This window comes from Pan troglodytes, chromosome 12, assembly GCF_028858775.2.
Source record: "Pan troglodytes isolate AG18354 chromosome 12, NHGRI_mPanTro3-v2.0_pri, whole genome shotgun sequence".
Taxonomy (NCBI): Eukaryota; Metazoa; Chordata; class Mammalia; order Primates; family Hominidae; genus Pan; species Pan troglodytes.
In genome coordinates this window covers 95,236,808-95,364,039 of record NC_072410.2, presented here as the reverse complement: position 1 = coordinate 95,364,039, position 127,232 = coordinate 95,236,808, and the positions used below count along the sequence as shown (strand labels likewise).

At 42.9% G+C, this 127,232-nt stretch overlaps 4 protein-coding genes across 12 annotated transcripts; 3 read left to right on the top strand and 1 right to left on the bottom strand.

The window, feature by feature from the left end:
- Positions 1–244: 244 nt before the first annotated feature.
- Positions 245–3,648, bottom strand: FNDC4 (fibronectin type III domain containing 4). 2 transcript variants are annotated; one of them, XM_001158005.6, is made up of 7 exons: positions 3,254–3,648; positions 2,918–3,074; positions 2,722–2,837; positions 2,298–2,502; positions 1,752–1,841; positions 1,028–1,152; positions 245–840 (listed from the first exon to the last, which is right to left on the bottom strand). In XM_001158005.6, exons 2-7 carry the CDS (start codon positions 3,048–3,050, stop codon positions 805–807), a joined length of 705 nt encoding a protein of 234 aa, XP_001158005.1. In that variant the 5' UTR covers positions 3,051–3,074; positions 3,254–3,648; the 3' UTR covers positions 245–804. The 2 variants fall into 2 exon arrangements, with proteins under 2 accessions (XP_001158005.1, XP_009440469.1); XM_009442194.4 differs by lacking the exon at positions 1,028–1,152 and having other exon boundaries at positions 3,254–3,336.
- A 1,485-nt stretch (positions 3,649–5,133) lies between these two features.
- On the top strand, positions 5,134–32,127 carry GCKR (glucokinase regulator). Its single transcript, XM_515364.8, has 19 exons — positions 5,134–5,347; positions 5,627–5,782; positions 5,945–6,013; positions 6,639–6,707; positions 7,108–7,181; positions 7,526–7,592; positions 7,781–7,834; positions 9,528–9,622; positions 11,922–12,027; positions 14,135–14,253; positions 14,895–14,993; positions 15,202–15,299; positions 15,649–15,725; positions 16,095–16,191; positions 16,392–16,489; positions 16,583–16,666; positions 27,229–27,378; positions 30,900–31,034; positions 31,707–32,127. The coding sequence occupies exons 1-19, from the start codon at positions 5,288–5,290 to the stop codon at positions 31,875–31,877; spliced, it is 1,878 nt and encodes a 625-aa protein (XP_515364.3). The 5' UTR covers positions 5,134–5,287; the 3' UTR covers positions 31,878–32,127.
- Positions 32,128–45,658: 13,531 nt separating this feature from the next.
- Positions 45,659–86,723, top strand: SPATA31H1 (SPATA31 subfamily H member 1). Its single transcript, XM_009442197.5, has 5 exons — positions 45,659–46,008; positions 69,521–69,563; positions 70,228–70,282; positions 70,473–70,568; positions 70,921–86,723. Exons 1-5 carry the CDS (start codon positions 45,865–45,867, stop codon positions 86,525–86,527), a joined length of 15,945 nt encoding a protein of 5,314 aa, XP_009440472.3. The 5' UTR covers positions 45,659–45,864; the 3' UTR covers positions 86,528–86,723.
- Positions 86,724–86,908: 185 nt separating this feature from the next.
- ZNF512 (zinc finger protein 512) lies at positions 86,909–127,023 on the top strand. Of its 8 annotated transcripts, none has more exons than XR_010149593.1 (15): positions 86,941–87,142; positions 87,659–87,717; positions 102,003–102,190; positions 103,523–103,618; positions 103,907–103,990; positions 104,629–104,753; positions 105,294–105,380; positions 106,391–106,489; positions 107,068–107,235; positions 111,809–112,003; positions 119,084–119,185; positions 120,178–120,240; positions 121,389–121,487; positions 123,576–123,654; positions 125,083–127,023. XR_010149593.1 is itself a non-coding variant. In XM_001158757.5 (14 exons), exons 1-14 carry the CDS (start codon positions 87,113–87,115, stop codon positions 125,389–125,391), a joined length of 1,704 nt encoding a protein of 567 aa, XP_001158757.2. In that variant the 5' UTR covers positions 86,941–87,112; the 3' UTR covers positions 125,392–127,023. The 8 variants fall into 8 exon arrangements, 4 of the variants coding, with proteins under 4 accessions (XP_063646084.1, XP_001158757.2, XP_063646083.1 ...); XR_001715669.4 differs by having other exon boundaries at positions 123,576–123,742; XR_008546368.2 differs by having other exon boundaries at positions 87,005–87,142; positions 102,006–102,190; positions 123,576–123,742.
- Positions 127,024–127,232: the final 209 nt, after the last annotated feature.

Below are 127,232 nucleotides of genomic sequence, written 5' to 3'. Positions count from 1 at the left end.
TATGTCTTAGTTTTCAGTGGTGCAGGAACTTATATCTTTCTCTTCTCTTTTTCCCCTTCTCACCCAACAAAGCAAAAGAATCTGGGGTTAGTTTTCTATACCTCTTCTTCCTGGCCCTATCCTAGGGTGGGGTATTATCACACCTTGCAATGCTCCTGTCAAGTAGGTGATGGTGTAAGGGGCCCTTGGAGGGTCAGGAGAGAGACAAGGTGAGGAAATGTCTTCAGCATACTATACAGTCAGCTCCAGTTTGTCCAAGAACCTTTATTGGAAAAATGTCCAACAAGTGATATCACTAGCAGCTGAAGGGGCTGCCAGGTGAGAGGGGGAGCACCTGAGGCTCCATGGAAGACATTGGAGTAGTGCAGTGCAGCATCTGCCTCTAGTGTCAGACAATTCCTTTTATTTGCTGGGGTAAGAGGAGTACCCACAGAAACACCCCTCTCTGAGGCCCAGAGGCAAGATGTGGGGCAGCTGGGGATGCTCAGAGTCCTGATACAGGTGAAATGGGGCCCCCATTTGGGACCTAATGGAGTAGGGTACAACTAGTGACTCTCCCCTGGACCGGGGAATGGAAGGAGATATCCCATCTGATATCCACTCCCCAGGTCCAGGGGCACAGACTCTAAACAGACCTACCTTCTGGCTCTGCTCACAGTGGAAAGAGGATGGGTACCAGGCCTGAGATTGTGGGAGTGGCATTACCCTCTGGGAGTCTCGGGCAGATCACCATCTTGGGCTCCCCCTGACCCCATCCCTATCCCCAGTTGTTAGTGCATCTCTCTTCTGGGTGTGTTTCTTCACTCAAACGTCGATGGTGTTGATAGATGGTGACTTTTTCTGTGAAAGAAAATGGCCTGAGTCTCAACTTCAGGAAGGTAATAGGTGCCACCCTTTCTCTCCAGCCTCCCCCATCCCAGATCTTCCATTCTCCATCTTTTTCTGCCCCTCTTTGACCTTCTTCCTTTCCCTGGCTGCCCCTCAGGGGCAGAATCACCCTTTCCGCCCTCACTGGCCCCCACATCACCTGTCTTGTCCCCACTGGCCTTCCCTGAGGACTCTGTTCCGGCCCCTTTCCCTTCTCCTTGGGATTGTTGTTGGAGTCATTGTCCTTGATGATGTCATACTGACGGCAGAACAGCCCAATTACAGCTGAAACACAATACAGTCTGAGCCTTCATCTCCACTTCCCCCCTCATAGGGAGATACCTACGTAGCTTCTAGAAAATCCATGAAGAACATCCTGAATTCCTGGTGCCCATGCAGTCCTCCTCTCTGGGCTCTCAACAGCCTCCTCTCCCTCTCTTCAAAGTTCAAATCATCCCTCCTGAACTAAGTATCTCCCCACTCCACTCTATTTCTCTTTTTTTTTTTTTTTTTTTTTTTTTTGAGACAGAGTCTCGTTCTGTTGCCCAGGCTGGAGTGCAGTGGCATGATCTCGGCTCGCTCACTGCAACTCCCACCTCCTGAGTTCAAGCAATTCTTCTGCCTCAGCCTCCTGAGTAGCTGGGGTTACAGGCGCCCTCCAACACACTCTGCTAATTTTTGTATTTTTAGTAGAGACGGGTTTCACCATGTTGGCCAGGCTGGTCTCAAACTCCTGACCTCAGGTGATCTGCCTGCCTTGGCCTCCCAAAGTGCTGGGATTACAGGCATGAGCCACTGTATCTCTCACTTCTTTTTCTCCTGACAACCTTTGCCACCTCACACCTTTACTGAGTCCCTGGTCCCCTGTCTAGCTGCTTACTCACCAGCCCACATGAGCAACACCACCACAATGATGACCACTTCCCCAGTCTGCAGTGGCCGCTCTCCATCCAGACCTTCCACTGTGATGTCACCTGAGAAGGGAGAAGGCAGAAGGCAGACTCCAGGTTACTGGGGAATAGCTATCTATGCAGACATGCAGGATGGAGATGCTGGGGATTAGAAAGGGTAGACCCATCATAATGTTGCCCTTGGAGTGTAGGGTAGCCCCTCCCTGGGAGGAAGCCATTGGTGGACAGGTGGTTAGCGACCAAAAAGCGGGATGGCTGCAGGTTAATTACTCACTCATGCAGGCTGCAGCTGATGTGAAGTTGGGTAACAGGAAGCTTAAAAGGCCTTCCCCCGAACAACTCAATACCAGCCTGTCTATACCCAATCCCCTTCCCACCTGCTTTTCTTTCCTTTCCTGGCAGTACAATGAATTAAATCATCCTATTCAACTCAGCTAGTCTGTTGCTTGTCTTGGGGAAGTAAGTAAGAGGCTGCAAGCCAGGTAAGCAGCCAGAGAATCCAATAGCACAGATCCTCACCTGGGCTTGAACTGTTTGTAGGTAGCCGGTCAGAACCCTTGAGAGTTCGGAAGTGCACCCGGGGCCCTGGGGGACTCTCTCCCCGAAGGCCGATGCTCCTGACCTGCACTGTGTAGTCACTGTCTTCAGCCAGGCCCCAGAGGGCACAGGCCCGGGTGGTGGTGTTCACCTCCCGAATCACACGCTGCCCGGGGCCATTCTGCCGCTGCAGGGAGATGAGGGGAGAGGAGGACAGCCTCACCCCAGTGCCAGGCCACAAGGCTCAACCAGAGACTCTTCAACATCCAAGCACTCCGGGGGAGTAGCGTGAAAAGGGCAGCCTGAGCCAGGATACGCCAGCTTCTAGATCCCCCCCCCCACTTAAGTGAAGAAATGTGCCGAAATCCAAGGACACAGGTTGGGGGAGCAGAAGGGTGATTCATACTTGCTGGGAAATGGAGTAGCCAATGACAATGTTGCCTTCTGGGACGTCCCAGGACACAGTGGCCGAGTTGGCTCTGAGGTGAGTGACCGTCACATTCACAGGAGAGGGAGGCCGGTCTGCGGGAGCCAGGGTGTTTAACAGGTTTCACCCATTGACTAGCTGTGGTTGACCCTCAGCCCCGTTCCCCTTTACTTACCTGCTCGCACGAAGCCCAGGTCACAGCTGACCAGCAGGAGGACCGTGGGGCTTAGATATGGGGAAAGGGGCACCAGCGAAGCCATGTCCCCACGGAGTCCGCTGGGGGGGGAACTGTGGCATCCGCTTGGCATCCGCTTGACATCCAGGCGGGGCTCCTGGAGATGGCAGGAGTTGTGGGGGGTCAAGGACTGCCCAGAACGCACGGAGGTGGGGGGGGGGGGCAGCAGCTCTCCTGGGCTCCCCACAGCTCACAACAGCCCTATTTTCTCTACGCCCTCCCGCCCCCGCATTGCCCGGGCGGCCCCAGAGTGCGGTCTGCCCTGCCCACACCCACCTCCGCCGGTCCTCGCGGTTGGTCAGGCCTCCGGGGGCTGCTCGGTGCCCAGAGGGCGGCCCATCGCCCGACTCGGTGGCGCTGCCCCTACCCCATCCCGGCGCGGGCCCGGCGACGCGGGCAGCGCGGGGCCGAGCTGCGGGCGGAGCGGGCGCGGGTCTGCGGAGCCCCCAGGGCTCGAGCGGGCCACGGAGTCTGTCCGGGAGCAGGGGGCGTTGCCCGGACGCTGGCCTGGGTCCCCGGTGCGGGAGGCAGTGCGGCGGCCTCCGCCCGCCCCTGCAGCGGGATGTGACCGTCCCGGAGAGCCAGCCGCCGCCTTCTGCAGCGCTGGCCCCGCTCGCTCCGCCGCAGCCCGGCCGGGACGCGCGGGCCCGCCCCGCCCAGCCGGGGTTCTCGCCGCCGTCATTCCCCTCCCGCCCCCTCACTCCCGTCCTCTCGGGGCTCCTCCCACGACCCTCCCAATGGCGCCTCCGGAGCCCCCATCCCTTATCCCTTCTCTCTCCCAGCTGAAGCGGACGAGTCGGCGGGGGCGTGGGGGGTGAGACGCGGGTGCTAGGGTCTCCGGCACCTGGGAGATCCCCTTCCTCCCCGCATGGAAGAGCCAAGTTGGGAAGAGGAATTCCACCTCCAGTGCCCGAGGGGCTAACAGGAGAGGGGAGAGAGTGAGGGAGATAATAATTGCTTTAACAATCCCTTACTTGTAGACTGCGTCAGCTTTTAAGTCTCTTTCCCATTCATAATCTCATTTAATTCCGTTCGCTTTCTCATTCATTCTTTCATTTATTCACCAAATATTTATTGAGCATCTCCTATGTGTCTGGCATTATATTAAAACCTGGAGATACAGTGATTGTTAAGAGTGTTGGGCTTCTCGGGAGAATCAAAGCGCAAAGACCTATGGCTTTTAAAAAAAAATTATTATTCCTTTCTTTTCTTTTTTTGTTTTTCTAAAGCTCTACCACTTACGGTGTGGTTTTGGAGAAACTGGTTTATCTGTGCTTCAGGTTTCCCACCTGTAAAGCAAAGCGTGTGAAATCTCACAGGGTTGTTGTGAGACTCAAATGAGACAATGTTGGGGAAAGATCTTTATAAATCTCACAACACTATGTGACTGGATGATGAAGATTAATTTGCACCAATCTGTTAGTTACTTCTTTGTTCAATAATATGTAAGCCCTTACATTATATCATGCTTTGGTTGAGCTTGAAATCTGAATTGAGAACCTGGGTGTGAGTCCCAATTTGTCCAGCTGTGTGATCTTAAGCAACCAACTAAACTACTCTGAGCCTGTTTCATCATCTGAAAAATGAGGGTGTCAATATTGACCAACATCTTAGTGTTGGTGTATCCAATGAGATACTGTCTGTGAAAAGTGTGTTGTTCAGTGTAAATAAATGTTGGCTAACATTGTATTTAGGGCAGATTCTTTGGTTTCTAATTCTCAATGCAGTATTTCTGTTTCTGTGGGATTTTTCCCGCTGTAATATCCAGTACAGTGTATGCACACTTGGGGCTCAGAAGCTTCTACTGCCTTCCTTTCTGAGAGGAGAGGATAAAATGGGACCAGTGGGACTGACTGTGCGTGCTGAGCATGTGATCAAGCCATGGGCCAGGTCCTCTGACTTGTGCTGACTTGGTGACCCTGATCTCTGGCCTCGGAGGACACTTGCCCAGGGATTCTCACTGCCGTGGGTGTTGTCCTGCACTCCCAGGCTCCAGGTCCTCTGTAGAAGAGGGCATTGTCCCGGTAGGGCAAGAGTCCCGAGCCTCAGGTCTTCCTCTTCAGGGGCCAAAGCAGAGGCTGGCGAGTCAGGGTGCTTGCAAAGAGGAAGCCCAGGAGTTTCCCTGGGGTTACCAGAGGGCTGGGGGCCTAGTGACCAGGAAAGGGTGGTGCTCTGAGAGCCCAGGGTGCTTGGGTTAATCATCACTGGGGCTCAGATAAGGCCCTGCCAACTGGAAGCAGAGTCATTGTGACCAGAGGGGTTTGTGTGGCTGAAGAGGCAGGAGGAACAGTGTATCCACAGCGTGGGACCATGCCGGGCACAAAACGGTTTCAACATGTCATTGAGACCCCGGAGCCTGGCAAGTGGGAGGTGAGACCCCTTCTTCATGTTGGCTTTCTGTGCTGATTCCTAGAATTATTTTTCATCCAGTCTTCCCTCCCCGCTGGTTTCTGCTCACCTCTTCTTCCTTCCTGATGTTCTTTCCCTAATATGCCCAGAGCACCAAGTGCAGGCTGAGTTTCTGGTGTGGTATGTGTGTGCGTGTGTGTAAGTCCAAACTCTGTGCCTGCTGCCACTCCCACCTCCAGCTCAGCAGGCATGAATGAGGCTTTGGCTTCCTGCTCCATCCTTGTCCCCTCTTCCTTCTAGTTGTCTGGGTATGAGGCAGCTGTGCCAATCACAGAGAAGTCAAACCCACTGACCCAGGATCTAGACAAAGCAGATGCTGAGAACATTGTTCGACTGCTAGGGCAATGTGATGCTGAGATCTTCCAGGAGGAGGGGCAAGCCCTGCCCACATACCAGGTAACCAAGACCCAAGACCTGGACCCTGGAAATAAACATGCCAACCCCAACCCCACCTCTGCTCTCCCTCACCATGGCTCCTAATATTGGAAACCCTGAGACCCCCTCCCCCATTCATCGTCCTCCTTTTCTTGGCTTCTCATTCCTGCATATTCCCTACAGAGACTCTACAGCGAATCCATTCTGACCACCATGGTACAGGTGGCTGGGAAAGTTCAGGAAGTGCTGAAGGTACTAACCTTCCTTCTGTTCCCTGCCTAAACTTTTCTGTTTCCCTCTTTCTCTTTTTACTGTCTCTATTTCTCACTTTGATAGATCTCATTCTCCTTTCTCCCTTTTGGAGATCCTCCCTTTTGGATCCTTATTTTCATCTTATTAATAAATAATAATGATAACTTCTCTGCTTAATACTTTATAATTGACAATCTACTTTCACACCTATTACCCTCACAAAAGCCTGTGAAGTTGATATGACTTCTGTTTGTTTTCCTCAGATGAAAAAAAAAAAGATTTAGAAAGGATAATCACTGTAGCTTGCTCAAATACACTGAGCTAATAATTGCTGGATAATGCTGCTTTTATTATTTACTTTTATTTAGATGACAAAGCTGCTTTCAGTTCTTTCTGGGAGAAGTAAGGATTTGAACAAGTAGTGGAGCAAGACATGGGAGTCAAACTGGTTTCTCTAATCCAATGTTCTTTTTGCTACACTACATTGCATGTATTTGTTCAATTTTGTGATGAGAGGAGGGATAAGGAGTCTTTCCAATTCCTCTTGCATTACTGACAAAGAAAAGAATATTCTTCCCCCAACCTGAGCCAGGCCCCGGTAATATATGCCTCTTTCCTTCTTCAGGAGCCAGATGGGGGGCTGGTTGTGCTGAGTGGAGGGGGCACCTCTGGCCGGATGGCATTCCTCATGTCGGTGAGCACCCTGGTCTCCAGTTTTCTTCCCCCTCCACTTCTGGAGGTGACCCTCAGGACCATAAAGATCATCATAACTAAGCTCCCAGGTGGCCCCCTCACTAGACCTGGACTCCAAGCCTGGCTCTTTCTCTCTTCCAAAAGCTAGATGTCACCATGAAGTCCCATTTCTTCTGAGCCCATCTGAGTCCCGCCAGTATGTTGCCAATGTCTCTACATCCCATGCACCACCAACTAATCTTCTCCAAGTAGCAGCTTTAAGTGCGAGATTCCATGTAGGACTGGGTTAAGCACTGGTCTAAGAGAATCATTATATAGTCTCTGCCCTCTAGGAGTTGAAAATCCAAGATAATTGTTTCTTCTCTGTCATTACCTCTTTACATCCTCTCCCTGCTTGACAGGTGTCCTTTAATCAGCTGATGAAAGGTCTGGGACAGAAACCTCTTTACACCTACCTCATTGCAGGGGGTGACAGGTAAGCCAAGTTAGCCTATGAATATTTTGTTTGACCTAAATAGTATTTCTTAGAAATTGAGTTTGAATACCTTTAGACAGAGATTGTGTCTGGCTTGTCTTAGTCCTCACCATTCCTTATTCCCTTACACTTGGCCCACTTCACATACTTATGTCGCCTGACTGGCTGTTGTAGGTATTTGAGTTTTTCAACTCTATGGAGTGTCTATCATGCACCAACAAACTGTGGGTGCTCATTCAATGATAGTTTTCCCTTTATGCCCATCTCTTAATGTAGCCTGCCCTAATACACCATAGGCTTCTGCTTCCCCGCCACTGCCACTGACCTTGAGTCTGTCCTCTTAGGTCTGTGGTGGCCTCTAGGGAGGGGACAGAAGATAGTGCCTTGCACGGGATTGAGGAACTGAAGAAGGTCTGTGCTTTTCACTGACATTGACCAGAGACCTCTATCTGTTCCTTCTCATGGGGACATAAAAGCCCCAGCATTCAGCCAAAGCCTATTTCCTCCCTCCCCTGTTCCTGGCCCTGATATCCTCACACAGTAGATTTGTGCCCTGGAATCCTCCCAGTTACACTACCTTGTCCATCCTCCTCTCCTAGGTGGCTGCCGGGAAGAAGAGAGTGATTGTCATTGGCATTTCTGTGGGACTCTCTGTGAGTAAAAAGATGGGTTGAGTGGATCAATTTTAGAGAGAGGAAGTGAGTGGGAATGGAATAGCATGGAAGATAGATCAATGAGATCGGTGCTAGAAAGCAGGAAGTTTGCTCAAGGAATTTTGGTTTTAGTTTCACTAACTTGGATCAAGTTGTGTGAATGTGGGAAGATGGGGAAGGGATTCTATTTCAGAATAACTGTGTATCAATCAATCAACAACCAAGATAGGTGGACTAGTCCAGGGGTAAGCAAACTATACTGGCTGGCCAATGCAGCCAGCTGCCTGTTTTTAAAGGTTTTTGTTGTTGTTGTTTGTTTGTTTGTTTTTGAGATGGAGTCTCGCTCTGTCACCCAGGCTGGAGTGCAATGGCATGATTTCGGCTCACTGTAAACTCCACCTCCCAGGTTCAAGCGATTCTCCTGCCTCAGCCTCCCGAAAAGCTGGGATCACAAGCGCCCACCACAATGCCCGGCTAGTTTTTGCACTTTTAGTAGAGACAGAGTTTCACCATGTTGGCCAGGCTGGTCTCGAACTCCTGACATCAGGTGCTCCACCTGCCTCGCTCAGCCTCTCAAAGTGCTGGGATTATAGGAGTGAGCCACTGCACCTGGCGCTAAAATAAAGGTTAGTGTTTTTTTTTTTTTTTTTTTGGTTGTCGTTGTTGTTTTTGAGAGTCTCCCTCTGTCTCCCAGGCTGGAGTGCAGTGGCATAATCTTGGCTAACTGCAGTCTCCTCCTCCCAGGTTCAAGCGATTCTCCTGCCTCAGCCTCCCGAGTAACTGGAATTATAGGCACATGCCACCATGCCTGGCTGATTTTGTATTTTCAGTAGAGACAGGGTTTCTACTAAAAAAGAAAACTGGGGACCAGGATGCTCACCGACATGAGGAATGCCATGTTGGCCAGGCTAGTCTTGAACTCCTGACCTCAAGTGATCTGCCCACCTTGGCCTCCCAAATTGCTGGGATTACAGGCATGAGTCACCATGTCCAGCCCCTAAAATAAAGTTATTGGAACACAGCCATTTTTGTTTACATATGGTCTAAGGCCTCTTTTATGCTATAGCCATAGGGTTGAGTAGTTGGACAGAGACCATAGGGCCCACAAACCCTAAAGTATTTAGTATCTGGCCTTTTACAGAAAAATATGGCCCCTGGACTAGTCCCTTGCTACTTAAAATGTGGTGCCTGCACCAGCAACATCAGTGTCACCTGGGACTTGTTAGAAATGCAAAATCTCAGGCCCCACTCTGGACCTACTGAGCATTTTAACAAGATTTCCAGGTAGTTTGAGAAGCACTGAGCCAGATGACTCCAAGTTTCCTCTCAATTCTGCAGCTCTCTGGCTCTAAGAATTCACTTCGCAGAAACTAGATCCCACCAGTGTTATATATGGAAGGAAGCACACAAAGAGAAGAGGATATTGACTTCAAAGAGTTTACGATTTTAGTTCAATAGTATTCCAACTTTACCGTGCAGAAGATTTCCTTGGGGAACTTGTTAAAAATGTAGTGCCCTTGAGGTACTTGTTAAAAACGTGCTCCCCCTTCAAATTTGGATCCAGTAGATTGTGACTGTACCTGGGAATCTGCATTTTGAACAAGCATTCTGAAGGATTCTGATGCACTTGAGCCTTGGGCACCACTCAGAGTAATGACCCCCTCATCATGCCCTTCTCTCTCTTCACCATCAGGCTCCCTTTGTGGCAGGCCAGATGGACTACTGCATGAACAACACAGCTGTCTTCTTGCCAGTCCTGGTTGGCTTCAATCCAGTGAGCATGGCCAGGTGAGCCTTCTGGAATGACTGGGCAGCCCTGGGGCAGGCTGGAGGGGAACATGTCAAAGTCTACAGTACAACCACAAGGGAGAGAACAGATAGTCTTGTTCACCAAATCTCAGAATATTAAAGTAAATATGGGGTGCCCCTAAGCTTATAAGGTTTTTTGTTTGTTGGTTGGTTGAATTATTCTCTTCTTGTTTCAGAAAGCATTAAAGGCAGCTTATAAAGGATGCATAAAATATAAGATAGCATACATTCAAAACAGGGATTGAAGAGGCAAGAGAAACAAGGGATAAAATGGAGGATAAAATGGGGTCAGGAAGATGCATACCACAAAGATTTGTGCTTTCATATGGGGGTGAGCCCCAAGCACCTTTTCAAAGTAGTAGTAGTGGGTGCCAGATGGCCTCCTACTCCTCTTTGTCCAGTTCCCTTATTTAGTGCCCATTCTCTCTCATCATTCCAGGCACCCCTTTCCTCCCCCGAGGATCCTCAGATCTCTCACTGTCTTCCCTTCCCTGAGAGCCCCTCATTACCAAATCACCTCCCTCTTATTCTCTATGTCAGTGGTCACTCTTATTTCAGAATAAGTCAACATATTAAACCAGTAGTGCTCAGATGTGGTTCTGTGCACGAGCTGCCTGGGGAATGTTACAAAAAAATAAAGAAGATTCTTAGTTCCTTGTGTAAGAGGTCTGATTTTGTAGGTTTGGAGTAAGGCCCTGAAATATCTATTTTTTGAAAGCAACCCTGGAGATTCTGATGCACAGCCAGGTTTGGGGAACTCTGCTAAATAAACCATTGGAGTGGGCCACCTGACAAAGCTGAGGGCTTCCTGACACCAGAGGGATGCGGCAAAGGCTTGTTGATTATTTTAGAGCAGCTTTTTGTATTTAGCGGTGGTCTTGGGAAGGGGGACAAGTGGGTTTTTCCAAGGTGCTTTTTCACCTTCCAGATTCTAGGCGGTAGTATAATTTATGCGAAGGTGTAAATGAATCTGAAATACTCCTAACCCTGATCCTTTTCATGGAGGGCTCTCCTTCACCAAAAATGTATCTGCTGCAGTGGATGCTAATTTCAGGCCCTATGACTAAGTGAAATGAAGAATTTCAAACAACGTAGGCGTGGAGATCTTCCAGTTGTTCCTTAAATCAGTGGCTCCCAAACTTGGCTGATTTTCAGAGTCATCTGGGAAGCTTTTTTAAAATACAGATTTTTGGGCTCCACTCCAGAACTACTGAATCTGAATCTTAGGGTGGACTTGGTACCCAGAAATGGGTAGTTATTAAAAAACAAAACTCCCCAGATGATTTGGATGCCCAGCTGTGTTTAGGAATCTCGACGTTAAACCATACGATATGAACCCTCTCTGCTTTAGTCTCCTCTTTCTTAGGACTCTAGGAAGTTTCAGAAATAGTTTGAGGAAGAATGACAGGAGACATTTTATACAACGGGCATGAAATATGTGAAACTTGTCTGCCCTAGAAGTAATACAGAAGAAAAAAAATACAAAAATAGTTCAAGAAGGGAGGGAACCTTTGCAGGATGGGATGATAAGGTGAAATTAGGGGTGCCATGTACAGAAGTAACTAACTCTTTGAGGTCCTGCCACAGTGGGCGATTCACAAATTGTCCCCTAGCAAAGCCATTAGAAATCAACTAAAGAAGATCGTCATTCTTTGAGATTCCATGATTTGTAACTAAGCAGATAACAAGTCTGTAGCTCTCTTGCCTCATGAACACGTTTATTTGTTCCCAATTAATTTACTCAAGGAATGTTCAACAACTGTGAGGTGCTACCTTGAAGCTTGGTTCCCTCACTGTTATCCCTCCCTCTGGTACTGAGGGTTCACTCTTTGGAGGGATGTATTCCCTCCAAATGGGAAGAATGCATTCCCACAAATGGGAAGGGCTTCTGATGGACCCTAAGATGGAAAATAAGGTGACAATTTTGACATTTGAATAACAGGCCTTCCCTAAAGGACCTGCAGAGAGTGACATTAGTATAGCCATGGCATTGGGGCTTATGCAAGGAGCAGGACACAAGATAGTTTGGGTCTCAGGCTGGGACTTTAAACTTGAGTGTTGGCTTTGCTCTGGGCTTGAGGTGCTGCATGTTTTATTAACCACTGTCCTTGGGGTTCAGGGACACAGTGCCTCTAAAAGTTCCAAAGCATATGTCTGTATGAAGTTGTTGACCTCTGACCTCAATCCCAATGCAGTCTTTGATCATGACTCCCAGCTGAGGCCCTTCTTTGAGATCCTCATAGACAATCTCCCCACCTTGTGTCTCTCTGGACCTCAGAAATGACCCCATTGAAGACTGGAGTTCAACATTCCGACAAGTAGCAGAGCGGATGCAGAAAATGCAGGAGAAACAGAAAGCTTTTGTGCTCAATCCTGCCATCGGGGTAGGGCCTCTCCTTTTTCTATGTTCTCCACCCCTCCAACACCTGGGAACTGCTTGCCACTTCCTTGGGGCCTCTGATTTTAGGTTCTATTATATCTTGTTTAAATTCCTGAGGTATTGTGAGTCAGCTAAAGTGTTATAAACCAAATCCTATTTTCCCATTTACATTTTCACCTTAAGATATTTCGTCTTCATTCCAACCCTCTCTCTCAAATTGGTAAGCCTGAAACACTTCAGCGGTCTGGGACAGTTTCTATTTAAAGAAGCTCTTTGCCATCTATGTATAGAGAGCGTTGAATAGCCATTGTTATGTTTCAGTCTGTCTCTCTCACATATTTACATTTTAAATATGGGCTTTAAAAAATGGGGTGCAGTTTTGTTTCATTCTTCTGCCTTTCTAAATCCTCTCCAAAATGGGGTGGCCCTTCTTAGGTTGAAAGCTGTTTTCTCCTGTTCCTTTTTTTCTCATCTGGATTGCGCATACATTTCACTAGCACCATTTCTCCTTACTTGGGCCTTACGAGGGCCTGAGCCAAATTCCAGCCCGTGCCTCCCTCTACCAGTGGTGGGCACACCATCTGCGACATTCTCCTCCATCTTCCTTTTGTGAGATAAGAAGGTAGAATTCCATATGACATAAGAATTCCACGGCTTTCACCTCCTAAATGCTCATCTGTCTTTCCTCCTCCCTGCAAATGTTGACTTTCAATGGCTTTCAATCTTCTTTTCTCAGTCACTACTTTTTTTTTTTTTTTTTTTTTTTTTGAGACGAAGTCTTGCTCTTGTCACCCAGGCTGGAATGCAATGGCCTGATCTTGGCTCACTGCAACCTCTGCTTCCCTAGTTCAAGCGATTTTCCTGCCTCAGTCTGCGGAGTAGCTGGGATTACAGGTGCCTGCCACCACATCTGGCTAATTTTTGTATTTTTAATAGACAGCCTGTTGGCCAGGCTGGTCTCGAACTCCTGACCTCAGGTGATCCGCCCGCCTCGGCCTCCCAAAGTGCTGGGATTACAGGCGTGAGCCACCGCACCCAGCCTCAGTCACTACTGTTATCATTCTGTTTGCTGTAGCCTCTTTGTCTGTCTGGTGTGCTGTGTGCCACATCTGGACTGCTGCAGTCACTTCTTCATTGGTCTGTCCAAAGCATATGACATGTGGTATTTGGATTGATAAACTACCACAGAAAATGGTGGAAGTGGGGGAGAAATTTCTTGGAAAGAAACACACTCTCTGGTGTGGGTGTGGTGGCTCACGCCTGTAATCCCAGCACTTTGGGAGGCCAAGGCGGGCAGATGACTTGAGGTCAGGAGTTCAAGACCAGCTTGGCTAACATGGTGAAACCACGTCTCTACCAAAAATACAAAAATTAGCCGGGCGTGGTGGCAGGTGCCTGTAATCCCAGCTACTTGGGAGGCTGAGGCAGGAGAATCGCTTGAATTTGGGAGGTAGAGGTTGCAGTGATCCAAGATTGTGCCACTGCACTCCAGCCTGGGTGGCAGAGTGAGACTCCATCTCAAAAAAAAAAAAAAAAAAAAGCACTTTGGGAGGCCGAGGTGGGCGAATCACGAGGTCAGGAGATCGAGACCATCCTGGCTAACACGGTGAAACCCCATCTCTACTAAAGATACAAAAAATTAGCCGGGCATGGTGGCGGGCGCCTGTAGTCCCAGCTATTTGGGAGGCTGAGGCAGGAGAATGGCGTGAACCCAGGAGGCAGAGCTTGCAGTGAGCCGAGATCCTGCCACTGCACTCCAGCCTGGGTGACAGGGTGACAGAGCAAGACTCCATCTCAAAAAAAAAAGAAAAAAGAAAAAAAAAGAAAACAAAGAAAAGAAAAGCACTCTGAAAAACCCTTGACCCAGCTGACAAGAGACCCAATCACTGTGACTTCCTCTCCAGAAAGTCCTGAGTATACCTAGGAGTGATCAGAGGAGGCCCTTCCCCTCTTTCTAATCTTCCTCTCGGTCAAGCCCACCCCAGCACCCTTCCTCACAAGCACACTGGGGGCCACTGGTACTATCACATGCATGCCTGGGGGTTACTAACAAGTGGTCTACGGGGTCTTCATCCTCTCCCAATTCCTCTTGGGTGTCTTCACCTCTTCAGCCCGAGGGTCTCAGCGGCTCCTCCCGGATGAAAGGTGGAAGTGCCACCAAGATTCTGCTGGAAACCCTGTTATTAGCAGCCCATAAGACTGTGGACCAGGGCATTGCAGCATCTCAAAGGTAGGGAGGATCTGGATAAGAGAGAGCTCAGAGTCAGGCGAGTGTGAGATGGTGTGGATGGAGATTGGCAGGTCTAGATCCAAGGACTGGGCTGGTGGCAGTAAGACTGCAGCCCACCACGCCTCCCCTGGGAAGGGAGCTGGGTAGTACATGCTGTTGCTCCCACCTCATAGTTGCAGGGTCCGAATTGTTTCCAGTGGATCCTGGATTCCTCAGGCCCAGACCTAATCCCTGAGCCTGCCTGGGGCCTCCAAAGCTAGCCTGGCTCCCTAGGGTCCTTTGATTTGGGGGTGGTCCAGGCCATGCAGGTAGAGCTTATCCTACTCTGGACCTGCCTCCCTCTCCAGGGTCTCTAGCCTCACTCCTAGGCTGCTCATGCCCCTTCCCAGTGGCTCTCAGATCCTGCTCCTCCTGGTGCTTTCCTGCTGCACTCGTCCCTCTTTCTGCTCTTTTGTTTTCTGCCCATTGAAGCCCTTGCTGCCCCTCCGGAACGCAGTCTGGGCCTACTCTCTGCACCTCTCCAGGGACCAGCAGAATTTAGTTCTAAGGGAGCTGTGCCTTCACCTCCCCGCTCAGGGAGGCACCTAAGCTTTCTGAGGGGGAATTGGGCCCTTCTTGAGAGCTGGTGGCTTTTCTCCCAGATGCCTCCTGGAAATCTTGCGGACATTTGAGCGAGCTCATCAGGTGACCTACAGCCAAAGCCCCAAGATTGCCGCCCTGATGAAGAGTGTCAGCACCAGGTGTGTGGATATGCGTTTAGAGGTGAGGATGTGGCCCGGATGGAGAATACTGAGAGCAGGGAGACTCTGTGAGACATGTTAACATGGTATGGGCGATAGGATTGCATGTTGAAGGGTCATGGTTTGTTGACTCCTGTGTTCTTCTGTGGACATATCTGGCCTCTTTGCACTGTGATCTCTCATGTCCTGACCTCTGACCCATTCTCAGTCTGGAGAAGAAAGGCCACGTGTACCTGGTTGGCTGGCAGACCCTGGGCATCATTGCCATCATGGATGGAGTAGAGTGCATCCACACCTTTGGTGCTGGTGGGACCCCAGTCCAGATGTTCTTCCTGCTTCCTCCTGATCCCAACCATTCGGGCTGCTCTCCAAACACTGTCCTACTCCCAACCCATGGGTGTTCCTCAGTGTCCCACCTTCCCTATCTAAATAGGCACTTCAGTCAAATTCTTCTTCCTTAGAACCCCAACTCAGTCCTTGATCCCTTCTCAGCTCCCACCCCTGTGCTTAACTATGGCCTCCCACAAGGGCTACTCCTCACTCTACGCCCCACTTGCCACTTTTCCTCCCAGTCCCATTTTCTCCCCATGAAGCCTAGAACCTTCCTTTCCTATATAGCCAATCACTCCTCTCTCCTTGTTCTTAAACTTCCTAGATTTCCGAGATGTCCGTGGCTTTCTCATTGGTGATCACAGTGACATGTTTAACCAGAAGGCTGAGCTCACCAACCAGGTCGGAGAAGAACAGGACTTGGGGAAGCTGGGGAGATCACTAGTGTGCTGAGGGTGGAAGAAAAGGGGAAGGCGGAGCTAGGTGGGAAGTTCATTGGAATAGACGGTCCAGAGAAGAGAATATGGGTCAGAAGTCATGAGGCTTTGGCTTAGCATGGGCAGTGTGGAAAGCTCTAGATCCAGTCCCCAAACTTGGCCCTAGTCCACTGACTTGTTACATAATCTTGGGCAAAACACTGTACCTTTTGAACCTCAGCTCTTTCACCTGTGCACAAAAGTGTTAGATCTCCTCCACGGCCCCCTTTAGTCCTCAAGTCTGTGCTTTAGAGTGTTTTCATGGGAGGGACCCTCCCATCTTCTTCTGCCCCAGGGTCCCCAGTTCACCTTCTCCCAGGAGGACTTCCTGACTTCCATCCTTCCCTCTCTCATGGAAATCGATACTGTGGTCTTCATTTTCACCCTGGATGGTGAGAGGGAAGATGGGAGTGGTGAGGGGTGGGGAGGGGGGAAATAGAATGATTCAGAGGAGCTGTTGTTTTTCTGGGTCTTAGGGTACCTGCTCAGAGGGAGGGACGGGGTGAATATCCTGACTGGACCCCAGCCAGGGGAGCAGGAGGAACAGCTGCACAGCCAGCCTTTCGACTCTGATGCCCTCCCCTTCTCCTAGACAACCTCACGGAGGTGCAGACTATAGTGGAGCAGGTGAAAGAGAAGACCAACCACATCCAGGCCCTGGCACACAGCACCGTGGGTCAGACCTTGCCGGTGAGAGTCCAGCCGTGACAAAGGGACCCAGGTGGCAGTTGCAGCCAGGCCTTCCTGGAGATGCCTCTCCTGCTCCTCTTTCTCTCTCTCCAGATCCCTCTGAAGAAGCTCTTTCCCTCCATCATCAGCATCACATGGCCACTGCTTTTCTTTGAATATGAAGGGAACTTCATCCAGGTATGGGGAATGAGAAGGTCCTATCTGCAGTAAGGGGCTCAGAGGGTGAGGGATTCCAGGAATAAAAAAACCCAAGGCTGGAGGGCAGAAAGCTTGGAGACCTCTCTGACCCTCACAAAGCCAGCTGGGCAAGGTCATGGGTTACCAGGTTACTAGTCAGAATTCCCAAGGCAATGAACTACTGGGCTCAGCTGTCTCTAGGAATATGCAAAAAGTTGCGGGATAGGCCTCCAGTCACCTGACAGATGTTCATTTGTCCTTTGGGACAGGTTAATTATTTTTACTTTGAGACGGAGTCTCACTCTGTCGCCCAGGCTGGAGTGCAGTGGTGCAATCTTGGCTCACTGCAACCTCTGCCTCTTGGGTTCAAGCGATTCTCGTGCCTCAAGTAGCTGGGACTACAGGTGTGCACCACCATGCCCGGCTACTGTTTGTATTTTTAGTAGAGATAGGGTTTCCTCATGTTGGCCAGGCTGGTCTCGAACTCCTGACCTCAAGTGATCTGCCTGCCTTGACCTCCCAAAGTACTGGGATTACAGGTGTAAGCCGCTGCGCCTGGCTGGGACAGGTTAATTCTTGATACCAAAGTCATCATCATTATCCAAAAGCTTTTACCACACCTTTTTTTTTTTTTTGCAAGTTTACTATGCTGAATTCATTGCAGATAACTTTATGTGCATATAGTCCCTGCTTGCCAATGAATTATAATCCAGCACAAATACTGATAATAATTACAGAAATAATAATCAGTGTGTGTGCTCTTTGCAATTTAGAGCTTTGTGTGGGCATTGGGAGCTCTGGATGCCGGTCTAGCTCTACAGTGTGGCCCAAGAAAGCAAGCAATTTTACATCTCTGGTTCTCAGTTTTCTCATACACCACCTGCCCACCCTCCATGGGCAGAATCAGGGCCCTGAAGGGTTGCTCTGGAGAGATGTGGTCTCTTATTCGTTATTCAAACCATGTCTGTCAGAAGTTTCCTGGCTTGACCAGACACAGCTGAAACACTGACTTACCTGGACTCAGAACTCGTATAGAAGCGGAAGTTTCTCTGCCCCTGAACAGGGAATCCACTCTCCTTCCAATGTCTTTCATTCTTTTTATTTTTTAAAGACAAAGTCTCACTCTGTGGCCCAGACTAAAGTGCAGTGGTGCCATCTCAGCTCACTGCAACCTCCGCCTCCCCTGCTCAACTGATCCTCCCACCTCAGCTTCTCAAGTAGGTAGGACCACAGGCACTCACCACCATGACTGGCTAATTTTTGTATTTTTTTTGTAGAGATCGGGTTTCTCCACATTGCCCAGGCTGTTTGCCAACTCCTAGACTCAAGTGATCCACCCGCCTTAGCCTCCCAAAGTGCTGAGATTGCAGGCGTGAGCCACTACACCTAGCCAAAACACTATTTTTAAAGAAAAATGTTCATTTCAACAGCCATACATTTTTTATAGATACATTTTTTATAGTAAAAACGTTACAAATTACAGAAATGCAAAAAAGAAAAAATCACTCCAAATCCACCATCTTCAAAAAAAAAAAAACACTCTAACAAATTTTGGAGAATGTCCTTTTAAATTTCTATTATATGCATATATAAATATATTTGTACAAAAGTAAGACCATACTTGATATGCTGTTTTAAAGTTGCTTTATGAACATCTTTCTGTACTAATAGATCACCATCATTTTCAAAAATTATTATTATTTATTTTTATCATGCCGGGATATGTTCTCATCTGATAGATCACTACTATCATTTTTTTTTTTTTTAAGATGGAGTCTCGCTCTGTCGCCCAGGCTGGAGTGCAGTGGCGCGATCTCCGCTCACTGCAAGCTCTGTCTCCCAGGTTCACGCCATTCTCTTGCCTCAGCCTCCTGAGCAGCTGGGACTACAGGCGCCCGCCACCATGCCCGGCTAATTTTTTGTATTTTTTAGTAGAGACGGGGTTTCACCGTGTTAGCCAGGATGGTCTCGATCTTCTGAACTTGTGATCCACCCGCCTCGGCCTCCCAAAGTGCTGCGATTACAGGCGTGAGCCACCACGCCCGGCCACTACTATCATTTTTAGTGTCAATGTAATATTCCACTGTATGGATGTACCATAAATTGTTTACTCTAACTCCGATTATCAGACACAGAGACTTCAATATTATGGTTTTTATTAAAGTGCTGCAGTGAACATCCTTATAAACACATCTTTTAGGCATTTCAATTGTTTCACCAGGATAAACCCCAAAAGCGAAATCACTGGGTCAAAGGGGATGTAAAATTTTGAAGCTTTTTGATACATATAGCCAAACTGCCCTCCAAAGAGGTTTATAAATAAAGCGTGAAGTTGCTTGTTCCCTTACACCCTTATACATACTGGATAGCATTCTTATAAAAAAATCTTTGCTAATCAGTAAAGCAACAAAAGGGCATTTTAGTGTTGTTTTAATTTATATTTCTTTAATTATTTTGTAGGTGGACTACTTAAAAATATATATTGGCCATTTGATACTTTTTTTTTTGTCTTTCATGTACTGCTTCTTGTCTTTTGGGTCTATTTACCCATTCTTTCTTTGGGGGGTATTTTTTTTTTTCTTATTTGTAAGAAGGGGTGTGTATAGCAAAAACAGTAGCCCTTTCTTTCTTTTCTATATTTTTCCCAGCTTAATATTTTCTTTTGTTTTTACGTTTTTTATGTAGAGACTTTTTTTTAAAATTTTACATAGTCAAATCTATCAATCTTTTCCTTTGTGTTTTTTGCCTTTTGGTTGATGTTGGTTTTATTTATTTGTTTATTTATTTGTGAGACAGAGTCTCGCTCTGTGGCCCAGGCTGGAGTACAGTGGTGTGATCTTGGCTCATTGCAACCTCCACCTCCCGGGTTCGAGCGATTCTCCTGCCTCAGCCTCCTGAGTAGCTGGGATTACAGGCACATGCCTCTATGCCCTGCTAATTTTTTCATTTTTTTGTAGAGACAGGGTTTCACCACGTTGGCCGGGCTGGTCTCGAACTTCGGACCTCAGGTAATACGCCTGCCTTGGCCTCTCGAAGTGCTGGGATTACAGGAGTGAGCCACTGCACTCAGCCTGGTTTTATCTTTCTAAATGAATTGGAATTGTTTGAAATAAAGAGGCTTTGTTTGGGCTGGTCAATCTTTAGCTATAGAAATATTTTTGACAGACGCCGTGACTCACGCCTGTAATCCCAGCACTTTGGGATGCCAAGGCGGGCAGATCACCTGAGGTCAAGAGTTCGAGACCACCCTGGCCAACATGGTGGAACCCTGTCTCTACTAAAAATACAAAAAAATTACCTGAGCATGGTAGTGGGTGCCTGTAATCCCAGCTAGTCGGGAGGCTGAGGCAGGAGAAGCCGAGGTTGCAGTAAGCTGAGAACGCACCATTGCACTCCAGCCAGGGCAACAAGAGTGAAACTCTGTCTCAAAAAAAAAAAAAATAAAATAAAAATTAAAAATAAAAAAAAAGAAATATTTTCGATGTAAACTGTTCCTACACTTTTATTTTGTTTTGTTTTGTTTTCTTTTTTGCCCTCCGAAGTGACAGTGGATACACTTTTATTTTGATAAAAATCAAACCTACAGAAAAATACGAAAATGGTGCAAGGAACACCCATATACTTTTCCCTGGATTCATCAATTATTAACATTTTGCCATATTTGCTTCATCTCTTTCCTTTCCCCTGAATTATATGAAAGATAATTGGAGCCAGGTACGGTGGCTCACGCCTGTAATCCCAGCACTTTGGGAGGCCAAGGCAGGCAGATCACAAGGTCAGGAGTTTGAGACCAGCCTGATCAACATGGTGAAACCTGATCTCTACTAAAAATACAAAAATTAGCCAGGCGTGGTGGCTTGGACCTGTAATCACAACTACTCAGGAGGCTGAGGCAGAAGAATCGCTTGAACCTGGGAGGCAGAGGTTGCAGTGAGCTGAGATCATGCCACTGCACTGCAGCCTGGGCGACAGAGCAAGACTCCATCTCAAAAAAAAAAAAAAAAAAAAAAAAAAGCCGGGCGTGGTGGCTCACGCCTGCAATCCCAGTACTTTGGGAGGCTGAGGTGGGTGGATCACAAGGTCAAGAGTTCAAGACCAGCCTGGCCAACATGGTGAAACCCATCTCTACTAAAAATACAAAAATTAGCCAGGCATGGTGGCACATGCTCATAGTCCCAGCTACTTGGGAGGCTGAGGCAGGAGGATCACTTGAACCTGGGAGGTGGAGGTTGCAGTGAACCGAGATCATGCCACTGCACTCCAGCCTGGGTGACAGAGTGAGACTCCATCTCAAAAAAAAAAAAAGAAGATAATTGGAGATACCTGATACGTTATACTAATTACTTTGGCATGTGTCCTCTAAGAACAAGGGCATTCACCTACATAATTACAATATACTTTTCCACTCAGGAAAATGACAATTAATATACTATTATCTATTATCTAGACCATATTCAAATTTCCCCAAATATTCCTGTATTGTTTTTATTTCCCAGATCCAGGATCCAATCAAGGATAATGCACTGCATTCAGTTATCAGGTCTTTTGGGTTTTCCTTTACTCCAGATGAGTTTCTCAGTTGTTCTTTATCTCTTTGATGACATTGATATCTTAGAAGTAAGTCCAGGTCAGTTGTTTTCCAGAATATGCCTCACTTTGGATTTGCCTGATTGTTTCTTCATGATATTCAGGTTAAATTTTTTGGCAGGAGTACTGCATAGGGGAAGTTGTGCCCTTATCAGTGTATCACATCGGGAGGTACCTGATGTCAGTTTGCCCCTTTATTGGTGATGCTACATTCCATTGTTTAGCTAGGATGGTGTCTGTTAGATTTCTCTGTATCCTATTCCTCAGCAATCTTTCACCCAATGGTTTTAGCATCCACTGATGATTCTTGGTTGAATTAATTATTACTATGGTAGTTTTTCAATGGTGATTTTCTATTTCTATCCCTTCCATCTATATTCAGTAGTTGGCATTCTTCTGTAAAGAAAATCTCTCTCATCCAGATGGGGTGGCTCACATCTGTAATCCCAGCACTTTGGGAGGCTGAGGCAGGTGGATCACTTGAGGCCAGCAGTTTGAGACCAGCCTGGCCAGCATAGCAAAACCCCATCTCTACTAAAATACAAAAATTAACCGGGTGTGGTGGTGTGCACCTGTAGTCCCAGATACTCAGGAGGCTGAGTCGGAGAATTGTTTGAACCAGGAGGTAGAGGTTGCAGTGAGCTGAGATCGTGCCATTGCACTCCAGCCTGGGTGATAGAGCGAGACTCCGTCACAAAAAAAAAAAAAAAAGAAAGAAAGAAAATCTTTTTCTTCTCTCCCCGTCCTATCTACCCTATCTATCTTTGTTTTTTTAGTGTCAATATGGACTCATGAATTTTTTGTTGTTGTTAAATGTGTTTTAATCCATTCTTATTATTCATTATTTATTTTAATGCTCAAAATGAGAGTTCATTCAAGCTGGTTCCTGTGTCCTTGTGACATATCCACATCAGTATTTGAACACTCTTTGTTGTGTTTCTTTTTGTAAAGTAATAATAACCTTCTTATGCAAAAGGTAGCATCTTTTTTATATCTTGCATTTTTTGCTTAAGATATTCTGAAAATCACCGCAGTGCAGTTTATAGATCTCTTCCTCATTATTATTATTTGCATTTGTGTGTGTGTGTGTGTGTGTGTGTGTGTGTGTGTGTGTGTAACAATAGTTTGCCCTGTCAATCTCCTATGCAGGAACACAAAACCACTGACCCAGGCTCACCTATACTTTCCCTGATCCAGCCCTGGAGTCAGTCATTTTTCTGAGGAGACCTGATCTTGTTAGTGGGTTCTAGTATTTAGAAACCCAAATGCTAGGTATGTTCACTGCTACTGGTGTGTCTTTGCCTCTAAGCCCTATCAGTAGAAAGAATAAGGGTGTGTGTATGTGTGTGTTTATGTATATATACATGCATACATACATATACATATGTATATTTGTTTACATACAGATGAATGTGTCTGCGTATATATATATATACACACACACATACATCTATATATACATCTATATATATACTGTATATATATTCCCACTCTTCTTCCTCTTTCCCTTAGTGATAATGTTGATTTCCAACATCATCAATATATCTGCCGTCTCATTCCATTTCCATTCATACCTGTAGGGTATTAGTTTAATTAGTTACTGGCTTATCCTCCTATGTTTCTTTCTGGAGAAAAGTGTGTGTGTACATATGTATAAGTTTGCACTTCCTATACAAAAGGCAGTCTACTATACTCTTTTGTGCTTTAAGAAGATATTCTGAAAATCACTCCATATTGGATCATAGAGCTCTTCCTCATTAATTTTTACCTTTGTGTGTTTCCACATATGTAATAGTTTACTCAGGCAATCTCCTATGTAGGACATATAGGTTTCCCATATTTTGCTATGATCAATCATGATGTAATGAATGTACATGTATTTTTATAATGTCAGAAGAGTATCTTTGGGATAAATTCCTAGAAGTATTAGAGCTGGGTCAAAGGGTACATACATATGCCATTTTGTTAGATATTGCAAAATTTCCTTCCATAGGGTTTACTATTTTGCTTTCCATACCAGCAATATACAAGAATGCTGCTCTCCTACAGCCTCTTGGAGAGTTTCATGAAGTTTTTGGATTTTGTCAACCTGATAGATTAGAAATGCCACTTCTGTGTAGTTTTCATTTATTTATTATTATTTTATTACTATTATTATTATTGTTTTTTGAGACAGAGTCTTGCTCTGTCACCCAGGCTGGAGTGCAGTGATGTGATCTCAGCTCACTGCAACCTCTGCCTCCCAGGTTCAAGCAATTCTTCTGCCTCAGCCTCCCAAGTAGCTGGGATTACAGGTGCCCAGCACCATGCACAGTTAATTTTTGCATTTATAGTGGAGACAGGGTTTCACCATGTTGGCCAGGCTGGTCTTGAACTCCTGACCTCAGGTGATCTGCCCATGTCGGCCTCCCAAAGTGCTGATTACAGGCGTGAGCCACCACGCCCAGCCTTATTTTATTATTTTTTTGAGACAGGGTCTCATTCTGTCACCTAGGCTGGAGTGCTGTGGTGTGATCATGGCTCACTGCAGCCTCAACTTCCTGGGCTTTGGTGATCATCCCACCTCAGCCTCCCGAGTGACTGGGACTACAGGCGCTTGCCACCATGCCTAGCTAATTTTGTTTCACCATGTTGACCAGGCGTGTCACCATGTTGGCCAGGCTGGTCTTAAACTCCTGACCTCAAGTGATCCACTCGCCTCTGCCTCCCAAAGCACTGGGATTATAGGCGTGGTCCAGAAAGCTTTTTCTAACATCTAAATTGTAAAGGAATTCCATCCATGTTTTCTGCTAGTAGAGATGGTTTCTTTTTTTCTTTTTTAAACACTTAGATCTTTCATTTATTGGGAGTTTATTCTTGTGTATGGGGTAAGGCATGAATCCAATTATTTATTTTTCCAAGTGATTATCCAATTGTTCATATATATATATATATATATATATATATATATTTTTTTTTTTTTTTTTTTTTTTTTTTTGAGACAGAATCTCACTCTGTCACCCACGCTGGTGTGCAGTGATGTGATCAGATTTCACTGCAACCTCAAACTCCTGGGCTGAAGCAATCATCCCACCTCAGCCTCCCAAGTAGCTGGGACTACAGGCACATGCCACCATGCCTGGCTAATTAAACAAAAAAAAATTTTTTTTTTTTTTGTAGAGACAGGTTCTTGCTATGTTGCACACGCTGGTCTCAAATCCCTGGCCTCAAGCAATCCTCCTGTCCCAGCCTCCCAAAGAGCTGGGGTTACTGGGGTGAGCCACCGTGCCTGGCTCCAATATAATTTTTTTAAGTTCATCTTTTCCTGAGTGATTTAGGATGCTATCTGTGTCACATACTCAATTTCTATGTGCATTGGTCTATTTATGGACTTTCTATTCTGTTCCACTGGTTTGTCTATTGATGTGCTGGTACCATATGTTTTAATTATGGAGGCGTTATGGTATGTTTGGTATCCAATAGGGTTTGTTCTTCATTCTTGTTTTTTTTTTTTTTTTGAGATGGAGTCTCATTCTGTTGCCCAAGTTGGAGTTCAATGGTATGATCTCGGCTCACTGCAACCTCTGCCCCCCAGGTTCAAGTGATTCTCTTGCCTCAGCCTCCCAAGTAGCTGGGATTACAGGCACGCGCCACTACACCAGGCAAATTTTCTTTTGTATTTTTAGTAGAGATCGGGTTTCACCCTGTTGGCCAGGCTGGTCTCAAACTCCTGACTTCAAGTGATCCACTCACCTCAGCCTCCCAAAGTGCTGGGATTATAGGCGTGAGCCACCGTGCCCAGCCTATTCTTCTTTTTAAGGATTTTCCTGGCTATATCCAGGCCGATTTTTCCATGTGTACTTTAAAATGAATGTGTCGCACTCCAAATTTTGTAAAATTTAAAATATTTTTGTGTTAATGGTGTTAATGTTAATGGTATCAATGGTTAGTGGTATAACCTAGATCTAATTGACCTCTCTCCCAAAGTGCAGTCTGACACGCACCCTATAGCATCAGTACTGCATACTTACTGGCCAGTTTCATGCTGAAATTTCATGCTGTTCTTATATTTAGTGTTGTGGACATTCACTTATTAAAATGTTTTCAGTATACCCTCTTCCAGGGTTTTGTGTGAACAGCTATTTCTAGAGTTTCAGAATAAAGAGGTAAAAGTAGCAGTAGCCTGTTTCCTCAGCCTGGCTAGGACCACGTGTATTAGTACCTTTTTTTTTTTTTTTTTTTTATGGAGTCTCATTCTGTCGCCAGGCTGGAGTGCAGTGGTGTGATCTAGGCTCACTGCAACCTCTGCCTCCTGGGTTCAAGCGATTCTCCTGCCTCAGCCTCCTAAGTAGCTCTGACTTACAGGTGCTTGCTACCATGCCTGGCTAATTTTTGTATTTTTAGTAGAGACGGGATTTCACCATGTTAGCCAGGATGGTCTCAATCTCCTGACCTCATGATCCGCCCACCTTGGCCAGTGCATTTTCATACTGCTCTAAAGAACTGCCCGAGACTGGGTGATTTATAAAGGAAAGAGGTTTAATTGACCCACAGTTCAGCATGGCTGGGGAGGCCTCAGGAAACTTACAATCATGGTGGAAGGTGAAGGGGAAGTAAGGCATCTTCTTCCCAAGGTGGCAGAAAGGAGAAGTGCCAAGTGAAGGGGGAAGAGCCCCCTTATAAAACCATCAGATCTCATGAGAACTCACTATCCCAAGAACAGCATGGGGGAACGCCCCCTGCCCCCCATGATTCAATTACCTCCACCTGGTCTCTCTCTTGACACATGGGGATTATGGGGATTACAATTCAAGATGAGATTTGGGTGAGGACACAAAGCCTAACCATATCACCAATTAATTAATCCCCTCAACACCTTTACTGGGCCCCAGTTTCCCTGCTAATGTGCCAATAGGTGTTATAAGTGCCCCAAGGTGGACAAGATATAAGGGCCAAAAACAAGGGGCAGTTTTATACTCGCGATACCACATGTTTGTACAACTTTTTAGTTTTCAACATGCCTTTACATAGGTTGTCTCATTCATCCAGGAGATATTTGTGGCAAAGTAGGAAATGCCCTCATCATTGAATTAGAAGACCTGGATTTAGGTCCTCATTCTCCGTCTCGTTATCATATGAGCTTCTCCAAGTTAATTTACTTCTGACCTCTAGTTTCCTCATATGTAGAAATGAGGATAGGTAAACTTATTCTGTAGGGCTGTTAGAAAAATTAAATAGAATTCATTTTTCAACAAACATTTTTTTTTCCCCTGAGACATAGTCTCACTCTGTTGCCCAGGCTGGAGTGCAGTGGCACAATCTAGGCTCACTGCAACCTCCACCTCCCGGGTTCAAGTGATTCTTGTGCCTCAGCCCCCCGAGTAGCTGGGATTACAGGTGTATGCCATCACTCCTAGCTAATTTTTGTGTATTTAGTAAAGACAGCGTTTCATCATGTTGGCTAGGCTTGTTGAGAACTCCTGACCTCAGGTGATCCCCCCACCTTGGCCTCACAAAGTGGTGGGATTACAGGAGTGAGCCACTGTGCCCGGCCTCAACAAATGTATTGATCAGCAAACATGTGTCAGTCATGGTCTAAAAAACTGGGGCCCTGGAGCAGAATAAGTCACCATCTCTGCCCTTTCAAGAAGCCTGTGGTTTAGTGGAATGAATCCCACTCCTCCTGTCTGATACCCGGGGAGAAAAAGGAACGATTCAGCAGGATCAGAATTCTAATGTGGAAGGACTCAGAGAACATGTCTGTCTACCTAGGGGTCAAAAACACAAATGGGTGAAGCTACCAGGTTTGCCTGAGACAATCCTGGTTTACATCTATTGCCCTAACATTTAAACCCTGGGCTGCTCAAACAAATCATGTTTGCATTTTGGTCCGTGTTTCTTGACAGTTGGTTTCTTGTCTGATAACAGGGCCCTGTTCACTCTGCTGCTTTTCTGTCCTCTAATTTTTGACACTCCCATGTGTCTGCCCTTTTCAGAAGTTCCAGCGTGAGCTAAGCACCAAATGGGTGCTGAATACAGTGAGTACAGGTGCTCATGTGCTTCTTGGTAAGATCCTACAAAACCACATGTTGGACCTTCGGATTAGCAACTCCAAGCTCTTCTGGCGGGCGCTGGCCATGCTGCAGGTAGGGATATGATGGGGCAGGGTTGGGTGGGGCCTGGCCTCAATGCTTAGGCTGCCAGAGGAGGGTATTTTGCAGAGGTATGGAAATGTGCAAGGGTACAGGCTGCCTTTTCTGTGTGCTTCTGCTCCTCCTATTAGGTGCATCTTCCCCTTAAGGAGTGTGTGTGCACACATGGGTGTGTTTGTGAAATTGTAATTATTAGGCAAGACTCTTTCAGTTACAAACGTGATGGAAAACGAGTTTATACTGGTTTAAGCTAAACAAAGAAAATGATGGCTGATATAACTGAACAATCTTAGGGCAGCTGAATCTAATGTGTTCCAGAACTTTCCACCCTTAACTCTGTTTTCCCCTGTGTTGCTCTCATTCTTTTTTTTTTTTTTTTTTGAGATGGGGTCTTGCTCTATCGCCCAGGCTGGAGTGTAGCGGTGCTATTTCAGCTCAGTGCAACCTCCGCCTCTGAGGTTCCATTGATTCTCCTGCCCCAGCCTCCCGAGTAGCTGGGATTACAGGCACCCCCCACCATGCCCAGCTAATTTTATATTTTTTAACAGAGACAGGGTTTTGCCATGTTGGCCAGGCTGGTCTCGAACTCCTGACCTCAGGTGATCCACCCGCCTCAGCCTCCTAAAGTGCTGGGATTACAGGCGTGAGTCACTGCACCCGGCCGTTGCTCTCATTCTTAGGCAAGTTTTTTCCATTAGGTGGCAAACTGGCCACCAGTAGTGCCAGCCTGACAATTTACGTAGCAACACTAGTGGGCAAAGTGCTTGCCTGTCCTGTGGTTCTTGCAAATGCCTGGTCGGGGGCTCTTGCTTGGGACACATGCATGTCCCTGAAGCAATCACTGTTCTCCAGAGCAAGGGATGCTCTGCCCAGTCTGGTTCATGTGCTTTCCCTTCAGGATGGTGGTGGAAGAAGGGCTGGGAGGTGAGCCTCAATCCAACCTCATTACCTGAGCATGGGGAAGCGATAGATCCTCAGAGGAAAACCAAGGTGCTGATACCAGAAGGAGGAGTGGATGTTGAGCAGACGGCATGACAGATGGTCATGAAAATGGGGTCGCCAGATTCAGCAAATAAAAATACAGGACGCCCAGTTAAATTTGAATTTCAGATAAATATGGAATAATTTTTCCATCAAGTATGCCCTATGCAATATTTGAGATATTTTTGATTTTTTTCATTATATATTTGGATGTCCTGTATTTTTATTCACAAAATCTGGCAACCCTATGTGAAAGGAATCAATCAATGAACATTTAGTGAGCACCCACCAGGTCCCCAAAATAAACTATGGTCCTTACTGAAGTCCAGTGGAGGTATAAAGAAGGTGGGGGTCAGAATGCATTATAGCAAAAAGAAGGCCTCATGGAAGGGGTGATATTTGAGCTAGGCCTGGTGGTTATGGCTTGGATAGGTGGACAGAAGAGCATTCCTGTTAGGTCATTCACCAAGTCCCAGAAGGGGGACTGGGCATGATATGTGAGGGACACGGGTCTAACCAGAGTGGCGAGTCACTTTAGAGCACAGTGAGGGATTGTGAAGAAGTAGGAAGGGGAGGGATGTGGGAGGTTAAAGCCAGGCAGGAATTTGGACTTTGCCAAATGTAGCTAGACCTGCGCTGTCCAAAACATTGGCCACCAGCCACATGTGGCTATTGAGCACTTGAAATGTGGCTAGTGTGACTGAGGAACTGAATTTTTAATTTTATGTAAAAACCAAAGCTGTATACTTTTTAAATTAAATGTAACTTTAATATTTTGGTAGGACTACATTTCGCTTTTTAGCATTGCAAATCTAGCACCCAAATTGAGGTGGGCTGGCTGGGCACGGTGGCTCACGCCTGTAATCCCAGCATTCTGGGAGGCCGAAGCAGGCAGATCACTTGAGGTCAGGAGTTCGAGACCAGCCTGGCCAACATGGTGAAACCCCGTCTCTACTAAAAATAAAAAAATAGCCGGGCATGTTGGCACAGGCCTATAGTCCTGTCTACTAGGGAGGCTGAGGCAGGAGAATAGCTTGAATCTGGGAGGTGGAGGTTTCAGTGAGCCAAGATAGTGCCACTGCACTCCAGCCTAGGTGACAGAGTGAGACTATCTCTCAAAAAATAAAATTAAAATTAAAAAAAGCCACAAAAAAACAAATTGAGGTGTGCTCTAGTTGCAAAATACACACTGGATTTCAAAACACAAAATCCGAATATAGAAAAATATTGCAAAATATCTGACTAATAATGTTTAATATTGTTTACATTGGGTTATATATTGGGTTAAATAAAATATATTATTAAAATTGATTTCAGGCCAGGTGCGGTGGCTCACACCTGTAATCCCAGCATTTTGGGAGGCCAAAGCGGGCAGATCACAAGGTCAGGAGAAATAGGTGAAATCACATTTTTTTTTTTTTTTTTTGAGATGGAGTCTCACTCTGTCTCCCACGCTGGAGTGCAGTGGCATGATCTCGGCTCACTGCAACCTCCACCTCCTGGGTTCAAGTGATCCTCCTGCCTCAGCCTCCTGAGTAGCTGGGATTACAGGCATGCGCCACCACACCCGGCTAATTTTTTTTTTTTTTGTATTTTTAGTAGAGACGGGATTTCACCATATTGGCCAGGCTGGTCTCCAACTCCTGACCTTGTGATCCACCTGCCTCAGCCTCTCAAAGTGCTGGGATTACAGGCGTGAGCTGCTGTGCCTGGCCAATTTCACCTATTTCTTTTTTTAATGCAGCTACTGAAAACTTAAACTTACATATGTGGTTTGCATTATATTTTTTTCTTTATTTTTATTTTTTTTAGAGACAGGGTCTCACGCTGTTACCCAGGCTGGAGGGCAGTGCATTGGCACCATCCGGCTCACTACAGCCTCAAACTCCTGAGCTCAGGCAATCCTCCCACCTCAGCCTCCTGAGTAGCTGGGACGATAGGCAGGTGCCACCATGCCCAGCTAATTTGTTTTATTTTTTGTAGAGATGGGGTCTTGCTGTGTTGCCTAGGCTGGTCTCGAACTCCTGGGCTCAAGTAATCCTCCTGTTTTGACCTCCCAAAGTGCTGGGATTACAGGTGTGACCCACTGTGCCCAGCCTTGCATTATATTTCTACTGGACAATGCTGAGCTAGACAGAGAGGAGGGTAGTGACAAAATGGAAGCAGTGTTTGCAGATGAACAGTCTTACATTAGTGTGCAAGATGGATTTGGTTACAGAGGAAACTAGAGAGAGGGAGTCCAGATTACCAACCTACAGGATTGGTGGAACACATATGCAAATTTGAGTAATTTGCCATTAATCCTCCAGTTTAACCCAGCCAGTCAAGCCCACCACCAACCCCTTTAACCTAGTTTTTCTTTACACCTGGGAATTACAATTTAGGATTGCCAACATGGACAAATCATCTACAGCCTCTATAGCCAGGCCTCGGGATCCCAGCCTCTCACTCTCATAGTTCATTCTTCTCCCTTGACTCCATTCTTAGTTCCTCTGGCCTTTAGCCTGACACTGATCTTACCACTTCTTCCTTAGCGGTTCTCTGGACAGTCCAAGGCTCGATGCATCGAGAGCCTCCTCCGAGCGATCCACTTTCCCCAGCCACTGTCAGATGATATTCGGGCTGCTCCCATCTCCTGCCATGTCCAGGTTGCACATGAGAAGGAACAGGTATCCTGCCCACTGCTGGTCATTCAACAAATACTTTTTGAGCACTTTCAGTGTGTCAGGAAGTTTGTTCGGCACTGGGTTTACAAAGCTCAGTGGCACTCTGCTCACAAGGACCTCCACATTCATGGGGTCTTTGGACTGGGTTTTGAAGGATGAATAGGAGTTTTCCTGGTCAAAGTGAAGGTTTCTCTCTGCTCTTAATCCACCTCGTTACCACCTTCTAATCTTCATAACATCCTATTTGCATCTAACCTAGTGGCTCCTGATTCCTGTGTCAAATGCTTTAACTCCTCCAGGGTTCTGTTTTTTTTTTTTTTGAGAGAGAGTCTTGCTCTGTCACCCAGGCTGCTGGAGTGCAGTGGCGCGATCTCGGCTCACTGCAACCTCTGCCCCCGGGTTCAAGAGATTCTCTTGCTTCAGCCTCCCAAATAGCTGGGATTACAGGTGCCAGCCACCAATGCCTGGCTAATTTTTGTATTTTTAGTAGAGATGGGGTTTCACCATATTGGCCAGGCTTGTCTCAAACTCCTGAACTTAAGTGATCTGCCCACCTCGGCCTCCCAAAGTGCTGGGATTACAGGCATGAGCCACTGCGCCCGACCTTCCTCCGGGGTTCTTTCTCTGATGACCTCATTCCCTCAGGCTTCAGTGCCCACTGCCTCTTCCTCACAGGTGATACCCATCGCCTTGCTGAGCCTCCTATTCCGGTGCTCGATCACTGAGGCTCAGGCACACCTGGCTGCAGCTCCTTCTGTCTGTGAGGCTGTCAGGAGTGCTCTTGCTGGGCCAGGTCAGAAGCGCACTGCAGACCCCCTCGAGATCCTAGAGCCTGACGTTCAGTAAACCCATGTTTCTGGGTGGGTGAAAGGGGCCCAACCCTGCCCACTTCAGCCCAGCCCGCCCAAGGGGACTTGTGCCAGCAGAACATGTGGGAGGAAGAAGCCCCGTTTCCAGGGCATCCGCAGCCCAGGGTAGGGAGAAATATTCTCTCCACTTTGGGGGAGAGTTCTTGCTCTCGACCTACTGGTTTCTACTGTCACCGACTTATTCTGATTTCAGAAATAAAATGAAATGTCTTATTTTGGAAAGTTAACCTTTCAAAGTCAGTAAATCAAACGGTAGATCAGAGGTGGGATAGGATGGGTGGCATGGGTTGGTCTTAACAGCAGATTTGTTTCTTTAATTCTGTCCCCAACTCCATTTCATTGGTCCCTAACACAAGCCTTATACTGGCATCCCTGTATTTTCATTACCAACATGCAGCCACGTGTGCATGCGTGCACACACACTCCAGTCCCACACAGACACACAATGAGAGGTGGGAACTTTTAGATAATTCCAGGGGAAGAGGGAAGAAGTTGTGTACCTAACATAGGAAACCCAGAAAAAGGGCAGTCTTAATCAGACATGACAAGATCTAGAATGACTGCTACATCCACGCATTAGACCATGAAATGAGGGTCACATCCCCTGCCCCGTGTTTGTAAGAGGAACATAAGGAACTCTGGGGGTGCTGAAAGCCCTTGGTGGTGGGACCCAACAAACACTAGAAACCCCGGGCTGTACATTTTAGACATCAGCTGCCCCATGTTTTGACAAATTAAAGACACCCTTGTTCATCCTAGATTCATGCCAGCTCTTTAGGGCCTGTGATATATGGCCCTGACAGTAGAGAGCTGGTTCCTCCTTGTGCCTGAGAAATATCCAGGTAATAGATACTCAGGAACATTCCTCTGGGGATGAAACTCTCTGGAAAGGTCCCTGGAACTTTTAGGCAGGAGGGTGACTGCAAAGGAGCCAGATTTTGGTTTTATGAGGATAGAGTAATCAACCTTTTTAAGGTGGCCATAGGCCCCTCTGTGCATCTGAGGGCCTGCAGCCTCTATGTGAGCTCTGTTTTCCTGTTCCACATCTTCACACTGATGCCTTGGATGATCAGTAATCCCCCTTTCCCCAGCCACTACTCTCACGATGCTTCCTGAGTACCACCCCTTTCATCTTCCACAAACACCTCTCCCAAATTCAAGATGGCTAAAGTTAGGAAAGGCTCCTGCAAAGTCCCTCTGCTTCTCTTTACCCACAACTCTCTACCACGTTCTTTCATCGGGTCAGTTCATCTCTCAGCATGGTGTCATGAACAGTGTCAAGTCTGAGAAGATACCTAGCATTCTGGGACCCCAAAGGGCAGAGCACCCCTTGATCCTGTTGATGATGCCAACTGTACAGTAGCTCCCCTCCCACATTTGGAGGGGATAGGGCACAGGGTTAGATTTCTCCAGGGCTGGATGCAGAAGAACTCTAGAAGCCCTGAGTTCTTTTAGTTGCCAAGTACGTGGATGGCATGAAGACATCAAGTGAATTCAATTCTTATGTAGTTGGACACAATATTCAGGTATTATGAATATTGTGGGACATTATTGTGGGACATTATGAATATTGTGGGACAGCCTTGGGGGACATTAGAAGCTAGACACACTCTGGCCTTGTGGCAGAGATGAAGATGACTAAGATCTGATGCCTACCCCCTAGAAACTCACAAGCACATAGCAATTCGAATACAAGACAGAGTTGAAGTGGATTAAACAGCGGGATAAGTACAGAGAGCTGCTGAAATTACAGGGTAGGCCAAGAGTCAAGGAAAGTTTTGGAAGAAAGGAGGCTGGGGTGGGGTAAAGGAACAGCCAAAGAAAACGCAAGAAGGTTTGAAGATTCACACTGGGATATGGATCTGATAGCAGAGAATCTGGTCATTGTCAATGGGATTTGTGCTCCAGGCAGAGCTAAAGAAGTTCAAAGATTTTTTTAGAACTATCCAGACACAAATGATAGGGTGACAACTTTTGCAGTTATTTGGAGAAAGTAAACATCTGAGGGCAAAAACAGCAAGAGAATAATCCATTATTAATACAAGGCAGTAATTATGTAGAAAGGACTAAAGGGCCTGGGCCTGAAGACTGGATTAGATTGTGGAAGATGAAGAAAACAATTTCCCAGCACATATATTTGCTGGATCAAAAGCAAAAGGGGGCTAGGTGTGCCATCCTAGCTACTTGAGAGGCTGAGATGGGAGGATCACTTGAGTCCAGGAGTTCAAGGCCAGGCTGGGCCACATTACAAGACCCTGGCTCTAAAAAAGAAAAAAAAAACAAGAGGGGGTGGGGCAAAATATATTTGGATATCGCACATACTCTAAGCCTGACGTTATATATATATATGTGTGTATATATATATATATATACACACATATATATGTGTATATATATGTGTATACACACACACACACACACACACACACATATATATGGAATATATAATATATATCCATATATATATACGGAACTCATGAACTCGTCTCCAAAATCTAGCTAGCTATTCTTTTCATAATTTAGATGGTCTCTCTCTCTTTTTTTTTTTTTTAAGGAAAGTGTCTCACTATGTTGTCCAGGCTGCAGTGCAGTGGTGCGGTCATAGCTCACTGCAGCCTCGAACTCCTTGGCTCAAGCAATCTTCCTGCCTCAGCCTCCCGAGTAGCTAGGACTACAAATGTGCACCACCACACCTGGCTCATTTTTAATTTTTTTTGTAGAGATGGGGCCTTGCTATGTTGCTCAGGCTGGTCTTGATTCCTGGCCTCCAGTGATCTTACTGCTTTAGCCACCCAAAGTGCTGGGATCGTGTGTGTGAACCACCACACCTGGCCAACATTCGTCCGGTCTAACATTCAGATTGTTTTGAATGTTACACAGCCTGGAGCCAGCTCTTGAATATTAGATAAGCTATAACGTTGAAAGAGAATGTTGGGACCAGGTAGGAGACAGAGGGGTCTCCATCTGGTTCCAGGGATGGGCTCTACAAATACAGCAAAATGCCTAAGATCCAATGGAAACTTAGGGTTGGACCCAATTGGACAGGTGAGTCAAATCCTAGGGTTGAGAGGACAGGTACTATATCTAGGTGATGCAAAATGCTCCCATCCTGGGAGAGAGAAGTGGGTCATTTTTAAGCTAGTAACTGGGGTGCTGTGGAAAAGACAAGGAAAAAGACAGGAAGAGGATCCCTGGAGCATCTTGTAGTCACAGAAAGTAAAGAATTGCTCAAAACCTCCACAAGGATGACAATATGTCAAAGGGGTACAAGAGCCAATGTGAAAGAGCTCCTAGTGCCTAAAGTGGGAACAATTTGAGCAACAAAATAAGTAACAAGCTGGTCATGGTGGTAGGCGACAGCAGTCCCAGCTACTTGGGAAGTGAGGTGGGAGGATCGATTTCTTAAGCCCAGGAGGTTGAGGCTGCAGTGAGCTGTCATCATGCCACTGCACTCCAGCCTGGGCGACAGAATGAGACCCTGTCTCAAATAAATAAATAAAATTTTAAAAAACCACTTGGTTTAAAAAAATACATAAGTACGCGTGAATTCGTACCGTTATAAGCAAAAGATTGAATAAATAAAGTGGGGGAAAGTACCAATTTTTCCTAAAGAAGAATTCTAAATAATAAACACACACACACAACACACACACACACACACACACACACACTCCTTTAGGAAATGGAGCTTAATCATCCCACACCACCTCTCCTCCAATGTGGGTTAGATTTAGGGGCTCACTTACAAAAAAACAGAGTATGGGAAAGGGAATGGGTTTTACAGTGGAAAAACCAGGCAAGCACTACCCTAATCAAGTAATCAAGATGGGCATCACCAGCAGGTATCACGTACCTCCTGATATGATATCATGAGAAAGGCATGTCACCTCTGTGGTATTCTTCCCCCAAACACATAACCTCCGTCTAAGCATAAAGAAAACATCACAGTAACCCAGCTTTAGGGACATATTATAAAATACCTGCTCATATTACAAAATACCTGAAAATTTTCAGTCATGGAAAACAAGAAAAGACTGAGAAACTGTCATAGACCAGAAGAGACTCAGGAAGCATGACTCACCTACAGGGTGCTACCCTCGGTTGGATCCTGGAAAGATAAAGGACTTTAGTGGCAAAACTGGTGAAATTGCATGAAATCTGGAGTTTAGTTAATAGTAAATATACCAATGTTAATCTCATAGTTTTGACAAACGTACCAAACTTATGTAAGATGTTAATGTTAGGTGAAACTAGGTGAAGAATATATGGGAATTTGCTGTACTATCTTTGTAACTTTTCTGTAAACCTGAAATTTTTCAAAAATAAAAAGTTTATTCAAAAAATAAATTTAAACTGAAAGCCTTTCCTCTTAGATCTGGAACGTGACAAAGATCCCCACTTTCACCACTGATATTCAACACAGTACTGGAAGTCCTAGCTAGAGCAATCGGACAAGACAAAGAAATAAAGGGCATCCAAACTGGAAAGGAAGAAGTCAAATTATCCTTATTTGAAGGAGATGTGATTTTTTTTTTTTTGAGACAGAGTCTTGCTCTGTTGCCCAGGCTGGAGTGCAGTGGTGTGATCTCGGCTCACTGTAACCTCCGCCTCCCGGGTCCAGTCGTTTCTTCTGCCTCAGCCTCCTGAGTAGCTGGGATTATAGGTGCACACCACCATGCCTGGCTAATTTTTTTTTTTTTTTTTAGTAGAGACGGGGTTTCACCATGTTGGTCAGGCTGGTCTTGAACTCCTGACCTTGTGATCCACCTGCCTCAGCCTCCCAAAGTGTTGGGATTACAGGCTTGAGCCACTGCACCTGTCGGGATCTCTACAATGAAAGCTATAAAACACTGATGAGAGAAATTGAAGATGGCACAGAAAAATGGAAAGATATTCTATAATCATGGATTGGAAGAATCAATGTTAAAATGTCCGTAGTACCCAAAGCAATCTACAGCTTCAATGCAATCTCTATCAAAATATCAATGACATTCTTCACAGAGATAGAAAAAACATCCTAAAATTTATATGGAATCACAAAAGACCTAGAATAACCAAAGCTATCCTGAGCAAAAAGAACAAAACTAGAGGAATCCATTACCTAACTTCAAATTACATTACAGAGTTATAGTAACTAAAACAGCATGGTACTGGCATAAAAACAGATACATAGACCAATGTAACCGAATAGAGAACTCAAAAACAAATTCACACACCTGCAGTGAACTCCTTTTTGACAAAGGTACCAAGAACATACATTGGGGAAAAGACAGTTTCTATAATAAATGATGCTGGGAAAATTGGATCTCTGATATGGTTTGGTTCTGTGTCGCCACCCAAATCTCATGTTGAATTATAATTCCAATGTTGTGGGAGGGGCCGGGTGGGAGGTGACTGGATCATGGGGGTGGAGTTCCCCCATTCTGTTTTCATGATAGTGAGTGAGTTCTCACAAGATCTTATGGTTTAAAAGTGTGTGGCACTCTCCCCTTTGTGCTCTCTCTCTTTCCTGCTGCTATGTGAAGAAGATGTTGGCTTCCGCTTCACCTTCCACCATGATTGTAGGTTTCCTAAGGCCTCCCAGTCATGTTTCCTGTTAAGCCTGTGAAACTGTGAGTCAATTAAACCTCCTTTATTCATAAATTACCCAGTCTCAGGTAGTATATCCATATGCAGAAGAATGAAACTAGACCCGTATCTCTTGCCATATACAAAAATCAAATCAAAATGGATTAGAGACTTAAATCTCAAACTATGAAACTACTATCAGAAAACACTGGGAAAAACTCTCTAGGACATTACCCCGGGCAAAAGTTTCTTGAGTAATTCTCTACGAGCACAGGCAACCAAAGCAAAACTGGAAAAATGGGATCACATTAAGTTAAAAAGCTTTTGCACAGCAAAGGAAATAATCAACAAAGTGAAGAGACAATCCACAGGATAGGAGAAAATTTTTACAACTACCCATATGACAAGGGATTAATAACTATATATATGTATATATATATGGAGCTCAACTCTATAGGAAGAAATCTAATAATCCAATTTAAAAATTGGCAAAAGATGTGAATAGCCGGCCAGGTGCGGTGGCTCATGCCTGTAATCCCAGCACTTTGGGAGGCCAAGGCGGGCGAATCACGAGGTCAGGAGTTCAAGACCAGCCTGGCCAACATGGTGAAACCCTGTCTCTACTAAAAATACAAAAATTAGCTGGGCATGGTGGCACGTGCCTGTAATCCCAGCTACTAGGGAGGCTAAAGCAGGAGAATTGCTTGAACTGGGACCCAGCAGGTGGAGGTTGCAGAGAGCTGAGATTGCACCATTGCACTCCAGCCTGGGCTACACAGCGAGACTCCATCTCAAAAAAAAAAAAAAAAAAGAAAAAGAAAAAGAAAAAAAAAGATTTGAATAGACATTTCTCAAAAGAAGACATGCAAATGGCAACCAATCATATGAAAAAGTACTCAACATCACTGATCATCAGAGAAATGCAAGTCAAAACTACAATGAGATATTATCTCACTCCAATTAAAATGGCTTTTATCCAAAAGACAAGCAGTAACAAATGCTGGAGAGAATGTGTAGAAAAGGGAACACTTGTATACTGTTGGAATGTAAATTAGTACAACCATTACGGAGAACAATACCACTGCTGGATATAAAGACAAAAGAAAGGAAATCAGTATATTAAAGAGATATCTGCACTCCCATGTTTGTTGCAGCACTGTTCACAATAGCCAAAATTTGGAAGCAACCTAAGTGTCCATCAACAGATGAATGGATAAAGAAAATGTGGTACATATACACAATGGAGTACTATTCATCCATAAAAAGAATAAGATTCTGTCATTTGCAACAACATGGATAGAACTTATTTCACTTATTATGTTAAGTGAAATAAGCCAGGCACAGAAAGACAAATGTTGCATGTTCTCACTTATTTGTGGGATCTAAAAATCAAAACAGGCTGAGCATGGTGGCTCACCTGTAATCCCAGCACTTTGGGAGGCTGAGGCAGGTGGATCACCTGAGGTTAGGAGTTCAAGACCAGCCTAGGCAACATGGCAAAACCCCTTCTCTACTAAAAATACAAAAATCAGATGGGTGTGGTGGCAGGCACTTATAATCTCAGCTACTTGGGAGGCTGAGGCAGGAGAATGGCTTGAACCTGGGAGGCAGAGGTTGCAGTAAGCCGATATCGTGCCATTGCACAGCAGCCTGGGTGACAGAGCAAGACTCCGTCTCAAACAAACAAACAAACAAACAAATAATTGAACTTATGGAGATAGAGAATAGAAGGATGGTTACCAGAGGCTGGGAAGGGTAGTGGAGGGGTAGTGGTGGGGAGGTGGGAATTGTTAATGGGTACAAAAAAAAAAATAGAATGAATAAGGGTGGGCACAGTGGCAAATGCATGTAATCCCAGCACTTTTGGAGGCTGAGGCAGGAGGATAATTTGAGCCAGGAGTTCAAGACCAGCATGGTTAACATAGTGAGAGCCCATCTCTACAAAAAATATAAAAAAAATTAGCTAAGCATGGTGGTATATGCCTGTAGTCCCAGCTACTAAGGAGGCTGAAGCAGGAGGATCCCTTCAGCCTGGGAAGTTGAGGCTGCAGTGAGCCATGATTGCATCACTGCACTCCAGCTTAGGTGACAGAGCAGTATCCTGTCTCAAAAAAAAAAAAAAAAAAAGAATAAGGCACAGTATTTAATAGCACAACAGGGAGACTAAAGTCAATAATCAGTTAATTGTACATTTAAAAATAATTAAGAGTGTAATTGGATTCTTTGTAACACAGAGGATAAATGCTTGAGGGGATGAATACACAATTTTCCATGATGTGATTATTCTGCACTGCATGTGATATGGTTTGGATCTGTGTCCTCACCCAAATCTCATGTTGGATTGTAATCCCCAGTGTTGGGGATGGGGCCTGGTGGGAGGTGATTGGATCATGGGGGTGGAGTGCTCATGAATGGTTTAGTACTATACCCCTTGGTATAGTGAACGACTTCTCAAAAGAGCTGGTTGTTTACAAGTGTGTGGGACCTCATTCTCTATTTCTTCTGCTTCGGCTGTGTGAAATGAGCCTGCTTCCCTTTCCCCTGCTGCCATGAGTGTAAGTTTCCTGAGGTCTCCCCAGCAGCTGCTGTGCTTCCTGTACAGCCTGCAGAACAGTGAGCCAGTTAAATTTCTTTTCTTCATAAATTACCCAGTCTCAGATATTTCTTTATAGCAATGCAAGAATGGACTAATACTAATCATAGTATCATAATTGTGTTATGGAATATGTATTATGATCTCAAAATAAAAACATGTATTATGGAATACAGTATCATAATACAAATATCTCATGTATTTCATAATATATATTATGTACCCACAAACACTAAAAATTAAATTTTTAAAAAAATTAAAAATAAATATATAAAGTTAAAATTCCTAACTACAATAACATATATTTGGGAAGGGATAAATTGAGTTAAAATATTCTAAGGGCCTTGATTTTTCCATAAAGAAGATAAAAGTTTTTATTAATTTAAGGCTTTGATAAGCTGTGTGCATATTGCATTTTAAAAGGTATCTGCTAAAAACAGGGTTGGCAAACTTTTTGTGTAGAGATAGATAGTAAATATTTTAGTCTTTGCAGGCCCTGTGGTCTCAGTCATTACTGTTCAACTCTGCTGTTGTAAGCTTGAAAACAGCCGTAGACAATATGTAAAATGAGTGTGGCTGTGTTCCAATAAATCTTCATTTGCAAAAACAGGCAGCATGCTGGATTTGGCCCACAGGCCATAGTTTGCCAAGCCTTGCACTAAAAGAATAAAAACAGTATAATTTCTAATTAGTAAAGGGGAAAAATGAAGTAATTAAAAATAGTCATCTAATTGAAAGGCAAGAAAAGAGAGAAAAAGACTGGGCCAGGTGGCTCACGTGTAATCCCAGCACTTTGGGAGGCTGAGGCAGGTGGATCACCTGAGGTCAGGAGTTTGAAACCAGCCTGGCCAAGATGGCGAAACACTGTCTCTACTAAAAATATAAAAATTAGCTGGGCGTGGTAGCATACACCTGTAGACCCAGCTACTTTAGAGGCTGAGAAAGGAGAATCGCTTGAACCTGGGAGGCGGAGGTTGCAGTGAGCCAAGATCACACCACTGCACTCCAAAGTGGGCAACAGAGCGAGACTCTGTCTCAAAAAAAAAAAAAAAAAAAAAAAGGAAAGAAAAAGAAACTTAAAATATAGGACAAAACAGGAAGTACTAAGAGGACAGATCATGACCCAAATACTTTGGTAATTACATTAAAGGCAAATGAAATACATGCCCCAATTAACACTTTTCTTGTTATAGATGTGTCTCTTGCAAACAGCATATATATGGATTTTGTTTATTTTGTATCCAGTATTAAAGCAAAAGCATATAGAAAGGTTGATAGTAAAAGAATGGGAAAAGATATACTGTGAAATACCAACCAAAAGAAAATAGCTATGGCAATTGTCATGCCAGAACCCTATTGGCTTCAATAGGGATAGCGTCATGTTGCAGAGGCTAGAGAAGAGACCTGGAGCTAGCAAAGAAGACATTGGGCTTATTGAGGGAAATTACATACAGGGCAGTCCACTGGTGGTGGGCTAAACAGGAGAACCACAACTGCTTATAAAAAGCATGCAGTTTATATAGTATTTTCACTTAGCACCCTCCTCCTAGCAACCTCCTCCTGGCAACTTTCATTTAACTCAAAACAAAAGGCCTCAGTCCCCTGTATGTCCTGCATGTCACAGGCCATGCCGGGGGTTCAGATGTTCGTTATACGTAAGGAATAAATAAATCTCCAGATTGGCCACTTCTGGATTCCTTAGCTTGGAAATCCAAACACACATTCTTCTTAGAACATAGGGTCATTCTCAGGCTATGCTTAAGTTAAGTTGATACTGTCAGATGTATCTGCCATACAGGGTCATTCTTAGGGGTATGCTTAAGTTATGCTATCAGGTCCATCTACCATACGGCAATATTAATATCAGACAAAATAACTTAAGGCCAAAAGTATTACTAGAAATGAACAGGGACTTCATAGTGTTAAAATATTTAATTTACCAGGAATGTATTGTGATTTTAAAGAATGATTAAAAATATATAAAGCAAAAATCCACAGCTCTCAAAGGAGATATAAACAAATACACAACTGTATTAATAGGTGATTCTACATGCCTGTCTTAGTAATTGATGGATAATCAGACAAAAGCTTAGGAGTATAGATTTGAACATAAAGACTAGCAAAATTGACCAAACGGACATATAGAGACTGTTTTTATCACTTGTGGAATACATCTCATTTTAAAACACACATAGAATTTTTATAATTGACCATAAACTGGGGTAAAATCTCAAACATTTCAACAGATTGAAATGATTTAAAGTATGTATTCTGATTACAATATGACTTGGTTAGATAACTAGAAAATCCCCATATATGTAGAAATTTTAACATGAATTTCTAAATAATCCATGGGTCAAAGAAATCAATATGGGAACTAGAAAATAGTTGGAACTAAATGATAACAAAAATTCTACATATCACAACTGGTGACATGCAGCTGAAGTAGTACTTGGGAGGAAACATGCCCTGATTTGCATATATTAGGAGGAAAGAGCTGAAAATGAATGATTTAGGCATTCATCTCAAGAAGAAAGTTAGAAAAATAGCATCAAAATACATCCAAAGAAAGTAGAAACGAGGAAATAAGGCAAAGGCAGAAATTATTGACATAGAAAACAAACATACAAAGTTAGTTCTTTGAAAGGATTGACAAAATTGACCAATCTCTAGCAAGATAGGCCAAAGAAAAGGGGAAAAAACCCACAAATAACCAACACCATGAAAACAAAGGAGACATGACGACATTTGAATAACTTTGTCAATACATTTGAAAATGTAGATTAAATGGAAAAATTACTAGAAAATATACCTTCCAAAGCTGACTCAAAAAAAACCTCTCATGGCTGGCTACAATGTCTCGTGCCTGTAATATCAGCTACTCAGGAGGCTGAGACAAGAGAATTGCCAGAGGCCAGGCGTTCAAGACCAGCTGGGGCAACATAGTGAGACCCTCATTTCTAATTTTAAAGTAATTAATTTTTATTCCCCCCCATTCTCAATAGTATAATAATCTTCAAAAATGGAATATGTAGTCAAAAATCCTCACTCAAAAAGAACTCCAGGTTTGTATGGTTTTGCTGATGAGTTCTACCAAAAATTGAAGGATCAAAGGGTTCCAATCTTACACAAACTCTTCAGAGCATTTAAAAAAAGAGGAAACATTCTCTAACTCTTGAATCCAGCATAACTTTGATACTAAAAACCTGACAAGGACAGAAAAAGAGAGAAAAATTTCAGGCTGGCCTTGATCATGAAAATAGATGGCTGGGCGTGGTGGCTCACGCTTGTAATCCCAGCACTTTGGGATGCCAAGGCGGGTGGATCGCTAGAGTCCAGGAGTTTAAGACCAGCCTGGGTAACATGGCAAAATTCCATCTCTACAAAAAATACAAAAATTAGCCAGGCATGGTGGCACATGCCTGTGGTCCTAGCTACTTGAGAGGCTGAGGTGGGAGGATCGCTTGAGCCCGGGAGGTGGAGGTTCTAGTGAGCCGTGATCATGCCACTGCACTCCAGCCTGGGGGACAGAATAAGACCCTGTCTCAAAAAAAAGAAAAGATGCAAATATTCTAAACAAAATATTAGCAATTGGAATGCAATAATTTATTTAAAGTCTAAATGGCCAATTAACTTATGAAAGTGTGTTTTAACTTTAGTAATCAGAGAAATTCAAGTTAAAACCACAATGAAATACCACTATCACACACACCACATTGGCTTAAATTAAACAGTTTGACAATACCATGTGTTGAGATGAAAATAGAGCAAGAAGAACTACCATTCACCACTGGTAGAAGTAGAAATTGACATATCCACTTTGGAAAGCAGCTTGGCACTGTCCACTAAAGTTTGTTACACATAGGCTATAACTTAGCAATTCCATTCCTAGGTAGACACTGTACAACAGGTATTCTCAAAGTATGGTCCCTGCATCAACAGCATCAGCATCACCTGGGAACTTTGAAATGCCAAATCTTTGGGCTCCACCCCAAACCTACTCAACCAGCAACTATAGGTGTAGGGCCCGGCAATCTGGTTTATAATAAACCCTCCACATGACTGTAATGCATTTTAAAGTTTGAGAACTACTGCCATAGAGAATTAGGAACTTGTGTTTACCAAGATGCATGGACAAGGATGTTTTTGACAGCATTGTTTATAATAAGCAAACACTGAAAAGAAGCCCAATATCCATCAATACCATAATGGATAAATATGTTATAGAATAGTTATATAATACAATGAAATATTAAAAAATGATGAATTACAGCTATACAAAATATGATGGCTATCTCAAACATAATGGTGAGTAAATATTTAAGACACAAAGAATACATTTTTATATCCATATAGAGAAAGGTTCTTGTCAAACTATATATAATATATAAATATATTTTGTATATTATATATATAATGTTTTAAGAACCCAAAACTATGTCTTCAGTTCTAATCTTTTTTTAGAACTCCAGGCTGGCATATAACTAGTACCTGCCACTTAATGTGTGTTCAGCTCATATTACATATCCATATCTTATTCTTTATCATTATAATCTGTATAGTGACCACAGAGTATTCATAATATGGGTATAGCACATTTATTTAACTACTTTCTTCTTGATGGGCTTTTCTAGAACATTGCTTAGGCTGCCCCTGTAGGCTGAAAATTCTGTGAGGTAGATACCTCATCTGTCCTCTAAGACATTACCTGCTGTTCAATAGTTCATTGAGTTGCTTTTCCAGATTAACTTTCCTATAAGAAAAAAGAATGCCTTGGCCAGTTTTATTAATCTTTCTTATAGCATGAATTGATTCCTTGTACATTTTTTGTTTATAGTGAATTAGCCCTAGAGAATCCAGTCAAGTCTGGATGACATGACGGAATAAATGTTCTAGACTTGGAAAATGAGACTGTAGATTCTGGGGTAGAGTGATCCTCTAAGGTAATTTAATTTCCCTCTCTGACATCTCTTTTCCATCTCAATGCAGTAGCAGCTAGAAAATGTGTCAAGCCTTAGACTTAGGAAACCGTTTATCTCAAATTTTCTGAGAGTACCTACTTAAAATATCCTAGCTTTCTTAAATTTACTTGACCTTGGCCGGGTGCGGTGGCTCACGCCTGTAATCCCAGCACTTTGGGAGGCCGAGGCGGGTGGATCACGAGGTCAAGAGATCGAGACTAGCCTGGCAAACATGGTGAAACCCCGTCTCTACTAAAAATACAAAAATTAGCTGGGCGTGGTGTCGCGTGCCTGTAATCCCAGCAACTTGGGAGGCTGAGGCAGAGAATTGCTTGAACCTGTGAGGCGGAGGTTGCAGTGAGCTGAGATTGTGCCACTGCACTCCAGCCTGGAGACAGAGTGAGATTCCATCTCAAAAAAATAAAAATTACTTGACTTTGTATTCTAGTTTGTGGTTTGGGGCATTTAACACCATATCCGGACTTCCAGGGAGTGACTGGCTCCAGAGAAAATGCTTGTAGGGCAGAACAGGCCACTTGGGAGGCCTGCTTCTTTAAAACCTTGCCTACATACTCCCTACTTAATGACAAGCTGTCTAGCCCAGTCCTAGAAGAGTCATAAAGGAGTTCTTCCCTGAGCTTTGGCTGTCAGAGTGGAGCCTGTGGACAGCTGCAGGAAGGGGCAGCAGATGGTACTTTGGGTATGGCTCAGAGAAGAGAGCTAAGTAGCATGCACATTGGCTGGATGCTGTCAGATTTACCTTAGGATGCCCATTGTGATGTCATATGAAGTCACAGCCTTGAGGCAGAAAACGCTGGCTGAGAAGAGCATGGGGTTGAGAAATGGCACCAATTTGGGGGATGGACGTCCCACTGCCATCAGATATCAGCCTTCTATTATTGTTTGTTTATTTTATATGGGGGCTTTGGACACTGTTTTCCAGGAATCGGAGCCGGAAGCAGGTGGCAGCCAAGATAAACTCAGAGGTATGTGATGTAGCCCTCCCTTGAAACTAACTGGTCCCGCTCCTGAGGCCATAGAAACTGCCATACTTTGGGCCATGGGAGGAACTGGATGCAGGGAGAGGGGAGTTGAGACAGTGCCCATGGATAGTCTTCCTATAGGTCACTATAAATCCTTTTTCCTTCAATTCATTTCAACAGACCTAGAGACTATCGCCATTCTCTGGGAGCTCGAGGTGAAGTGGGGGAGATGGATATACACATAACTGGAAAGAGAATGTGATTAAGAGTTAATAGAGGTATAAATGTTGCTGACATGGGAGGTAGACAGTATTTTGAACTAGGGGGCTCTATAAAATGCCACCTGGGAGAGCTCAGGTTTGAGTGTGCTTCAGAGGAAGAGTGGGATTTTGAAGGTGGTTGGAGTGAATAGAGGAAGGCAGTGGAAACCTTTTAAAAAAGAGGGAATACATTGGAAAAAAGACGTGGGAGAGGGAAGCGTATTGGATGTGTTTGAGGAGAGATGTCACCAATCTGGATGGAGCATAGGACTGTAGGGACTCAGAGAGAGAAAAGGTTGACAAGTTAACAGAGGTCACACTGTAGAGCTTTGAACGCCAGGCTGAATACTTGGTATAAATACAACTCTGTGCAGTTTGAAAGACATCAAAGATTTTAAAGCCAGATAAAAATGTGCTTAGATCTGTGCTTTGAGGAGCACTTCTTAAACTTTAACATGCATATGAATCACCTGGGGGATCTTGTTAAAAAGCAGATTCTGATGTAGTAAGTCTGGGGTAGGGACTGAGTTTCTACAATTCTAGCAAGCTCCCAGATGCTGCTGCTGCCCTTGGAATGAGGGCCACACAGTAAGAGTGAGGTTTTGAATACCTCCAGTAAGCTTATATGGTAGTTCTCTGGCATAGCTAGGCCATTTTCATGGTTTAGTGGGAAGAAGGGAGGAAACAAAAATATCAGAGCGGCACGGTGAAAAAGAGAACGTAGCCGGGCGTGGTGGCTCTCGCCTGTAATCCCAGCACTTTGGGAAGCAGAGGTGGGCAGATCACTTGAGGTCAGGAGTTCGAGACCAGCCTGGCCAACGTGGTGGAACCCCGTCTCTACTAAAAATGCTAAATTAGCCAGGCGTGGTGGCATGCACCTGTAGTCTTAGCTACCGGGGAGGCTGAAGCAGGGGAAACACTTGAACCCGGGAGGCAGAGGTTGCAGTGAGCTGAGACCACGCCATTGCACTCCAGCCTGGGTGACAGAGCGAGACTCTGTCTCAAAAAAAAAAAGGAAAAGAGAACATAAATTAATTCCCCAAGTATTTATCACCTACTCCTACCCCCATTTCCACTCCTCTGTGCACTATTGATACAGCAGTAAGTGGAAGAGAAAAAAATATCTGCTATCAGGGATGTGAAAGTGGAGGAGGTATTGGGGTGAATGTTTGGATGTGGAAGGTGTTGCAAGATTCCCTTGCAAAGGAGGGAGAAGGGACTGAGTCTATTTTTCCTGATGCAAAGAGTTAATTATAAACATTATCATCATTTTCTATGAGGACTGCATTCATCATGGTATTTCCAGTGCCTAGTATACTGGCTGGCATATAGTAAGTGCTCCGTAGTTGTTTGTGAAATGAACGAACGACTTCTCAGTTTTAACCCTGAATGACTCACAAGATGATGGTGTTTTAAACGACATAGGCAACATTACACATGAAAAGTTGTGAATGTGGTGGGAGGCAGAATATGAACCATTGTGTTGGAAGTGCTTGTAAAATTTCTGTGGAGATATTCATCAAGCAGCTCAAATTAATGGCTGAGACCTGTGATGTTCAATATGGTATCTGCTAATCATATGTGACCATTTAAATTTTTTATTTTTGAGACAGGTTCTCCCTCTGTCACCCAGGCTGGAGTGCAACACATGGCTCACTGCAACCGCAACCTCCTGAGCTCGAGTGATTCTCCTACCACAGCCTCCCAATTAGCTGAGACTACAGGCCCATGCCACCATGCCTAGCTAATTTTTTAATTTTTTTTGGTAGAGAGAGGGTATCGCCATGGTGCCCAGCTGGTCTCAAACTCCTGGGCTCAAGCAATCCACACACCTCAGCCTTCCAAAGTGCTGGGACTACAGGCATGAGCCACCACACCCGACCTTAAGTTAATTAAAATTAAATAAAATTTAAAATTCTGTTTCTGGCTGGGCGTGGTGGCTCATGCCTGTAATCCTGGCACTTTGGGAGGCCAAGGCAGGTGGATCACTTGAGGTCAGGAGTTCGAGACCAGCCTGGCAAACATGCTGAAACCCCATCTCTACTAAAAATACAAAAATTAGCTGGGCGTGGTGGCGGGTATCTGTAGTCCCAGCTACTCAGGAGGCTGAGGCAGGAGAATCGCTTGAACCTGGGAGGCGGAAGTTGCAGTGAGCCGAGATCGTACCACTGTACTCCAGCCTGGGTGACAGAGTGAGACTGTCTCAAAAAAATAAAAATAAAAATAAATAAAATTTAGTTCCTCTATTGAAATAGCTACATTTCAAGTGCTCACATGTAACTAGAGGCTCTCATATTGGATAGGACAGATATAGAATATTTGATATATTTGACAGATATAGAATATTTGATATAGATGATATTCCATCATCATAGAAAATTCTATAGGATAGCGCCAGCCTAGACCTAGATCTTGAAGACAGATATGGCTATAGTTATATGGGGGTCACAAGGTCCTTTCCATTTTTTTCTCAGAAACATCTCTCAAATTCAGCAATCTAGATCTAGATTGTCTTAACTAAAACTTCATCTCTTGAACTATTTACAGTCTTATATAACTGGGGTCTCCTACTTTTCCAGCCTGGAGCACAGACCTTGCCTCCACAAAACAAAAAGACAACATACAGTCTGGGAGTGGTGGCTCATGCCTGTAATCCCAGAACTTTGGGAGGCTGAGGCAGGCGGATCACCTGAGGTCAGGAGTTCGAGACCACCCTGTCTCTACTGAAAATACAAAAATTAGCTGGGTATGGTGGCATGCACCTGTAGTCCCAGCTACTAGGGAGTCCCAGCTACTCCAGAGGCTCCCAGGCTCAGTGGCTTGAACCTGGGAGGCGGAGGTTGCAGTCAGCCAAGATCGTCCCACTGCACTGCACTCCAGCGTGGATGACAGAGCAAGATGCTGTCTCAAAACAAACAAACAAACAAACATAACACACACAAACCCCCCAAAGCTAATTGTGTCACTCTGCTAAAAGTAACTAAGCACACAAAATTTCTGTGTACTCTATTGCCTGCAGCAGCATTTCCAAACCTTTTTTGACTCTCAAACTTCTTTCATCCTCATAATTTTGTCAACCTCCTTAGGAACTTAAAAAGCATTTTGTCCGTTTTTCATAAGTTATTTTAGATAAATTTTATTTTAAAACAATATCTTTTTATAATTGCGAAGTTATTTTAACATCATGTTTAAGAGTAAAAGACAAATGTCTACTTTTTCTTCTGTAACAAGTGATGCATGACATTTAATTGATTTTATATTAGGTATGAGAATTTTCACATCAATTGGGTATGAGAAATGGCAAGGGCTTTTTTTTTTGTCTATATCAAATATAATCTGGCTTAAGCTTCCCTTTAACTAGGTTGGCAAAAAAAAAAAAAAAAAAAAAAAATAGTCCAGTATCATTTTTCCTCCCCAACCTTTGTGTTGTATAAGAACTCCACAGTTTCTGCAGTTTATCCAGAGTAGAAGTGAGTCAGGCCCTTAAGCCACAGGGATAGCTCTTCTTTTCTTCTTAGCCATCTGAAGGCAAAAAGTGTGTCTCAACCCCTCTCTACCAGCCTCAGGGGTCTTTGCTAAGGTCCCTAAGCTGCTGCACCTGGGCTCTTAACACCAGAAGGGCTCCGGGACCCCCTACCCAAGGTTCTCCTACCCAGTGCACCTGCAGCTTCAGCATTGTTTCCATTTCAAGGAGCCAGCTTCCCTCCTGTCTCAACCCTCTGGCATGTTTCAGCTTAAAATTTTCGCAGATCTAGACTTATTGATGGTTGTTTTTTAGGTTCCTGACAATTTTTTTCAGTCCTGAAAAACTAAGTCCCTGCTGTGCATTAGGAGTTCCAAGACCCTATGAACAAAGGCCTGGCTACCTTCTTTGGTATGGGAAAACATGAATCTACTTCCTTTCTCAGAAAGATGCCGCAATAAAAATACAGTGTAAATTACTCAGGAAGTCACTCTGCTTCATAAATCAACAAATACAATTTCTTTCTACATATTTATGTAATAAAAAGCTTTTTTGTTAACAAATACATTTTTATTAAGGTATAATTGAATACCATAAAATGCACAGATATTAATTGTATAGGGTGATGAGTTTTGATAAATTTATATACCCATGTAACTAAAACCCTAATAAAGATATGGCATAGCCATAACCCTGAATAGTTCCCTCATGTTATTTTCTAGTCTCTGCCCTCCTCTCTGCTCAGACACAACTTCTATTCTGATTTCTATTGTCATGGACTAGTTTTGCCTGTTCTTGAACCTTGCAAAAAGTAGAATCATACAGCATATATTCTTGTGTGTCTGACTTCTTTTGCTAAGCATAATGTGTTTGAGATTCATGTTGTTGACAACAATTTTTTTTTTTTTTTTTCTGAGACGGAGTCTTGCTCTGTCACCCAGGCTGGAGTACAGTGGTGCAATCTTGGCTGCCTGCAGCCTCTGCCTCCCAGATTCAAGCGATTCTCTTGGCTCAGCCTACCAAGTAGCTGGGATTACAGATGCATGCCACCATGCCTGGCTAACTTTTGTATTTTTAGTAGGGACGAGGTTTCACCATGTTGGCCAGGCTGGTTGGTCAGGCTGGTCTTGAACTCCTGACCTCAGGTGATCCGCCCACCTCAGCCTCCCAAAGCAGTGGGATTATAGGCCTAAGCCACTTCATCCGGCCGACAACAACAAATTTTAAAGTGACATTATACCATATCATGCTTGTTAATTTGGGGACCCAGCATATATTGAAATGTAGAATGAAATTTAACTACCTATTGTGGCATTAAAAATAGCCAAAAAAAGGCTCTGTGATCTTATATTTGGAATTCTTGCACATTGCATTTCAAAAAGTCAATTTTTTTTTTTTTTTTTTTTGAGATGGAATCTTACTCTGTTGCACAGGCTGGAGTGCAATAGCTCGATCTCGGCTCACTGCAACCTCCATCTCCCAGGTTCAAGTGATTCTCCTGTCTCAGCCTCCCAAGTAGCTGGGACTACAGGCATGCACCACCATGCCCAGTTAATTTTTGTAGTTTTAGTAGAGATGGAGTTTTGCCATGTTGGCCAGACAGGTTTCGAACTCCTGACCTCAGGTGATCTGCCCGCCTTGGCCTCCCAAAGTGCTGGGATTACAGGTGTGAGCCACCACACCTGGCCTGTTTATTTTTTGTGGTTAAAAAAGTTATATCTATATGATAAAGAAGAAGGTTTCAGGATTTTAATTACACATAATGCATTGTTGGTGGGTTTCTTATCTCCAATAGGAGAGGAATTGCTTGGTCATGTGGTATATATGTTTAATTTTAGTAGATGACACCAGTTTTCTAAAGTGATTATACCAAGAATAGCGTCTGAGAATTCTAGTTGCTCCACCTTCTTGCCAACACTTGGCATTGTCCATCTTTTTCTTTTTCTTTTTTTTTTTTTTTGAGACGGAGTCTTGCTCTGTCTACCAGCCTGAAATGCAGTGGTGCTATCTTGGTTCACGCAACCTCTGCCTCCTGAGATCAAGTGATTCTCCTGCCTCAGCCTCCTGAGTAGCTGGGACCACAGGTGTGCGCCACCATGCCTGGCTGCTTTTTTAGGTGGGGTTTCACCATGTTGGCCAGGCTGGTCTTGAACTCCTGACGTTGGGTGATCTGCCCCCCTCGGTCTCCCAAAGTGCTGAGATTACAGGTGTGAGCCATTGCACCCAGTTCATCTTTTTCATTTTAGTCACTCTGGTGAGTCTGTGTGGTATTGCATTGTGGTTTTAATGTGCATTTCCCTAATGACTAATGATGATGTGCAACTTCTCATGTTTATTGGCCATTTGGAAATTCTCTTTTGTGAACTGGCTGTTCAAGTCTTTTGCATATTTTTAATAATTGGGTTTCTTTTACTTAACTGATTTGTAGGAATTCTTTGAATACTATGGACATGAGTCCTTTGCCAGATAAAGGTATTTAAAATAAATTCTACCACTCTGTGACTCACTTTTTCATTTACAATTGTGTCTTAATGACCAAAAGTTCTAAATTTTAATGAAATCCAATTTATGAAGTTATGTTCTTAAGATTAGTGTTCCCCTCCCTACCCCTATCCCCAGTGCAAGAAACCTTTGCTAACCACTAGGCCATGAAGATACCCTTCTATATTTCTTCTAGAACCCTTATTTTTTTTTTTTCACATTTAGCTCTATGATCCATCTCAAATTACTTTTTGTGTGTGGTGTGAGGTAGGGGTCAACACTCCCCTCCTCCCCATATAGATATCTGATTCTTCCAGTAGGGCAGGAACTAGGATAAAAATGAGTGAGGTACTCACCTTGAACACAAAATGTAAGGAACACCAAAAAACTTAATAATCGAGATATTTAATGAAACGTTCTTATTCTTTTTCTTATTGAGACAAGATTTTATTCTGTTGCCCAGGCTGAAGTGCAGTGGTGTGATTACAGCTCACTGCAGCCTCGACCTCTTGGGCTCAAGTGATACTCCCACCTCAACCTCCCAAGTAGCTGGGACCAGTGACATGCTTCACCACACCTGGCTAATTTTTGTGTTTTTTGTGGAGATGAGGTTTTGCCATGTTGCCCAGTCTGGTCTCGAACTCCTCAGTTCAAGTAATTTGCCTGCCTTGGCCTCCCAAAGTGTAGGATTACAGGCATAAGCCACCATGCCTGGCCTAATGCAATATTATTTAAAAATAAAAATTAATGCAAAAAAATCCATGATGAACAAAATATCAGAATTTAAAATCTGACCCTACACTGTCACGACTCTTTCTCACCACTTCACTGTAATCCCTGTCCTTTCCTCCAGCACCATTTATTGAAAAGACCATCCTATTCTCATTGAATTTTATTGGTGACCCTGTCATAAATCAGGTAAATGTATACATATGGGTCTATTTCGGGACTCTCTGTTTTGTTACATTGGTCTGCCTATCCTCACACTGATATCTTGCTATTTTCAATAATGTAGCTTTGTAGTGACTTAAAATTTGGTAATGTAAGTCTTCCAACTTTGATCTTTTTTTTTTTTTTTTGAGACAGTCTCACTCTGTCACCCAGGCTAGAGGGCAGTGAGGTGATCTCAGCTCACTGCAACTTCCGCCTCCCAGGTTCAAGTGATTCTCCTGCCTCAGCCTCCCGAGTAGCTGGGATTACAGGTGCACACCACCATGCCCAGCTAATTTTTGTATTTTTTAGTAGAGATAAGGTTTCACCATGTTGGCCAGGCTTGTCTTGAACTCTTGACCTCAGATGATCTGCTCACCTTGGCCTCCCAAGGTGCTGGGATTACAGGTGTGAGCCACCAGGCCTGGTCCCAACTTTGACCTTTGAAGTTGTCTTAACTATTCTAGGTCATTGACATTTCCATATAAATCTGTGAATCATCCTGTTAATTGTCACACAAAACATGCAGGGTTTTAGATTGAGAATGTATTGGATTTATAGTTTAATTGGAGATAACTGACATCCCCAAAATAATAAGCCTTCTGATCCATGAGTGTGTTCATGTCTCGTTTATTTAGACTTTCTTAATTTATCTCAATAATAGTTTTCAATATAGAGGGGTTTTTTGAAGCTATAGTAATACTTTTTCATTTTTATTAAGAACATTTTAAACAAATTGAAAATACATAGAAGTGTGTCATGAATCTTCATGGATCCATCACCCAGCTTCAACTCTCTTACCTTATTATTTTGAAGTAAATCCCAGATAATATAATTTCATTTGTAAATATTTTAGTATGTATATCTAAAACATAAGAACTCTTTAAAAATAGTTAAACACAATACCATTATCATGCCAAAAAATTTAACAGTAATTTCTTTTTTTTTTTTTTTTTTGAGATAGAGTCTTGCTCTGTCGCCCAGGCTGGAGTGTAGTGGCACAGTCTCAGCTCACTGCAAGCTCCACCTCCTGGGTTCACGCCGTTCTCCTGCCTCAGCCTCCCGAGTAGCTGGGACTACAGGCGCCTGCCACTGTGCCTGGCTAATTTTTTGTATTTTTAGTAGAGACGGGGTTTCACCGTGGTCTGGATCTCCTGACCTTGTGATCTGCCCACCTCGGCCTCCCAAAGTGCTGGGATTACAGGTGTGAGCCACCGCGCCCGGACTTAACAGTAGTTTCTTAATACCATCAAATACCCTTCAGCATTCAAACTCCAATTATCGCCTGGGTGCCGTGACTCAAGTCTGTAACCCCAGCACTTTGGGAGTCTGAGGCAGGAGGATTGCTTGAGCTCAGGAGTTGGAGATCAGCCTGGGCAACATGGTGAAACCCTGTCTCTACTAACAATATAAAAATTAGCTGGGTGTGGTGGTGTGCGCCTGTGGTCCCAGCTACTCAGCAGGCTGAGGTGGGAGGATCACTTGAGCCTCGGGGGAAGAGGTTGCATTGAGCCAAGTTTACTCCACAGCACTCCAGCTTGGGTGACGGAGCCAGGCCCTGTTTCAAAAAAAAAAAAAAAATCCCAATTGTCTCCTAAGTGATATAAATTATTATTTATAGTCTGTTTGATTCAAGATCACAGATTGAAATGGATTTGTGAGTCTCTTAAGTGTCTTCTAATCTGTAAATTCTCCGTCTTCATTTCTTTCTTTTATTCTGTCCATTTATGTATTGAAGAAATGGGGCCCGGTGCAGTGGCTCAAGCATGTAATCCCAGCACTTTGGGAGGCTGAGGTGCTTGGATCACTTGAGGTCAGGAGTTCAAGACCAGCCTGGCCAACATGGTGAAACCCCCATCTCTACTAAAAATACAAAAAATTTGCCAGGTGTGGTGGCACGCGCCTGTAATCCCAGCTACTGGGGAGGCTGAGGCAGGAGAATTGCTTGAACCCAGGAGGTGGAGGTTGCATGAGCTGAGATCATGCCACTGCACTCCAGCCTAAGCAACAGAGTGAGACTCTGTCTCAAAAAAAAAAAAAAAGAAATGGGTTATTTGTCCTTTAGATTTTGCAGTTAACATTTTGCTGATTAAATGTCCGTATTGTCATTTAACATGTTCCCTTATCTCCTGTATGTTTTGTAAATGGGGAAGTTGGATCTAAGACTTATCAGAATTCATATTTTTTGAGGAGGGGAAGAAGATATTTCATAGGTGATGATAATCATCAAGAGGCACATAATGTCTGGTTTGGTGTGGTATTTTAAATGTCATTTTCTTTTATTTATTTACTTTTTTTTTTAAGAGATAGGATCTCTTTGTGTTGTCCAGGCTGAAGTGCAGTGGCACAATCATAGTCACTGCAGCCTTGAACTTTTGGGCTCAAGTGATCCTACCACCTCGGCCTCTTGAGTAGTTAGGACTACAGGAATGTGTCACCATACCTGGCTAATTTTTAAAATTTCTTCTGTGGAGGCCAGGCGTGGTGGCTCACACCTGTAATCCCAGCACTTTGGGAGACTTAGCCAGGTGGGATCACCTGAGGTCAGGAGTTCAAGACCAGCCTGGCCAACATGGTGAAACCCCATCTCTACTAAAAATACAAAAAATTAGTCTGGCATGATGGCATGCCTGTAGTCTCAGCTACTTGGGAGGCTGAGGTAGGAGAATCACTTGAGCCTGGGAGGCGGAGGTTGCAGTGAGCTAAGATCACACCACTGCACTCCAACCTGGGTGACAGAGCAAGACTCCGCCTCAAAAAATAAAAATAAATAAAATTTCTTTTGTGGAGATGGGGTCTCACTATATTGCCCAGGCTGGTCTTCAATTCCTGGCCTCAAGCAATCCTCTCACCTTGGCCTCCCAAGGTGCTGGGATTACAGGCATGAGCAACCATACCCAGCCTTAAATGTCATTTTCTAAATGATCCTGATACTTGAAAACAAAAGATTTTTATATATTGACTTTCTACCTAGAGACTTTGCTAAATTTGCTTATCAATTCTAATTATTTATCTATAGATGTTTTGGATATTCTACACAACTATACTGTCTGCAAATGATAATTTTCTTTCTTTCTTTCTGATTCTTATACCTTTTCTTTTTCTTGTATTATTCCATTGATTAGGACTTCCTCTACAATGTTCAATAGAGATGGTATAGTGGGGATTCTTTTTTTTTTTAATGTAGAGGATAGTTTGCAATAATTCATCATTTATGTGTAATGTTTGCTATATAAACATTACACATCATTTATGTGTAATGTTTGATAGAGTGTATTTACAAAATACTCTATCAAATTAAGGAAGTTCCCTTTTATTTCCAGTCTGCAAATAGTTTCAGTATGAATGGGTGTTAAATTTTTTTTTTTTTTTTTTTTTTTTTGAGACAGAGTCTCACTCTGTTGCCCGGGCTGGAGTGCAGTGGTGCAATCTCTGCTCACTGCAACCTCCGCCTCCCGGGTTCAAGCGATTCTTGTGCCTCAGTCTCCTGAGTAGCTGGGATTACAGGCAAGTGCCACCACGCCTGGTTAATTTTTGTATTTTTAGTAGAGATGGGATTTCACCATTTTGGTTAGGCTGTGCTGAAACTCCTTTCCTCAGGTGATCTGCCGGCCTTGATATCCCAAAGTGCTGAGATTACAAGCATGAGTCACTGCGCCTGGCTGGGTGATAAATTTTATCAAGTGATTTTCATGTCTCTATGTGAGATGGTTATATGGTTTTCTTGTTTATCCTATTAATGTGCTGAATTACACTGAGTTTTGAAAATAAAACAACTGTGAATTCTTGGAATAAATCTAATATGTTCATGATGCTTTTCTTTATTTTCTTTTCTTTTTCTTTTTTTTTTTTTTTTTTTTTTGAGATGGAGTCTTACTCTGTCACCCAGGTTGGAGTGCAGTGGTATGATCTCAGCTCACTGCAACCTCCGCCTGCTGGGTTCAAGTGATTCTCCTGCCTCAGCCTTTCTACTAGCTGGGACTAAGGCACCTGCCACCATACTCGGCTAAGTTTTTGTATTTTTAGTAGAGACAGGGTTTCATCAAGTTGGACAGGCTGGTCTCGAACTCCTGACCTCAAGTGATCCACCTGCCTTGGCCTCCCAAAGTGCTGGGATTACAGGTGTGAGCCACTGTGCCTGGCGGATGCTTTTCATATATTATTGGATTCACTTTGCTGATATTTTGTTTAGGACTTTTGCATCTGTGTTCATGAAAGAGATTGGCTTATGATTTTTCTTTCTAATATTGTCCTTATTAGATTTTAGAATCAAGGTTATCCCTGCCTCCTAACATAGGAGAAGTAATTTCTCTTTTTCACCTCGTTATATGAGAGACACCCCTAACACAAAATTCTAAAGGCTTCTGATGTTTTATGCTAGGCACCTGGGACAAAACCAGATTATTCTTTATTATAACAAACACACATATATGAAAAAGAGACAGGGAGAGAGAGATTTTAAGAAATCGGCTCACAAAATTGTCAGGGCTTACAAATCAGAAATCCATAGGGCAGACCAGAAACTCAAGAGTTGATGTTGTAGTCTTGAGTCCAAAGTCAGCATAGGCCAGGCTAGAAACTCAGGCAAGGATTTTCCATTGCAGTCTTGAGGTAGAATACGTTCCTCTTCAGGAAACCTCAGTCTCTGCTCTCAAGGCCTTCAACTGATTGGGTGATGCCCACCCACATTATGGACATTAATCAGCTTTAAGGTGTACTAATTCTAAATGTTAAGCACATCTGAAAACTACTTTCACAGCAACAAGCAACATCTAGACTAGCTTTTTTGTTGTTGTTGTTAGATGGAGTCTCCCTCTGGAGTGCAGAGGTGCCATCTCAGCTCACTGCAACCTCCGCCTCCTGGATTCAAGCAATTCTCCTTCCTCAGCCTCCCGAGTAGCTGGGACTACAGGCGTGCACCACCATGCCCAGCTAATTTTTGTATTTTTAGTAGAGACGAGGTTTCACCATGTTGGCCAGGATGGTTTTGATCTCTTGACCTCTTGATCTGCCCGCCTTGGCCTCCCAAAGTGCTGGGATTACAGGCGTGAGCCACTGCGCCCAGCCCTAGACTAGCTTTTGAACAAACAGCTGGGCACATAGCTTAGCCAAGCTGACGTGAAATTAACCATCACAATCCTATGTTTTCTTCTGAGAGTTTTATAGTTTTACAGCTCTTACATTTAGGTCTTTGCATCATTTTGAATTAATTTTTTGAATTAGATGGTGTGAATTAAGAGTCCAACTTCATTCTTTTGCATGTGGCTATCTAGTTGTCCCAGCACCATTTGTTGAAGAGATTATTATTTTCCTATCGAATGGTCTTGTTACCATTATAGAAAATCAATTGATTTGTAGATGTATGGATTTATTTCTAGACTCAGTTTGATTTCATAGATCTATATGTTTATCCTTATGCCAGTACCACACTGTTTTGATTACTACAGCTTCGTAAGTTTTAAAATCAGGAAGTATGAGGCCTCCAACTTTGTTCTTTTTCAAGATTGTTTTGGCTATTCGGGGACCTTTGTAATTCCATATGAATTTTAGGACCAGCTTTTTCATTTCTGTAAAAAAGGCTATTGGGATTTTGATAGGGATTATACTGAATCTGTAGATTGCTTTGGGGAATATTGCCATTTTAATAATATTAAATATTCCAATCCATGAACAAGGGATGTTCTTTCCATTTATTTAGGTCTTCTTTAGTTTTTCAACAATGCTTTGAACTTCTCAGTGTACAATCTTGCATGTCCTTAATTAAATTTATTCCTGAGTATTTTATTATTTTGGATGCTAAAAATGGAGTTGCTTTTATTAGCTCTAATAGGTTTCTTCTGGTTTCTTTCTGATATTCTGTATGTAAGATATGTCATCTGTGAACACAGTTTTACTTGTTCCTTTCTAATTTGCATGGCTTTTCTTTTCCTTGCCTAATTGCTCTGGTTAGAACTTCTGTACAATTTTAAACAGATGAGGCATCACTGGGGCAATGTTCCTGACTTCTAGACCCACCGGAGTGAAGGACCTGCTCCAGTGGCTCTACTTGGCAAGAGTTGCACCCCCAGGACTTTGCCAGGTGGCCCTGCCCACACAGCTTTGGGTAGAGGTTGTCTAACCTGTTGAAAGTGAGGCAATGGTCCCTCTTTTTGAAACTGAGGTGGCAGCCCCGATGATCTTTGAATCACCTTCCAGGTTATTCTTTCCTTGTCTTCCAGAATAGTGTATGTTTGTGGCTGAAGAGCTCTATGGTCCCAAATTGTAAAATTCAAGAAGACCAACAGCCTTCTCTCATTCCCTCCCATCTCCTGCTCCTTCAGTTCAACCTGGCAGTTTTCCTGCTGTGGTGGCTGATTAAGTCCATGTTTCACACATATACTGATCTCCTTATCAAAGGGTCACTTGGTCACACCTTTAGTGTTCTCTTTGAATACACTTTCTCATTTTTTGCAATAGGGATAGGCTGAAAACTTTTCATATCCTTAAATTCTAATTCCTTATAATTCCATCTTCAAGTCAATTCTTCTCTCATTTTACCACAAACAGTCAGGAGAACCAAGGCACTTCTTCAAAACTTTACTTAGAAATCTCATTAGCTGGCCAGGCATGGTGGCTCGTGCCTGTAATCCCAGCACTTTGGGAGGCTGAGGCAGGCAGATCACCTGAGGTCAGGAGTTCGAGACCAGCCTGGCCAACGTGGTGAAACCCTGTCTCTACTAAAAATACAAAAATTAGCCAGGTGTGGTGGCAGGTGCCTGTAATCCCAGCTACTCGGGAGGCTGAGGCAGGAGAATTGCTTGAACCCGGGAGGCGGAGGTTGCAGTGAGCTGAGATCACACCACCGCACTCCAGCCGGGGCAACAAGAAAAAAACTCTGTCTCAAAAAAAAAAAAAAAAAAAAAAAAAAAAAAAAAGAAAAGAAAAGAAAAGAAATCTCATTAGCTAAATACCCTGTTTCATGACTCACAAGTTCTACTTTCCATAGAACACTAGAACATGAACATAATTCTGTTAAGTTCTTTGCCACTTTACAAGGATCACCATTTCTCTGTTTCTAATAATATGTTCCTTATTTCTCTCTGAGACCTCGTCAGAATGGCCTTTACTGTGCATATTTCTACAAACATTGTGTTCGTGATTACTTAGATATTCTCTAAGAAGATGGAAGCTTTCTCTACAATTCTCCTCTTTTCTTTCTGAGCCCTCAGCAGCATCACCCTTAATAGTTCATTTATGGCAATGTAGGCTTTTTCTAGCATGCACCTCAAAACTCTTCCACCACCCTCTTCTCATTATGCATTTTTTGGTGTTTGTGGCAACAGCACCCTCACTTCTTGGTACCAATTTCTATCTTAGTCCATTCAGGTTTCTGTAACAAAATATCATTAACTGGGTGGCTTATAAACAACAGAAACTTTTTTCTCACAGCTCTGGAGGCTGGGAAGTCCAGGATTGGGGTGCCAGCGTGGTCAGATTCTGGTGAGGTACTTCTAGGTTGCAGACTGGCAACTTCTTACTGTGTTTTTATATGGTGGAAAGACTGAGAGATATCTCTGGAGTTTTTTTTTTTTTTTTGAGACAGAGTCTCGCTCTGTTGCCAAGTCTGGAGTGCAGTGGCATGATCTCAGCTCACTGGAACCTACTCCTTCTGGGTTCAAGCAATTCTTGTGCCTCAGCTATTTGAGTAGCTGGGATTACAGGCATGTGCCATCATGCCCGGCTAATTTTTGTATTTTTAGTAGGGACAGGGTTTCGCCATGTTGACCAGGCTGGTCTCAAACTCCTGGCCTTAAGTGATCCACCCACCTCAGCTTCCCAAAGTGCTGGGATTACAGGTGTGAGCCACCGTGCCCAGTCCTCTGGAGAATTTTTTGTAAGGACACTAATCCCATCCAAGAGGGAAACCCCTCATGACCTAATCACTTCCCAAAGGCCTCATCTACTAATACATTACATTGAGGGTAAGGATTTCAACATATGAATTTTGGGGGGGACATAAACATTGAGCCCATTGCAATGCGCTTTATCATGCTAAGGAAGTCTCCTTCTATTCCTGTTTGGTTGAGTGTTTTTATTATAAATTATTGTAGGATTATGTCAAATGCTTTTTTCTGCATCAATTTATATGATCATGTGAGTTTTTCTTTTTTATGTTATTAATGTGGTATATTACAGTGATTTATTTTCTTATGTTGAAAAATCTTTGCATTCTTGGAATAAATCCTGTTTTCACTACTTCTATTCAACATTGTTTTGAAAGTCCTAGGCAGACCAATTAGGCATACTATGAATAGTTTGCTTTTCTTTGACTGAAAATTTCTCTATTTTGCCTTAAATTTTGAAGGGTAGTTTCACTAAGTATAAAAGTCTAAGAGCCATGTCCTATGGTTCATGCCTGTAATCCCAGCACTTTGAGAGGCCAAGACAGGAGGATCACTTGAGGCCAGCAGTTTGAGACCAGCATGGGAAACACAGTAAGATCCCATCTCTCCAAAAACCAAAAAAAACTGGCTGGGTGTGGTGGTGTGCACCTGTAGTCCTAGCTACTCAGGAGGCTGAGACAGGATGATTGCTTGAGCCCAAGAGTTTGAGGTTACAGTGAGCTATGATTGTGTCACCGCACTGCAGTGCGGTGCAGTTTCCTTTTAGAGATCTGGTCTCTAAAAGGAAAAAAAAAATCTAGGTAGGCACTTATTCTCTTTTAGCACATTAAAAGATGTTATTCTATTGTTTTCTGGCTTCCAATATTTCTAAAAGATATCAACTATTCATCTTATTCCTCCTTTGAATATAATGCATCTTTTATTTTTGCCAGTTAAGACCCATTGTGTTAGGGCTGGGTGCGGTGGCTCACGCCTGTAATCCCAGCACTTTGGGAAGCTGAGGCGAGCGGATCATGAGGTCAAGAGATCGAGACCATCCTGGCCAACATGGTGAAACACCGTCTCTACCAAAAATACAAAAATTAGCTGGGCATGGTGGCATGTGCCTGTAGTCCTAGCTACTTGGGAAGCTGAGGCAGAAGAAGTGCTTGAATTGGGGAGGCGGAGGTTGCAGTGAGCCGAGATCGCGCCACTGCACTCCAGCATGGTGACGAGCTGGACAAGACTCCATCTCAAAAAAAAAAAAAAAAATTCATTGTGTTGGTATTCAGCATTCTGTAGTGTACTTAAGTTTAGGTTTTCTTTTTTTTTTTTTTTTTTCTTTTTGAGACGGAGTCTCGCTCTGTCGCCCAGGCTGGAGTGCAGTGGCGCGATCTCGGCTCACTGCAAGCTCCGCCTCCCGGGTTCACGCCATTCTCCTGCCTCAGCCTCCCGAGTAGCTGGGACTACAGGCGCCCGCCATCACGCCCGGCTAATTTTTTGTATTTTTTTTAGTAGAGACGGGGTTTCACCGTGTTAGCCAGGATGGTCTCGATCTCCTGACCTCGTGATCCGCCCGCCTCGGCCTCCCAAAGTGCTGGGATTACAGGCGTGAGCCACTGCGCCCGGCCAAGTTTAGGTTTTCTTTGTCTTCATGCTGCTTCATAACACTTCTTGCATCTAAGGCTTGCACCTTAGGCTTTCTCAGTTTTGGAAAGCCCTTTTTTTTTTTTAATAGACTGTATTTTAAAGCAGTTTTTAGGTTCACAGCAAAATTGAGCAGAAAGTACAGACAGTTACCATATACTCCCTGCACTGTTAGCTTTCAAATATTGTTTCTGCTTGCCTTTGTGTCTGGGACTCCTGTCTCCCCTTTCCTTCTGGGACTCCTATTACTGTGTCCCATATACCTATTGGCTCTTTTATCTATTTTCTTTCCATGCTTCATTATGGATATTTTCTTCAGACATTTCTTCAGTTGTGTCTAATCTGTACCCCTTACTGAGTTCTTTATTTTTCCTGTTCTAGAATTTCCATTAGATTTTTTTTATTTTTTTTCAGTTTTTAGTTCTTGGCCAAAATTCTCCATCTCATCATCTAATTTCTTGTATATATAAAGGGCATATATTTTAAAATCCATGTTTTATTACACCAATATCTGGATTGCCTTGGATTCGTTTTTATTCCCCATGTTTATCTCTTAGTCTTCAGTCAGTCAGTCTTGTCTTCTAGTAAGCATGGCAATTTTTTATTTAATACCAGAGATTTTATATATAATTTTGAAGAGAAAATTCAAGGTTCTGGATAAAGTTACTTTCCTCCAGAGAGTAGCGATATTTTTGCTTCTGGCAGTCATTTAGATGAGGGATCATCTCAATCCAATAAAGGATTAAATTTATCAGAGGCTGAGCTTCCATTTTTGAGCCTGGTTTATTTCAGGTTTATTCTTACTCCTAGGTATAGCCCTTCGGGGATTCCAGCTGAAAGCCGGGGATATTAGGGGTTCTCAACTCATTTTTTTGTTCATCTATTCCCATAAAACTGTGAAATTTCAGTTTAGCTGGGCTTATTTCCCTCCACTTCCTTTTTCTCTAGGATCTTGGCTCTTCTAGTTTTTGATCCCTTGATAGGTCTCTAATGACTTTAAATGGATATTTTAAAACATATTTTGTCCAACTTTTCTTGTTGTTTTCATTTGGAGGGTTCAAACCATTACTATAAATTGAAATCCCAAACTGGTGCTTTTTTTCTTTCCATTTTTTCCCCTTCTACTAGCTTGGAAGTTATGAACTCTGTTTCTATTCTTTTAGTGGTTACTCCTCAGATTTAAATACATGTGCTTATCCATTCTTTATTCAGAAATGTTTTATCAATGCTAGTAAGCCCATCCATTTCAGTACTTTGCATTCTTATTAATTTCTGGAAGTAAGATTTGATTCTGTTTTCAAATCTGCTAGATCACTTTTTATGGGTTTCTGTTTCTTACAAATTTATACTTGTATTTTATTTATTTTTTTTCTTTTTCCTTTCTTTTTTCTTTTTTCTTTTTTTTTGAGATGGAGTCTCACTTGGTTGCCCAGGCTGGAGGGCAGTGGCGTGATCTCAGCTCACTGCAACCTCCACCTCCCGAGTTCAAGCAATTCTCCTGCCTCAGCCTCCCGAGTAGCTGGGACTACAGGCACGCACCACCATGCCTGGCTAATTTTCGTATTTTTAGTAGAGATGGGGTTTCACCATGTTGGCCAGGATGGTCTCAATCTCTTGACCTCATCATCCGCCCACCTCAGCCTCCCAAAGTGCTGGGATTACAGGCGTGAGCCACCATGCCTGGCATTTTATTTCTTTAAATATAATATGCATAGGTGTTTTCTAATCTACCTCCGAAAATTCCAATACCTGACATCTTTGCAGGTTTGTTTCTGCACTTGTCCTTATTTTTCAATAGTTAACACTTCTGAAATTGGAGTATGTCTTACAATTGATGGTATTTAATAATTTAATTGACTATTTTTTCATTCTACTACATATAAATTGATGGTACATTTTATAATCAATAGCATCTTAAATTTAATAAAATACGATATTTGTGAGGATTTTGAAGCCTAGGATGAAGATTTTCCTCAAAGAGTTTTTTTTTTTTTTTTTTTTTTTGAGATGGAGTCTCGCTCTGTCACCCAGGCTGGAGTGCAGTGGCAAGATCTCGGCTCACTGCAAGCTCAGCCTCCCAGGTTCACACCATTCTCCTGCCTCAGCCTCCTGAGTAGCTGGGACTACAGGCGTCCGCCTCCACACCCAGCTCATTTTTTGTATTTTTAGTAGGGACGGGGTTTCACTGTGTTAGCCAGGATGGTCTCGATCTCCTGACCTCGTGATCCGCCTGCCTCGGCCTCCCAAAGTGCTGGGATTAACAGGTGTGAGCCACCGCGCCCAGCCTCCATAAAGAGTATTTCATTTACTTTTGACTCTGGCACCATCAATCAGTCCAGGACCACTTTAAATTCATGGCTTGAAGGTTTTTTGGGACAACCCAGATAATGTGAACTTGAGCTGCCAAATATACAAAAGTTAGTCTGTGGTTATGACTTCTCAGGGATTTCATCCCAGACCCCTGGAATTCTCAGTGTGAAGGCAACTTTCTTTGCAGTTACCCAAGGTTAGGAGTGAGTGGTAGATTTGTCATTTTGAGGTTCCATTTGCATGTGGGAAGGTCTTCTACTGGATTAAAAAATTTCTGAGGAGCCTGGCACAGTGGCTCATGCACTTCAGGAGACCGAGAAGGGAGGATCACTTGAGGTCAGGAGTTTGAGACCAGCCTGGCCAATATGATGAAACCCTGTCCCTACGAAAAATACAAAAATGAGCGGGGCATGGTGGTGCATGCCTGTAATCCCAGCTTCCCCAGGAGGCTGAGGTGTGTGAATTGCTTGAGCTTGGGAGGCAGAGGTTGCCATGAACTTTGAGCTACTGCACTCCAGCCTGGGTGACAGAAGGAAACTCTGTCTCAAAACAAAAAACTAATTTGAGACATACCAATGTATATATTTATGGTGTATAATGTGATGGTTTGTTGCATGTTTACACTGTGGATTGATTAAATCAAGTGAATTAACATATCCATCATCTCACTTATCTCTTTTTTGTGTGTGGCGGAAACATTTAAAATCTTCTTTTTTAGCAATTATGCCTATGGTTTATTTTTCTGAAGTTTTCCTTAAGGAGTTCTCTGCTCTAGGCCACAAAGATTTTCTCCTACCTTTTTTTCTATGTTCCAGTCTTACATTTCACATTTTAGTTTTTAATATACTTGGAGTCCACCTCTATATGTGGTATTAGGAAGTGATACAATTTTATTTTTCTCTATAGTGAGCCAGTTTTCCCATAACCATTTTTTTTTTGAGACAGGGTTTCGCTCTTTCACTCAAGTTGGAGTGCAATGGTGTGATCTCAGCTCAAAGCAACCACCTCCCGGGCTCAAGTGATCTTCCTACCTCAGCCTCCTGATTAGCTGGGACCACAGGCATGTGCCACCACGCCCAGCTAGCTTTTTGTATTTTTTTGTAGAGATGGGGTTTCGTCACATAGCCCAGGCTGGTCTCAAACTCCTGAGCTCAAGCAATCTGCCGGCCTTGGCCTCCCAAAGTGCTGGGATTACAGGCGTGAGTCACTTTGCCCGATTTCCATCACCATTTGCTAAACAATCATTTTCCCATTGATTTATGGGACTCCCTTTATTATAATAAATGGCCATGTATACATAAGCTTGTCTCTGAGCTCTCTATCTGTTCCATTGGTCTATGTGTTCCTGTTTTTATTTCCTACAGCTTTGTAATGTATCTTAGTGTTTGGTACAGCAAGTCCCTCCTTTGCTCTTCTTTTTAAGGTTGATTTAGCTATCAGTAGGCCTTTATTTTGTCATATTAATTTTAGAGCATTTAACAAGTTCTTGAAACATTCCAAATGAAATATGAATTGGGAATGCATTAAAATATAATTTAAGCCTGGGCAACATAATGAGACCTCGTCTCTACAAAAAATAAAAAAAAATTAGCCAGGTGTGGGGTCATGCACCTGTAGTCCCAGCTACTTGGGAGGCTGAGAATTACTTGAGCCCAGGATGTTGAGGCTGTTGTGAGCCATGATCATGCCACTGCACTCCAGCCTAGGCAATAGGACGAGACCTTGTCTCAAAAAAAAAAAAAGTAAATAAATAAATATATATATGTGTCTATATACAGACACACACACACATATATATAATTTTATATATATATGTCATTTAATTTGGCTGGGTGCGGTGGCTCACGCCTGTAATCCTAGCACTTTGGGAGGCCGAGGCGGGTGGATCACGAGGTCAGGAGTTTGAGTTCGAGACCAGCTTGGCATGGTGAAACCCCATCTCTACTAAAAATATAAAAATTAGCTGGGCCTGGTGGTGCGCACATGTAGTCCCAGCTACTCAGGTGGCTGAAGCAGGAGAATCGCTTGAACCTGGGAGATGGAGGTTGCAGTGAGCTGAGATCGCGCCACTGCACTCCAGCCTGGACGACAGAGTGAGATTCTGTCTCAAAAAAAAAAAAAAAAAAATTGGGGGAGTACTGACATCTTTGTGATTTCAAGTTATTCCAACCAAGAACTTGGACTATCTCTCCATTTATTCAGATCATCTTCTATGTTTTTTATTAGAATTTTACAGTTTTCTACATGGAAGTCTTCTGTATTCTTGGTTTACTTAATACCTTGATACTTTTATAATTTTTATTGCTATTGTGAAGAATATCTTTTATTAAATTATATTTTTATAGTTTTTACTGTAGTAGAGAAATGCTCCTGATATTTGTAAGTTGTTCTGGTATTCAGAAACCTTGGTGAATTATTTTATTATGTCTGACGTAGAATGTCTGATTATCATTTCAACTGCTTTCATACTTACTGTCTACTCAAATGATCTATTTCTTTTTGGCCAGTTTTGGTATCTTATATTTTTTCTAGGAATTTAACTATTTTATCAGAGTTTTCATATTCATTAATGTGTAGTTATTCAAACTGTTTTCTTCTTCCTCTTCTACTTCTTTTTTTTTTTTTTTTTTTTTTTTGAGACAGGGTCTTACTGTATCACCCAGGCTGGAGAGTGCAGTGGAAGGATCACATCTCACTGCAGCCTTGACCTCCCAGGCTCAAGAGATCCTCCTACCTCAGCCACCCAAGTATCTGGGAACACAGGCACACACCACCACACCCAGCTAATTTTTTTTTTTTTTTTTTGAGACTGAGTCTTGCTCTGTCACCCAGGCTGGAGTTCAGTGGTGTGATCTCAGCTCACTGCAACCTCCACCTTCCAAGTTGAAGTAATTCTCCTGCCTCAGCCTCCCAAGTAGCTGGGATTACAGGTGCACGCCACCATGCCTGGCTAATTTTTTGTATTTTTAGTAGAGACGGTGTTTCACCATATTGGCCAGGCTGGTCTCAAACTCCCAACCCCAAGTGATCCATCTGCCTCGGCCTCCCAAAGTGCTGGGATTATAGGCATGAGCCACTGTGCCTGGCCGCCCCAGCTAATTTTTTAAAATTATTTTTTATTTTTTGTAGAGACAGGGTCTCACTATGTTGTCCAGGCTGGTCTCAAACTCCTGAGCACAAGTGATCCTCCTGCCTAGCCTCCCAAAGCGCTGGGATTACAGGCATGAGCCACTGCATCTGACCACTTCTACTCCTTTTTAATTTCCAAGGAGATTTACATACTTTCATCTTTTGCCCTAAAGCATTACCAGCTCAGGTTCACTCCACTTTTATTTTCAATTTGAGGGTTCCTGGCTACACAGTGGGTATAAATTAGAACTCCAAGCCAGTATGAGGATAGACTCATGGTTAAAATTCTCAGAGAAGGTGTTTTTTGTTTTTTCCCACCTAGAGTACAAATTTTCTTGTGGTGGGCAGATTTTTTCCTATCCACTTTTCCGCTAAACATGTAGCACTTTTGAGAATTCTGGCTTTTTCTCAGGGTCTCCATTCCAAATACACACTTCACATGGGCCTTGTCTTTTGCTCCTACCTTGTTGTTAACCCAAATCCCTTCTGACTGACACTACAAATGATATGGGGCGTTGAAGTATCAGATGATTTTCTACTCATGTTTTTCAGTTTTCTCCTTAATTTTGGCCTGTAAGGATTTCCCTTACTCTTTTTCGAGGAACTTAATTTGGCATTTAAAAGGATGCTGGGCTGGGTGCAGTGGCTCACACCTGTAATCCTAGCACTTTGGGAGGCCGAGGTGGGCGGATCACCTCAGGTCAGGGGTTTGAGACCAGCCTGGCCAACGTGGCAAAACCCCGTCTCTACTAAAAATACAAGAATTAGTCGGGCATGGTGGCTTAGCTACTCAGGAGGCTGAGGAAGGAGAATCGCTTGAACCCAGGAGGCAGAGGTTGCAGTGAGCCGAGATGGCTCCACTGCACTCCAGCCTGGGCGACAGAGTGAGACTCCATCTCAAAAAAAAAAAATTGTTTTATTTGAAATTGTAACAAATGTCATTACTGCCTTTAAAATGACCTGGAGCACTTTGAAAAAAATCCCAGAAGTTTTCCAACTACAGAATAAAATTAAAATTCTACCATTAGGCATAACCTGGCTTCCATCTACCTTGTCAGCCTAGCATCTCCCACTACTTAGCAAAAGTGCACCTGACAATCATGACATGCTGATCTCGGTGATGTTCCCACTTGCCTGAAATACTCTTTCTTCACCTAAAAGTCTTGTGCTGATTCTTTAAACTCCAGTACAAATGCAACTTCTTGAATAATTCTCTTCCCTTCTCTCTCAGGAAGTTAATCACTGTCCTCTATATTCCCTGATATTTATATGATTGTTACGGCATTTACATGTGGTTATGGATGCCAACTGTATCAATATCTGATACATGAGATGTATCATTATCTGATATCTAAAAGGTGAGAAGTGCTGTCAATAAAGTCTCTAACCTAGAACATAATCTGATTTTCTTTTTTCTTTTTGTGCTTCTCTAGACTTCAAAGCAGCATAGATTGAAAAAGATCCAGAAATTAACAGGTCAGAGAGATCCTATCCTTTACTCTTCAGCTCAAGGTTAATAACAGACCAATTGTGGGTCAGCCTTATGACTCTAGCCTTAAATAGCAGGTGGAGGGAGGTTGAAAAAGAGGATGTAAATGGAAGAAGTGTGCCTCTTCTTTCTGGCATCTTCATGTCTAAAGATATGTATGTATACGGCTCCATAATTCTTTCCATGGTTCCTTTGCTTATACTTCCTTTCCTCAGCTCCTTTTGTGCAAAGCCCAAGGTATTGGGAAGGAAACTTGGTGAGATTTAGAATGGACAAAGGGTAACTACCAAGAGTTTGGTGAGGGAAGTTTCCCTATCTTTTCCCCCCTACCATAGATACTGGATAGACTCCTTTGGAGAAAAAGATATGTATCATGACCTCTGTTTCCCCTACTCTCACTGCTTATTACTATGATTATTCCTATTCTTCCCAAAGTATATAGCTTACATCTACTGTATGATGAAGGCAGCATAGTATGGCTTTTTGAAAAATCTTGAGATGGGTTAAGTCTGAGATCTACCACTAATTAGCTTTATGATCTTGGGCATAACTTCATCTTTGTTTCCTTATTTGCAAAAAGAGGGGGTTGGACAAAATGATCATGATCATCAATAGTCATGAGGCTGACAGATTCTTCACCTCTTCTCCCAGATCCACAGTGGGAAGAAAACCTCAGGATGGGTTGCACTGAAGCTAACCTGACATGGTGAGTAAAGCCTGTCTTCAGCCTATTCTACTGATAAATTCTGTGAAAGTTAGACGTAAAGTACCTGGACTCTGTTTTACTTCCTTCACTGTGATAGCTTTCTCCTTTCTAAGTTAAATCTCTCTTATTGTTTTCCTTACTGGTACTTTAATGAAACTTCAATTACATTGACATACACTGTTGCATCCAGTGTTTCAGAACTCCCTGTGGGCTGGACCCAGGAATATATACTCTGGTCAATGGAGCGGAGCCTTCAACAGATCTTCCGATACCTAGAAAGCGCAAGGTCAGGCAATGTAGTTTCTGGGTGGGGATTGAAGGTGGTAGAGGTTTTAAAAAGAAGGAAGGAAGGGAATGAAGGAGGGAGGGAGGGAGAAAGGGAGAAGAGAGAGTTTGTTTTGTCTGTGGGGGAAGTTCTGGGTTCAAACTGGTGGAAGGATCATTTCTGGGTGGAATGGGAACAGTTTCCTCCCTTTGTCCTGGTGGAGAAATTATTTCTATAAGTAATTGATGTTGGGGAAAGAAACTTTTTTTTTTTCAAATTCTCCTTCAGGCCAAAAATATTTTGCATGTGAAATGGCCACTTTTTTCGTTTTCCTATTTCAATGCAAACTGAAACATTTCTCTTTATTTCTTAGATCAAGGCTTATGGAACAGGATTTGCCTGAATCACAGGATATGATTTCTTCCTCTACCACCTCTGTTCTTGTGGCTCAGAAGACTGTTCTATGCTGTTGTGACTATAAGAAAGCAAAACATTCTACTGACCACAGCATCTCCTTTAGTTCATCATGCAATGACTCCAGTCTGTCTCATCTTCCTGTCTTTTCTGAAGGAACAACTTGGGAATTCCAGAGCCATAGTTTACCTATTTCCCACAAAAAGCAATCCTCTGTGTTCAGGAACCAAGGCACAACCCTGCCTCTTTTTCAGCTCTCAGAGCCCCAGAAATCAAAACTTTTTCAGAATTTGGCAGATCTTTCACCCTTACAACCTCAGAGCTCTTTTATCAACTCTATTTCTGAACCCCTAAATATCTGCAAACAAAAAAGGAAAAAAAATGATGACAGAATGAGCAAGAGTCATTTGACATCAGATCATGAGCCAAATTCTGTTTCCAAGGAGAGACCACGACTTCCAAGGTGGGCTACATTCAAGCTCTCTCCTTCAGTTAGAAGGGAGCTAGAAGGACATATGTCTCAGAAGGTTTTTGCTTTGCGGCAACAAACAGCACCTTTACCTTTGAGGAAATCATGGGCAATGCTGAATTATATAACTGAAGTACAAGTAGGAGTTGCTGAATCAGAGAAACCCCAAACTCAGTTATCTATGCCCATTCATCAAAACACTGAGCAAAATATCAACAACAAATCCTCAGACCTTCCATCATTTCAGCTCCATGTGAATGCTGGAGTGGGATCTGGATCAAATAGCACAGAAACAAAACTTTCACAGTCACTTATCTCAGATAAGCAGTTACAACCTGGGGATGGCCCCCAAATCCTTGGATTCAAGCCTTTAGTTACATCAATGGGCAGTCTACCTCCAAGAAGTTTAGAACTTAATGTAATTCAAGAGGAAACTCCTTTACTGAAGAATGATCCAAAACATGTGCTAGAGCTTAGTATAGAGGAGAGGGTCATAGGTTTTCCAGAAAAAAGGATACAGCAGCACAAGACACAAGTGACTAATGTGGAGTTGACCCCAAGGCTATCATATCAAGTCAAAGATAGCCTAAAGGTAACTCCATTGGCACTACTTCGGGTCATGGATTCAATGGGGATGATCCCAGAATCACATTCAGAATTTGCGGGTTTGTTCCCACAGCTGCCAAGTCAAGTTGTGAAACCAATGGAAACCATGGAAACAGTGAGCATAACCCCCAAACCACCAAATCAAGTCATTCAATCAATGGAGGCAGCCCCAAGGTCTCAGCACCAAGTTATGGAATCAGAGAGGGTGGCCACAAGATTACTGAATCAAGTCACAGATAATAAGAAAGTAACTCCTGTAGCACTGCTTCAAGTTATGGATTCTATGGGGATGATTAACAAATCACATCCACGTATAGAATCAGTGGGAACGACTCCAACACCACAATATCAAGTCATAGAGTCAGTGAAAATGAACACATTGTTGAACCATCAAGACACAAAACCAGAAAAGATGAATCTAAAGCCACAACATGCAGTTACGGAAACTGTGGAAATGATGCCAGGGCCACAGCATAAAGTCATGGAATCTGCAGGCATGACCTCAGGGTCACAAAGTCAAGTCATGGAACAAGGAAAGGCTACTCCAGGGCTAATATGTCAAGACACAAAATCACTGGAAATGATCTCAGCACCATTACATCAAGTCATGGGTTATGTGAAAGGAATTCCAGTGGCACTATTACAAGCCATGGATTTCAGGGAGATAATTCCACCAGCACAGCCACATGTTATAGAATCTGGGGGCTTGACCCCAAGTTCACAGTTGCAAGGTAGGAGATCTGTTCATCTGGTCCTACCACCAGAGTTTCAAGATATAAACACTGTGGAGCTGACCCTAAGACCGCCAACGGAAGATACAAAATCTGCGGAGTTGGCCCCAAAGCCATGGTTACACGATGTCAGATCTGAGAAGGTAGCCCCAGTACTATTGCTTGAAGATGTGAAAACTCCTCAAATGGTAGAATGTAGGAGGTCAATTCCTGAGACACAGGTGCAAGGTATGAAATATGGGGAACTGAACAAAGGGACACAATTTAAGGAAGTAAAAGCTGCAGAGATGAGCCCCAAACAAAATCATGAAGCCACAGAGCCTGAAAGATTGACCCCATGGCATCAAGCCTCAGAATCTTTAGAGATGATTTCCGGACCAGGATATCAAGGAAAAGAAGCAAAGTTGACCTCTAACAACTGTCACCAAGTGGAAAAATCTACTGGGTTGACACAACCATCTTTAGGAACTAGCCCAGGGCCACTGAGCCAAACTTCAGAATCTGTGGAGATGAGCTCAGTGTCATTCCAAGACATTCTCAAGACAATGCACCAACTTGGAAAAGCAATGGGGGAAACTCCAGTATCACAACACACAACAAAAGAATCTCTGGATTTGATACCAGGATCAGAAATGCAAAGTGTGAAATCAGAGGGGGTGACCACAGAGCCACAGCCCCATGATATGAAGTTTGTTTACTGCAATCTAGGGCCATGTTCAGAAGTTACTGAGTTGTCAAAGATACCCCCTATGTCAGAATATAAAGAAACTGTGGGGTTGGCATTGCCTCAAGTTGATAAGACCCAGGGGGTCATCCCAGTACCACCACATTCAGAAACAGGATTTTTGGAGTTGACTCTAGGACCAGGCACTCAATATGAGAAATCAGAGCCACTACTGCAAAATTTGAAATCTATGGAGTTAACCAGTGAGTCATCTCCATTATTGATAGGATCTAAAAAGTTAATTACAGAACAAAAACCACATGTTATGGACCTGACCCCAGGGCCACAGCTCCAGGGAGAAAAGTCTAAGCAGCTGGATCTAGAGTCACAGTTGCAAGATATGAAACACATGAATTTAATCCAACAGTCAACTACAGGAGTGGTAGAATCTGAGGAGATGATGCCAGAGCTACCGCTACAAAGTATGCCATTGGAGGATTTGACTAAGAGGGAAGAGTTCCAACGTGTAAAATCTGTGGATTTAAATCTAGGCCCATCTCAGCCAAGTGTCAAATCTTCTGGATTGACCTCAGGGCCACAGTTGCCAAGTGTCAGATTTTCAAAGATATTTCCAGGACCACTTCTTCAAGGCAAAAAACCTGTAGAATTAATCTCACAACCCCCACATTATGGTGTGAAATCTGATGAATTGACCTCAGATTCCCCAGTTCAGGACATCAAATTGTCAGATTTTATCCCAGAGCCAACACATCAAAGTGTCAAATTTGTACAGCTGACTCCAGAATCACAACCTCAAGATGTGAAATTTGTGGAACTAAGCCCAGGACTATTCTTGCAAGATGTCAAATTTTCTGATTTGATCCCAGAGCCAAAGCATCAAGGTTTCAAACATATGCAGTTGACACCAGGAGCTCAGCTCGAAGATATAAAGTCTCTAGATTTTGTACCAGAGTCATCTTTGCAGTCAAGCCAAGGGACACATATTGAAGATATGAAATCTGTTCTGTCTACTGAAGGATCACAGTTTCACAGCATGAAATCTGCGAAATCGACCTCAGAACTACCATTTCAAAGTGTAAAATCTGAGGAAGTAAACCTAGGGCCATGGCAGCAAGATATCAAATTTTCTGAATTGACTTCAAGGCCAAAGCTGCAAGGTGTCAATTCTGCGGATCAAACTCCAGGATCAATGTTTCATAGTGTGAATTTTGTAGAGGTGGTTCCAAAGTTAGGGCTGCAAGATTCCAAATTAGCAAAGATATTTCCAGGAACTCAAAGTATGAAACAGGTAGGGCTTAACCCAGAGCTGCAGCGACAAGATGTCAAATGTTTTGATTTAGTACCAGGAACTCAACCTCAAGGTGTGAAATCTTTAGAGTTAAACTCAGGGCCACAGCTACAATGTGTAAAAGTTTTAGAGATGACCCCAGGGCCAAAGATGCAAGGGGTACCACCTGTGACAATGGCTCCAGGGCCAGAGGGGGAAAGGGTTAAGCCTGAGTTGTTAGTGCCAGAGCCACTGTTTCAAGGTGTAAAATATGTAGCAGGCAACCAAGAACCAAGCCTTGAAGCTGAAGTTTCCTATAAATTAGTCTCAGAGCCACAAATGCCAGATGCAGAATCCATGGAGTTGACTCCTGGGCCACAGTTGCCCAGTGTAAATCATTCTGAGTTGACCAGACAACCACAGTTACAAGGTATTAAATCTTCTGAATTGATACAAAGACCACAGTTACAAAACGTAAATTCTGTGGAGTGGAGCCCAGTCTTGAAACTTAAAGGTTTCAGATCTGAAAAGCTAACCTCAGAGCCACAGCTAGAAGATATGACATCTGCGGAATTAATCCCAGGGCCACATTTGGGAGATGTGAAAACTATGCAGTTAACACCAGAGCCAGAATTGGAAGATGTCAAATCTATGACGTTAACCCCAGAGCCACAGGCAGGAGGTGTAAAACTTGAGGAGGTAACCCCGGGCTCAAAGCTTCAATCTGAGTTGCTGACTTCAGGATCACAGTTGGAAGATATGAAATCTGTGACCTTAACTCCAGGACCATGCCTGGAAAGCATGAAATCTATGGAGATAACTCTAAGTCCACAGCTGGAAGGTGGGAAATCTGTGGCGATAACCTTAGGGTCACAGAGAGAAGATGTTAAATCTGTGGAATTCACCCCTGATTCTGAGCTTCAAGGTGTAATATCTGTGGAGTTGACTCCATGTTCAAGAATTCAAGATTTAAAAACTGAGGAGTTGGTCCTAGGTACACAGCTGCAAGATATGAAAACTGCTAAATTAAAACTTGGGCTAAAGATGCAAGGTGAGAAGTCTATGGCTTTTGCACCAGGGCCATTGCTTCAAGGGGTTAAATCTATGGAGACGCTTCAAAGGCCTCAGCTACAAAGTGTGAAACCTGAAGAACTGACCTCAGTCCCACAAATGCAAGATATGAAATTTGTGGAGATTACTCCATGTTTAAAGCTTCAAAGTTTAAAATCTATAAAGGAGACTCAAGATCCACATCTGCAATGTGTAAAACCTGTAAAGTTGACCCCATGGCAAAAGAGGCAGGCAGTAAAATTTGTGAATATAACCAGAGGAGAAGAGTTTGAAGAAGTAAAATCTGTGGATTTAGCCCTAAAGCAACAGTTTCAAGGGATGGCACCTGTGGATTTAACCCTTGAGCCTGAACAGGATGGTCAGATATCTGTAAACTCACAAGAGCAGCAATGTGTGAATTTTGAGCAAGTAAAGAAAGGGTCTGAGTCAGAAGGTGTAATGTCTTTGGAGTTAATTCCAGAGCCAAAATCTGAAGGTATAAAATCGGTAGACCTCAAGTCTGACCTACAGTCGAAAGGTATAAAATCATCTGAATTGACTCCAGAATCAAATATGCAAGATGTAAAAGCTAAAGAGTTCAAACATGAACCACAGTTGCAAAGTATGAAATCTCCCAAGTTGACCCCAGGACCACAGTTGCACCAAGTGAAACCCTTGGGCTCGACTGTAGAGCCACAGATTCAAAGTGTGAAAATTGTGGAGTTAAACAAAGAGCTAGAGCTTGGAAGAATGAAATCTGTTCAGTGGATAACAAGACCTGAGTTCCAAGGTCTAAAATCTGTAGGGTTAAATCTTGGGTCACAATCTCGAAGTGTCAAACCTGCAGAATTGAAACTTTCCATACAGTTGGGAGATATGATAGCATCTAAATTGGTTCTAGAGCCAAAACTTCAAGGTGCAAAACCTATGGAGTTTAACCGTGGGCCACAGTTGCAGTGTGTAAAAACCTCTGAGTTGTCTTCAGGACCACAGCTGCAAAAAGGGAAAATGCTAGCATCCACCTCAGAGCCACAACTTCAAGGTGTGAAAACTGTGGAGTTAAACCAAGACTCACAGCTTACAAGTGTGAAATCTGTGCAGTCGATACCAGGACCTGAGTTCCAAGGTGTAAAAACTATAGGGTTAAATCTTGGTTCACAATCTCAAGGTGTCAAACCTGGAGAGTCGAAATCTTCCATAGAGTCAGGAGGTGTAAAGTCATCTCAACTGACTCTAGGGCCAAAACTTCAAAGTGTAACATCTATGGAGTTTAACCTTGGGTCACAGTTGCACTTTGTGAAAGCTCCTGAGTTGTCCCAAGGACCACAGCTGCAAAAAGGGAAAATTCCAGCATCGACCTCAGAGCCATATTTTCAAGGTGTGAAAACTGTAGAGCTAAACCAAGACTCACAGCTTGGAAGTGCGAAATCTGTGCAGTGGATATCAGGACCTGAGTTCCAAGGTGTAAAAACTGTAGGGTTGAATCTTCGTTCACAATCTCGAGGTGTCAAGCCTGCAGAGTTGAAATCCTCCACAGAGTCGGGAGGTGTAAAATCATCTGAATTGACTCTAGGGCCAAAACTTCAAGGTGCAAAACCTGTGAAGGTTAACTTTGGGCCACAGTTGCAATGTGTGAAAACTCCTAAGATGTCCCGAGGACCACAGTTGCAGAAAGGGAAAATTCTGGCGTCAACCTCAGAGCCACAGCTTCAAGGTGTAAAAGATGTGGAGTCAAACAAAGACTCACAGCTTGGAAGTGTGAACTCTGTGCAGTGGATACCAGGACCTGAGTTCCAAGGTGTGAAATCTGTGCTAAAATGTGGTTCACAATCTCGAGTTGTCACAACTGTAGAATTGAAACCTTCAGTACAATTAAGAAATGTGAAGTCATCTGAGTTGACTCCAAGGCCAAAGCTCCAAAGTATACAACCTTTGACATCACTCCAGGAACATCAGTTGCCAGGGCTCAAACCTATTGCTTTGAAATCTGGGCTACAGTTGAGAAGTGTGAAATCATGTGGCCCAGTTTCAACATCAAAGCTCTGTGATATAAAATCTATGGCATTCAAACCTGGGCTTCATTCGCAAGATGTGAAATCTTCTGAGTTGACCCCAAGACCACAGCTGCACAAAGTGAAACCCTTGGAGGCATGCCCAGGAACACAGCTGCAAGATGTGAAGTCTCCAGCGTTTACGCAAGCGCCACAGTTTTCAGGGGTGAAATCTGGAGTATTAAGCCAAGAGCTACCATTACAAAGTGATAAAACTGTAGCGCTGAACTCCTTACTACACTTGAAAAGCATGAAATCATCTGAATTGGCTCATCAGACAGAACTTCCAGGTATGAAATCTGAGGAGTTCAACTCTGGGCCACAATGGCAATGTGTCAAATCTTCTAAGCTGAACCCTAAGACAAAGTCCCAAGACATGAAGTTTAGAGAGTTAAACCCCAGTTCACAATTGAAAGATATCCCATATTCTGATTTGACCACAAGGACCAAGATTCAAGGTGTCAAATCTACAGACTTCAAACCTGGGCCACAGTTGCAAGGAGTGAAATCTTCTGAGTCGATACTGAAGACAAAGCTTCAAGAAGTGAAATTAATGGAATGCAACTCAGGCCCACGGTTGCAAGATTTGAAATCTTCTAGGTTGATCATGGGTATAAAGCGTCAAGACATTAAATCTATGGATTTCAGTTCTGGACCACACTTACAGACTGTGAAATCTTCTGAAGTGATTCCAGGGGGAAAGCTTCAGGGTGTGAAATCGGTAGAATTCAAACCTAGTCCAAAGTTACAAAGTGAGAAATCTGATTTGACCCTGGGGAGGAAGTTTCCAGGTGCGAAATCTGTAGAGCTGGAATCAGGCCCACAGTTACAAGATATAAAATCTTCTGATCTGATCATGGGTATAAAGCTTCAAGATGTAAAATCTATGAAGTTCAGTTCTGGACAACACTTTCAAGGTATAAAATCTTCTGAGGTAACCTCAGGGACAAGGCTTCAAAGTATGAAATCAATGGATTTCAATTCTGGACAACAGACACAAAGTGAAAAATCTTCTGAGTTGATTCAGGGAACAAACCATCAAGATGTTAAATCTGTAGAATTCCACCATGGTCTAAAGTTACAAGGTGTGACATCTTCTGAGTTAACACCAGAGACAAAGCTTCAAGGTGGGGAATCTGTGGAGTTCAACTCGGGCCCACAGTGGCAAGATACAAAATATTCTAACTCAATAATGGGGACAGAGCTTCAAGATGTAAAATCTATGGAGTTCAGTTCTGGATCACACTTGCAAGGTATGAAATCTTCTGAAGTGATCCCAGCGACAAAGCTTCAGAAAGTGAAATCTGTGCTCATGCCTAGGCCAATGCGGCAAGATGTGAAATCTTCTGAATTGACTGTAGGTACAAAGGTACAGGATAGGACATCTTTGGAGTTAAGCTCAACTTCACAGTTACAAGATAGAAAATTATCTATGTTGACACCAGGGATACACCTTCAAGGTGTGAAATCTGTAGAATATAATCCTGGGGCAAAGTTGGAAGATATGAAATCTGGGTTGATAAGGCTTCAGACGGTGAACTCTACAGAAGGCAACCATGACCCAGAATTGCAGGTTGCAAAACTCTCTAAGTTGGCCTTGGAATCAAAGATTCATAGTGTGGCACCTTCTGAGTTCAATGCTGAAAAGCTGCAGCAAGATGAGAAATCTCATAAATTGAATCCATGGCCAGACCTTCAAAGTGTAAAATTTATGGTGTTCAATCCTGAGCCACATCTGCAACATAGAAAATCTTCAGAATTATGCACAGGGACAAAGCTTCAAGATGTAAAATCTATGAAATTCAATCTTCAGCAACAGTTGCAAGGTGTGAAATCTTCTGAGTTGTGCCTAGGAACAAGGCTTCAAGGTGCACAATCTTTAGATTTCAACCCTGGACCACAGTTGCAAGGAACAAAATCTGCCAAGTTGAATCCTGGGCCTGAGCTTCAAGGTATAAAATCTAAGGTGTTCTGCCTTGGACCACATTTGCAAGATGTGAATTCTTCTGTATCCATTCCAGAGCCACCACATCAGTATGTAAATTCTACTGGAAGCAACCGTGGGCTACCTTTGCAAGGTGTAAATTCTGCATCCATTCCAGCACCTAAACTTCAGTGTATAAGTTCTAATGGGTGCATCCTTGGGCCACATTTGCAAGGTGTGAATTCTGCATTCATTCCACAGCCAAAAGCTCACTGTGTAAATTCTATTGGGTGCAACCCAGGGCCGTATTTACAAGGTATGAAATCGCCTGAATTAACTCCAGTTTCAAAACTTCAAGGTATGAAGTGTTCTGAATTGAACCCAGGGACAGAAATTCAAAGTGAGACACCTATGATGTTCAACCCTATACCACATTTGCAAGGTTTAAAATCTGAATTGACTCCAGGGTCAAAGCTTCCACGTGCAGCACCTATGGAATGCAACCCTGGGCCACAGGTGCAGTATGTGAATTCTTCTGAGTTGAATCCAGGGCTAAAATTGCAATGTATAGATTCTATGGAGTGCAAACTTGCGCCACACTTGCAAGGTGTAGAATCAGGGACAAAATTTCAAGTTATGAAATTTTCTGAGTTGTATCCAGGGCCAGAGCTTCAAGGTATAAAATCTGTTGTGTTCAACTCTGTGCAACATTTACAAGATGTAAAATGTGAACTGACTCCAGGGACAAAATTTCAAGATATAACACCAAAGGAGTTCAACTCTGGCCCGCAGCTGCAAGGTATGAATTCTGAGGAGTTCCATTCACACTTCAGGCAGCATAATGTGAGATCTGTGGTATTTGTACCAGAGCCATGTTCTCAAGATGTGAAATCTGTGAAGTCAACTCTATGGCCACAACCTCAAAGTGTAAATTCTTCAGGGTTGACATCATGCTTTGGGTCACAATGCATTAAATCTGTGGCCTTTGCATCGAAGCCATGCTTTCAAGATGTAAAACCTATGGAGCTGACACCAGGGGCCCAACAGCAAGGTATAAATTATCAAGAGTTGACTTCAGGATGGCAAGATGTGAAATCAATGATGTTGGCACCAGAGCCAACTAGGAAGTTCCCATCAGGACCACTGTTGACTAGTGTCAGATTTTCAAATTTGTCTCCAGAATCACAGCAACAGGATGTGAAATCTTTGGAGTTTACTGTAGAGCCAAAGTTGCAAAGCGTAAAACATGTGAAATTATCTTCAGTGTCTCTGCAGCAAACTATAAAATCTGTGGAATTAGCACCAGGGTCACTGCTTCAAAGAGTGAAATATGGGGAGCAAACTCCAAGAACAAATTATCAAATCATGGAATCCTCTGAACTAATCCCTAGACCAGGGCATCAGTTTGCAAAATATGCAGAGATGATCCCACAGCCAAAGTATCAAATCCCTAAATCTGCAAATTTGATTTCAATACCAATTTATCACGCCACAGAATCTTCAGAAATGGCACAAGGATTGGCATATAAAGGCATAGATACTGTAGAGAAATCTGTGGGGTTGACCCCAAAGCTAACAGGTAGAGCTAAGGAATCCTTAGGGATGCTGCTGCAGCCAGATCTTCAGGTACCAAAATTTGTTGATCTGACTCCAATGGTAAGGGATCAAGGCTCAAAATTCTTAGGATTAACTCCAGAGAAAAGCTACCAAATCCTAGAAACTATGGAATTGCTCTCTCAGCCACGGCCCCAAGTTAAGGATGTGGGGGAGTTATATATGAAGCCACTGCAGCAAACTGTGGAATATGAAGGGATTACTCCGGAACTCAAGCATTACTTTACAGAAGCTATGGGGTTGACCGCTGAGGCAAGGATACAAGCAAATGAATTCTTTGGAATGACCCCAAAGCCAACAAGTCAAGCCACTGGATTTGCAGAGAGATCCCCAAGGCTCTGTCCTCAAAACTTAGAATGTGTGGAGGTGATCTCTGAGAAAAGACTGCAAGGGGAAGAATCTGTGGTATTGATTCCAAAGTCATTACATCACATCCCAGATTCTGCTTCAAGGATGACACCTGGGTTAGGACATCGAGTTCCTGAATCTGTGGAGTTGACTTCTAAGTCAGGAGTGCAGGTAGAGAAAACTTTGCAATTAACCCCCAAACCACAGCATCATGTGGGATCTCCAGGGATAATATCAGGGTTAGGACATCAAGTCCCAGAATCTGTAAATCTGACCTGTAAGCAATGGCTACAAAGGGAGGAATCTTCAGAGGTGCCCCTGAAGCAAACAAGTCAAGTTATAGGACATGAAGAATCTGTAGAGCTCACCTCTGAGGCACGGCAGCACAGGGAGGTATCAATGGGGCTAACAAAGTCAAAGAATCAAAGTATGAAATCTCCAGGGACAACCCCAGGACCACTGGGTCGAATTGTAGAATTTATGAGGATTAGTCCAGAGCCACTAGATCAAGTCACAGAATCTGCAAGGACACAGCTTCAAGTTGCTCAATCTGAAGAGGTAATCCTCGTAGATGTCCCAAAAGTTGTTCAATCTGTGAAAGTGACCCCTGGACCACCATTTCAAATTGTAAAGTCTGTGACAATACCAAGGCCAACCCCTCAAATGGTAGAATATATTGAGTTGACTCCAAAACTGCAACATGTGAGACCTTCAGAGCACCACGCAGGGCCATGTTTGCAAGATGTGAAATCTACAAAATTAATCACAAAGCCAAAACACCAGATTTTGGAAACAGTGGAGTTGACAGGGTTTCAAATTGTAAAAACTATGTTAATCCCAGGGCCATCCCTTCAAATCGTAAAATCTGAGGAGTTAGCACCAGGACCAATTCCTCAGGTTGTAGAACCAATAGGAGTAGCCCTAGAATCAGGAATTGAAGCAATAAATTGTGTGGATTTACTTCCAAGGCCACATCTTCAAGAACTGATAGTACCTGCAGAATTAACCCCAAGGCCATGTATTCAAGTGAAATCTGAAGAATTAACCTCACCGCAAACATCTCCATTTGAGGAACATACAATATTGACTCATAAACAAGGGCTTCAGGCTGTGAAATCTACAGTGATAAAAACAGAGCCTCCTAAAGTTATGGAAACTGAGGATTTGAATCTAGGACACGTGTGTCAGAATAGGGACTGTCAGAAGTTAACATCAGAAGAGTTACAAGTAGGGACTGACTTCTCTAGGTTCCTACAAAGCTCTTCAACCACACTCATTTCAAGCTCTGTCAGAACAGCATCTGAATTAGGAGGACTTTGGGATTCTGGGATACAGGAAGTATCCAGAGCTTTGGATATAAAAAACCCTGGGACAGATATTTTGCAGCCTGAAGAGACCTATATAGACCCTACTATGATACAATCTTTAACTTTTCCTTTGGCCCTTCATAATCAAAGCTCCGATAAGACAGCTAACATTGTGGAAAACCCATGTCCTGAGATTCTAGGAGTGGATGTAATATCTAAAGAGACAACTAAGAGGAAGCAAATGGAGGAGCTAGAGAACTCACTTCAGAGACATCTACCACAAAGCTGGAGATCACGATCTAGGACATTCCAGGCAGCATCAGGGGTTCAAAAAGGTCTCATCAAGTCTTTCTCGGGCAAACAACACAATGTCTGGGAGAGTCATGCCTGGAAGCAGCGACTACCAAGAAAATATCTCTCCACTATGCTAATGCTGGGGAATATTTTAGGGACCACTATGGAAAGGAAGCTTTGTTCTCAAACATCTTTAGCAGAAAGAGCCACTGCAGATACCTGTCAATCTATTCAGAATTTATTTGGGATTCCAGCTGAACTGATGGAACCTTCCCAGAGCCTGCCAGAGAAGGGTCCAGTTACTATTTCTCAGCCTTCTGTGGTCAAAAACTATATTCAGAGACATACTTTTTATCATGGTCGTAAGAAAAGAATGGCCTTAAGGATATGGACACGTGGCTCCACATCTTCCATAATACAGCAATACTCTGGGACTAGAGTGAGAATAAAGAAGACAAACTCAAGGTTCAGTGGTATATCCCAAGACGTCATTCAACATATGCCTGTCTCATGTGCAGGGGGCCAGCTTCCTGTCCTGGTAAAGTCAGAGTCTTCCCTCAGCATATTTTACGATAGAGAAGATCTTGTTCCAATGGAAGAAAGTGAGGACTCACAGAGTGATTCCCAGACAAGGATTTCTGAGTCCCAACACTCCCTCAAGCCAAATTATCTTTCCCAGGCTAAGACTGACTTCTCAGAACAGTTCCAGTTGCTACAAGATCTGCAGCTAAAAATAGCAGCAAAACTCTTAAGGAGTCAAATACCCCCCGATGTGCCTCCACCTCTAGCTTCAGGTCTAGTCCTAAAATACCCTATCTGCCTACAGTGTGGCCGATGTTCAGGACTTAATTGCCATCATAAATTACAGACCACTTCGGGGCCTTATCTTCTTATCTATCCACAGCTCCACCTTGTACGCACTCCTGAAGGCCATGGTGAGATTCGGTTGCATCTTGGCTTTAGGCTGAGAATTGGGAAAAGACCCCAAGTCTCAAAGTATCGTGAAAGAGATAGAACCGTCATACGGAGAAGCCCTATATCACCATCACAAAGGAAAGCTAAAATCTATACTCAAGCTTCCAAGAGTCCTACTTCCACAGTAGATTTGCAGTCTGGGCCTTCCCAGTCCCCTGCTCCTGTACAAGTCTACATCAGGCGAGGACAACGCAGCAGCCCTGACCTAGTAGAAAAGACAAAAACTAGAGCACCTGGGCACTATGAATTCACTCAAGTTCACAACCTACCAGAGAGTGACTCTGAAAGCACTCAGAATGAAAAACGGGCTAAAGTGAGAACCAAAAAGACCTCTGATTCAAAATATCCAATGAAGAGAATCACCAAGGGACTTAGAAAACACAGAAAGTTCTACACAAACAGTAGAACCACAATAGAGAGTCCCTCTAGGGAATTAGCAGCCCATTTAAGAAGGAAGAGGATTGGAGCAACTCAGACAAGTACTGCCTCTTTAAAAAGACAACCTAAGAAACCTTCCCAACCCAAGTTCATGCAACTGCTTTTTCAGAGCCTAAAGCGGGCATTCCAAACAGCACACAGAGTTATAGCTTCTGTTGGGCGGAAGCCTGTGGACGGGACAAGGCCAGACAATTTGTGGGCAAGCAAAAACTATTATCCAAAACAAAATGCCAGGGACTATTGCTTACCAAGCAGTATCAAAAGAGAGAAGAGGTCAGCTGACAAGCTAACACCAGCAGGCTCAACCATTAAGCAGGAGGACATATTGTGGGGAGGAACGGTCCAGTGCAGATCAGCTCAACAGCCAAGAAGAGCTTACTCTTTCCAACCCAGACCTCTTCGACTGCCCAAGCCCACAGATTCCCAAAGTGGTATTGCTTTCCAAACTGCCTCAGTGGGGCAGCCTCTGAGAACTGTTCAAAAGGACAGTAGTAGCAGATCAAAGAAAAACTTCTATAGAAATGAAACCTCCAGCCAGGAGTCTAAGAACTTGTCCACACCAGGAACCAGAGTTCAGGCCCGAGGAAGAATCCTACCTGGTTCCTCTGTGAAGAGAACCTGGCACCGACATCTTAAAGACAAACTCACACACAAGGAGCATAACCACCCCAGCTTCTATAGGGAGAGAACCCGTCATAACCCCTCTTGGAGAAACCATCGCAGTCCCTCTGAGAGAAGCCAACGCAGTTCCTTGGAGAGAAGACATCACAGTCCCTCTCAGAGGAGCCACCGCGGTCCCTCTAGGAAAAACCATTCCAGTCCTTCTGAGAGAAGCTGGCACAGTCCGTCTCAGAGAAATCACTGCAGTCCCCCCGAGAGGAGCTGTCACAGTCTCTCTGAAAGGGGCCTTCACAGTCCCTCTCAGAGGAGCCATCGCGGTCCCTCTCAGAGAAGACATCACAGTCCCTCAGAGAGAAGCCATCGCAGTCCCTCAGAGAGAAGCCATCGCAGTCCCTCTCAGAGGAGCCATCGCGGTCCCTCAGAGGGAAGCCATCGCAGTCCCTCTAAGAGAAGCCATCGCGGTCCCGCTCGGAGGAGCCATCGCAGTCCCTCAGAGAGAAGCCATCAAAGTCCCTCTGAGAGAAGACATCACAGTCCCTCTGAGAGAAGCCATCACAGTCCCTCTGAGAGAAGCCATCACAGTCCCTCTGAGAGAAGCCATCACAGTCCCTCTGAGAGAAGCCATCACAGTCCCTCTGAGAGAAGACATCACAGTTCCTTGGAGAGGAGCCGTCACAGTCTCTTGGAGAGCAGCCATCGCAGTCCCTCTGAGAGGAGATCTCACAGGTCCTTTGAGAGGAGCCATCGTAGGATTTCTGAGAGAAGTCACAGTCCCTCAGAGAAGAGCCACCTCAGTCCCTTGGAAAGAAGCCGTTGCAGTCCCTCTGAGAGGAGAGGACACAGTTCCTCTGGGAAAACCTGTCACAGTCCCTCTGAGAGAAGCCATCGCAGTCCCTCCGGGATGAGGCAAGGGAGGACCTCTGAGAGGAGCCATCGCAGTTCCTGTGAGAGAACCCGTCACAGTCCCTCTGAGATGAGGCCAGGGAGGCCCTCTGGGAGGAACCGTTGCAGTCCCTCTGAGAGGAGCCAACGCAGTCCCCTTAAGGAGGGACTCAAGTACAGTTTCCCTGGAGAGAGGCCCAGCCATAGTTTGTCTAGAGATTTCAAGAATCAAACAACTCTCCTCGGGACCACACATAAAAATCCCAAAGCAGGGCAAGTGTGGAGGCCTGAAGCTACTCGATGAGGCGAGGTCCGCCCCTATTATTCATTGTCCTAAGTCTTCATCGTGCTGCCCTTTCCAGGCTTCTTTCCTGCTCAGCCACTGCCTCCAATTCCTGCGCCCCCAGCGTGGAAAGGCTTCCATTTCTCTCTGCCGGGGGGGAGGCGGGTGAGAATGGGTCTGTAATTTCTCTAAGATGAATAAAGGGGCAGTAAATGATCTTCCTGTGCATCTGGACTGAGACCACTGGGCGGGTGGATGGGGAAGGCAGGCTGGAGGGACACGAGGAGTTGTGCAAAGATTCGGAATGAGAGCCAGGGGTTTTGAGGCCCAGCCGAGGCTCCAAGCTCCGCCCCTTCACTCCAGACCCCACCCATAGGTTCCCGGGTCCCGCGTCGCGATCCCAGTGGGGCGGGGTCTCAGAGGAATCGGAGGGTGACTCATCACGTGACTCGCTCCGGCCGCAGCCCCCTCGGAAGCTGCTAGGCGGAAGTAGAAGTTCAGAAGAGGGCTAGGCGGAGCCGAGCCCACATCCGGGAGAGGAGAGCGGAAGTGGCGTTGGTCTGGCCGGAGCCCTTGGGTGAAATTGTTAGGCGTGGAGAGGGAGTGATGTCTTCCAGACTCGGTGCTGTACCCGCCGTGAGTTTCTTGGTTTGACCGTTATGCTTTAGAGGTAGCGCTGTCGAGCCCGGAACACGCGGTCCCTCGCTTTTGTCCCATGCTGAGTTGGTTTTATCAGAGGCCATCGTAGGCCCCACCCTTCTAGATCAGATCACCTGTCCCCTTTTTCTTTACCCACGTTCTGCTGCCTGTTCCCCACCTCCTTGGATTTAATTCCTCGCCACATTACCATTAGTTTCTATTCCTTTTACATCCCCAATGTCTCTCATATCCGTTGTCTTTTCTTTTGGCCTCCCTTTTAGAGCCTGGGACAGGGCTTTGAGAATGGGGGAAGACGAAGGCTCTGGTATTGTTACCCGCCTTTGCACTGCTGGAAGATAGGACAGCATATTTTTCCTAAAAGGTGTTGCCTTCTTGTGTTTGAGGTGGTTGCCCCGGGAGAACTTCATTTCTTCTGGGCATAGGGGAATTCGTCTTTTTGTGGTCGAGGTTCAGAGGTCCCTAGCACTCACTCGTGTGCTTGTGATTTGCTAGACTTCGGGACCCACAACCTTTAAGCAGCAGAGGAGCACGAGGATCGTGGGAGCTAAGAAGTAAGTGAGGTTTTCTAAGGTCCTTTTATGATTGTGTCACCAGCGCTGACCAGTAGAACTTCTTCCTGTGATGAAAATGTTCTGTATCTGCATTGTCCAGTATCATAGCCACTAACCCGGTGTGGATTTTGAGCAGTTGAAATGTGGCTAGTGCAACTGAGGGACTGAATTTTAAATTTTATTTGCCAAGTGAGTGAGGTTTTTCTAAGGTTCTTTTGTGATTTTGTGGCCAGCGCTGTCCAGTAGAACTTCTTGTGACGAAAATGTTCTGTATCTGCACTGTCTAGTATCATAGCTACTAGCCCCGTACGCCTTTTGAGCGCTTGAAATGTGGCTAGTGCGACTGAGGGATTGAATTTTAAATTTTATTTAATTTTAACTAACGTTAAATAGCCACCTGTAGCTAGTGGCTATCGGATTGGACAGTGTAGGTCTAAGTCTAGTGTGTGGGAGAAAAACCTAGCTTGCAAAAAAAAAGTACAAATTGTAATAAAAATGGAACCAAAGACTCAGTGGTAATTCTGTATTTCTCCAGACATGAAATTCGTGCTCATAAATACATTGATGAACTTGGGATGGATGATAAAAATGGCCGTAAGAAATCCTTGTATTTTTAAACTACTTGTCTGTAAGACTGGTTTATTATTTAGTACACTGAAGGTGCTTAGTTTTTCCATGGTTAATACAAAAGAAAACATTCTTGTTAACTAGACATTAAATGGATTCATTCATTCAGGTGACATTTACTACATGTTTGCTGTGTGCCAGTTCTGTAGTAGGTTAGGAATACAGGCATGAAAAACAACTAGCAGTCTAGAAGGGGAGATAGGCAAGTAGGTCAACACAGTTCATTGTAATAAGTAAGTATTTTTAAGTAGGAATTTAATTTAGCCTTTGAGGAAGGGGAGTGATAGTTTGGAAGGGAAGGATTATCAGAGCAGGTCACTCCTAAGTAGAAACTTGAAAGTTGAGGAATCATACAGTTAGTGAGAAGGAGAAAGGTTTTTCAGAACAGAGAACAGCATGTGAACGTGTGGAAAAAGTTAATGGGATAGTAAGTAGTTCTGTATGTCTGGGATAGAGGATGAGGGATTGCAGGGAGAGCGTTTAGAGAGGTTAGTAGGGGCTAGACCATGGAGGACCTGTTACGGCATGCTAAAGTGTTTGGATTTTATCCTGGAAGAGATAATGAGGGAATGACATAGCCAGATATTGGTCTTAGGCCACTCTGGCAGCATTATGAAGGATGGATTTGGAAGGGTACTGGGAAACTGGTTCAGAGGTTATTATGATAACCTAAGAGATGAATAAAGAACATGTAGCCTATGGTGGGAACAATATACAGGGAATACGTAGGGAACAACGTATAGGGAATGTACAGGTGGTGATGATGAGAAGTGAGTAAGAGAAGGAAGATAGGATGTCTATGGGTTTCTGGCTTTGGCCATCAGGTGAATTTTGGAGTAATTCACAGAACTACGAATTTCTGAATGAGGAGCAACATTTGGAACAAAAACAAATAGGTTTGGACCTCAGATGAAGAGCTGGTCTGAAATACAGAATTGGGAATCATCAGCTATAAAAAATAATTGGAAACATGATGTTTTCTTCCACAAGCTGAGAGTTTTAATGAGCTCTTCTAGTTAAAGTGGTTAGAGCAATGTTTCTCAGTATGTACCTTGGTCACCTAGAGATAATTGTTAAAAAATAAGATTATTAGGCCCCCATCCATTAACCAGATTTGGAATCATTGGGTTTAGGGCGTAGAAATCTTTACTTTTAACTAGCTTCCTAGGAGATTGTGACATTTGAGAGTCAATGGTGAGAAGTGAGACCAGAGAAGAGTAGAGGAGGAAATCATGGAGAACACTAGCTTTTAAAGATTGGGTAGAATTAAATAAGTTTACAAAGGATACCGAGATGAACTAAAGTACTTTTCTAATGAAATCTAAATATTTGCACATGGAAGAATGAGCTAGGGGCTCTTACAAATTTTTAGTAGATCAGAAAGGAGTTGAAAATAGGCTAAACTTTTTATGTTTGTGATCAGAAGCTGAGAGTTGCCACACTGGTGGCAACAAATTATAAAATAAATGCAATTATGGTAGTCATTGTATCACAACAAAGCTTTTTCTTGTTCTATGTATGGAAAGGGAAGTTTGAGCTTAATCTGTTTTTTTTTTTTTTTACAAATAATCAAATGTCCTGGGGTTGATGGGTAGATATTGTAAAATACTTGAGAATTGTTTTTGTTGAGTGCTTTAAAAATAAAACATGAGACCTGGAGGAGGGATTCCCTAACCACCTTGATTTAATCTCCAAGAGTTAATTATGATCATATGAACTGTTGCCTTTTCAGTATGCTTATGCTTATTCATAAGAGGGTATATGGGTACTGTATTTCTGAGTCCTGCACTGATAGTAAGAAATTCCTACATGGAGAGTTTCCTAAGAGTTATTACATGGGACTCGGCTCTTAATGGCCTGTTGGTACCATCAAGTCTTTGTTGTTGTTGTTGTTGTTGGAGATGGAGTCTTGCTCTGTCGCCTAGGCTGGAGTGCAGTGGCATGATCTCGGCTCACCACAACCTCCACCTCCTGGGTTCAAGCAATTCTCCTGCCTCAGCCTCCCGAGTAGCTGGGATTACAGGTGCACACCGCTGCGCCCTGCTAAGTTTTTATGTTTTAGTAGAGAGGGGGTTTCACAGTGTTGCCCAGGCTGGTCTTGAACTCCTGAGCTCAGGCAGTTCGCCCATCTTGGCCTTCCAAAGTGCTAGGATTACAGGCATGAGCCACTGCGCCTGTCCCATCAAGTGTTTCTAGCATTGTTTGGGATGGTAGATTTTGGCCTTAGAGGCCTGCCAATCCATTAATTTTTAAAAATACCTTTATTGAGGTATAATTAGAGTACAATAGACTGCACATATTTAAAGCGTACACTGTGGTCAGCTTTGACGTATGTCTGTACCCGTGAAACCATTGCCACAATGAAGATAATAAACATTTTCATCTCTCTCAAAAGTTTGTTCATGTCTCTGCCATTTCTTCCTCCACTCCTGTCCACGGGCACCACTGTACAGTGGTTTGCATATTCTAGGATTTTATATAAATGAAGTCACACAGTATGTTCTCATTTTTTTCATGATTTCTTTCACTCAGAATAATGATTTTGAGATGACAAATAGTTTTTATTGCTGGGTAGAATTCCATTATGGATACCATAATTTGTTTAGCCATCTATCTTGATTGACATTTGAGTTATTTTCAGTTTTAGGGTGTCAAACAATAAGGCTGCTGTGAACGTTCATGTACAAGTCTTGTGTGGACAAATGCTTTCATTTCTTTTGATAAATATCTAAGATGGTATTTACCATCCTAGGTTGGTTGATTCATATGGCCGGAGTATGTTTAGCTTTTTAGGAAACTACCTGCTTTCCAAAGTGGTATTATTTTGCATTCCTACCAGCAATGTATGAGTCAGTCTTTTCAATTTTAGCTAATTTAATGGGTGTGTAGTGGTATCTCACTGTGGTTTTAATTCATGGGTTGTTTTTTTTTTTCTTTTTTTGAGACAGTGTCTCCCTCTGTCACCCAGGCTGGAGTGCAGTGGCCTGATCCTGGCTCACCGAACCCTTTGCCTCCCGGGTTCAACTGATTCTCCTGCCTTAGCCTCCTGAGTAGCTGGGATTACTGGTGGGCATCACCATGCCTGACTAATTTTGGTATTTTTAGTAGAGATGGGATTTCACCATGTTGGCCAGGCTGGTCTCGAACTCCTGACCTTAAGTGTTCTGCCCACCTTGGCCTCCCAAAGTGCTGGGATTACAGGCTTGAGCCACCACACCTGGCCTAATTTGTGGTTTTTAATTCATCATATATGAATAATAATGTTGAGCATCTGTTCGTATTCTTTTTTTTTTTTGATCTTTTATTTTTTTTGCTTCTGTTCATATTCTTTTTTATTTTATTTTTTTTGAGACAGAGTTTCACTTTTGTTGCCCAGGCTGGAGTGCAATGGTGCAATCTCGGCTCACTGCAACCTCCGCCTCCCAGATTCAAGCGATTCTTCTGCCTCACCCTCCGGAGTAGCTGGGATTACAGGCATGCGCCGCCACGCCTGGCTAATTTTATATTTTTAGTAGAGACGGGGTTTCTCCATGTTGGTCAGGCTGGTCTCGAACTCCCAACCTCAGGTGATCTGCCCACCTTTGCCTCCCAAAGTGCTGGGATTAACGGTGTGAGCCACCGCGCCCAGCCTTCATCTGTTCCTATTCTTATTGGCCATTTGTGTGTCTACTTTTGTAAAATGTTTACATTTTTGTCCATTAAAAAAAGTGGGTTATCTTATTGAATTGTGGTATTTAAAAAAATCTGTCCTGAATACAACTCGTTTGTCTGTTATACTTCCTTCCAGTCTGGTTTGTCTTTCATTTTCTTAATGATGTCTTTTGAAGAGCAAAAGGTTTAAATTTATCATTTTTTTCTTACATTTCATGCTTTTATGTATCCTATTTAAGAAACCTTTGCCTCCCTGGAGGTCGTAGCGAGTCAAGGTGGTGCCACTGCACTCCAGCCTGGGTGACAGAGCGAGATTCCGTCTTAAGAAATAATAATAATTAAAAAAAAGAAACTTTTGCCTCCCTAATTGCAGAGATTTTCTGTGGTCTTTTCTCCTAGAAGTTTTATAGGTTTTATATTTAGGTCTGTGACTCATTTAGAGTTAATTTCTGTGAATGTTTTATGGTAAGGGTCAATGTTGACTTTTTTTTCTGTTTGTATACCCAGTTGTTGGAAAGAGTTTTCTTTCCCTACTGAATTGCCTTGGCATCTTTGTCAAACTTCCCTTGGACATGTATATGTGTAGGTCTGTTTCTGGACTCTCCTTATTCTGTTCTACTGATGTTTATTTAGACTCTTGAAATCAGTAAGTCCTCTAACTTTAGTGTTCTTTTTCAAAATTGTTTTGGTTATTCTCAGTTCTTTGCGTTTTTATAAGAAGTATAGAATTGGGTTGCCAATATCTATTAAAAGAAGCTTGCTGAGTATTGATTGGTATTATATTGAATCTATAGATTCCGTTGGGGAAAATTGCTATTTTAACAATATTGAGTTTTCTGATTTATGAACATGCTATATTTTCCCCTTTAAGTCTTCTTAATTACTCTCAGCAATGTGTTGTAGTTTCATTGTTTTTAAAAGTCTGGAACGTCTTTTGTTAGGTTTGTTCCCAGGTATATTATGTTTTTCTGATGTAATGGTAAATGGTGTTATTTTTATAATGTCATTTTCTAGTTGATTGTTGCTGGTATATAAGTATTCAGTTGACTTTGTATGTTATCCTTGTATCCTGATACTTTATAAATTAATTTATTAGTTCTAGTAATTGTTTTGTAGATTCCTTGGGATTTATTTTGTAAACAATCATATAATCTGCAAGTAGGGACAGTTTTGCTTTTTTCCTTTTGATCTTGTTTTAAACCTATTGCAATGGCATTCAGCAGTGAAACTACATGGGCCTGTAGTTTTCACTGTGGGAAGGATTTCATAAATTCAGTTTATTTAATAGATATAGGGCTACTTAGATTTCCAGTTTCTTCTTGTGTCAGTTTTGGTAAGTAGTATTTTTAAAGAAATTTGTTCATTGTAATTTTTCCATTGATTAGCATAAAGTTATTCAAAGTATATTATTATTTAATGTCTACATAATCTGCGATAACCCCTTTTTCATTTCTGATATTGGTTATTTGTAGTGTCTTTTTTTGTAGATCAGTCTAAGTCTAGCTACAGGGTTGTCAATTTTGTGATCATTTCAAAGAACCACATTTCCCCTTTTGTCTGTTTTCTAGTTCATGGGTTTCTCCTCTTACCTTACCTTTTCTTTGGTTTACTTTGCTTTTCCTTTTAAGGTATCTTAAGGTGAAATCTTAAGTCATTGATTTTAGATCTTTTCTAGTATAAGCATTTAAAGCTTTAAGTTTCTTTCTAAGTATTGCTTTAGTTGCATCCTACAAATGTTGATATGCATATTTTTGTTGTTTTTCAGTGCAAAATATTTTCAAATTTCATTTGTGATTTCATTTTGGACCTATGAATTATTTAGAAGTAGATTATTTAATTTGCAGATATTTGGATTTTTTGTGTTTTTTGTTTTTAGATATCTTCCTATTATTGACTCCTAAGTTGATACCAATGTGGTCAGAGAATACACTGTGTAATTCTCATCCTTTTAATAAAAGTTAAAGTTGATGGCCCAGCGTAAGATCTAGCTTAATGAATGCATAATGTGCACTTGAAAAGAATATATATCCTGCAGTTGTTAGATGTAGTGTTGTGTAAATGTTAACTAGAGCAAGGTGGCTAATAGTGCAGTTCAGATCATTTATGTCTTTTACTGAATTTTTGTCTAGTTCTATCAGTTGCTGAAAGGGGGAGGTCTTAAATTTTCTGCTAAGATTGTGGAATTGTCTATTTTTCCCTTTAATTTTGTCAGTTTTCGCTTTGTGTATTTTGAGGCTCTATTATTAGGCACATACAGTGGGTAATTATGCCTTCCCAGTGATTTGACACTTTTGTCATTATGAAGTGTCTCTTTTTATCTCTGGCAGTACTCTTTGTCTTGAAGTCTGTTTTATCTGATATTAAAATAGTCATTCCAGCCTTATGTTTGCTGATTGTATGATACAATGTTTTCATCTGTTTATTTTCGATCTATAGATGTCTTTATATTTTAGAGTGTGCTTCTTGTAGGTAGCATGTAGTAGGGTATCACTTTTTATTTTACTCTGTCATTTGCTGACTTTTAACTGGAGTGTTTAGACTGTAAACATTTAAATTAATTATTGATATGGTTGGATAGGTCTGTCCTTTTATTTTTTGTTCTCTGTTTATCCATTGTTTTTTGTTCCTGTGTTTCTTCTTTTGGATTATTTGAATGCTTAGTGTCTGCCCCTCCTCTTGTTTTTTTAAGAGACAGTGTCTTGCTCTGTTGCCCAGGCTGGAGTTGGTGGCACATTCATTGCTTGCTGGGCTGAAGTGATCCTCCCACCTCAGCCTCCCAAGTAGCTGAGATAACAGAGGTGTGAGCCATCTACCCCGGCCTGTTTACCATTTCTGTTGCTCTTTCTTCATTCTTAAAAATCCAAGTTTCTCTCTGGTATTATTTTTCTTCAGCTGGAATCATTTGTTTTAGCATTTCATATGGAGCAGGTCTGCTTACAATGAATTCTCTTAGTTTTATTTCTGAGGATATTTTCACTGAATATAGAATTCTGAGTTGACAAATTTTTTCTTTCAAAATTTTAAAGATATTTCTTTTTCCTTTTCTTTTTAGAGACAGGGTCTCACTCTGTTGCCAAGGCTGAAGCGCAGTGGTGCAGTCATAGCTCACTGAAGCCTCAAATTCCTCAGCTCAAGGGATCCTCTCACTTTAGCCTCCCAAGTAGCTGGGACTATAGTTGCATGGCACCACACCTGGATAATTGCTTTAAAATTTTTTTATTTTTATTTTTGTGGGTACATAGTAAGGATATATATTTATGTGGTACATGAGATGTTTTGATACAGGCATACAATGTGAAATCACATCATGGGGAATGGGATATCCATCCCCTCAAGCATTTATCCTTTGTGTTATAGACAATCCAATTACACTCTTTTAGTTATTTTAAAATGTACAATTAAGTTCTTAAAATTATTATTATTATTATTTTGAGACAGAGTCTCGCTCTGTCACCAGGCTGGAGCACAGTGGCGTATCTTAGCTCACTGCAACCTCCGCCTCCCGGGTTCAAGCATTTCTCCTGCCTCAGCCTCCCAAGTAGCTGGGACTACAGGCGCATGCTACCACGCCCAGCTTTTGTATTTTTAGTAGAGATGGGGTTTCACCATGTTGGCCAGGATGGTCTTGATCTCTTGCCCTTGTGATCTGCCCACCTCGGCCTCCCAAAGTGTCGGGATTACAGGCGCGAGCCACCGCGCCCAGCCTTAAAATTATTTTTTGTAGAGACAAGGTCTTGCTATATTGCCCAGGCTGGTCTTGAACTCATGGGCTCAGTCCCCCTGCCTTGGCCTCCCAAAGTACTGGGATTACAAATGTGAGCCATTACACTGGTTCGATTTTAAAGATACTGTACTGCCTTGTGGCATTCTTGGTTTCTGTTGAGAAACCCATGGTCATTTAAATCATTTCCTGTAATGTAATATGTCACTTTTCTGAAGCTTTCTAGTTTAAAACAAAATCTTTGGCTTTGAATAGTCTTATTTATTTAAACAATTTTTTTGAGACAGAGCCTAACTCCCGTTGCCCAGGCTGGAATGCAGTGGCGCAACCTCTGCTCACTGCAGCCTCATCCTCCTGGGCTCAGGTGATTCTCCCACCTCAGCCTGCTGAGTAGCTGGGACTACAGGTGCACACCACCACACCTGGCTAATTTTTTGTATTTTTAATAGAGGTAGGATTTTGCCATGTTGCCCAGGCTGTTCTTGAATTCCTGGGCTCAAGGGATCTGCCTGCCTCAGCCTCCTAAAGTGCTGGGATTACAGGCTTGAGCCATTGCACCCAGCTTAGTTTTTTTTTTTTTTTTAAATTTTTAATTTTTTTTTTTGAGATGGAGTCTCGCTCTGTAGCCCAGGGCAGCTGGAGTGCAGTGGCATGATCTCGGCTCACTGCATCCTCCACCTCCCAGGTTCAAGTGATTCTCCTGTCTCAGCCTCCCAAGTAGCTGGGACTACAGGCACCCGCTACCACACCCAGCTAATTTCTGTATTTTAGTAGAGGTGGGGTTTCACCATATTGGCCAGGCTGGTCTCCAACTCCTGACCTCAAGTGATCTGCCTGCCTTGGCCTCCCAAAGTGCTGGGATTACAGGTGTGAGCCACCATGCCTGGCCTAGTTTATTTTTTATTGAGGTAAAGTATACCCATATAATTTACCATGTTTACCTTTTTTTTTTTTTTTTTTTTTTTGAGACAGAGTTTCACTCTTGTTGCCCAGGCTGGAGTGCAAATGGCGCGATCTTGGCTCACCACAACCTCTGCCTCCCAGGTGCAAGCGATTCTTCTGCTTCAGCCTACTGAGTAGCTGGGATTACAGGCATGTGCCACCATGCCCAGCTAATTTTGTATTTTTGGTAGAGACGGGGTTTCTCCATGTTGGTCAAGCTGGTCGTGAACTCCTGACCTCGGGTGATCCACCTGCCTCAGCCTCCCAAAGTGCTGGGATTACAGGTGTGAGCCACCACGCCTGGCTGATACATTTATATTCTTTTTCTTTTTTTCCTCTCTTCACTCCCTCATGTCTCCCCTCCCCTTCCTGGCTGAATAGTTTCATTAAGATGTGTCTTGGTTGGGTACCGTGGCTCATGCCTGTAATCCCAGCAGTTTGGGAGGCTGAGGTAGGAAGATTGCTTGAGCCCAGGAGTTTGATACCAGCCTGGACAACAAAGTGAGACCCTGTCTCTACACACACACACACACACACACACACACACACACACACACACACAAGAATGAGCTGGGTACTGTGGCACACACTTGTGGTCTCAGCTACTCAGGAGGCTGAGGTGGGAGGATTGTTTAAGCCTGGGAGGTGGAGGCTGTGCTTGAGCCACTACACTCCAGCCTGAGTGACAGAGCGAGACCCTGTCTCAAAAAAAAAAAAAAAAAGTGCTTTGGACCAGCCTGGGCAACATAGCAAGACCCTGTCTCTACGAAAAAACACAAAAATTTAGTGGGTATGATGGTGTGCACCTGTGGTTCCAGCTACTCGGGTATGGTGAGGTGAGAGGATCACTTGAGCCAGAGAGGTCCAAGCTGCAGTGAGCCATGTGCCACTGCACTCTGGCCTGGAGAACAGAACAAGACTGTGTTTCAAAACAGAACAAAAAGATGTATCTTGGTATGTTTTTCTTTGAGTTATCGTATTTGGTGTTTGTTGAGCTCCTTGAATCTGTAAATTTATATCTGACCAAATGTGGGGGATTTTCCACCTTTTTTTTTTAAATGTATTTTTCTGCCTTAGTATCTTTCTTTCTTTCTTTTTTTTTTTTTTCCATTTAACCCTGAGTTGACACAGCACATGTTTCAGAGAGCACGGGGTTGGGGGTAAGGTTATAGATTAACAGCATCCCAAGGCAGAAGAATTTTTCTTAGTACAGAACAAAATGGAGTCTCCTATGTCTAATTCTTTCTACACAGACACAGTAACAATCTGATCTCTCTTTCTTTTCTCCACATTTCCCCCTTTTCTTTTCGACAAAACCGCCATCATCATCATGGCCCATTCTCAATGGTCACTGTCTCTTCGGAGCTGTTGGGTACACCTGCAGAAAGGCTGTCACTTCACACTTGGAAGATTGCACAGTGGCCAGTCAGAGGCGCTCCTCACTTCCCAGACGGGGTGGCGGCCGGGCAGAGGCGCTCCTCACATCCCAGATGGGGCGGCCGGGCAGAGGCACTCCTCACCTCCTGGACGGGGCGGCCGGGCAGAGGCTCTCCTCACATCCCAGACGGGGTGGTGGCCGGGTAGAGGCGCTCCTCAGTTCGCAGATGGGGTGGCAGCCGGGCAGAGGTGCTCCTCACCTCCTAAACGGGGTGGCGGCCGGGCGGAGGCGCTCCTCACCTCCCAGAAGGGGTGGCGGCTGGGCAGAGACGCTCCTCACCTCCCAGACGGGGTGGCGGCCGGGCAGAGGTGCTCCTCACCTCCCAGACGGGGCGGCCGGGCAGAGGCGCTCCTCACTTCCCAGACGGGGCGGCCGGGCAGAGGCGCTGGTCACATCCCAGATGATGGGCGGCCAGGCAGAGATGCTCCTCACTTCCTAGATGGGGTGGCGGCCGGGCAGAGGCGCTCCTCACTTCCCAGACGGGGCGGCCGGGCAGAGGGTCTCCTCCCATCCCAGATGATGGGCAGCCAGGCAGAGACGCTCCTCACTTCCTAGATGGGGTGGCGGCCGGGCAGAGGCTGTAATCTTAGCACTTTGGGAGGCCAAGGCAGGCAGCTGGGAGGTGGAGGTTGTAGCGAGCCGAGATCACGCCACTGCACCCCAGCCTGGGCAACATTGAGCATTGAGTGAGCGAGACTCCGTCTGCAATCCCAGCACCTCGGAAGGTGGAGGCGAGCAGATCACTCGAGGTCAGGAGCTGGAGACCAGCCCGGTCAACACGGCGAAACCCCGTCTCCACCAAAAATACAAAAACCAGTCAGGCGTGGCGGCGCGTGCCTGCAATCCCAGGCATTGTGCAGGCCGAGGCAGGAGAATCAGGGGAGCCCGAGGTAGGGAGATTGTAGCGAGGTGAGATCACGGCAGTACGGTCCAGCCTTGGCAACAGAGGGAGACCGAAGAAGGGAGAGGGAGGAGAGCGGGGAGAGGGAGAGGGAGAGCGAGAGCTGCATTAGTATCTTTCGCCTCTCCCTCTGGGATTACAACTATGCTTAAGTTAAAACTTTGGTATTAGGGTTTTGTTGAATGTTTTTCAATCTTTTTTTCTCTTTGTTCTTCAGACTGGTTTTTTTTTCTTTTCTTTTCTTTTTTTTTTTTTTTGAGATGGAGTCTCGCACTGTCACCCAGGCTGGAGTGCAGTGGTGCGATCTCTGCTCACTGCAGCGATGCGATCTCTGCTCATTGCAGCCTCCGCCTCCCAGGTTCAAGCGATTCTCCTGCCTCAGCCTGCCGAGTAGCTGAGATTACAGGCACCCACCACCAGGCCTGGCTAATTCTTTTGTATTTTTAGTAGAGACAGGATTTCACTATGCTGATCAGGCTGGTCTCGAACTCCTGACCTTGTGATCCGCCTGCCTCGGCCTCCCAAAGTGCTGGATTACAGGCGTGAGCCACTGTGCCCGGTGGAGACTGGGTCATTTCTATTGAACGGTCTTCAAGTTCACAGACTCTTTCCTCTGTCATCTCCATTCTATTACTGAACCTATCTGATGAGTTTTTATTTCAGATGTTGTATTTTTCAGTTCTAAGATTTCATTTGGTTCTTTTTTATAGTTTCTTTTTCTGCTGATGATTCCCACCTTTTCCTTCATTTCTTGTGTGTTTTCTTTATAAGAAAGTATTTCTTTTTTGTTGAGAGTATTTGATAGTCCCAAAATCTGGATCACCTTGTAGCTGGCATGTTTTGGTCATTTGTTCCTTTGAAAATTGCTCACATTTTCCTGGTTCTTTATGTGTTGCATAATTTTGGAATTTATCCTCATCATTGTGAATACTTTTTGTGTAGATTTTGGGTCCTATTATAATTCTTCTGGGGAATGTTGCCGTTTCTGTTTTAGCAGGCCACCCTGCTTCAGGTTCAGGCCAAAACTTCTGGCTTGCTTTTGGAGGCATTGGTTAAAATCTCGGTTCTGTTCTTTATGTCTTTGCTATGTTGATTTGAGCTGTCCCAAACATGAATAGCTTAGGGGCTGGTCTGAGACTTCTGCAGGTGTTTCCAATCTTATTTCAGTTCTCCAAGCTTTTGCTGCTTTGGTTTGGGTCACATTAGAGTTCAAATCTCATTTTGGTTTTCAAAGTCTTTGCTAGGCTGGTACGTATGGGTATATGCCACACATTCATGGCTAAGGTTAAGTTGTGACTTGTTTGGATTCATACATTGAATTAAGAGATTCTTTTTTTTGCCTGTTTTCTCTCTAGCATTCCTCCCACCCCCAGTCCCCCAACTCTGGTCCACAGGGACCTTTTTTCCTGATTTACCTGGTAAGAAAGAAGGGAGTTTCTAGAATTAAAGCTGCCTATGCTGCTCTGCAAGTGGGGTTCATCCTCATTGCAAATTCTTACTTGAGGGAAAAAGACAGAATTGGAAAACTCACCCCATTTGGGGCACTTCTCCCAACTTTGACTCCCCTGCATAATTTACTTGTTTTTGTTTGTTTTACAGAGTCCAGTGAGCAGGAGGGGTGGGCCTTAGTGGGCTTAGCTGCCCCTCCAGAGCCAGGACTTCTGTGTATTAAATTTGTGTTATTGGACCTCATGTGTGGAGAGCCGAAACTCATTCTTCCCTGTTTGTAACATACTGACATAACCAGTCTCTGTTATGTTTACTCATCCCCATTTCCATCCCCTCCCTCCTAGAGGAAACTGTATAAACGAGTGTGATGTTTGCACTTAAATATTTATGACTCCTTTAAAAAATAAGCTTTAAAATAAGCTGCTTTATGTGTGGATTTGTTTTTAGCTTGCTGAACTGACATTGTGCTAGAGATACTGTTTTGTTTCTTTTTTCATTCAACAATATACTTTTTAGTTATGGTCGTGTCTCTATGTGTAGAATTAGTTTATTGCTTCTAACAGCAGCACAGTATTCCATAGTAGGCATCTATCACATTTTGCAAGGATGGTCACTGTGTTACTTCCAACTCCCTGATGTCATAAGCAAACCTCTCTATGTGTAATTCTTATTAGCTCTACATCTAAAGTGTTATCTTGAATCTGCCAATTCAAGTTAACTTTTTTCCTTTTGTTTACTCTTTCTCCCATGGGCTGTCTCCATAGAGCAGCCAGAAGGATCTTTCTGAACCATAAATCTAAAGTAGGCCTCACAGGTATTTAGCTGGAAAAGGGAGGTTCTAGGAGTCCATTGACCACTCTTGGAGAACTGCTGCTCTGCTGCATCTTGAACCACCTAGAAGAATGTCTGATGCTTTGTAGTTACAGAGTAATGTTTTTTAGCTGTCATACTGACTGGTCTTAGATTTTGGAATCTGGATTCAGCTGTATACCAGAAATCTCTGGCCGGGTTAATTCATGCAAGATAGCATCCATCCTTTAGCTGTGGAAGCTAAGTATCATGTTGCCTAAATAAAATAGGGCATCAGGTTTTAGGGAGAATGCTGAGGGAGAAGGAAGATGAGTCAGATTAGGGCCCACAGACTATTCCTTTCCCTTAGAGATACCCTTTAGTTGCCATCCCTCTGTCAGAGAAAGAGAGAGGCTGGGACATACCAGGTTACAAATCCAGGGAGTCTTCTGAAGGGTCATAGAACACCTTTATTGCTTTGCCTACTTTGTTTTATTAGATGAATCTAGGAAGGAATGTCTACTTGGGCTGCAAAGTGATCATTTATGTGTACTGCTTACTCTTATTACAATGAAGTGTGATAATAATTGTACATGTTGTGTTAGATCAACTATTGTTATTGTTAGGTGATTACAACTTACATTCTGTTTTTATAGCAGGCTTCTTAGTTTTCTGCAGAGGTAACCAACTTGGTTATAATATAAAAGAATGTATAGAAATTTTGCTCCAGACCTTCCTTTGTGGTATATATTTTTATGTTGTATTAGTAGCAGGACCCAGTGCTCCATAAAGGATAATAGTTTCCAGTACACTATCCCTCATGATGACTCCTTAAGTGGTTCATCGTCTGCATCTTCGTGTGAACCAGTGAGTGATTTTCCAGCATCTTTCCGAAAATCTACCTACTGGATGAAGATGAGAAGAATCAAGCCAGCTGCTACTTCGCATGTCGAAGGTATCAATATCAGTGTCTTATTCTGAAGACGGGCCACTTCCTAAAGTTATAGTTTGAGATTGTTATAAATACCTCTTAAAAGTATTAAATGGCGGCTGGGCGTGGTGGCTCACGCCTGTAATCCCAGCACTTTGGGAGGTCGAGGCGGGCGGATCACAAGGTCAGGAGATCGAGACCATCCTGGCTAACATGGTGAAACCCCGTCTCTACTAAAAATACAAAAAATTAGCGGGGCCTGGTGGTGGGCGCCTGTAGTCCCAGCTACTCAGGAGGCTGAGGCAGGAGAATGGCGTGAACCTGGGAGGCAGAGGTTGCACTGAGCAGAGATCGCACCATTGCACTCTAGCCTGGGCGAAAGAGTGAGACTCCGTCTCAAAAAAAAAAAAAAAGAGTATGAAATGCCACATATTTGTTTCTCATTAGTGATTTAAAAAAATTTAAGGTGTTAGGCAATTGCATCCTGTCCCATTAGCTTCATGAACTGCTATGTGATAGAGTGAAATTCTGCTAATCTTACTCCTCTAGATTATATTTAGCATTTGATTTTCCTCTTTGTAGTATTTGAATTCCCCTTTTCTTCTTCTTCTTTTTGTTTTTTGAGACGGAGTTTCACTCTTCTTGCCCAGACTAGAGTGCAATGACTCGAGCTCAGGCTCACCGCACCCTCCGTCTCCTGGGTTCAAGCAATTCTCCTGCCTCAGCTTGTAATGCCAGCTGAGTAGCTGGGATTACAGGCATGTGCCACCACACCTGGCTAATTTTGTATTTTTAGCAGAGACGGGGTTTCTCCATGTTGGTCAGGCTGGTCTTGAACTCCTGACCTCAGGTAATCCGCCCACTTTGGCCAAAGTCTGTAATCTCAAGGTGCTGGGATTACAGACGTGAGTCACCATGGCTGGCCCCCCTTTTCTTCTAGTGTGATCCTCTGTTGATGATTTAGGGGCTGGTGTAAGGATTATTCAGGGGAGAATATTCTGGATCGTCACAATCTCAAGGGTCCTTGGTGGCTAGCCCTCTATCTTGAGCAATTCTTATCCTCTTGTTAGCCTCAAGTCAAGATTAAGCAAAACACATTGCTTGAATGCCCTTATTATTCATAAGGAACTATGGATGATTTGGGATAGATAACAATATAAAAAGAAAGGGAGAGTGGGTCAGTTAATGAGAAGTTACACCAACTTCTCTAAAAATGTCACAGACATTTCTCTGAGGCCTGTGTTCACTGATGATCTTTCCTTTTGATGGTCTTGTGAATGATGTTTTGAAGACAGGCCTAGATGTTCATTTACAAAGTGTGCTGAGTTTTTGTTTTGTTTTTGTATGGTACTTCAGGGTCAGGTGGAGTATCAGCCAAGGGGAAAAGGAAACCCAGGCAGGAAGAAGATGAAGACTATCGAGAATTTCCTCAGAAGAAGCATAAGCTTTATGGTAAGGCAGTAACTTTGCTACTTCTTTTTCCTTGGGTGACTGAGCTTTATTCTTTGAGGGTAAAGGAAAGAGAAGCCTTAGTTTGAGCCCTTCAGTGACCTCTGAGCCCTTTGAATTGTTTGGGAGGGAATGGCCTCCATCCTGCCTCATTATACCCTTTCATTCTGTCCTGACTTAGGCAGTCAGTCGGTTGAGGGACTGGGAAATAGGGTGTTGAGGAGGAGAGGGAAGAGATTTTGGTATTAGCAAGGGTGACATGCTGGGCTTCAAGTTTCTGTCTTATGTCAGGGAGGAAGCAACGGCCTAAAACTCAGCCCAATCCCAAATCCCAGGCCCGTCGTATTCGGAAGGAACCACCAGTTTATGCAGCAGGTATGTTTTCTTTTGGAAGTTTTGTGGGATGTAGTTCTCACACTCTGATTTGTTGTTGGTGTTGTCTGTGAAGGAATGAGGTACTAAAGCATTTCTTTAAGGAGGCAGTTACTAAGGGCTCTAGTTTGGAGTCAGACAGACCTTTGCTCAAGTTTTGGCTCTTCATTAACTTTGTGACCTGCCTCAATTTATTTAACTTCCTCTTGCCTCAGTTTCCCTGTCTATGAATAGGGGTAATAAAGGCAGTTAGGATTATTTTGAAAATTAAATGGATAAAAACATTTAGCATAGTCTCAGGCACATAAGAATCACTCAGCAGACAGGCTGTGACATTTCTCAGTATCCTATTGTTACATCCTGTGGTGAAAAATGTTGCTGCCTAATTCTTGAAGCAACTGGGCTTTGGAGCCGTTCTCAGGTGGTTTTTTTTCATGGCGAAATGAGTAGGAGTTTTCAGAAACTCTTCACTGTCTAAAAAATACTACTTTTAGAAGTTATACCCAGCAAGAGCCTCTTCATTGCAGTCTACCAGGAAAAGGAAAAACCATTTTATGATACTTTTCCTAAATCGTGGGATTATGCTTTTTGTTTCTGGAGAATACTGCAGATTACAAAGTGTTTCTTTCTCTCCTTTGTAGGCAGTTTGGAGGAGCAATGGTACTTAGAAATCGTTGATAAAGGCAGTGTCTCCTGCCCTACCTGCCAGGCAGTGGGGAGGAAGACCATAGAGGGTTTAAAGAAACACATGGAAAACTGCAAGCAGGTTAGATATTTTGGCGTTTCATAACTGTTACGATATTTTTACCCAAACTTTAGACTTCTTTTGCTATGTTGGATATGCTGGTTATAATGGATGAAAAGCAGCATTGTATAATAAAGGAAACATAGGCTTTGGATCTGACAGAGTTAGGTTTGAATCTTCTCTTAGCCACATAGTAGTGTGGCATTTAGCTTTTTATATGTAGACCTCAGTTTCATTTGTAAAATAGAGAAAAAATAATAAATACAAAATAATAAAAACCTTATGTAGTCCATGAGAGGATAAGAAAGAAGTAACACAGGGCTAAGTGCCTAGCCCATTACTTGGCAAATATTTGGTTAATGGTAATTCTTATTATTTTAAAAGTGAATTGCCTTTATTTTGCCCTTGAAGACATGACACTGAGTTTCTGGGATTTTGAGATTTATTGACTATTGAGCTTGAGAAATAAAGGAGACATAGATGAAAGCATTTGAGTAGGACTTCGTAACATTCTGTTTCTCTGTGGAACAACCTGGCACTGAGCAGTATTTTTCCTTCTAGGAAATGTTTACTTGTCATCATTGTGGGAAACAACTTCGTTCACTGGCAGGGATGAAGTATCATGTCATGGCAAATCATAATAGTTTGGTAAGAGTGTCTTCCGTCTTTTGTGAGTGTTTGGATGTCTTTTTTTTTTTGAGATGGAGTCTCACTCTGTTGCCCAGGCTGGAGTGCAGTGGCACGATCTCGGCTTACTGCAACCTCCACCTCCTGGTTCAAGCGATTCTCGTGTCTCAGCCTCTTGAGTGGTTAGGACTACAGGCGTGCGCCACTGCGCCTGGCTAATTTTTTTTGTTTTGTTTTGTTTTGTTTTTTGAGACGGAGTTTCGCTCTTGTTGCCCAGGCTGGAGTGCAGCAGTGCAAACTTGGCTCACCGCAACCTCCGCCTCCTGGGTTCAAGCGATTGTCCTGCCTCAGCCTCCCGAGTAGGTGGGATTACAGGCATGCACCACCACACCTGGCTGATTTTGTATTTTTAGTAGAGATGGCGGTTTCTCCATGTTGGTCAGGCTGGTCTCAATCTCCCAACCTCAGGTGATCTGCCCGTCTTGGCCTCCTAAAGTGCTGGGATTATAGGCGTGAGCCATCGCGCCCAGAAATTTTTTGTATTTTTAGTAGAGACTGAGTTTCACCATGTTGGCCAGGCTGGTCTTGAACTCCTGACCTCAGGTGATCCGCCCTCCTTGGCCTGCCGAAGTGCTGGGATTACAGGCGTGAGCCACCGCGCCCGGCCTGGATGTCTTTTACTTATGTGAGTGTAGATATCTCAGTGCAGATGGCTTTGGGTTAGCAAGAAGACCGTTTTGATAAAAGAGTTATGCACAATGAAACCTTTGCAGTGAATCCATAAATATTTGTGTGTTTAGGTTAGCTCCAAAGGTTCATATCCTGGGAGGCAGAGGCTCAGAACTCTTATTTCCATTATATTCACTTCCTTTGTCCAGGAGAAGATGGAGAACACCAGGAGTCAGAAAACTTGGGCTTCATTGGCACCAGCTTAGCTGCCAGTCCAATCCTTGATTCTCCTCTGATATTTTTTTTCCCTGTGTCTATCTTTTCCATGAATCATCTTCTTGTTTACTTCTCTTGATTTCTAGCCCATTTTGAAAGCCGGAGATGAAATAGATGAGCCAAGTGAGAGGGAAAGGCTCCGAACAGTTCTAAAGAGACTGGGAAAGCTCAGGTGCATGCGTGAGGTAAGGGCCCAAGGACAGCAATTCCTTCTGCCTGAATTCTCAGGTCAATGTCTTTCGTTCTTCTTTCCATTTCTTCTCTTCCTCATTGTAGACTTCCTAGTTCTGTACTATTTTGGTCTCTTGAATCATTAATAGTTGTTTATTTTCTTCCTCATTTCCAAAAATTTATTTTTCTCCCCCTTCCCTTTGTTTGATGGGGTTTCCTTACCATCCTTTTTTTAATGTGATGAAGAGGATCCCAGTGACCCCTCACTGTGCTGGACTTTGGTATATATTGCTGGGTATTTGATATTGGGATGGGGTTGGATCACAGACCAAGGAGAAAGCTCTGACATAGAGTAGATGCACAGTTATAGTTTATCAAGGGCTGACTAAGCTGGTTGAAAATTATGCTTGATCAGAGTAAGATGGCCAGAGACAAGGAAGGGTTGTGCTGATGGGAGATGTTGGAGAGGGTCTACTGAAATCAGAGGGTCTGTTTGTATTTTGTGGTGGTGAATGCTTTATGGCTGTTTAGAAATTTAGGGATCATGTCAAAAGATGTAAGATTATAGTTTAGGCTTCTCTCCTGTGTTCAGAGTTGCTCCAGTAGCTTCACCAGCATCATGGGATATCTCTACCATGTCAGAAAATGTGGCAAAGGGGCTGCAGAGCTGGAAAAGATGACCCTGAAATGTCACCACTGTGGAAAACCATATAGGTCGAAGGCTGGACTTGCGTATCACCTGAGGTCAGAGCATGGGCCTGTGAGTACTGATTCCTTTCTATACCCTGTGTGGGGATGTATTTCGTGGTGAGTCCTTACCCCTCTATCTTCCCATATGTGTTTGGTTCCTCATTTGTATCCTCTTTTAATCTCTGAATGCTTGTGTGTTGTCTCTTCTTTATTCGTTCTTTGTCCTTATTTCTGCCTTTTTAACATTATTAGGTTAGATAAATCAAAATTCAAAGTATAGTCCAGGCAGAAGTAAACTCATTATTATATATTTTATATCTTATATATTTTTATATAGTGTGTGTGTGTGTGTGTATATATATATATATATTTTTTTTTTTTTTTTTTCTTCAAGAGACAAGATCTTGCTGTCTCAGGCTGGAGTGCAATGGTGGGATCATAGCTCACTGCAGCCTCGAACTCTTGGGCTCAAGCCATCTTCTTGCCTCAGGCTCCTAAGTAGCCAGGACTACAGGCTTGCGTCACATGCCCAGCTAATTCTTTGTTTTTAATTTTTTGTAGAGACGGGGGTCTCATTATGTAGCACAGGCCAGTCTCAAACTCCTGGTCTCAAGTGATCCTCTTACCTTGACCTCCCAAAGTGCTGGGATTATAGGTGCGAGCCACCCTGCTCAGCCCATTATTTAATTAATTAATTTATTTATTAATTTATGTATTTGTATATTTTTGAGACAGACTTTCCCTCTGTTACCCAGGCTGGAGTGCTGTAGAGCAATCTTGGCTCACTGTGACCTCCGCCTCCTGGGTTCAAGCAATTCTCCTACTTCAGCTTCCCGAGTAGCTGGGATTACAGGTGCGTGCCACCACGCCCAGCTAATTTTTGTATTTTTATTAGAGACGGGGTTTCACCATGTTGGCCAGGCTGGTCTCGAACTCCCGATCTCAGGTGATCTGCCCACCTCGGCCTCCCAAAGTGCTGGGATTATAGGCGTGAGCCACTGTGCCCAGCCCCATTGTTATACTTTTAAAACTAAAGGCATTCCCCCATAGCTAGAGCTTTTATGGGCATCTGTCCAGCTGGTTCCTCTTTCATTTTTTTGGTTTAAATTTTTTTTTTCTCATTACATTTCCAAGGTTTCCCACCCTGTGGTTTCTTTTTTTTTTAGAGTCATTTGTTAAGATACAATTTACACATGGTAATGTTTACCATTTTAGTGCATAATTATAAGAATTTTGACACATGTATACAGTCATGTAACCACTGTCACACTCAACACATAGACTAGGCGGGGTGCCTTAGCTCACACCTGTAATCCCAGCACTTTGGGAAGCTGAGGTGGGTGGATTGCCTGAGTCCAGGAGTTTGAGACTAGGTTGGGCTACATAGTGAGACCCTGTCTCTACAAAAAATGAAAAAATAAGCCAGGCATGGTGGTGTACACCTGTAGTCCCAAGTACTTGGGAAACTGAGGTGGGAGGATCACTTGAGCCCAGAAGGTTGAGGCTGCAGAGCTGTGATCATACCACTGCATTCCAGCCTGGGTGACAGAGTGAGACTCTGTCTCAAAACAAACAAAAAAAAGATGTTTTACAATTCCATCACTACCTCAAGTTGACTTGTGTCCCTTTAGTCAGCCTTTTCCTCCAGCTACAGCCTCTGGCAACCACTGATTTATTTTCTGATTTATTTAGTTTTACCCTTTTCAGAATGTCATATAAATTGAATCATACAGCATGTAGCCTTTCAGTCTGACTTCTTTCATTTACCATAATCCATTTGTGATTCATCCATGTGTTGCATGTATCATTAGTTTATTCCTTTTTTTTTCTGACTAGGATTTCATTATATGGATGTTTCAAGTTTGTTGTTTATCTGCTTACCAGTTGAAGAACATTTGGTTGTTTCTAGTTTTTGATGATTACGAATAAAGCTGCTATAAACATTCACAAAGGTTTTTGGGCTGGGCACAATGACTCATGCCTGTAATCCCAGCACTTTGGGAGGCTGATGCAGGTGGATCGCTTGAGCTCAGGAGTTCGAGACCAGCTGGGCAACATGGTGAAACCCCATCTCTACAGAAAATACAAAAATTAGCTGGGTGTGGGTGGTACACGCCTGTAGTCCCAGCTACTTGGGAGGTTGAGGCGGGAGGATGGTTTGAGCCCAGGAGGCGGAGATTGCAGTGAGCCGAGATGGTGCCACTGCACTCCAACCTGGGTGACAGAGCAAGACCCTGACTCGAAAACAAAAAATGAAAAGATTGTTGTGTTTTGTTTTTTTGAAACAGGGTCTTGCTCTTTTGCCCAGGCTGGAGTGCAGTGGCGCCACCTTGGCTCACTGCTACCTCTGCCTCCCGGGCTCAAGCCATCCTCCCACCTCAGCCTCCCAAGTAGCTGGGATTATAGGCGAGTGCCACCTCGCCCAGCTAATTTTTGTATTTATAGTAGAGATGGGTGTTTGCCATGTTGGCCAGGCTGATCTTGAACTCCTGGGCTAAAGTGATCTGCCTGCTTTGGCCTCCCAGAATGCTGGGATTACAGGCATGAGCCACTGCACCTGGCAAAAAAGGTTTTTATGTGAAAATAAATTTTAATTTCCCTTGGGTAAATACTTAGGAATGAGATTTCTGGGTCATATGATTAATGTATATTTAACTTCATAAGAAACTGCTGCATTGTTTCCTAAAGTGGCTGTGCCATTTTGCATTCCCCCCAGCGAAGTATGAGCACTCCAGTTGCTTTGCATCCTTGTCTACATTTATTATTATCAATTTTATTTTTTGATCCATTCTAATAGGTACGTAGTAGTACCTTACTGTGGTTTAAATTTTCATTTCCCTAATGACTAACAATGCTTAATCTTGTTGACCATCTTTGCATGTGCTTACTGGTGATTTGTATGTCTTTAATGAAGTGTCTGTTCAAATCCTTTGTTCATTTTGGGGGGAAGATTTTTGTTGTCTTATTAAGTTTGGGATATATTCTGGGTTTTCTTTATCATTCCGGATACAAGTTCTTTATCTTTTTTTTTAACATTGTCTTTTGAAGAACAGAGTTTTAAATTTTGATATAGTTTGATTTATGTATTTTTTCATTTATGGATAATGCTTTTGTTATATCTAAGAAATCTTTGCTTAACTCAATGTATAATTTTCTTTCTTTTTTTTTTTCTTGAGACAGAGTCTCACTCTGTTGCCCAGGCTGGAGTGCAGTGGTGCGATCTTGGCTCACTGCAACCTCCGCCTCCTGGGCTCAAGTGATTCTCCTGCCTCAGCATCCTAAGTAGCTGGATTACAGGTGCCCGCCACCGTGCCTGGCTAATTTTTGTATTTTTAGTGAGATGGGGTTTCACCATGTTGGCCAGGCTGGTCTTGAACTCCTGACCTCAGGTTATCCGCCTGCCTCAGCCTCCCAAAGTTCTGGGATTACAGGCATGAGCCACTGTGCCTGGCCCTCAGTGTATAATTTTCTGTTGCTACTGTGAATCACCACAAACTGAATGGCTTAAAACAACACACATTTATTATCTCACAGTTCTTTAGGTCAGAAATCCAGTTACAGGATGCTTCATCTGGTTCCTCTGCTTAGAGTCTCACCAGGCTGGAATCTGTGTCGGTAGGGCTGTTCTTTTTTAGAGGCTCTAGTGAGAGAACATGTTTCTAGACTCATTCTGATTGTTCAAGAATTCAGTTCCGTGCAGTTGCAGGAGTTCCTTTCCTTATTTGCTGTGGGCTAAGAATTCTCCCTTTCCAAAGGCCACCTGCATTCCCTGGCTCATGGCTGTCTTCAAGTCAGAGACAGCAGGTTGGATGTCTCTCATGCTTTGAATCTCTCCTGCCTCTTCTTCTGCTGGATCTGTCTTACTTAAAGTCAACTGATTATAGACTTTTATCACATTTACAAAATACCTTCACATCAATACACTTAGATTTATGTTTGATTGACTAACTGATGACTGTATCTCAGCCAACTTGACACATCAAAAAACCGTCATACACAGGATCACACGCATTTTCTCCCTTGCTATCTTCTAGAAGTTTTATAGTTTTATGTTTTACATTTAGGGCTATGGTCCATTTTGAGTTAATTTTTATATATAGTGTGAGGGATGGGTTAAGATTTGTCTCTTTGTATACGAATGTGTCTTTTAACCACTAAGAAGCCTTTTTTTTTTTTTTTGAGACAGAGTTTCACTTTTATCGCCCAGGCTGGAGTGTAATGGCGCAATCTTCACTCACTGCAGCCTCCACCGACCTCCCTGGTTCAAGCGATTCTTCTGTCTCAGCCTCCCGAGTAGCTGGGACTACAGGCGTGTGCCACCATGCCAAGCTAATTTTTATGTTTTTAGTAGAGACAGGGTTTCACCATGTTAGCCAGGCTGGTCTCCAACTCCTGACCTCAGGTGATCCACCCGCCTCGGTCTCCCAAAGTGCTGGGATTACAAGAGTGAGCTACCACGCCTGGCCCTAAGAAGCTTTTTTTACCAGTAAAATATACATTAATATGGTGGAACTTGATGCTAGTGGTTAGCAATCTACTACATAGCTCTTTTGATATTTAGAGCAGGAAGCTCAGCCTTTAATCACTGGCTGTGATGGATGCCACTTATCAGGCCTATGTTTTGCTGTGTCTCATTCTTGCAGATATCCTTCTTTCCAGAGTCAGGACAGCCAGAGTGCTTAAAGGAGATGAACCTAGAGTCAAAGAGTGGGGGCCGAGTTCAGAGACGTTCTGCCAAGATAGCTGTATACCACCTGCAGGAGCTGGCCTCTGCTGAACTGGCCAAGGAATGGCCCAAGAGGAAGGTGCTTCAGGACCTGGTACCTGATGATCGAAAGGTAAGGCAGAAGCATGTATCAATTTGGGAACCATTATGTCTAACGTTGTGCCTACTGTACACAGAGAAGTAAATGCACTTGAGTAAGTACGTGATAGGCAGTATTTTGTTTGTTTATCTTTGGAGATAGAGTACATCTGATCTAGCTTCGGTGTTTGGATTCAGTTAGGTTCTAGAGTGACAGTCTGTTTCATAAGTTCCTTAAAGAGCCCTCTTAATTCTGGACTACTTCCAGAGGGAACCTGAATTCTCAGATTAGATTTTTGTGTAATGTGTTTTTGTTTTGCTAGGTCATATGTAGTAGTTTATATTTAGTTGAGATAAATGGTTTCAGTTTGTTTTGTAGTAACAGAACTCCTCTCCCCCGCTTTTTTCAAAATAAAATCCTCTGCAAAACACCAGTATATAAAATAACTTAAAAACAGATTTGCTTTGAGTAGCTGTGAGTAGTGAGCCCAAAGCCTTGTCTACTTGGCCTTCTTCTTCTTGATACTTTTATTGTTCCCCTACATGGCCCCAAGCATACTTCTGAGGGGTGCAGAACCTGTTTGGAAGCCCTTGGATCTATTAGAATCTATTAGAATAGATCATAGAAGAAGGGGCCTTATTTAGCCAAAAGAAGACAAGGATATATGACTATCGGATAGTCTTGGGAACAGGTTGAAGGGATACATAATAAGGAGTAAGAGAGGAGCAAAGGGCCTCTTATTCTCCAGGGTATCAAGAAGTTCACATTTGGCATAGGGCTCTGACATACGTGAGAGGAATGTTATGTCTTATAAGAAAATAAGGCTGGGTACAGTGGCTCAAGGCTGTAATCCCAGTACTTTGGGAGGCTGAGGCGGGTGTATCATGAGGTCAAGAGATCGAGACCATCCTGGCCAACATGGTGAAACCCCCTCTCTACTAAAAATACAAAAATTAGCCTGGTGTGGTGGCAGGTGCCTGTAATCCCAGCTACTCAGGAGGCTGAGGCAAGAGAATCGCTTGAACCCGGGAGGTGGAGGTTGCAGTGAGCCAAGATTGGACCACTGCACTCCAGCCTGGGTGACAGAGTGAGACTCTGTCTCCAAAAAAAAAAAAAGGAAAAGAAAAGAAAAGAAGGTCAAACCCTAGTTTCTAACACTTATGTCTTTTTTGGTCTAAAAATTAGTCCAGAGTGGTAGGTGTGCACTCCTGGTGGACGCTACTGGTGTCCAAGGAGTTGGATTGTATTTTTGAATATTAGAGTATACTTTCTTGTTTTGGACTTATTTCTACATTTTTTTTTCCTGCTACAGGCTAAAGTACATGGCTATCTAAATCCAATTTAAATGTGGGTTTTGCACAGTGATATTTATCTCATGATATTACAGTCAGGTTTCAGTATGCATAGGATGTCATAAGGAAATTTAAATATTTGTTAACTGGCTGGGCCCAGTGGCTCACGCCTGTAATCCCAGCACTTTGGGAGGCTGAGGTGGGTGAAACACGAGGTCAGGAGTTCGAGACCAGCCTGGTCAACATGATGAAACCCCGTCTCTACTAAAAATATTTTTAAAATTAGTGGCTGGGCACAGTGGCTCACACCTGTAATCCCAGCAATTTAGGAGGCCGTGGTGGGCCGATCATCTGAGGTCAGCAGTTTGAGAACAGCCTGGCTAACATGGTGATACCCCTTCTCTATTAAAAATACAAAAATTAGCTGGACATGGAGGCGAGTGCCCGTAATCCCAGCTGCTTGGGAGGCTGAGGCAGAAGAATCGCTTGAACCTGGGAAGCAGAGATTGCAGTGAGCCAAGATCGTGCCATTGCACTCCAGCCTGGGCAACAAGAGCAGAAATCTGTCTCAAAAAAAAAAAAAATTAGCCGGGTGGGACACACGTGTAGTCCCAGCTGTAGTCTCAGGTACTGGGGAGGCTGAGGCAGGAGAATCGTTTGAAACTGAGAGGCGGAGGTTGCAGTGAGCCAAGATCATGCCACTGCAATCTAGCCTGGGCCACAGAGCAAGACTTCATCTCAAAAAAGAAATAATAAAAATAAATAAATAAATAAATATTTGTTGCTGGGCGCGGTGGCTCATGCCTGTAATCATAGCACTTTGGGAGTCCAAGGCGGGCGGATCACGAGGTCAGGAGATTGAGACCATCCTGGCTACCACAGTGAAACCCCATCTCTACTAAAAATACAAAAAATTAGCTGGGCATGGTGGTGCTTGCCTGTACTCTCAGCTACTTGGGAGGCTGAGGCAGGAGATTCACTTGAACCCGGGGGGCAGAGGTTGCAGTGAGCCGAGATTGTGCCACTGCACTCCAGCCTGGGTGACAGAGCAAGACTCCGTCTCAAAAAAAAAAAATAAATAAATAAATAAATATTTGTTAACTCATTGATAAAGTTGGGTATTCTCATCTAGCAGAGGCTTTCCTAAAATCATCAAATAGGTTATATATGTGTATATGTGTATATATATGTGTGTGTATATGTGTGTGTGTGTGTGTATATATATATATATATATTTTTTTTTTTTTTTTTTTGAGACAGCGTCTCGCTCTGTCACCCAGGCTGGAGTGCTGGCATGATCTCGGTTCACTGCATCCTCTGCCTCCCAGGTTCAAGTGATTCTCATGCCTCAGCCTCCCAAGTAGCTGGGATTACGGGCACGTACAACCATGCCTGGCTAATTTTTTGTAGAGATGGGTTTTGCCATGTTGCCCAGGCTGGTCTCAAACTCCTGAGCTCAGGCAATTCGCCTGCCTCGGCCTCCTGAAGTGCTAGGATTACAGGCGTGAGCTACTGTGCGTGGCCTGGTTTATATTTTTGACAGTGTATAGATAAAAGGCATTATTCTTTCTTAAATATAAAAATTTAATCTTTTTGAGTAGATAACATATTCTTCAAATGGTTCAAAAACTCAAAATGATGCTGAACATTGAATTAGCCCACTCCCACCTTGTCCTTGTTCTGTCCTGTCCCCATGGTTAACCATTCTTATTAGCTTCTTGTGCATCTTTCCACTGTTTCTTGATGTACATATAAGCAATGTATATTCTTTCTTAAAAACTTTTAATTTTGAAATAATTTTAGACTAGTTAGCAGAGTTTCCAAATGCTCTTCACCTAGCTTCTCCTAATGCCAACATCTTACATAACCATATCTTAGGATATTATCAGGATACCACATTTTATTTCATTTCTGTGTCTCCTTAGTCTCTTCCAATCTGTTATAGTTCCCCTGGCTTTGTCTTTTGTGTCCTTGATGCTGTTGAAGAGAACTGGCTGGTTATTTTGTAGAATGTTCCCCAGTGTGGATTTGCATGATACTTTCTCAAGATTAGGTTGAGAGTATCATGACTCTCAGTGGTATTCTTGGCAAGAATACCACTGAAGCAATGTTGGCCCTTCTCCATGTATCATATCAAAAGGTATATGATGTTGATATGTCTCTTACTGATGATGATAATTTTGATCAGTTGCTTAGGGTGTGTTTTCTAAGTATCTCAATGGCAAAACTACAATCTTCCCATTTGTAATTAGTGGATATTTTGTGGGGAGATGGAATATGCACATATCCTGTTTCTTATCATACTGTTGCCTTCTTAGATTAGCATCCATTGACAATATTTGCCAGTAGCATTTTTTTTTTTTTTTTTTTTGGAGACGGAGTCTCACTCTGTCACCCAGGCTGGAGTGCATTGGCGTGGTCTCGGCCCATTGCAACCTCCGCCTCCCGGGTTCAAGCAATTCTTCTGCCTCAGCTTCCTGAGTAGCTGGGACTACAGGTGTGCACCACCACGCCCGGCTAATTTTTGTAGTAACAGTAGAGACGGGGTTTCACCATATTGGCCAGGCTGGTCTCGAACTCCTGATCTTGTGATCTACCCCCTAGAGTGCTGGGATTACAGGCATGAACCACCGTGCGTGGCCGCCTGTAACAGTTATGCCTGTGATGTTTACATAATGATTTTCAGTTTCCATCGTTTTTTCTATAATTATTGATTAGAACTGTACTGTGAAAAGATCTGTTGTTTTTCTCTATTTGTATAAGTTAAAGACTCAATGATGTTTATTTTATTCCATGAGTTATAATCCAATGCTGTTATTATTTATTTTGCTGCTCAGTATGTCCTGGATTTGGCAGTTGAGAGCTCTTTCAAGTGGGCTCCTGTGTCTTTTTGACATCCCCTATCCTTTTTTGAGAAGATTTTTTACTTTATGACATGATAAGACAGGCCGTAGGCTTATCTTCCATTTTTCCTGCCCCAACCCTGGAATCAACCATTTCTCTAAGGAATCCTGGTTCCTTTTATTAAAGAATATATTTAGAAGTGAACATTTAAGTGCTAGTTCTACTGGAGTGTCATTGTTTCTGTGCCTTCTTGGTGGATAGAGTTAGGATATAAAGGCATGTATAGTCATACATGCACACATACACATCCATATTTATTTTATGGCTGTCTATCTGTATGTATATTAAAAGCCATGAGACCTTCATTTCCAATCCAACACCACAAGTTTCCTTCTAGCCTTCCTTTTTCCTTATTTGTAACTTCTTTCTCCAACAGTGAGAAACCCGGTTCTGATTATCCACAGTATATTTACTTATTTACTCAATTCTAGTAGTATATAAAATAGTTTCAGAATTACCAACTTATTCCCTTGTAAAAAACAAATTTTCTGTATTTGTGTGTACTTCTTTTCATCTTGAGCCTTACAGTATATAGTGAAAATAGTATTTTCCAAAGTTACTGAGGTTAGTTTTTTCTTCCCTGCCCCAATCATTGTGTCATTTATTTGTAATAGGTTCGTGTGTTATTTTTATTAAGTTTTGGGTTTCCCCTACATCCTATTTAATGTAACTATTCATTTATTTTGGGAGTATATGAAACTACCATGGTTCTAAATCAGACCTATTCAAAGAGATATGTTCTGAGTCACTACTCCTCATCCCAACTATTCCATTCCCATTCCCCTTTTCTTTCTACTGTGTTCCCACCTACCTCCAAAGATAACCAAACTCATTCGTTTTTAGTTTATCCTTCCTGTATTTTTATGTGATGGATCATCAGATACATGTATATTTTCTTATATCCCCTTCTTTCTTACTACAGATAATTTTTTTGATACTCTGCTTTATTTCACTTAATAATATAGTTGTGGCCAGGTGTAGTGGCTCACACCTGTAATCCCAGCACTTTGGGAGGCCGAGGCAGGCAGATCATGAGGTCAAGAGATTGAGACCATCCTGGCCAACATGGTGAAACCCTGTCTCTACTAAAAATACAAAAATTAGCTGGGCATGGTGGCGCACACCTGTAGTCCTAGCTACTTGGGAGGCTGAGACAGGAGAATAGCTTGAACCCGGAAGGCGGAGGTTGCATTGAGCCAAGATAGCACCACTGGACTCCAGCCTGGGCAACAGAGCGAGACTCCATCTCAAAAAAAAAAAAAATTTATATATATATACAGTTGTCCCTCAGTACATGTGGGGCATTTGTTCCAGGACCTCTGTGAATACCCAAATTTGTGCATACTTAAGTTCCGCAGTCAGCCCTGCCAAGCCTGTGTATATGAAAAGTGGTCTTCTGTATAGATGGGTTTTGTGTACTGAGAATACAGTATGCTTGATCCCTGTTTGGTTGAAAAAATCCACATATAAGTGGACCTGCACAGTTCAAACTCATGTTGTTCAAGGGTCAACTGTGTAACCTGGAAATAACTCCACATGTGTTCATAGAAATCATCCTCATCTTTTTTATAGCTGGATAGTACTTCATTTACATAAATGTGATAGTTTATTACTATTACTAATATGATAGTTTATTACTATCATATTTATGATAGTAAATATGTATCATATATGATACATTTATAATTATATTTATATAAACTATGTACTATGGAGCTGTAAAAAAGATTTTAGATAGGCCCATTTACACTAGCTTCAGAGGAGACTAAATGCTTATAAATAAAGCCACTTCTGTACTCTATAAAAGTATTGTGTACCCTATTCTTTTATAGATTTACCAGAGGTTCTTCGGGCTGCCTTCCTTACTTCCTCCATTACCTTTATGGGCTTTGGGTGTGTTTTTTGTCGCAGAGAATCAGCTTCTTTTCAGACACTTCCATTGTCAAAGCAGAAAGATTGTTTACTCACCAGAAATATAGCTATTTACCCATGGTGGACTTTGCAAGAACTGTCTGTGCAGGTTGCTCTCTCCTCTCTGGAAACTCTAGTTGTAGTTGTAAGGAGAGATCAACTCACGTCAAAGCCTGTAAAAAGAAGTGCTAGAAATAATTCTACTTTTGAAATATAAGCAGATATTATGTATTCTATTATGTGATTTCTGTCACATCCCTGTTTTATGTTGAACCTTAATTTTTTTGTTTTAGAATTTTAAAAATACCAAAATTACCATGTTATAATTGAAGAAAAATTAGAAATGCAGATAAATAGGAAAAAATATTAAAATGATTCAAAATCCTACCAGAGATGTAGTCCCAGCTACTCGGGAGGCTGAGGCAGGAGAATGGCGTGAACCCAGGAGGCGGAGCTTGCAGTGAGCCGAGATCATGCCACTGCACTCCAGCCTGGGCGACAGAGCGAGACTCCATCTCAAAAAAAAAAAAAAAAAAATTCTACCAGAGAATACCACTGTTAATATTTTGATTTATACACTTCTAACCTTTTACTCATCTACATTTATTTCTATGACTGAGTACACGAATGCGAATTTGTATCCCTCTCTTTTTTTAAATTTATTTTTTTCTTTCCTAATCATTAGAACCTATGAATCTTTCTTTTTTAACACATATTTTAATTCTATGTAGTACTCTGTAGCTTTTTTTTCTTTTTAAACTGTAGGTGAAGTATTATATCTGAGTCTCTTGTCCTCTGTTAAAAATCAAACTTTTCTAAGACAAACAATAGACCATTACACTTATCAGTTTCAGGTACTTTATAGGGTCTTATATCTTACAGTTTTTTTGTGTACAAGAGTATAGATTTCAGAATTATATAACCTAAAGAGTTGGGTGTGAAACTTTTGGGATATTTTGATTGGGAGTTGTATTTATCTAATGTTTCTGGTTGTCTTGTCTTGTAGTTAAAATATACTCGTCCAGGGCTACCTACCTTCAGCCAGGAAGTACTACATAAATGGAAGACAGATATCAAGAAATATCATCGTATTCAGTGTCCTAACCAGGTGGTTCTTTCTCATTCATTTATTCAGTAAATGTTTATCAAGCATCTGCTCTTGCTTCTGTTATTTATTCCTTCACGACAAAGTACCTGAACCTCAGTGGCTTAAAACAATTATTTTATTTGTTCACAATTCCATAGAGCAATAATTCTGTAAAGGCTCAGGAGGGCAGTTCTCCTGCGATACGTAGCATCAGCTGGAATCGCTCATAAAAGTGCGTTCAACTGGAAACTCAGACTGGAATGTTCAAGATGGTTTCTGTGCAGCTGCATTTATCTGGGAGCTTGGCTGTCCATATGGCCTCTCTCTCTAGCAGAGTAGTTGGGCTACCAGCAGGGTACACAGTGACTGACTTCTCAGAGAATATTTTGAGATCATGAAAGCAGGGCTGCAGATCTCTTAAAATCTAGCTTCAGAATTTGCACAGCATCACTTCCATGGTGTTTCATTGATCAAAGGAATCATGGGACTAACCCAGATTCACAGGAAGGGTAAATAGACGCCACTTCCTGATGGCAAGAGTGGAAGAGAATTTGCAGCCATCTTTATTTTTACGATTCTAAAAATATTTTTATTTTCTAGAGTCAAGATGAGGGAGAGAGCCATCTTTAAACTATCACAGCTATAGTAGATTCAGTACTTTGCAGAGGAGTAAATATAAAAGAAGTGGGAACACATTTGCACTAAATAAAGCAGATTTAAAAAAAAACTATATAATTTTCTGTGTTTCTCTTAAGTGTCAGAGAAAGTACTGAGGGAAGGAAATGGCTTAATCTTTCCTAAACAACTTGTTCACCTTCTGTTTCTTTTCTTTTTACCTTTCCTTGGCTTTCCTTCTTTTGCGGCTTGCATGTATATTCTTTTTTCGTTTGTTTTGTGGCACAAATTATTGGTTTTCTTCCTTCAAATGTGGAGTTGGTCAGTGTAAATGGCCAGATTGTTCAGAGAAGGGAGCTATTTGGCATAGTCTTCACACTATTTCTTCTCTTTTGCAGGGCTGTGAGGCTGTCTACAGCAGTGTATCTGGCCTTAAAGCTCACCTGGGCTCTTGTACATTGGTTTGTAACTTTTTAAACTTACTATCTTAACATGTCCTCTAAAATAGTCTGACATGGAAGAGAATTCAGTTTAGGTGAACAGCTAGTTGTCCTGTTTACCATTATCTTCAGAGGCTGCTTTAGATTTTTATGTCTCTAAGATTCTTGGTCTGGTATTGGGTGGGATGCCAGGGCATGTCCAAGACTTAGAAAAGATCACCATAGTCACAAGTCATTATCAATTTAAAGGAATTGGAAGAAACATATATTTGTTCTGAGTTCCTATCCCTGAATTTTAAGAGATTCAGCTCCTTGCATTTGAGCCTCTCCTACACTGGTCCTGCCCTGTTTAGGTGGGCCTAAAACTTTGTAGAATCACCTTACATGTGCTTACCTGGATTGGTAAAGATCCTCTATACCCATCTGAACCATACTGGCCTCTCGGGATGGGAGGTGGGATAGGGTGTCAGGCTAACAGCCATTCACCTCACTGAATCTTTTCCATGTTGACCCAGGTGTCCTACAACCTACCAGCCATGGGAATTGCTGCCATTTTCCAATCTCCTCACACAAAATGAGCACCATGGAAACCTGAAGCTTCAGGAGGGGAGAGAAGTCTCAGTTCAAGGCAACAAGGGAGTTGTAGGCATCTAAACCAGATCTGTCCAGGAATGCTTAGGAGTTTGTCATCTTGATCCTAGTTTCTGAGTCCTTAAACTAGGTATTACGGATGGTACTCTTCTAATTCTGGATTTTGAAGGCACTTTTTGCGACAGTAGATCATAGTGGGAAGAATTGTACATTGGTGCCTCTGGTGAATTTTGGGCATTTGATCATTTTGGGGGAGGAACCAAGACAACCTGGAAGTGAAGTGAAAGGAACATAGGAAGGTAGAAAGATGTGGCATATTACCTGAGAAAAAGTAGGAGACTTTCAGGTTGTGTTGAAGTAGGGTGGGTGATTGGAACAGAATTGCACTAGGATGGATTTATGTTGATAATCATCCATCCAAGCTGGTTTTCCTAAATCTATTACTAAATTGGATCTTTTTCCTTCTTATCTTTGCTGAAGTAGAATTCCCTCTTTTCATCTCTAACAATCCCTACACATAGCCCAGTTATGTTGCTGAATTTACCAGTAATTCTTTTTTGTTTCTCTCTTGGAAATAGGGAAACTTTGTGGCTGGAAAATACAAATGTCTTCTATGTCAGAAAGAATTTGTGTCAGAGAGTGGTGTCAAGTATCACATCAACTCTGTCCATGCTGAGGTGAGGTTTTTGTAATCCTGTGGGCCTGATATGTAAGCCACAAGAGAGGTAGACTTTGTCCCTATTGTTATGGACTAAGGCTGTCAAGGAAAGTATCTCTAAAGTGGTTACCAGAGCCATTAGAGTTAAAATATTCTCTAAACTTAGATATATAATTGTATTTTTCTGTGAAAGTATTTGAAGTCACTGTTGAGGGGTGGGCGGGGTGGCTCATGCCTCTAATCCCAGCACTTTGGGAGGCCAAGGCAGGAGGATCACTTGAACCCAGGAGTTTGAGGCTGCAGTGAGTTGGTTGCGCTATTGCACTCCAGCCTAGACAACAGAGATCCTGACTCAAAAAAAAAAAAAAAAAAAAAAATCACTGTGACTGTAAGCATCCTTGAACTCTTTTTTTTTTTTTTTAGACAGAGTCTCGCTCTGTTGCCCAATCTGGAGGGCTCACTGCAACCTCCACCTCTCGGGTTCAAGCAATACTCCCTGAGTAGCTGAGATTACAGGCACCTGCCACCATGCCTGGCTAATTTTTGTATTTTCAGTAGAGATGGGATTTTGCCATGTTGGCCAGGCTGGTCTTGAACTCCTGACTTCAGGTGATTCACTTGCCTTGGCCTCCCAAAGTGCTAGGATTACAGGTGTGAGCCACCATGCCCGGCCTGAACTCTTCTAATTCCTTTAAATCCAATTAAGTCAAATGTTTGGGAACCAGATTGAGTTTACATGTTTGAAATTCTTATTTCACAGTGATCTCTATACATTCATGCCTTCTAGCATTCTAATGTCTTCCAGCAACCCATTTTTAATGCTGTTTAAAATACTGGATAAAACAACTAAAGGACATTATTGAGACAGTTGGGGAAATTTGAATGCTGACTATATTAAATAATAGTATTGTGTCAGTGTTAACATTCCCAAAGGTGATAGTTGTAGTCATGCAGGAGAATGCCCTTGTTCTTAGGCAGATATATGCCAAAGTGTTTAGGGATGAAGTATTATGATGTCTGCAACTAACTTGCACATAGTTCAGCAAAAGAAAGAAGGAGGGAAGAAGGAAGAGAGGAAGGAAAGAAATTAACAGTGGTAAATTTGATTGTTCATTGAACTGTTGCAACTTTTCTGAAGGTTTGTAATTTTTCAAAATAAAATTTTAAAATTGTGTATAAAAATGCTTTAAAGTTCAGAAGGTCAAGGGTTTTCTCTTGGGGAAGGTTTTTTAGTAATACAGGTGAACAGAGAAATCGTTTATGATATAATTAAATAGTCCTACTACAACAGCTTAGGAATACAATTTGCATTCTCTTGGAATATCTCACTGCAGAAACTATTGCTGCCTGATGTGGAAAAATAAAGGGAATACCTTTATTTATTTTCTGCCCTCAAATTTGATAGTACTTAACAATGTGAGCTTTAATTACTTCCATAAAATTTGGTTTCTGTTGCTTTACTGGCATAAGCTTTCAGAATCCCTAACCAAAGCCTGAGATGTCTTCTGAAGGCAGTCATATCTTTTTAGTAATAATAGCATATCTTTTTTTGCTTTAGGAAGTATTTAAAAGGTAATTATCGGCCAGGCACGGTGGCTCCCACGCCTGTAATCCCAGCACTTTGGGAGGCCGAGGCGGGCAGATCACCTGAGGTCAGGAGTTCAAGACCAGCCTGGCCATCATGGTGAAACCCCGTCTCTACTAAAAAGTTAGCTGGGTGTGGTGGCGGGCACCTGTAATCCCAGCTACTTGGGAGGCTGAGGCAGGAGATTTGCTTGAACCCGGGAGACGGAGGTTGCAGTGAGCCGAGATTGCGCCACTGCACTCCAGCCTGGGCAACAGAGCAAGACTCTGTTAAAAAAAAAAAAGGTAATTATCTCCTGACAAAATCTGGCCTTTATATAGTTAAATGGTTTGTCTATTTTCTTCCTAAAAAGTTAAAACCAACAGAATTGGAACCAACAAATTTCACTTGGTTTGGGGCATGCTCCCAGGCATTTGTTTATTGATTTATGCCTCTATGAATTTTGTGGGTGGTAAAACATCATTACCCTGTTTCTTCCTCCCTCCATCACATTTTCTTACACTACTTTTTTTTTTTTAACAGAAAATTTCAAACACATGAAAGTAGAGAAAATAGCATAATGAACCCAGTATGCTGTCAGCCATCCTCAGCAATCATCAGTGTATGGCCAATCTTGTGTCATTTATAACCTCACTTTTCTCCTCCCTTAAAGGCTTACTTTAAAGCAAATTCCACATAAAATTTCAGCTGTAAGTGCTTCTTTCAATATATATCTGTAAGAGATAAGGACTTTTGAAAACATATGACCACAAACATCATTATACCTAAAAAAGTTAAGAATTTTAATATTATCGTATGTCTAGTTATTATTTAAATTTCCCTGATTATCTTATAATGTTTTTTCAGAGTTGATTTTTCAAATTAGGATCTAAAACAAGGTCTAAATATTGCATTTGTTTGTTTTAATCTAGAGCAGCACTATCCAAAAAAATGTACTGTGAGCCATGTATATAATTTAAAATTTTCTAGTAGCCACATTAAAAAAGTATTTTAAAAGATGAAATTAATGTTAATAATTAAGCCCAATATATCTAAAATTATTTTTAACATTAAATCAATAAATTATTGAGATATTTTACATTTTTTTCATAACAAGTCTTTGAGATTTGTTGTATATTTTACATGAAAGCATATCTTAATTTGTTCTACTCACATTTAAACACATCACTTACCACATGTGGCTAGTGGCTATCTCATTGCATGGTGCAAGACTAAAAGCTTCCTCTTCTTTTTTACAAATTTGCCATTTATTGAAGAAACCGGATCACTTGTCACATACATGTACCCACATTCTGGAATTTTGCTGATTGCACCCTATGATAGTATTCCTGTATTCTGGCTATTTCCTTTTTTGCTTTTTGTTGTTGTTGTTGTTTGTTTTTGAGGTACAGGGACCACTGCAGTGGAGTCTTGCAGTGGGGCAGAGAGATTGGGCTCAACTCCCTATTCTGGCTTTTCCTATGAATTGGTAGATTTAGAAGATTGAACAGATCACTTGATAAGATTGAAGTTCTTTCTTTTTTGGCAAAAATACTTTATAATTGGATTTCATGTCCCCTACCCCTTAATTTTTTAAAGTGAGCCTCGAAAATGTTAAGTAATTCGCCCATGGTCACGTATCTAGAAACAGAGCTGGGATTTGCACCCAGGGGTCTGGCTACAAAATTTATGCTCTTAGTTACGATGCCGTCATGGAATAAAAATCTCCTATGGCTCAGTGTGTTACATCTTATGATGAGATTTATACTCAGGAGATATAAGAGTGGGATGATGCTAAGTAAACAGACTTTGTAGATCATTTATTAAAGTCCCTAGAATTACGCCTTACAAAATATGTGCTTATAATAGCTGCTCTGTGTTGGATTTCTCCATCTTAAAATATAGAATCCTGAGGTATGGTTCCATATCTGTTTCCTTCTTACTGTGTTCTGCCCTAATCATGCCTTTTTTCCATTCTTCCTCCACCTTTCTTTATGTTTGTTCTTCACTATATTTTCGACTGGATGACATTTCTATTTTGCCTCTCTAGGACTGGTTCGTTGTAAACCCAACAACAACCAAAAGCTTTGAAAAGCTGATGAAGATAAAGCAGCGGCAGCAAGAAGAAGAAAAGCGGAGGCAGCAGCACAGGAGCAGAAGGTCTCTAAGAAGGCGGCAGCAGCCTGGCATTGAGCTTCCCGAGACAGAGCTGAGTCTTAGAGTAGGGAAGGATCAGAGGAGGAATAATGAGGAACTGGTAGTGTCAGCCTCCTGTAAGGAACCAGAGCAGGAGCCAGTGCCAGCACAGTTCCAGAAAGTAAAGCCCCCAAAGACTAATCATAAACGAGGAAGGAAATAGGCAGTCAGTGTAAAAGTGCTCCTAGGAAAGCAGATGTGATGCTGTTGTCACGGGGACCTGTGCTGGGAGGACTGAGTGAAGATTCTTTCAGCTGTTTGTGTAAGGCTGTGACTTTCTCAGCTCCTTCCTCCTGTGTAAATTTCACTGTCTTCCCTTCTTACACTTTGATTCCCCCTCCCCTTTTAGTAGGTTTTCCTGCTATTCCTCGTCAAGTCCTCTTGTTTTTTTATCTTGCCCAAAGAGCTCCCTCTCAAGGCCAACTATAGGCTCCTCTTGCCCTGTACAAAACTAAGAAACCTCTTTGGTTGTCCTTTCCTTCCTGGGGTATAGAATGTTCTTGGAAGCTCCATGATTTAGTAGCTGCTCCATCATCTAGCTTGTGAAACCATTCCAAACTAATTTTTTAAAACCATAACTGATTTGTCATTTTGTATTTGTGATATAACAAGTCTAGAAGCTAGAAGTGTTGTCATTCACATAATAAGATTACTCTGTCTCCTTGGGAAAAAAACTTTATGGAGGCTGTTTGTCCTCTCAATATGGTTTTAAGATTGAAAGTAAGAAAACGGATTTAGGATGAAAACTCTAGAACTACCCTATGCTGTTTATACTGGGAAATGCTTTGTACCAAGTAGCAGTGACTAGACCCACAGACATGAAAAGCAACCTTAGGAGTAAAGTGACCCAAACATTAAAATGACAGGAAAGAGAAAGTAGAAGCAGCAATAAATACTGCCCCAACTTTCCTGGAGCCCGAGGCCTCATCCATAGCTATGATCACTTGCCCTCTGAAGCTTATTTTTGCTTCTTTGGTTTTAAGAATTGAGAAATATCACATTGCCCCTGATGTTTTGACAGTCTCCTAGTGCTCCTGGTAGTGCCACTAAGGGAAAACCAAGGTGCGCATTCCTTCTCCCTGGACTTTACCTTACTTGTTAGTCTACGCCCCACTGTTTTCACCCATCCCCTTAGCCAACCTCTGTCTTTTTGAATTTTCTGAGAATATTGTCCTATCCTCTTTTATATATGGAGTTCTCTCCTCTTTATATCCTGAGACTTTGACACCAGATGTAGATATTTATCTGGAGCTGGAAAGAAAAATTCTTTTTCTGTACCTCATGCCTATCTGGTAATGTTTAATGGGTTATTTCTCTTTGAGGGTGGCTTTCTCTGGAACATTGGTTAGAGCAGGTTTGTTGTCGTGTTTCTGGATTCTCTTCCCCATTTTGCGTAAATATTGGTCTTATATATTCTTGCCTATTTTGTGGCATATGCCACATAAAAAATGAACCCTGATACAGACAAGTACTACCTTTTCAAATTCTGAAAGGCTATTACCACTTTAACTCTTTGTGCTCCTCCAAATAGCTTTAAAATGTGGGCTTTTGTGAAGACCACTTTCAAACAAGGGAGCACTGAAACCTGAATTGGATACTGCCAGAATAGGTAGTTTTGAAACAAGTTAAGGACATGGTATATGCACTCTGCATTTTCATTGGCAGTGTGCCCTTAAAGCCCTTTCAGTAGATGAGGGTTGTCAGGGAGGAGAAATGAAGAAGCTATGTTAATTTCTGGTGAGTAAGACCTGGGGAATGTTTGGCAATGACAAAAGAAATAAATGACTCTCAGAAAGATGTTTCCAGTGTTCTTTGACGCCGACCTGCTGCATGACTCCTTGACACTGTATGGGGGTAAGAAGATGGCTAGAGATGGGGGTGAGTTTGAAATAAATTCCACATGCAGTTGTCTCAGTAGTTCTTTGGTTCATGAATTATGCTGGTTAAAATGAGTAGTTTGAGATTAAAGTGAATTAGTATAGGAAACTTGCCCAGTTTCATCCA

Excerpts from the sequence above, each read along its gene's own strand:
- SPATA31H1 (XM_009442197.5), top strand. The coding sequence starts at position 45,865 with ATGGCACCAATTTGGGGGATGGACGTCCCACTGCCATCAGATATCAGC. Across the intron at positions 69,564-70,227 it reads AAAGATCCAGAAATTAACAG|ATCCACAGTGGGAAGAAAAC; the intron begins GTCAGAGAGATC and ends CTCTTCTCCCAG. Across the intron at positions 70,283-70,472 it reads ACTGAAGCTAACCTGACATG|TGTTTCAGAACTCCCTGTGG; the intron begins GTGAGTAAAGCC and ends TGTTGCATCCAG.
- GCKR (XM_515364.8), top strand. The coding sequence starts at position 5,288 with ATGCCGGGCACAAAACGGTTTCAACATGTCATTGAGACCCCGGAGCCT. Across the intron at positions 7,835-9,527 it reads GCATTTCTGTGGGACTCTCT|GCTCCCTTTGTGGCAGGCCA; the intron begins GTGAGTAAAAAG and ends CTTCACCATCAG. Across the intron at positions 16,192-16,391 it reads CTTCATTTTCACCCTGGATG|ACAACCTCACGGAGGTGCAG; the intron begins GTGAGAGGGAAG and ends CCCTTCTCCTAG.
- FNDC4 (XM_001158005.6), bottom strand. The coding sequence starts at position 3,050 with ATGCCAAGCGGATGCCACAGTTCCCCCCCCAGCGGACTCCGTGGGGAC. Across the intron at positions 1,153-1,751 it reads GGTGTTGCTCATGTGGGCTG|CTGTAATTGGGCTGTTCTGC; the intron begins GTGAGTAAGCAG and ends ATTGTGTTTCAG. Across the intron at positions 841-1,027 it reads GGCCAGTGGGGACAAGACAG|AAAAAGTCACCATCTATCAA; the intron begins GTGATGTGGGGG and ends TTTCTTTCACAG.
- ZNF512 (XM_001158757.5), top strand. The coding sequence starts at position 87,113 with ATGTCTTCCAGACTCGGTGCTGTACCCGCC. Across the intron at positions 104,754-105,293 it reads ACATGGAAAACTGCAAGCAG|GAAATGTTTACTTGTCATCA; the intron begins GTTAGATATTTT and ends TTTTCCTTCTAG. Across the intron at positions 106,490-107,067 it reads AGCTCAGGTGCATGCGTGAG|AGTTGCTCCAGTAGCTTCAC; the intron begins GTAAGGGCCCAA and ends TCCTGTGTTCAG.